Source organism: Gambusia affinis, linkage group LG23 (assembly GCF_019740435.1).
Source record: "Gambusia affinis linkage group LG23, SWU_Gaff_1.0, whole genome shotgun sequence".
Lineage (NCBI taxonomy): Eukaryota > Metazoa > Chordata > Actinopteri > Cyprinodontiformes > Poeciliidae > Gambusia > Gambusia affinis.
The window spans coordinates 5,541,017-5,664,639 of record NC_057890.1 but is presented as its reverse complement, the minus strand read 5'-3'; the positions used below and the strand labels follow the sequence as shown (position 1 = coordinate 5,664,639).

The following is a 123,623-nucleotide window of genomic DNA, read 5'->3' as shown; positions in this document are numbered from 1 at the left end:
CGTAATTACAGCGTTAAATACATATAGAACAGTATTTTTTAATAATTTGGCATTAGAACTGCCTTAGATTGGGGCAAACATAAGAACACAATGGGTAAAAAGGTAAGAAGATAAAGAGACTAGTCAGAACAATTGCACACTTATAAATTCTTAGAAAGATTAAGATGAATTAAAGGTTAAAGAAACCTTTAATTGATTCGTAGGACAGTAACAGAGAAAGTGGGTCCATCAGACAAATTCCTGGAAGAACTACTGCAGGGTACAAATCTGTTCTGGGTATAATACAAAGTTCTTGTTTTCTTTTTTTACTTTCTGTTTTGCATAACAATGATCCCTCTTCCCCGAAAGCACCGAGGGCGCCAAACAGGTTAGAACTACCTCTGGACCCAACAAACGGATTAAATGTAAATTTACTTGAGCACAAGTAACCTTGTTTTTATCTGTAGTCTCTCTTACCGACATGAATGCCAATCCAACATATGTACAATACAATAATGTGGAAGGCTTTTTCAATAACATAATTTCATATTGGTATAAAATTCAAATGCCCTTGTCAAGACTGTATAACATAAATAGCCAGTTATTCTCTTAATACCTCTAACCAAATTGCCCTAGATTAATTATATTTAATTTCAGTAATCTGATAGCAGGACTTTTACATTACTTTCATTCAACTTATTTTATACAACCGAATTCGAACCTTGCCAACATCCAGGCTATAAATGTAGCCAAATTCCCTTTGGTGTTCTTTGTTATACTAACCTTTGCGTGCTGGTAACGCCACGTTGCGTGACCTTCCGTGTGTTCTTCATGCGGCGGAATCCAAGGTAGATGTCTTACCGCTGATGTAAGGCTCCGTGGTTCTGAGAAAAGGCATAAATCAGCTTGTTTTTGAGGCCAACGCAGCAAGCATGACACGGTGCTTTGACAGAGGGATGAGTCGGAGGAGGAGAAACAGTAGTCAACTGACCCCTGACCCCTGAGATGAGACTACAGATTAGGAGAAGGTAAGCACAAGTACTTTCTGTGTCTGCTGTAAGACTATCAATGAGCTCGGTAAGGATCACCCGAGTCCTAGAGTTTTCGCCGGGTTCTCCTGCAGCCACTGCTCTAAAACTTTAAACGCACTGAAAGCTAGCCTACAAACGTTCTCATCCAATACTGCTAACCTTTTCTATCTAAACCAGTAAAACAGATGGCTCCATGTGTGTGTGTTTGGTCGGCTGACAGCTGGAGAGATAGTGCGAGTCAAGATTAGTTTGTGTGCAGGCAAATTTTAGAGGCATAGTGATAGAGGATTTTGCATGCTCTGTTTCTGAAGGGGGTGGTATTGTTACAAGAAAGTGAACCCTATTTTAAATGTTTTGAGTTATCTGGTCTTTTTCAGGAACTAAAAGCAGATAAACCTGTAAAGGAGACAATAGGTTCTGCATGTCACTGGAGAGAGGTCGTTTCTAACATACGTGTGTGGATTAACACAGAGCCGAACAGGAAGGACATCAGAAATGTCTCCTTTTTTTGCCATCCGTCTACATTTGAAGGATTGTATGATAATTTCTAATTAAGTTCAAGTCCATGTTTTGCAGTGGGAGATATTATTCACCCAAGAGGAAAATATTGAGTATCAACATTTGTGTCAGTACTGTTAGAAAGATGTTGGAAAAGAATATCTTGTTTGGAAGGATTGTCAAGAAACAGCATGTTCATTCTAAAAGGAATTTAGTGCCATTGCTTTTGCTTGAACAAAAACATAGGTCTTTTTTTTTTCTTTTTTTTAAAGTCTTTTGGACAATATGACCAAAGAAAAGTTGTTTGTTCATATTCCACGGTGCCTTGCGATTGCCTTCTACTTCATTTCAATTAAAATGAAAAAATACTTTATTTATCCTGTCCACAGCATCGCTGTTAGTGGCGATGCTGTGTACAGGAAGGATCTGCAGTAGTCTAGAAATGAATTCTGAAGAAGGCTCTGACTGAAGATGTTGTTGCTGTATGACAGTCTACTAGCTCAATATCTGGGCAACAGAAATTATATTCCACAGTAGCATGTGGAATGGGCTCAATGATACCATCAGTTGTTGATAAACACTACTAATACACCTCCTTTTCTTTTTCTGCTTCTCTTTAAATCTCCATATGACTGTATGGTAAACAGACCAGAGAGAGAGAGAGATGTTGGAGTAGGGGATATCATCCTTGGCCATTGTGACTGATGAAAGAAATGATTTGAACTTCCTCCTTCTCTCTTCCCTTTGTATCTTTTGATATCGTATGCATGGTTCCATGTTCCTATGGTCTTAAACCAAACTAAACCAAAGTTTCTTTTTGTAGCCATAGAACGAAGACACCTTCCAGTCATTGAATTGAACGTGGATGTACCAAGGTGTTCAACAGTCAAATGTTCAACCAGCGTTGATGTTCCCAACTAAAGGAGCAAATGTATAACAAATTGTCTGAACAAGAAATAAATCTACGTGTTGTAAAGGCCCAATCAAAGTTCATATCTGACCTTGACATAAAATGCTGGGATGGGACTGGAAGAGAGGTTTGCTTACGCCAGTCAATACTAGCAAGAACTTTAAAGAACAGCTGGCCAAAACTTGAAGTAGTTGTTTAATTACTTTCTAAATATTTGTTTCATTTTACTAAAACAATCTATTCAGTTTGTTTGGAAATGAATGTAGAATGCCAGATTAGATGATCTTGATAGTAAACACTAAAATAATTCCCAATACTCAGCTGAGATTATCTTGGATTTATTTCTCATAGATAACCCATCCAACATCCCTTAAGTATTCCAGTCCCTATGGAATCAGTTATGAATTCTTGTTATGTACCCTTGTTAAAACCCAAAATAATCACCAATCCATCTTTGTCTCAACATGTTACTTTTTTAAAATTGGAGTAAATCCGACTGTCGCTTGGTTTTGTGCTTTTCAGGAGCTCATTGGCAGTTACAATCCTAGCCATGACCAGTAAATACACCAAACAAGGGGCATCTATATTGGATTTCTGCTATTCATTCACACAGAGAGAGAGAAACTACTGCTGCTGCTGCCGAGGTTTTACCAGATCCTCCCTCTGTGTTCATTTACAAACTCTGCTATAAAGCTCTTAATCCAAAACCAGCACATTTTCTGGCAGGTTGCACAACCACGCAAGTCTTACGCAACTGCCAGAGCCTCCAGAGTCAATTATAGAACAGTTGGGAGGAAGAGGAAAATGTGGATGGATGACGAGGCTGCTGACGAAAATCCCACTTTGATAAGATGGTTGATAAAATGCTAACATGTTGAAATGTGCTTTTGATTACAAAGTATAAATAACAAGAAGAGAAATCCACGATATGTCAAGGATTGCCGAACCAAGCTACTTCTGCTTACTTTCCTGGCAACACTATAAATGTTGCACAAGTCTGGACAGACAGAATTGGGAAGTGGTACTTTAAAGGTAAGAGGAGACACCCTACTGGCTGAAGACGAAACAAAATCTGGGTTCACCATAAAGCAGAAGTGTCAAAAAAAAGTGTCATCTACTTTGACTCAATGAACCCAAATAACTCACGTCTTGTCTTGCCAACCTGTTGATGTACAACCATTCGTGGATTGCAGACTTGTGAGATGCTCCAAAAAATGTCTGGATGAAGTCAATCTTGGCTTGTAACAAGGTATAAATGGTTTAATTAAAACCTTTATGTCAAATGATGGATGTAATCAAGATTTGCTGTTGCCCTATAAACTTCAAAAAACAATCTTTGAAATCTTGTTACCTTGTGACACCATCACCAAAATAGGCCTGAATCCAAACCGATGATTTCCCATATGTAATAAACAGAAGGGTGGTTAATTAAAGCATATTCTTGATGCTTTTCTGAGACGGAAGTCGGTACTTGTTGTTCGCCAGTGGAACGCCCACCTTCTGCCAAGTCCCACAGGGTGCCAACACAGTTTCGGAGACGGATTTCAGAGTTATATAGTCATTATTTTGTAAGTTTTCCTCACTACTGACTTTCCAGATTTAGATAAGGAGGGTAAAGGTTTGCATGATGGTCGATGAAATATGCTAAAACACATCTTTTAAACAGCGACAGTATTCGATGTGGTCTATACGGGCAGTTGTCCAGGGTGGGATTGGAAAGGAGGTTAACACAAGCACAAGGTGGAAAAAATGAGAGAGGGGGACACAAACCTGGAGACAAAGGAGACAATAGGTTCTACATGTCACTGGAGAGTGGTCGTTTATAACATACGTGTGTATAAACACAGAGCCAAACAGGAAAGACATCAGAAATGGCTCTTTTTTGCCATCCGTCTACTTTCGAAGGATTACATGATCATTTCTAAGTCAAAGTCCATATTTCGCAGTGGGAGATATTATTCGCTCAAGTGGAAAATATTGAGTGTCAACTTTTGTGTCAGTACTTTGAATGTTTTCTTACAAAGGCGCTCAGCCAAGCATTAACCACCACCGCCTTTAAGATTAGATTTTCTGCCCCAAAACCTGCCCTCTTTATTTCTTTTTTAAAATTAAAATGAAGTGTAAACGTAAACAAGTCTACAATTGTCTTAGCCTATAAATGTCTCAAGAACTTTTACAGCTGACGTTGGTAAAAGAGGTAAACCTAACAGTGTGGATGTCAGTCAGCGGTTCACTTCCCTGTAGGAACTATTTCCATGTCTTTATATTTCTTGTTCTCCCCGGTTTTCTGTACGGAAACTGTCAAATAAACCCCATAAGTGCAAAAGAAGAGGAAGAAAAAAACCCCGAAATACTACAACAGATCCTATAACAAGTCGCCTTTGTGGTTGGGAGTGGGCATTTTTCTACCAGTAGATGGCAGAATTGCGCCAGTAAACCACCGTCCTCGTGCGGTCTTACTCCAGGTTGGTATCAGTAGCTCTGGCGCACGTGAATAATTTAGCTTGTTTGACCCTGATAGCACAGAGATAAAGAAAAACAACAGTGTCCGTTTGATAGCCCTCTGAAAGCAGCTACACCGTTCGCTCAGGTGTCAAGGCAGTTTATTAATCTTCATGAAATTTATTACGGTCACAGAATTTTATCCTTGCCTAACTCCCCAAACTGCTAACACGTTTTAAGGACGTCACATCTAATCGAGGCACATATTTTGACAAAGTGGCTCTGTCCAGGCGTCTTACTGTGTTTGACACTGCAAATGAGGACCGACTACAGCTGGCATAACAACTAACCTCCTAACCGACTGGTGAAATTTGATTCTGCCGTCTAACATTTCACTCAGCTTGCTCTCACAATTATTTAGCAAGCAGTACCCACGGATGAGCCGTCCAAGAGTTTATGTAGCCAGCTTTGACGAGAGCTTCTCACGGAAACTGTCAAATGCATGACTGTATGACAATGGCGCTGAACTGAACCACAGAAGATATTGCTTGTTTATGTATTACACGTAGGCATAAATAAATCTGAAATAAAAAAAGATAATCCCCAAGATCTTTGGGGAAATATTCTACAGCCTCTAAAGCAACTACAATTTAAACACATTCAACTATAAGCTTATAGGAAGGCTTTCCATGAGGTTTAGGAGTGTTTCTTCCAAATGTATACTGGTGAGGTTAGACACTGATGTTGGATGAGAAGACATATTCAGAGTTTGACTTCTGATTTATCCCAACGGTTGAGAGGTAAAGGCAGTCAAGGTCTTTCTCGCCAAAATTTGCTCATACTTACCTCTTTTACTCTTCACGGCGGCCATGTTTCAGTCCAGACAACAGATGAAAGCAGGATCAAAAAAGTAAAAAATTGGTAAGGACGTTTTTAATTTTACAATCACAATCATCTGTTGTTTCTTTTTTTTTTTTTTCCTCCAGTGTTTAAAAACATGAAAAAATAAATATACATCATTTTACAAAACAATCTCCAGTGTTTAAGATTATACAAAAGCAAAAGGACAACAGCGGTGTAACACAGTGGGAGCGGTGAACTGGCTGGACGCGTCGCCCCGTGTTTAGCTGCAAAATACGTTGAGATTTGGGTCGCTTTATTTTGAAAAACAAAATAAAATAAGTATATCAATTGGTTAAAAGTTGATGAATATGAGGCGGCGCGTGGTGTAGAGGTAGAGCAGCCGCCACATGTACGGAGGCTACGAGTCCTTGCCGGGGGTTCGATTCCCATATCTGGGATGGTTGCTGCATGTCGGATCTGCTGTAAATAAAGGCCACTAGTTCTCGGAAATTAAAAAAAAAAAAAAAAGAAAAAGATGATGCATATAAAAGATGTCTTTTTGGAATGAAATGGAGAAAAACCTGAAGCGACGGCATCCTTAATGACGTTTTGTTCCTGTGACTCGTAACTTTGGTAACGAGGGGCGTGTATCAAACGGGGAAGGTCCCAACAAATGGCAGATTTCTGCTTCGTTGTAAAAAAAAAAAAAAATAATAAGAATTATATTTCTCCACTGCTTTCTCAGCCAGGCTACTTCTTACTACACCATGAAAGCCTATAAGGTGTGAGTGAATAAGGCCTCTGTCCTAAATAAAGGCACAATCAAACAGTCTTCCCAATATTTTTCAAGGCATTTTTTTTTCTTTTTTAGTTTACAAACTTGTTCTCTGCTTTAGCTGAAATAGAAAATACATTATTTCTTCTTCTTCACTTAAAAAAAACAATATCTACACAATAATTACACTCTAAATACACCGCACCGAATAAAAACAGTTCTCGGTGCGCACGTCCTCCGCCTTTGGACTTAGCTGTCTGTTTGTGACGCTTGAAGAGGCTGTGGTCTTTGAAATCCTTTTTGGACTACACATGTACCAGCTCCAGATCATTTATCAGACGTTCTCAGGCAGATAGAAGCTGTCCTGGAGAGTCCGCTGCTCGTCGTAAGTCCTTCTCGATTTTGGCACACGTGTCTCCGATGAAGCATTCCCTTTATTCTTTCTCGCATCCTTGTCTCTGCCGTCCCAGGTAGTCCTAAAGTCTGCCGTTAATACTGCTCGCTAAAACATGACAGGGGGCGTATGGACCTTTACCCAAACTTCTATCCCCCTTTGTGTTCGTCTCACTTTCATTTTCTCTTCTCTTCCCCACTCACTGGCTCCTCCTCTCACAAGGGCGGGCTGGTCTGGAATTGCCTGACGGGTCAGATTGAAGTCTCGTTACTGCCACTGGTGAAGGAGGGAAAAGTTGGTGGGGGAAGAGGGAAGGGATGCAGGGAGGAAGTGTGCAGGGAGAGAGGAGAGGAGATCATGCGAGGTGAAAATGGATGCAGGGATGCAGGAGTTGCAGTGACTGAGCAGGATGGCTGCGTCATTTCATGCTAAACGGTGCCATTTTGTTAGATTACAACCACAAGTTTTGACAATTTTTCTAGGATTTTATGTGATAGATGAAGTAATGCATGACTGTGAAGAGGAAGGAACATGACTATGCTAGCATCGTCATGGTTTTACAGTATGTATGTTTGTTTTCTAGCTCGCAGTCTGGTAGACTTGTTGCAAAGTTGCAACATTATACATTTTCAGCAGGTGCGTGTTGCTTTCACACCGCTCTGTCAAAACATTCAAACCCTCTCAAAAACCTGTTCACCCTCTCGCCTGTGGTGGCGCTGCTGCACCAAGAAACACTGAAGGAAACGACATGAAAACCTCAGAAGAAGTCACGAGCGCAACTTCCTTCTTCACGAAAAGTGAACAAAAATGGAGGGGCGTCGGATTTGAGCAGATGTAGGATTTGTCTTTTGTAAAAGACCACGAGGCATTTTTCACTTGCGCGTTTATTTTGGTTGAATTTACCCAGAATGCCCTGCACTGTAGTTCGCTTCTTGGTTATGGAGCGGTCTCTGGTCCGCTTGCATTCATATTTGCATTCAAACCACACCAGAGTTCACTTCAGCCAAACCACTACCTTGGTTTCTAGGCGGACCAGAGTTCGCTTTTTTGGTCCAAATCCCCAGCCGCACCGAACTCTCTAGGCAAACAAGCTAGAGTTCAATTAAAGTGGACTAAACATGGCTGCTGTGAATGCACTCTCTGTCCACTACTTTTTGGATCATGATTATGTGCAACCTTCTGTTGGTCCATCTCATAAAATCCCAAGAAAATAAAGCTTGTGGTTGTAATAGCATCACGTGAAAATGTCAGGATTATGTAAACAGGGTGCTGCCATTAACGTTTTCTATCTTATTTAACAAAAGGCAGATTACGCTAAGGCAAATGGCAACCACTTCCATTAGAAGCCTTTTACAGCATCATTCATTCCCTAAGTTTAATGAATGAGTCTACTTCATAATTACTACTACTACTTATGCTTTGTAACTCGTGCAAAGATGCCAATCTCCAACCATGTTGCTACATGCCGACATCTTTTCTTACTCTGAGTCGGAGTCGTTTCCTCCGTTCACCGTCCCCGACTTTAAGTGCATTGCCACTCCGCCGTTGGCCTCCCGGTAGATGCCTCCCGGTGGTGGCGCGGCGGTAATCTGAGGACGGGGCGCGACGGGCGGCTTCACCAGAGAGCCGTGGTCGTGGTTGCCGAGGCGACCCCCTCCGTCGGTGGAGGCCTGCGACGACGGCATGGACGTAGGGGTTATGATGTTGACGGACGATGGAGGCGGGACGGATGTGTGGTTGTTGTTGATGGGCGGAGGAGAGGTGATGGTCAGGGAGTTGTAGTCGCTCAGCTTCTCCCTTAGACGATTCTTCATATTCTTGTCCGTCAGCGGAGGAGGGTAACTGATTTTGTTCTTTAAGATGCCTGACCAGTAGGAGTGAGCGGGTTAGAGGGGTTTCAGGTCGAACCATCTAGGGTTTATACAGGCCAGTTCCTTCCCTTACCTTTCCTCTGCTCTGGCTGGTGGTTGCTGTTGCAGATGGGTTGGCTGGGAGGCGGCGTGTCTTTGGCGATACCAGGCGCCGGCTTGTCTTTCTCCTGGGAAGCTTCCCTCTCTCTTTCACCGACGTGGTTGAGTTTATTTTCCGGATGCAGTTCCACGTTGACCTTGGTCTCCACCCTCAGCCGGTCTGTCACACTCAGGTCCTCGCTGTCACTGGCCGTGGTGCCATCTGTTGGCCAGTAAGGTCTCACGTGGTTGGACACAGAATCACCTAAGAAGAACGAAAAGAGACACGCAGAAAAGTAGCCAAGTTAAAGTAACTCTAACAAAAGCTGAAGTTTAACAAGCCAAAAGAATCTGTTAGCTAAAATGCTATGTTAGCATGTTTTCTCTCTGTACTGAGATTTTGGTAGTTTTTGATGCTGTAGTTTGATGTCATAATCATTTATGTGTAGACAAAACTTATAAGGAAAGATTATTATTCAGAAAAGTAAATTTTGCATATTTTTTGAAAGTCATAAAATGTAATGACTAGTGTTTCAGCCGCTTTCTGTGGCGTTCGTACCTCCCTAGCTGCGTTGCCTCTGGAAATGTGCGCAAAACTGTTCCGCTATTGTCGACAAAAAAAACATAATTTCACAATAGCATGATCCTCCTACGACTTCCTGTCATCTTCTTCTTCTTTAGTAACATCCGGCTGTGAAAAACGTTTTCCATTGCAGTTTTGGAAATACACTAATTTCGTCAGTGCCGAAAAATTCACCTCAATGTGAATTTTTTTTCCAAAATCGACGCATTTCAACTAATTTTTGTAGCTACTTTTGACAAAAATGACTTGGGCCATTGTTTTAGGAAGTTTGATGTTACATTAGAATATCCTCATAAAGCTAATACATACATCAGTAATTAAAAACAAAAAAAATATTTACTACAAACAAATAGATATATTTAAAGATCTTGTTCATTTTTAATGGATACGGTTTACAAATACTGCAACGCCAACATCCAGTTCCTCAGAAGATTCAGACTATCCTGTTTAGTTGTTCCCAACCACACTTTGTCCCTCCACTCACCTCACCTGATAATATGTCCGTAATACATTTCTGTTTTAAAAAATCTCTTTTTTTTCCGCGGTCTCGTGATATTTTGATAACTTTCAGTGGAACCAGTCTGATGAGTACCTTTTGGAGTGCTGTGAAGGGGCCTCTCGTTGTTCCATTTAGGCTTGACATCCAAATCGTCGTCTTCGCTGTCAGAGGAGGGGGACGAGGCGTAGGAGGAGCTGTGCTCATCCACAGACAACTCACTGTCTGAGTCAGAGTCTGCTGGGAAACCAGGCAGGGAGGGATATTTCAAACTTCTTTCAATAAAATCCCTGAGATAAAGGTGGCAAAACATCTACGAGCATTTTAAAAAAAAAAGAAAAAATCCCCCTCACCGTCTCCTTTGGTGCCATTTTGGTGGAAAAGAGGACCATCCAGATCTGTGTGTCCTTTAGCTGTTCCTGAGGAGCTGGGCTTCTGACCCGACTCTTCCCTATGAGGATCCAGATGGATAAGGAAGGCAGAGGAGGCAGGAGGTAACAGCAGAGGTGGAAAGTGGAGGTACAGAAATATTTGCAGGAGACGGAGAGAGGGGAAGTACAGCGTTACTGGAAGTTAATTCGAGCCTCAACTTGTAGTTGTCGTCAACTAGCGTTCGATGGCTGAGACATCAGACGTCTCTCATTACAAAACATCTGCCCCTGTTGTTTGCTTTGACAGAACTAAAATGGAGAAGTTGTTAAAGAGTCCCCGGGTCAGGTGAAAGTAAATATGCTGCCACCTTAAGCATTCGTAGAAATAAAATACTGCCACCGACGGAGGATTTATGGGCAACTCCTAAATCACAATTTTTATGCTAAGCAACCAGTTTGAGCTTTATTGGCCAAAAACTTAAATTAGGGTTAGATTCCATCACCTGTTGATCATAAATTACAAGGCGACGGGTCAGAGAATGTCGTTATTTTCTTTTGTTCTCACTAGCCGCAGCCGTTTGTTCCAGGACTGAGAAATTTGCTGGAGGGAAAATCTGCTACCGGAGACTCTGAGCTGTCTGAGGGGCTGATCTGAGAGAAGCTTCTGGAAGCAGCTGAGGACTTGCAAACAGCTCCAGGGAGGAAATGGAAATGTCTGCATCACATTCCCACCTACACAGGTACAGTCCATTTCTTCTTTCCGTTGCTTTTTCAGTTTCTGCTCTCCCTGCTTCACCTCCCATTCCAAAAAGGTTTTAAGTCAAAAATGTAAGTTAGTTCTTAATTGGAGCAGCAATAAAAAACACTGTTTGAAAGTCTCTTATTAACAGCCAATCATTTCTTATATAAACATAACTGTATCTCTTGGAAATAAGCAGTTTTTTGTATTTTTGTGCATCTCCCAATACCAAAACAGGCATAGTGGATTACAAACTCATCATATGCGGTTATTCATGAATACGTATTATGCAGCAATCTTTCCTCAGTAGTGGTTGTAAGGCAATTTGATAATTCTTAAATTTGTTTATTTTTTCTTGCACATTTATTTATCTGATTGAGATTAAAAAGTATTTTGAACTCTGCAGTTAGGCTGTTGTTCATTGGTTTGCAATCTCTTGCTAATACATGGTTATTACTACCAACCACTGAACATGTTTACAAAATGTAAGATCTTTCTTGCTGTGTTCCTTTAATCTGTTTTTTTTTTTTTATGTTGCTTTTGCTGTAATGACTTCTTCTTCTCAGCGTCCGTTTTGCTCATGTCGGTAATGTGGGAAACTATGTCATTTTATTTGCTAACGTGACTTGGAGCTAATGTTATTTTTTAGAATATTACAGTAAAACAAAAGTAGATAAAACAAACAGCTTGAGTTGACATCACAAGAAAGGGAAGCACTGGATTTACATTTAATGTGGCCTGTCAAAAAAAACATTGAAAATTTTACTGCCTAAAAAAAAGGTAGCATGAGCGAAAGAAATGCTGTACATGCTAAAAAACATTTTCTTTTTTTTTTTGGTCAAACTTATAGTTGACATTCATGTTATTTTATAATTCCAGTAAAATAGTTTTGAACACAAGAACAAAAAGAGTTGGCTAGTCAGAAATAAAGCAGCTGATTCATGCTAGCTGTATTGTAAAACCAACACAGCTAGCATGAATCAGAGCAGGCTACGTTAATGGTAAACCCACATAAAGATTTTAGTTCTTAAATATTGTAAGATACAACACCTCTGTACATGCCAATGTATTAAATCACACAAAGTAGCAACTACATTTGGAAAATTATACCATTATTTTAACAGTAGGTTTCACAAAACTGTCAAACTCTAACAAAAACAGTAATAAAGAATGCTAACATTTGCAGCAAGTTAAAGTTAAATTTTTTGGGATAAAACACCACAAATGGCAATAATTTACAAAAATAGTAACTAGACGCTTTTGTGTGTGTGTGTGTGTGTTTTGTTTTTGCCAAATATGTTTTATTAAGTGTGGAAATTCTGTTCGTTGTGTGTGGAAATGAAATAAGCCATGCAATAGCAAATCTCATCATAGAACACCATACATGTGAGAGAAACAGGAAAAAGAGAAACCTTCAATAAGGACAAGGTGACTAAATAGAAGTATGGAAAAAGCAGATAATCATGAATAAATGACAAACTGTTTGCATAGCGGGCATACTGTGAAGTGTGCGTTAGTAAGTGTGAGACATTCAACGCTTTGTCAAAAACTGGAATAGAGACAAAAAAAAAACAACAAAAAAAACCCGCAGTGCTCATGCAGTGCAGCCATGCAGTCAGTGGGCGTGTACCTGAGCGCGTAAGCCAGGTAGCTGCTGCTGCGGCTCTTGCCTGACCTGAGCGTACTGTCCAGGGAGACGTTGGACTCGCCGATGGCTGTGCGATACAGCGGCCCGTCTTCTGCGTATGTGTTGCAGTTCAGAGACCGCTGAGAAGAGACAACAAAAGTAATTAAATTTTTGCGATTTTTTTTTTGTTGTTGCTGATTTTACAAGATTTCTTAACATTAATAAATCCACTTACAGTGAGTAAGGAGGCTCTAGTGGTGCTGGAGTCGTCCTGTACCGTCTTTTTACCTGTGAAGACGTTCTTGAGGTTTTTCCTCGCCTCTTTGTTGAAGATCACGTGGAAGAAGAAGATGAAGACTCCCTGTTGAAAAAGCAAAAATATTGCTATGATAAAAGGGCGTCACTAATCATGAAGATGAATTTTAAATAAGAATATGTTTATGAATTCATTTGGGATTAAGGCGCCACGGGGGTTTCACCTGCAAGCAGCTGAAGATGGCAAACAGGTAGTGGAAAATCATTACGTCGCTGTTGACCGTCATGAGACCGAGCAGCCAGGTGGCGCTGATGAGCAGCAGGAGGAGGAAGGCCATCCGCAGCGCAGGACTGAATTGAAATCAGTAAATAGTAGAGTTACAAGAAGGACTGAATGTGATGATATGTGGGCAATGTGACTGAGACACTCACATAGCTCCTGACTTCTCCACAACCTTCTGCCTGCGACCACAGGAAGCCTTCGCTGCTAAAATGAAGATCACTATGTTCACCTTTAATAATAGTGAAAGGAAAAAAAAAAAAAAGAACAGTTAATATTTTTCTTTTAATTTACTGTGTTGATGTATATGCCGGGTGCACTTTGAGGCATCTTCAATAACCTTAACAAGGGAAGAGAAATGAAAAACATTCTCTGGTGATGCTGATCTTTTGGTTTAGCTTAAAAGCAGGAAAATCTGCAGGATGTTATGTCACTCACTTTAGTGCATTTATACATTGTGTGATAAAATAGGCTATTATCATGATAAAACTGCGAGATGACGCGGACGTACGAGAACAACCACAAAGATGGGTCCTGCGAAGCTCCAGATGAGCGTGTCGTGTACAGAGAGCCAGCAGAAATCTGGATTTCCATAACCCTGAGGATCGAGGCCAACCGCCAAACCTACACACACACACACACACACACACAGACAAATGAATCATTTTTCATACATCAAAATGTTTGTAAATTTGTCCTTCAGGTATTGCTCTCGTTGAATTGTTCTGAGATTTAGATTTACAGTGAGTTCTCACGTATTGTAGCATTGCAGATATGAATCAACAAAATCTATGCTAACCAGCTAATTAGCTAAACCAATGACTCAACTGCCAAAACCTGTAGCTAGTAATAAGATCATTTTGTTATATGCTTTATTATATTAGGGGAACATGCAGTTAAAATAAAGCGTGCAAGGTTTTAACTAACAGAAGAAGAAAGATTTTAGAGGGCAGATTTAGTGTGCTACTGGAATAAGCTAAGAAATGATTACAAGGCTTTTTACACAACTTCACGATTGAAGCTAGTAATTATCAAGGGCGTTGTCTCCAAATGCTGCCATCGGCCTCGTTTCAGATTGCATTTCTCACCGGTGATGATCGCCGGTATGCCCCAGCCGATGGCGTAGTAGAACCTCATGTGGCCGTGGTTGATGTTCCGCAGCTCGGTCAGCATGCGGTAGATGTGCAGTCCCTCCACAAACATCCAGGCGAACGTGCACATGTAGAAATAGTGGAGGAGGATGGCTATCACCGTACACACAAACTGGCAGGAGAAGGGGTCAGGCAGAAAATAAAAAATGAAAGAAAAAAAAAACAGAAAGGGAGAGTTAGTAAAGACATTCTTCAATCTCTGCAACAACTTAGTAATATTCCATCTTAACAACTTCCAAATCCTAATTCCAGCCTTTGACATCTCACCAAATTGGATCCAGGATGATTCAAAATATCCCTAAAATGACTTGGATTTGCTCCTCTACAACTATAGTTATCTCTCCATTTCGTTTTTATTTCTACTCCCAACTTAATCATCTGTTGCCACGTTACAGGAGTGTGGTATGTCAGTGAATAACCAAGTGGTAGTTTAGCTAGAAGAGTGTGCAGAGATCAGAGAGAAAAAGAAAAAAGTTGCTCTGACAGATTTATAAATTTTGCAGCACACAGCCTCGGGCACGAACTGACAGCATTCCAATGGTCAGATCTGTGTGCTCATGCACAAAATGCATGGCTTCCACTAAATGTGAAAAATGAAGAAATTAAACTTTCTAAGATTTTGCTGAATTCCAAAATGGTGGAGATAACATGTAAACGCAAAAAAACCTGTCAAAACGAAACAAAAAAAGTGGGGGAATTTTAGAACAGAATTATGTGTTTAGTTAATCCGGTGGCTTTAACTACATATGTGTAATTGTTGGTCCTGGTGCATTAGTCTGCAGAGGTGGATAAGCTTTATGGCTTCAAGAACTGAAAGTGCTAGGCAAAGAATAAAAAAATCAGTCAGAATAATGATCATATGAGAAAAGCATATTTTACTATTCAGAATGATATTTCTCAAATTGGTAATGCTTGTACTCAAAACTTCTCCTTGTGCTCACACTTGGTCTCTGCTCGGATTCTGCTCGCTTTTGAAAGTGCCTTTTGGCACAGTCGCCTGGCAACCTCTCAGCCAATACAATGAAAGTGTACTGGGTGCGTTTGTTTCCTTCTAGTGGGTGTGCCTGTGTGGCTACTATCAATTGCAGCTATCTGTGTCCCCCACTGGATGTAGGGAGGAACAACATCAGCTTTCTGATCTGTAGTACGCTAAACATCCGCCAGCAGTGTGCTACTGATCGCTAACAGCTACTGGAGTTTGTTCACCCAACCAGACAACACTGTCACGGCATGATGTCTATCTCTAAATTTTGAGTACAATCATTACAAGTTTTGGGAAGAAAGACATAAAGTCCTGCTTTCAAAATAAAAATGTAAGCAAAAGTATTAAAAGTTTTGAGAACAGAAGACATGCTGTCCTGCTTTCAGACTGAAAATGTGTGCTCTCGGATTATGGCAGAAAAATTCTTCCATATTTGCCAACTAACTGCCAAGAAATGACTCATTTGTCCTGCAATCAAAGACACAAATGTCCTAAGTTTTGCATGTACGCTTTGATTTTGAGTTTCAACAACAACCACGCCAGCTTGGCCTCGAGCATGAAGAATAATTATATGGGAAATCACCTCATACCTACTGTTAAGTATTGTGGAGGATCTGTGACAATGTGAGAGTAGGAACTTTGTTAGATGTGTGGCCTTGTTAACTTTTTGAAATACAAGAAGATTTAATGAAAACCTGGCAGGTTATACAAGAAAACAGAAAATGATTTATTATGGGATCTGTATGGAGGATAACACTTTGAAACATTTGGTCAAATCAACACAGAACTGGTTCAACAGACTACAGAAATCCTGAAGAAAGGAGTTGAGAAGATAGTTCAAACACTATGTATGATGATGAATGTACTCAAATGAAGTTGCCTAGATTCTCCCACACAAGTGTGGAGAGCAATGCACATTATTTCTTTAAACCTGTCCTCTGATGTTTCATGCAAACCCAGTTTTTCTAGCCACACAACTGCTTGCATTTAACACCAGAATGACTCAGTACTTGTATTTCTGCACTGTAGACATGCAAAAGATGTATCCAGTTAAAACCAAAAAGATTTTTTGGGAAATCTTTGCCAGGACCTACCACCCTAAGGCCTTTCCGAACAGGTACCAGCATGCCCACACCCACTGGTGTGTATGTATGTGCTTGACGTGAAAGGCCCCTCCTCAATGCTCTGTTGTGCAAAAATGTGTGTGTGTGAATAGATAATAAATGATGCCCTTAAATCAAAATGTGGAATGACCGTCAGAGGTCGCCTAAATAGTATAATTCGCATTCACAAACACGCACAATTTCACATCGTATCCCAATAAATCCATTGACATTGGTGGTTATAAGGCAACAAAGACTGAGAGCCTTCAAAGGGCGTAGCATGCGTAAAGCGAAACTTTACTGACCATGTTGTCCGTCTGATTGATACCGAGCAGAAAGACCAGCTCGCAGAAAAAGAGCGTCGCCACCAGGTTCCTGTGGATGGCGTGCAGGTTGGAGCGCAGCCGGTGCAGGAGGCACAGCAGGATGAAGGTGAGGAGGAGGAGGAACAGAGAGACTGACACCGTGGCGTAAGTGACAATCTTCAGCGGGAGGACATCCCCGTGCTGCGTTGGAGGAGAATTCAAAGACCTCAGCTCAAGCTGTGGAAATGGGGTGGAGCTGCATGGTTGCAGTGGAACTTCGTGACTCTACCTCTCTCTTCGAAATGTCCATCAGGACGGCAAAGCTGGTCATGTGGTTGCACTGGCAGCTGATGTGGCTGTTGTTCCTGTTGAGCACTTCGCAGCCTCTGGAGGACCAACCGCCTTTGTTTCCGTTCCTAAGGGCATTGATGAACAGATTTTATGTGAAAACTCTTCGCAACATTTCAGTCACTCAACAGTGATGCGTGTGTAACTCACGAGGTGGAGTGGTCCCAGAAAACGCAGACGGGTTTTGTCCGCTCCTCTGTCTCCAGTAGGGTGTACTCCAAGGTGATAGGAGGGTCCAAGATGGGAGGAAGAGGTGGACTCTCGCTGTGGACGGTGGCGCTCACTATTGCTGTGTTGATCACTGGACGGTTGGGGAGCCTTAAAGGGACGGCATAATTACAAGTATTATTGAAATTGTGGGTGTTTTTGCAGTTTTTTCTTCTTTAGAGGAATACTACTGCTGTTGTAGTTGATGTGCATTGAGTTATCCGCTGGTGATCAAAACTCAAAACTTCAGTCTTTCCTATCAGTAAATGCACCATACCTAAGCAGCACCAGGTCATGCTAACAACATTCTTTGGTGCGGATGTTGTTACTGAGTTATGAAGATATTTCAGTAATTGTTGTGAAAAAGCGGGATTTGTCGGTCATGTGTAGCCATCCTGGAAACGTTTGTAAAATTAGATGTAGCTTCAGTACACAAAAGAAAGGCTTAACGCAGAAAGTCGCTTTTTTAACCTCTTCGTATTAGAAAATTGTTGGCAACAATTTTGGTAACTTCAGAGTTGAGCTAATTCTTAACTAAAACACAAGGAGAAGGATGTTTTAGTACTGCTAGCTATGCTAATCACCATGCGACGTTTAAATTTTCATCTACGCAATTATTTTCTATCTGAAGATAATTTGAGAACTGTGGTTTACCATGAATCCTCTTTTCACACAGAGTTTAATCTGTTCTTTGACATTGTGTTCTAGATAACCCTCAAACATTTAGCTTGAGTAGGACTCAGGTGAAATAATGTTTTTTTTCCCCCCTAGGTTTTACAAACTGTACCTCAGAATCCTCCTGTCAGAGTCGTATCTTTCCGGGAGGAGCTGGCCCAGCGACTTGTACACTATGACCACGGCAACCGGCTTAGGTGCAGGCGGCTCAAGGTGGCGCCGTTTCCTGTCAGCCACTGTGCGCTCCTCTTCATCGGGACGATCGGTCTGGGTTGGAGGTTCTGGAGTTGGGTCCTCTGCGTGCGAAAGAGAGAGGGCTGATAGATCAGAATTAAAATAAAAGTGGAGGAACAGTTCTGATTTGGACCATGCAATTACCTTTGTGGACATGATCTCGCAAGTTAAAAAGTGGGAAGTGGACAGAAGAGCCGAGTTCTCTGGGGTAGGACTCTTGGATGTCCTTAAAGCGAGGTAATGTCGCCTTCTCTGGGTCTGACACATCCAAGTAGTCCACAGTTAGGACTGTGGAGCAGAAAAAAAGAGAACGGATAGGAAAATAAACCCAGGATAAGAAAATATGGCACGTGTGTGTACATGTATGCAATCTGAACACAGTTCCAGCACTCACTCATGTTTTCAGTGACAATGGTGAAGGGTTTGAGGTAGGTTTTTCTGACGTTTTGGGCCAGCGTGTTAGCATAGTCCTCAAAGTTGCGAAGCAGCTGTGCGGTGCCACCTTCTGTCCGCTGGATTTGCTCCCAGTGGTCTTTGGTGCCGGGGTCCAGAATGGCACTGCCAGCTCGCACCAAGTTCTGAACAAAACCAAAAACGAAAGAGAAAAAAATTCAATGGAGCTGGACATTCAAGTGAGGTTGGTGTGAGTGTGGCTCCATAACTCGGCAAAAGGCTGCAAGGAAACAGCAACTTGCCTAAAAATTGGAGTTGGAGACTGGCCAAATGGGCAGTTTCCCGGGGTGACAATAGAAAGGGGGAAACACAATCTGACAGAGGCAAATTGAAGAACATTTCTGGTACTTAGATACACATACAGTCAATGAGGAATGTGTTCTAAACGCCTAAAATCTGAATAAATAGGTGTCTCTGCATTCGATGAGCACTTTTTAAACCTAACATCTTTTCACATTGATGTAATTTAGAAGCGCAAAAAATGATTTGATTTGATTGATGAAATAATATTTAAGCATACTACTGTTGTCTTCAAGGTTCTATTTATGTGTCTTGAATTTAGTTTTTGTCTTATAAAGAGTTACGGCCCTCGAGTTTGACACATATGCTGTACCAGAACCACATAAGATTTCCTTGCGTTTTGATTGGTTGAAAGGCTTCGCCCAGAGAGTCATTAATGCAAAAAAACGCCACTGTTTTAATTCAACATTACTCCCATGTGTTGTCAGATTATCTTACGTTTGGGCCTTTTAGCAACAAAATAAATGGATTTGGTGTGAAAGAAAGGCGTATAAAAAACCCCCCCAAAAAAAAAAACACTATGTCAGATGTTACGTACAGTGAAGGATCCGTTTCTTCAAAAGTCCTGGAAGATTGGGAAGTGTGTGTTTTATGAATACTTCCCAAAACCGAGACATATTAAATTAACCTATGGTGGCAGGTAAATTTAATACAGAGGATCAATCCTAGTTCTTAATTAGCTTCAGATTTTTCATTTCAATACAATTTCAAAATCGTTTAACAAAAGGCTGCAGAGACGACAACAAAACAAGAAGACTTTTCTTTTGCACCTCGTTGAACTCTGCGTCCTTCATGGCGGTCAGATCGAAGCCAGACTGCTGGCTCTCGTACTTCAGCACGTGGTTCAGCAGCTGGGAAGCCATCTTGACATCGTTGCCGTAGAAGCGCGACTTCCTGTTTGTGGCGCTGTGAAGCAGGCGCACGATAGTCTTGGACTGTTCGCTGTTCATACGAGAGCTGTTGCGGCGCAGCTCCTCATTCTGGGAAAAACACAGGCGTGTGAAAGACATTCAAAAATTTTCGTTTTAAACTCTTGTTTCATCGCGGAGTAGCACTCACCATTTTCTTCAAATTCGAGAAAGTTGCTGTGGTGCAGTTGAAAAGTTCAGGAGACAACCAGCCCTTCTCATCGCTGCAGTGGCGAATTGCAGTACCTTAAAAAAAAAAAGAGAGATAAAAAAACCCAACAAGCTCAACTTTAATTTATATTGAGTTGAAATATATAGGAGTTGTTCAAATGTTACACACTTAACACCGCATAACTAAGTCTCTCTCTCCCAGTGAACAACAGGGAAGTTGTTAGTTCTGGAGTACCTGGTGTTTTTCCAGGAGTCTTAAGGAGCAAAGCTGTACATGACTGCCTGGTGTGAAAGCTCTACTGGATTAATGGATTAATAAAAGATCCTTATCACTGTGTTTTGTATATCGTGTAGGTGTGCTTAAGTGCCTTAAAAAAGACTAACAAAAGGACAGCTGCACACACGGTTTAACTTACATGAGATAAATTGAAATCTTGACTTTGAGGTAGCTATGATTCATCTTTATTTATATAGTCAATGTCCAGGCTATAAAGTCTTGAATCATTTCTCAAGTCTTTGTGCTTTGCTTACACAGAGGCAGAATTACTGCTACAGCTTGATAAGTGGTATTTATCAATATCAATTGTTCCGTCTCTGCATATTCCAATGTTTCCAGTCTATGTCAAACATTTGCACAGTACCGTAAAGGCATCGGCTCAGTTAGCAATATCAAGGCTTATCGAGACTGCTGCAGAAAACACTATAACTAATAATTAAAACATTATTACGTTGTTTGATTTCTTGCTTTTGTAGCATTCTGAGTTAATGTCCCTTGAGAACACTTTTAAAGCGGGTTATTAAGTTACACACCACTGGATCCTTTGGGGCACTCCATGGCAGCAGGACGTCCAAATTTGGTCTTTGGCCACCAAATGCCAGCGTCAAACGCCTTTGGGCAGCCTTCATACACAACTGTAAAGAAAACACAGGTTATTTAAAGCACGACCAATATTTACAATGTTGAGCCACATATATATTTTCCAAAGACATTTCATGACATGGTGAGTCCTAAATGGACAGACAAACTAAACTAATCCTTACAGACACTTAGGTAAGCTCTGATACACGATTACATGTTGCATCAAATCTGGGTTAAGAACAAAAAATGTTTGGAATGTGGAAGTTTGTTGGCCACACTGACTTTAGGATTTGTGTTTATAATACAAAATATGGCAAGTCAAGGGTGGACACATCTCAGACACACAGCCAGAACAGAAGAAAACAAGCATTAGGCTTTATTTGCTCTTTAATATCATCACTAGATCAGAATCTTGTTTCCGTAAGAGATAACTTTTAAAAAGAGAACCCCAGCCTGTGTTTAAAGTCTGAGCATGTTCCACCAGCTCTGAAAAGAGCTTCATGTTAGGTCAGACTGTGACATTTGTTTTTTGTTTTCTATTCATCGGTACTGTATTGTGTATGGGCAGTGCTGCTGCCAAGTCAGCCCAATGGCCAGATTTGCCTCTTCTGCTTCACTGCTTGGTGACAAAGACGCAAAGTTAGCTCGACTGCAGCACCGGCGGATGTGAGTGGCAGCGTTTGTTTCTTCAGGACACTTCAGTGATTCATCCAGGCCAACTTTGTGAACCACGAACATCTCATGCTGCTCAAGGATTAGATTTGAAGAGCCAGACCTGATGTTTTCTGTTTACTATTAGGTTACAAAAAAAAAACCATTCACCTACCTTCACATCCAGTGGGTGTCACTTCAGCAAAGGGGTTATCGCAGCGGTTGCACTGACGGCCGATGACGCCTCCCTTGCAGGGGCACTGGCCGGTGACCGGGTCGCAGGTTCGAGACTCGGAGCCGATGGGGAAACAGTCACAGGGGTGGCAGGTGTCCTCGCCCTCAGGACGATAGTAGTTGTCCTGGAGGAAAGAGAAATGGTCAAACGGAACTGATAAAGACAACTGAGGACAAGTAGATATTTGCAAAATAATTCTACTAATCTGATGTTTTTTTTGTGATTAAATGTCTCTACTCTTGAACTCTGTTCAAATGACATTATTCCAGAAGTCCATGACACGCTAGCAGCCATTCTTTCCCAAGGTTAAGTGGTTTTCTCCTAATTTTTAGACTTTCTAGTCATGAACGTTTCAGTTTAAAATGCTAACCAAGGCCTGTAAAAATTTAGGTTGGAGGTTTTGGTGTTTTGTAATTCTCTAAACATTGCACCAAGTCATACTGGGTTGATGGTGTTGCATCCTGTCAGATCTGATGGTGGTGAAGACGCCACAGGTGGAGGAGCCCAGCAGCTGTAAGTAGCGTCTAAAACTAGCAGCTGACACCAGCAAAAAGACGACTGAATGGCGCAAAATGGCAAAAATAATACATAAACAGAGATATGACATATGTCTGTTACAGACATATGTTTGAAATATGTCTGTAATAGACTTCTGAGTTACACTTCTCTCTGCTCCTTTCATTCATGACTTCCTTTAGCTTCTGTGCAGTTATTGAGTGAATAAAATTAAAAATAAATTGAAATGAACAAATCTAAAATTTTCTCAAACTCATCAGTTGCTTCTCTAACGGGATAGCTGTTGCCGCTTGGTGTTCAGGAACAACTTTATCAGCTGAACCAGTTTTTCTACGTTTCTCTTCTTTCATCTTGCAAGACTCCACTGGCCGTGACTCTACTACTATTCTACTGGTCCTGTGATCTTTAAATGAAACCAAAACGCCCATAAAAAAAAAGCAGACACACATCATGGGCAACTTGTAAAAGTGTTTGTGTGTGTGTGTGCGTGTGTGTGCGTGTGTGTGCATACCTTGCAGCGACACTCTCCAGTGGTTTTGTTGCAGTCTTTATAAAATCCTTTGCTTGTATCACAGTTACAGGGCCCACACACTGGGCTGCCCCACCAACCCTGAGGACACGGCTTCTCCACTCTGTTGTGAAAGAGTGAGACAAGTGTGCAAAATCAATTAAGACACCAAACCCGTTCTTCTTTTTAAAAGCCGTCCGTCAGGGTCAAAGGGAAAACATCAATCGGCTGATTATCTACTCAATTTATCTCAAAATATGTTATTTCAGAGTAAACCTCCTACCCACTTAACAGGTGTTATCACTGTTATATGATCTGATGGGGGACAAGTGGCAGTATGAGGGCAGCAGAGACTAAACACCTGCACAGGATCAGTGAAGCAAACGGGTGGGGGCGGGAATCTCACATCCTGCTTTAGACAGGAAGTGATGCGTGTCGGCTGGGCCAAGGTTTTAGAAGGAAATGAGTGCCATCTGATCTGGGCCGGCTACTTCACGTCAACTCTTTCATCAAAACATTACAAGTAGACCGAGAGCATAAAAGCAAAAGCAGATGAGGGAGCTTCAGGGGAGTCTGGATTCAAAGATTGAACTTTGAAATATTTCCAGGATTTTTTGGGGGGACTTGAGGATAAAAGCTTACTTGTTTTCACAGTACTGGCCGTAGTAGTTCTGTCCACATTCGCAGGTGTATCCGTGGGACGAACTGGGCTTGCGGACGCAACTGGAGACGTGCTCACAGGGATTGAGCTGACAAGCGTCCACGCACTCCTTACCAAAGTAACCTAGAAGGCAGACCATCAAAAAGAAACAGGAGATGAATCTGAGTATATGTGCTTTTACATACCCAGCCTCACAAGGGACATTGAAGGTAACTCGAGATCTGACAGAGCTGTGGCGGGATTTTACAAAAGCAACTCCAGATCTGACGATCTGTCCAAGGTCTGGCAGAAGTGCACCCCATTTGCCTTTCTTCAACGTCCATCGTTGGGCTCAGAATTTACATTTGTGGACTACCTGGGTCACAGACACAGGTGTGTGTGCTCCAGTCGTCGCTGCAGTGGCTGTTCTCAGGGCAGATGTTGGAGTCGCAAGGGTCCGCCAGATCGCAGCCATCCTCCACGTGGATTTTCAGGGCCTGGGCCATGTTCACGTTGACCACATTGGTGGCCGTCTCCCCCACCCGGACACCCTGATGGAGAGAAATCCAGTTGGAGAAAGCACTCGGGAGAAAAACAAGATCTTTTGTAGATCTTAAGATCTGCTGTAGCATCCAACAGGCGCGCCCCCACCTGTATGCAGCCAACGAATCCTCTGTTAACAAGGTTTCCCTCTCCGGGCAGGCCTCCGACATGAAGAGTCCGCACCTTCAGACCTGGGAGGTCATTACCGATCTCCACAGACTTCTGCTTAGAAACGCAAAAAGAAAGATGAGAACTTCTTCCTCCTAAGAAATCTCAACTCTCCATATGGCACTGAAAGCAAACCTTGTACCTGGTACATGCCGTAATCCAAGGAAACAGCCGCCATGTATTTAATCTCTTTGCCGTCTTTAATGCTTTTCAGTTCGACCAGCAAGTGGTGCCACTCCCCATCACTGACGCGGACCTGCGGGAAGCCCAGCGACGCCAACAACTGCTCCCGTAGCAACACTTCCATACGGATCTGCTGCTCCCTCAACTGGAGGGTGATAAGATGGAGAAAGCGATCTAGCCAATAGTCTTGGGATTTATTTATTTATTTTTGTTAAGTCCATATTTTGTTTTGCTGAAGCCTGTGTTCTCACCAGGAGATTTATAGTTGAGGACGGTCCGGCGTTGACCTGCATCAGAGTCCCAGCTGGCTGCCGGGTCCGGAACATGAGACCCACGTACCAGGGTACAGCGACGGTGATGTCCGTCTCGCTCCAGGACACCAACGCCTGGCCGTCAAAGAACTGAGGCGACGGCATCTCTGCAACAGGAACAAGGCAGAATCAGACCGTTAAATACGCTGTTATAACACAGGTAAATTTAAAATTTAGAGGACCTCAAAGAATCCAACATGTATGTGGAACTTCATTATTCTCACTACACAACGCAATGGCTAATTCTTCAGTGCAACAAACAATTTTCTTTAGTGTAATCCAAAGCATAAAATATTCCCTACACACTTCAGCCAAAGCAAGTTTAGTCAGAAAGAAGCACTAACAAAAGACAAAAAAACTCTTTGTATATTCCTGGAACTAACTAATGGATTTTTCCTCCATGTTGCTAAAGCTCATCATCACCATAAATCAGAAAGAAAAACCTTACTAAGTAATGGGAAAGCTTTATCAGGAGCATTTATTTGATAAGGTAAGCTTCATAGCTCAGTAAGGTTGTTAACAACTGTACAAAACCACAAATTACATCAACTCATACTTCATCAAAAGGTTCATAAATAATCCTCCACAATCAATGCCACAGCAGTACAATCCTGCACTGAAAGATTGACAGCTTTACAAGTGATAAATGGCAAAACGATGTGGTGGTTTATTTCTTTATTTCTCCTTTTTGCCATGTTGTACTTTTGACGTTTTGATCGAGTTGTATTTTTTCATTGTATTTCAATAGTGACCTTGTGTACCTGAAGTTTGTACTCGCCTTGGCAACAGACAGTAAAGTGAATTTCTATGTTCGACATTTTAACCATAGTGCACTTCCGGGTAGTTGTATGGCTCTAATAAATCCAATCTATAAGAAGGTGGCTTTGAGTCAGAAATAATTGCCATTGCTGAAAAAACAAACAAAGAAACTACAAGAACTACAAAAGCTTTCGTTGGGACAGATTATGTTTTTCATTTCGTAAATGGAGAGCTCAAATGTTTCTCAATACACTTTCACTGGATCTATCAAAAGTAACATTCGATCTTGAAAACCTTTTTGCCAGATCTCTAAAATCTAATTTGGGAGTTTTCAAAACATTTGCAGGGTTTCACAAAACCTTTGTAGAATCCCAACCTTTGGGCCAAAGCCACATGGAACCCAGTACATGTTATAAAAAGTTTTTAAAAAAAGACTAGACTGGAATCAAGCATCATTTGAAGCATTTTCAGTGTATCTTGGGTCCATATTTAGCACGTATTTAGTAGGTCGCATTCTCCTACACTGATCAGTTACCTGAAATATGATTTAACAGACGCTGACAACAAAAGAGCCTGGTGGGCGACTCCCAGCGGGTCTTCACGTCATTCCAGCGTGAAAGCCCGACTGGAACGTCTCTTATTTCCAATGCGGCAGCGGAGGGCGTGAGGAATCAGACCCGACGTGTCAACAAGCGACAGAGCAGCCAAAAAAACAACAGCCACCTTGCTGTGATCCCGGCCCAGGTCTGATACCGGATCCAGAGGCCTCGCACTATAGTTGGCCGACTATCTCATTGGAGAGCGTGAAAGGTGAGGTATTCACACCTTTCTTTTGGAAACATGCCTTGAAGGAAGATATTAGAGTTCTCCCCTTACTAGAGCAGAAAACAAAACGTGGTGTGGAGTATAAACAACATTACAAGGAATCAGTTATCGCAGGCAAAAAGGAGATTTTTGGACTATAAGTGCTGTAAACTGACATTATCTGAAGAAGCACACAGACAGTAGAGAGTTCTGCAAATGTGGGAATATTTAGTTTTAGTCCTTTAGTCTGGGTTTTGCTATGAGTCACAGGTATCTTTGTCATAATAGTCCAAACCTGAGGCAATGATTAGTGGCTCTACAATAGTGAGCAGAGGCTTCACTGTGACTCTGTTGTGACTGCTGCATGAGTCATGCTGAGCCAAAGGTGTTCTGATCTCAGATCTAGAAGCTCGCCGCAAAAGTAAATAAACATGTCCGTACAGAAGCTAACAAGTGGACGCACGAATCATTCTCATGCTCCAAATGCAAGAGATTATGAATTTGCAGTTTGTTTTTCTTACATTTATTCTTGGATATTATCCATTGTCGTTGCTTTTTTTTAGAAGAAGAAGAGAGAACAGACAAAAACATTTCTGACCTTGTTCACAGTTTTTGCCCCCGTAGCCAGTAGGGCAGTTGCAGCTGTAGGTGTTCCACTTGCTGACACACACGCCCCCGTTCAGACACACGTCGTCTGTGCAGAAGTTCTTCTTCGCTGGACAACCTGGGGCATCAAAGCCAGGATGAATAAATAAATTCTGCAGACACGCCTGAAGACACCAACATCTGAACTGTTGGTGTCTTTTAGATTCTGCAGGTGTTGCTTGAGGAAATGATCAGGATCTGGAGTGAAACTCGGTCGAGTAAACGTCGATTCTAACCTGCAGCGGTGCCGTTGTTGGCGATGTAGCTGGCCATGTCAATGGGTTTGCTGTCGATTGTTAGGTTTCTCATGCAGCCCACGAAGTTTCGGTTCCTGACCGGGAATGCCTCGGGCAAATTGGGAACTCCGCCTAGTAACAGCGGACCCGTCAAGTCCAGTGATCTGGAGACGATAGAGGAAACTGATTGGAGTAAAACCAAAAAACATTGACATCAGAGTGTCTACAAACTATTTATTTAACATAACTTGACCTGAAGTTGACCTGAAGCCGAGGACGGCCATACTTTAAAAGCCATTTCTAAAAACACACTGTTGTCGTTACCAGTTTAAGAAGGCCAAAGGAAAAACATGCATTCTTTACAACCAGGTCTGATTTAACCCGCTGGACCACGTAGGAAGCTGCTTAAACCTAAAGCTTCTGAAACGCTTAACATCAATCAGCGGACGGCTTCGGAGTACTTAAAGTGGTGCAATGCTGCATGAAGCATTTGAACGTATGAGTAAAGTACAAACTCCACAGTTTAGCTGGAAGCACGGAGGAAGAAAATACAAAGAGAAATGCCTCTAGACTCATTGCACAGTGACATCTAAAACTTTGGCATTGCTTTTTATTTAGTATACTCCATCTATCCATCCATCCTCTTACACCTTTGTCCCTAGTGGGGTCAGGAGGGCTGCTGGTGTCTATCTCCAGCTAATGTTTCGGGCGAGAGGCGGGGTTCACCCTGGACAGGTCGTCTGTCTGTCGCAGGGCAACACAGAGACAGACAGAGACACACACTCACACCTAGGGAGAATTTAGAGAGACCAATTAACCTGACGATCATGTTTTTGGACTGTGGAAGCCGGAGAACCCAGAGAGAACCCACGCAGGGACAAGGAGAACATGCAAACTCCCTGCAGAAAGACCCCGGGCCGGGAATCGAGACGTAGCAGTGGCAGCAACACAGTCAGAGCAGTGGTTAACCAAAACTGTTCAAAAATACAAACATGCATATATGCATTCTTTTTTTCTCATTTAAAAAAAATTAATTAAGCCTGTTAATCTGCATCTTTTAATGCTTTTATAATATTGTATAAACAAGGCTTAAGTGGTTAAATGAAAAATCTGCAGCATGTGTGTGGAATAGATTACTAAAATATTAATTAAATACAGCCCTAATGGAAAGATGGATGGAGTTAGACGCAGGGCAATCCAGGAAGTAAACCAGTTGGGGGGGCTGCTACTTGTGCATCAATTAAAACATATTAATGGCCCAGATAGAATGGCCCAGTCAAAGTCCCGACATAAATCCAATCTACAACCTGCGACAAAATCTAGAACTGAGAAATAAAAGGAACTTTTTGAAAACATTTGCTGTCATGATTTTTTTTGTTTTGTTCCGTTTTATTTTTTGTTTTGTGTTTGGGATAGGGATCGGTTACAAGCTGATGCTTCAAACTGATGGCTTGATTTTTTTTATTATTGAAAAAAACAACAACAAAACACTTATGTCTGTTAAGCCTGATATAACAAACTACCACTCAAAATTCATTTAAAAAAAAATAAATAAATGAAAAATTGGGAATTGGATGTAGTATGCAAAAGCCCACAATAGAATAGATTGAAGTGTGCGGTTGTAACTAAACCGTCATTCATCGATCAACTTTGAAAGCAAAACCTTTTCACTGTCTGCGTCCACTGAGCGCCTGCGACCTGCGTAACGTGTTTCTGAAGGAATGCAACGTCGTGCCCTTTGAAGCTTCTCTCTGGCCCCACCCTCTGCATTTCAGATGCGCCTCAGCATGCACGCTCTGCCAGTGACTCATTGAAAAACGTCTCCAAGAAGAAACCGACGGATAAGTCCTCTGACGGTTGGCTCAGATGAGCTTTTTGGGGGGTCGGGGGGAGAGACGGGGTTGAGTGAGTTGAGTGAGTTGTTGTAATTTGATTGCAACTTTTCTTAAAGGCCTTGGCGACATTTTTAATCTGGCTTGATTCCCTGCGGCTTTTTAAAAAAAGAAAAGTGTGTGTCGGGAGTTTCTCACTTCTTCTGTCCGGTCTGGGTGCCCTGGGCGGCACACGAGTAGTTACTGATCTGCTTCCCGAAGCGGATCGCCATGGAGATGTCGCAGTCGTCCACGGCGACCACCGCCACCTTTTCCGCAGAGGGTCCGTGAGGGATGCCGAGGCGCCCGATGTGAGGCTGCGAAAACACAACAAAGATATGGTTTTATTTTTGTTTGTTTGTTCCTTTTTCCAACAAAACAAAAACCACTTTTTCAGTTTTCCCTCCTTTGCCTGTGTGTGTGTGTGTGTGTTTGAAATACACTGTATTTTACTTTTAATTTCCTCAAGTGGCTTCACGCGTTCAGAAAAGACAAAGAAAAAAAATAGTGGCTCAACGCTTGATTTCGGTCTTTGTTTCTTTCGGGGATTTCTGAGCAAGTTGGCAGAGACGGCAGCTCCATCAGTGCAGGTCAGCGATCCTCCAACAATGTCTGGCTGACTTCAGCCACAAGCGCTCAGGCCTCTCTTGGCTTAATGTGACAAAAAATGCCTTTGTGTGTTTGGCTCGCACCTTCCAAAGTAGGCTAATTCTTCCTTCAAGGACCCTGGCCGACAAATGTTGATCTGAGAAAATGTGGATCAGCTCAGGAGGAGGGAAAAGGAAAAAATAAAAAAATAAATCAGAGCAATACCTTTTTAGTTGCTCTGAAGTTGAACCTGAGAATGACTTTTAGAGGGTTTCTTCTTTAAAACCAGTTTGGCTACATATAAACTATGGATTTATTTATTTTTGTGGGTATCTGAGTGAAGGGAGTAGAAAGCCACTTTTCAATTTTAAAAAATTTTTTTAACCACTTTACACATGGATTGTTCCGTCTTGTAAAATCCCCAAAAAATACAAACTAAAGTGGACAAATTGTTGCGGAGTCATACAAACTTGAGAAGAAGTTGGTAACAGAAGAGCTGGAGGAGGCACGGATTGAAAACTAATCGGAATGCATCACAAAATAAATGGGATTAACGTAACAAGATACCGGTGGGGCGGGAGCTCAGCGGAGAAAAGAAGCAAAAACAAAAACAAAAAAAGGAGGGTGAAAAATAAGAAAAGAAAGAGCGACAAACAAAACAGGAGAAGTGGACTGAGAAGACAAAAGGATGAGCGCAACAAGCAGAAAAGAAAAAAAAGAGGGGAAAATATTCAACAGAGAAGCACAATGTCCTTGATTTTCTTTTTCTTTTTCCCCTCAGCTCGGCTCCGGTCAGTTTAAACCCACAGGGAGTTTTATTGCAGCTTTCACACACATCCATCAGAAATAACCATGGTTTAAAGCTTTTTTAATTTTTTTTTAAAAATAGATTTATCTAATTAGAAATATTAAAATAAAACATAAGGTCGAAATTCATTTCAATTTGCTGCAAAGATTATTGACCCTCAGGGATCAATAATGAATTCCCTGTTGTGGATTAAAGGGAAAGTTTATGTCTTAGAATTTTTCCTACTATTTCATGAATCCATTGGATTGGCAGTAACTTTTTAATAGTTGTAGAGTGAAGCCACTGTGAAAGAATCATGAGCTAACGTTTTATTTTTATTCATTTTGCTCAGGCATGCCGTGGGCTACTTTAGAGGACAACTCTCTGGGTTAGTGGATCTAGTGCCGGCGCACAAAACAGAAACTAAAAACGACAAGATGGAAGGTTCAGGGCAGCTGATAACTAGAGCAATGTGATAAAAACACAAACTATAGCTAAAGGAATCAAATGTAATTTTCACGACCGTTTGAAACTTGAACCAGAAACAACAACAAAAAAAGAAAAATTCTTACTTTCTAGAAAAGGAACCGTATAATTTTTCTTAAATTTATGCTTCAAAAACCAGGGAAAGGATTGCAGATTCGCATCAGATTGTTCATTTCTTTTGAAAAAGAAACATTGTGGTTCATTGCCAAACCAAAAATCTCAATAGGATTAAATCAAATTCTCCTAAAGTTTGGAATCAAATTATCAAATTTGGAAGTTGCTGGCCCACAAACTTAATTAACGATGTTACTGAAACAGCGTGTCTAACCTAATTATTAAAATATGCTGTTATGGAGAATTAATATTTAAGTACTTCATACGCTTGTAACCGCATCGTTGTCCCTGGCAACCAGCCGTTTGGGTATTTTAGCATCCAATGGTACAAAGGGATTTTATTCATGCCCAAACGTCAGGATTAAAACGTTGCTGACCTGGATTCTATTCTGGGTTTTGAGCGAAACGTGGTGGGACGCTACAGGGAGACAACTTCAAAAACTTTGTTTCCTCCCAAAGTATCAAAGAGAAGACCCTCGAGGTTGCAGAAAACATTGAAAAAAGTGGTTAAGGAACAAATATGAAACAGACTGAATACATCCGTGGAATAGAAAGACGCTCACTGTGTGTGACTATTTAATACAGCAACACAAGGTGCAAGTGGCGCCGTTTGATTGGACAGTGTAAATGCATTACTGTGGCATGTAGTGAATCAGAACTCCTCATGAGACGGATCAGGTTCCTGCTAAATCAGATTAGCGAGTAAAAAAAAAAAAAAAAAAGAGTACTGCTTCAAATTTCTAATGGCTGAATTTTTTTTTTTCTTGGTGAAACCTGACTGTGAAAGCATCTGGAACACGGTCATGAGCTGTTTTCACTTGTGTTACGGTGACAGAAAAAGAAAATCTGTGGGAGCTCATTGCTTAGACAATTATAATTTCGATTGGGACGCGGTTCGAAAACCAAACTGCGATAACAGGGCTGAGTAAACTGCCTTCAGGGACGACAATAGGTAGTAACACGGATTTCTGTCTTATCATCTCTTTTGAGCTCAGTCACGCAGAGCGATAAGAACCAGAAGCGAAACAGACAAGAGGGAGATTCCCAGATAAAGGGACTCAGAAATTCTCAAAGCAGCTGCAACTCCAGCTGACAATGAACGGACACAAAAAAACTAATTTTGTCTTTTTTTTTTTCTTTTTTTTTAAAGGGGAGAACCAGAAACTAATAATTAAAACCACTGATTTACTCCGATCTCGCAGTCAACGTTAGAAATATTCATTAACAAAGAAGAAAATAAATATATTTCCGTAACTATTACCAATCGCTGTAATACCTATACTCCACCAGTAGGTGGTTATAAATTCTACGTCAACATTTTAAATATATATATATTACACATATATTCTCAGTGAAAACGGAAGCGAACGAAAGTTGTGATCCGTTTTTAAATTTGAACATTGAGTCATCAGCTAATGACTGTCCACAAAACAAGCTATCTCCAACTTTTTTTCCATTCAAGCTAATAACTATGACGCGTTCAAGCCATCTACAATGTTTTTCTATACCTTTTGTGGTTTCAAACATTTTCACATCACGTAACAACTAATAAAAGCAGAACAGAAATACCGCCAGCTTTTCACATCTACCGCTGTGTTTTGTGTACAAGGCAGCCATATTGGATACTGAAGACAAGGATGGTGAGAAACCTCCTTTCCTGACTTCTAGGGACCTCTCTGTTCATTTTTTCCTAACTTAATCTTTTGAGTTTCCTATTAAAAATGGAGGCCATGGCTGTATAGTAACCCTTAAACCTTTATTTCCCTGAACTAACACAGCAAACTCTTTTTAACATTCGCAGGAGGAAGGCGGTAATTGGACGACTTCATTCTTCTCGTTCTCTCAAAGAAATCCCACTTGACCTTCCACTGTACTGACTATTTTTTGTCGAGTAGAAACACATTTGGTTTTTCCACCATCTATTTAGAATAGAAAAAGAAGACTATTTTTTATGTCTTACTACCCTCAAGGAGGTATAAAAAGGCACATACAGTAGAGATTCTTGACACACATTTTGTCACTATTCTTTGAAAATATACACATCCGTCTAAAAATATGTGTATTCTATTGGACATTTATTTTAGCTGAAACCAGTCAACTGAGCAGTGAGGTTATGGTTTACATCATCATAGCTGGTTGGCTTCATTCCTCTTTTTGACCATCTTGTTTTAAACAACACTTGGCCCCCCACTTTCAGGAGAGGCCCCAGAAGAGCGTCTTTTTTTGGAGTCTGAAGAGGATTCCCTCTCTCTCAGGAGTCGTCTCCAGGGGTGACGGGCGTGCCGCGGCCATGACGACGGGCTTGATCCCCGGAGATCGTCGCACAGACAAAGAGGGCGTCAAAAGACACGGCTGACGACAAAGTCGACGCATTTGTCAAAACGCAGAAGATTTCACGGGTTGCCACAAAAACAGACACGCAGGTCACGACAAATACCAGGAAGGAAGGACACATTCGAGAATAAACAACCCTCTTCCTTCTACCACTCCAGACGCACACACACACACACACACAAACCTCTACTGAGGAAAGGCCAGTCAAAGCCAGCATGATAACTTACCCAGACCCACAGCAGAGAGAAACAGACTGAATTACACAATGAAGGCAGAAATTGAACTAAATGACAGGGAATGTTTGCACGAGAAGGTAGAAGTTTTGATTGTGTGATTGGGAAGCATGGGAAGGATGTCTGCAGACTGTGTTTAAGCATGTGTGTGTGGGTGTGTGCGTGCGCGTGTGTGAGTGTGTAGCCATCAGGAAACAGTTAGCAGAGCTGCAGACGGCCACGCAGTCCAGTTCAATCATAAAGGAAGAGGGAGCGCACCGTCTTTCACCCAATCTGTGTTGGCTTCAGGAAGTGCCATTGTTGTGCTCGCTCCTGCATGAAAAAGTGACCTAATGGACCCTGGCGTACACTGAACTCAGCACGTTACAATTAAAGAAAGGTTTTAGCGCCGCCGCATAAAGCAGATTGACGTTTTCTGTACTTTTTTCTTAGGTTTGAAGCTCAGGGTACGTCAGTAGCAGCAACAAGCTGTCGGGTCCGCATTACTTCATCGCCTTCAGGCTGTGTAAACCTAGAAGTGTGAATTACACAACAAGACACACACGGGATTTTTTTTGAGGCCCAACAAAATGCCACAATGTCCTGTCTTCAAGCGTATATGTTACTGCAGTCTTCCGCGCCTCATCTCGGTCCTGTCTTTCAGCGTGGCTCGTGAACAGCTGCGTCTGACGGTGTGGCGTAAAAGAGACGAGCAGATGACACACAAAGTAAGACAGGAGAAACTGAATCCCAGTAAGAGCGACTGGAGAAAAGTCGTGAGAAGTCAGCATAAGATTCCTGTTTTGTTCATAGAGGAAAATATTTACATTGTAAAATTGCCCTAAAATGCATAACAAAGCAAATAGTCTCCCTGTACTGTTGCAATTTTCCTACATATAGATTATTTATTTAGTATCAATTACTTATTTAAAAAAAAAAAATCTTCACAAATTTTTATTTGTAAAGAGACACCTAATTGTCAAAGACCAGCTGTGTTTGTAACATGCAGTTAGGGCAAAAATATTCTATTGAAATATTGTCATGTCATCTATTTCCTACAGACAAACCTAAAAGAAATTCTTTGTTCTATTCTATTCCTTTGCTGCTGTAATTGTAACCACCAGAACTTGGCGTGCCCTCTGGTGCTACATTTACCTTTGCGGAGAAAAAAGTAGCTGCAAACGCCCGAAACTAACAGCGCTGGTAAAAGTTTCATTCTCTAATTATCATTTGAGGTGACAAGCGGATTAAGGAAACAAGTCCTTTACACACGAGCTGTCAGTCAAAGCGAGAGCACAAGAGCTAGCTCACATTAGCCGTACAGAGTTATTACAAGAGACGTGTCAATTGGTGAGGATAATCCACTTTGACAGAAACGACTCGTCTGCCTGCTGAGTCTCGACAACGCTCACTTCACCTGCTTAAGAAGTCAACGAAAGCCGACTAATGAAGAAAGGGAAAGCTACCGTGTCATTTTTAGTTGCTTTAGAAGTACGGCGAGTTCACGCCGAGTTCTCGAGGCACCTTTATTCAAAAATACCTTTGTTAAACAAAAAAATAACAAAGGCTATAAGGACGCTGTCTGGCTGGGAAAGCAGAAAAAAATCACTCCCCGTGCTTTGCATTTACCATCTGTTTGAGTTGCTTAAATCAGCTAAAAATGTTCATCCCCACTTGTTCGCTTATTGAAAAACTCAGTTCAACGTCTTTCCACTGCGTCTCTGACAACTGCTACAAAAGATACTGTACAAAACAACATTTCTCAAAAACAAAGCAATCCCTTCAAGGTAAGAGTTTAAAAAACACCATAAGGAAGCTACTTGTGAAATGAAATGTTTAAGCAGTTCACTGAAGGCTGATTACCAGAGAAGACAGCCTGACTAATTTGCCAGCTAATGTTTGCCTGTTATAGAGCAGCAAAAAATCTACACAATAAATACTTGGAAGGTTTCTCTAAATTCACCAGTTCATTTGAATTCTGTGTTCACATCTGTGTGTTAAAATAAAAAAGAAAAAAGATATGATGTTATTGTACTGTGTTTAATTTGTCTCGGTAGTCAGAGTTCAGATGTGTGAAATAACATCACACCGGAGTTAAACACGTCCTACTTTACAGTTGGGAAAACAGTGACATCAGCCATGACGCTAACTATAAGTTGATTGCAACAAGCCAGTCACAATGGATTTCTCTTATTTTCATGAACTTAAAAACTAAAATATATGTTAACAAATAGAAGTTGGACAGTCCTGCATGGTGCTTACAAAAAGTTTATAACTGAAACGTTTACTGAGATTTACGGGCGTGGCAATCGTTTTGGATTGTGATGTTGGAAAATCCAGATTACAAAATGAAAAAGCACCACTTATTTTAGTAAGTATAGGGAAACCAGTGCTGCTTTCTTCTTTTAGCAGAGGAAGGTAGATTATATTTTGCACATTTGAGATTTTATTTTTTAACTCAAAGTCACAGTGGGAAGAACTTTTTTTTTATAAGAACTTTATAAAACAAAACGCGGATTGTGTTTAAAGCAAAGCTGAGGAAACGCTAAAGATATCTACAGGAGCGACTCGAATCTAAAGCTTTATGTACCGTACATGCGAACATAATTTGTTTCTCGTACATTTTGAAGGAATTTGATAGGAAATCTTTGTGCCTTTTTGAACACAGACCTAATTTGGCAGAAACTTACTTGATAAAAACATCATAACAGGAGAGAAAGAAGGAAACCCAGTCCCACAAGACCAACAGCGTCTACATCCAAACCCTCATGCCGATTCTACTCCAGCATCTCTCTACAGTCTGGACTAGGAAAAAACTGGACTACCCAAACACCCAACCTTTAAAACTCATATTGCCTTTGTGCATATGAGTTAACCAGTGACAGCAGAGTTGGTCACGAAGACTCAACTAGAGGCAGAAATCAGACCACTAAATCAGACCGCAGGCGGGAAAGAAGCACCAGTAACTAGGCTAGAGGTCAGAGGTTACCTCTTTCTGAATGAGCTCCAGCCAGGCAGTATAAAGCGGGATACTCAGACCCCCGCTGGAGTCCGCCAGACCCCACCCTTCCTGGGAGAGAGACACCATAAGAGAGAGAGAGACACCGTATTAGACCTGCAGTCCAGAATCGAGCAACATACAGAGGCTTGCAAGATGCAAGAGTATCCTCCATAACAGCCACAAGCGCCAGCGTATTTTCTGTGAAAGGCCAACACAAAGTAGCACCACAAATATAAAATGGAAGATAGCGCATTCGTTTCCATCCCTCCTGAGAGACTACTTGATACACTGTAGGGCTGTAACGACTCATCAAGAGATTCAAGGACCTTGATTTTTAAAATCCCTCAAGGCAAATTATGTTTTACCATTTAGCGTGCTCTGTTCCGGCCAGATGATTATTTCTGCTGCGCAACACTCTCACTTCCGCCAATGAGACGTTGACAAATGCTAAGTGCTGTTCACGGCAATGGTGGGAGAAGGCGAGGGACAGAAAGAAGAGCCATAAAAAAAGAGACGAAAAATGTCCAAGGGATACTTTAAACTAAATAGAATATAAAACTGTGTGTGCTGCAAAACGGAACTGGTATTTCACAACAGCACATTCTCGATGCTCCGTCCTTAAACACCTCTAGGGGAAACATCTGCTATATGTATCAAAGTCTTTCGCGGCTGCTAGCAGGTGACATTTTTGATCCCTGTGCAAAAGACTAACTTTATCAGTAATTGTTGATGCAGAATGTACAAGGAAATACAATTTGGCGAACACTCCATGTAGTTGGTAATCAAGAAGGTGAGATCTGAAGTAAATTTCTACTTGATTTTGTTAGGGGTGTCAGTGAAATGTTGCACATCACAGTTTTATATTTTTAATTAGTTCTGAAAACCATGTATTCCTTTTGCTTCAGCAGCATCCATTACCTTTTTCGGCCAATCATAAAATTCTAAATACCAACATTGATGTTTGTGGTTGTTAGAAAACAAGTGACACTAATGCTCTTGCAAGTCACTAAGGAATAGGACTACGTCAAACTCAAGGTAAGGTGACATCATGTACAAAAGAAAAAATGTCTGCTAATCATTCAAGAAAATTTCAAAAAGGTATTCATAACCTTGGGTGTTGCGGTGTTTTGTGCTTATCCGTGTCAACAGGAATTGTAAACAACCCCAGGTGTCCGCAGTTAGCTGAGAATACCACCAAACCGAGGCACAACATCGCTTCCCTCTTTCTTTGCCACTTGAAAAACAAGTCTCCCACCGCCTCGTACAATAGGCTACAGCTCATGCAAGGCCAACTTCAGACAAATGTGTCCCTAGCAGATCCATATCACACTGTGAAGCACTGAGCTGTGCGCAACAAGGAGGTAAAACTTACAGCAGGAACATTTCAGGCGTTAAAAGCATTTGACAGCCCCAAGATCAGGTGCATGACACAAAACAAAACCTGAGGTTTTTTTGTTGGTTTTTTTTTAGCTAGCTGACATTCGGATGGCTGAACAAAACAACCAAGCATCGCTTCTTTTGTTAGAGGTTTCATGTGCTGGAAAGCTGGAGTCCGGTCACAAGTAGTTTCTGTTTATGTAGCGATAACCTCAGCTGTCTGAGGTGCGTGGAAACATTCGTCAAGATGAACACACACACACACACAAAAATATAAAAACAACATGGCCTCTTTCTTTGAAAACACGCCCTGCTTGGGAATTCAGAGTTTGGGGTTTCACCTCAGAAAAAATGAGCACTTAACCTTTAATGAGGGGCACTTTGCAGAGAAAACACATCAACCATCGCTCGTGTCTGTGCGAAATGCGGCAGACCCTGTTCACACACACACACACACACACACACACCCACACAGTTTAAGAGTGAGGACTGCATCTGCTTCTTAAGCAAATAACGATCACCCAGTAAGGTAGTGGTAATGAACCTTTAACTAAACAGAGGGATGAAAACTTAAAAAACTAATGATCAGGAAACATGGTTCTCAAACTGGGACATTTTCAAACTACATTTAGGCCATTAAATGTAGTCAACTAACAGAAATGCAGTTTTAACTTCAGCCTCATAGGGGGCGATAACACGCCAGTTTGTGTGCTGTCTACTCAAAGAAGAAGAGAATAATTTAGAATAGAAAGTAGAGATTTCTCTGAAGTGTTTCAATGCGGTTTGGTGCCCTTGTGGTTGGTGAGCAATAAAGGACTCAAATTTGAGAAGGCTTTCCAATGAAATGTGAAATATCTTGGATCTCACACCTATAAAAGTAAAAAAAAAGAAAAGAAAAAGTTTTTAATTATTTTGGGTTGAGTTTTTGGGTGTGTTTCTGTGTTTCCAGTTTTTGATCATTTCTATATCGTTTGCTTTATTTTGTTACTAGTTTATCCCCTTAGCCCCTTCTGAACGGGCGTGGCTTTAACCAGTTCTGCCGCAGTCCAAATCCGCCCCGGCCAGATTTGTTTCCATTAGCAAATCCTGAGCGGTTTCTCTCAGTTTTACCACTTTGTTGGTGGCACAAGCCGGGCCGAGCGATTTGACTAACAGCAGACTACATACACCGACTGGGTCAGGCTTTAATCTCAAACTTGTCACTTTAAGTTGTTTGTATTAAACTTGATTTGTTCTCTACAGTCTTAAGTAAATTATTATATTTTCCGTCTTTATTCTCCCAATAAATAATCATGTTGCTAGATAGAATACTGCTAGAAATGCAACACTGCAAAAAAACACAAAATCTCAAGTATTGTTGGTCTAATTATTAGTGCAGATATCTTTGTACACTTTAAATAAGACAAAACTGGCTTACAAGTAAATCTAAAGCAAGATGTAGGAACTTGTTTTAGGTCAATATTTCCTCAAGATTGATGAAAAAGTACTAGTTCCACTGGCAGATTATTTCACTTCTAACATTGGGGGGAATGTCTCGCTGTAAATAAAATAATAAGCGCCTACATCTTGTTGAAAAGTTACTTTTAAGTTAGTTTTGTCTTATTTCAACTGTACTAGTATTTGGACTATAACTGGACCAAAACTACTTTGTAAGATTTTGTGTTTTTGCAGTCGAATAAGCAGATTTACTGAAGCAATCACCATATTTTAGGCACAGGTCAGCCATGTTGGATTTTTGAGGCTAACCTCTGGGAACTGTTTATTTTGTCTATCCATTTTGAGGTAAAAACCACACACAGTGACAATGGATAAAACCTTTTTTTTTATGTCTTTGTCATACTTGGAAACCTCAGCATTCAATAGGTGGTCCAAGGTCTATAAGGTTTGTTTTAAGTTTGATTTAGAGCTACCCAGTAAACCCCGACACATGAACAAAACAGAAGAAGTTTATTTTACAAAGAGCGCCACTTTATTTATAATAGAGATCAACAGAACTAGCTCTGAGTTAATAGCACCAGAAGACCTTTGGTGAATGACGGCCTTAAAAAGACAGCTGAGCGGCTTCAGTTACGGTTTCCACAGGCAGGAGCCGTATGCAAAAATAGCACGTCGCACTACGCCGAGAAACAATTTACACCTATGTCCTGATGAGGAAACTCCTGCCATGTAAACCGCACTCAGAGAGAGCGGAGGAGAGAGAGAGAGAGAGAGAGAGAGAGATCGAAGACCTGGCGGAGCAGAAGTTGGCGGTGATAAAAGCCAGCTCGGCCTGTCTGGGAATGCCGTTTACAACACGTCTCAGGTGGAAACATCACCGTCAATGTTTTTCTAATGAGAAATGATTAACATTTTTTAAAAATGCAGCCCTGGAAAAGAAACAAACAGAAAATGCTGCAGGCGGACAACCGCGGTGTACCTTCAGATGTGTTTAGAAAAGCGTAGAAAGATCACAGGAAAGGTAATATGAAGTTATTCAGGTGTCGCTTTTATAGGTTTTTATACTGTATTGTGTTTAAAGACAGAAACATATAAGTTATGCTTATTTTTGCAGGACTATATGTTGAAATAGGAACACAACAAACACAAAACAAGTCAGGGATATGATTAGTAAAATTTATGTAAAAATAAATAAATCTTTAAAAAAGTGCTTCTTCCTTCTGGTCATTTAGAAGTGAGTGCAAATGTGGCGAGAGTTTTTGTTTGTTTTATCTTTCCCACCAGCGCCATGTCAGTCAAAACAAAACAATAACTAAGTCTCCCACAGTGACTCCTTAGGGTTTTTTTTTTATTTTCTCAAGGTTCGACAGGCTCACCTCGGCGCAACGCTGCGAGAAAATGCGTTTGCACCCAAAAAAGCAAATGTTTGCCAGTCATTTTCTGCCAGGGGATTCATGAAACATGAACTCCCAGGACAATCAGTTCCCACGCTGCTGAGACGGATGTCAGTTCACTGTAATTTTATAACAAGGCTTTACTTACATCCTGCAGCCTTTACGTGAGAAACACAATTCGATACCCAACAGTTGCAAAGAATTTGTTGTTTTTACCTGCAAAATGGAGGAGTGAACGTCTGACCAAAGGAATTAGTTTTGTCTCGAGGTCAGTGGAAACATCCAAGCATGATGAGCGCAATCCAAGCAATTACGTTCATCTGAGCGTAATTGTGCGCTCAGATGACGCGCACAATTGCGACACACCTGACATCCTGCCCAGTGGGCTTCTGAATTACACCATTTCCTGCATTGAGAACGGCCACTTCCTGCGGAGAGCAACCTCTTCTCCTGCGGGTTCGAGGAAACCCCTTCGGCGCTCTTCATCTGCGCTTCTGTTTCCTGTTTAGATGCGCTCTGCTGACACACTCAACTATCCTTGAGATGTTATTTTGTGGAATTTGAAAAATTTCTCCCTCCTTCCGTTTTCTATTGTGCTCCTCTAATAGTATTCACTGCCCGACCAAGAAGATCAAAAGAACAATGAGAAGCGCAGCATGGTCACTATGGCAACCTCAGTGTTAACTTTGAACTGCGTTTTTTTTTTTACTAGAGGAGCCTCATACGGATAAAAAGAGCAACTGCGGCTTTTAAAAGACACCTTATAAGACTGAAATTCTGCCCAGACCTAATCATCTGACGCAGTAAATCACTGAGTGTGTGTGCATGCGTGTGTGTGTGTATATGCAGTGTGTTTTTACGGCTAGTAACAACCGAGGGTTCATGTTTGGTAAAGTAAAAGTGAGTAAAGCTGCTGCAGGTATTTAAGAATGTAAAGGTTTCACTAAAACTAAACGTGAATAAACTGAGAATAGTTGAATTATTGCAGAAGTTTACATCGGCAGCAAATTGTTTTTGGATTTATGCATTTGAAAACTCTTCATGTGCTCCTCAGTGTCAAACAAGTTCATACATTTTCACTTGGGTTGACCTCAGATGAATTTTAGAGGTTGAATTGACTTATCATATTTAATAAATTAGAATGTAAATCCCAGAGTCTGGTTTGTTCGATTCAAAGCACCTTTTGAAAATAAAAGCCTTCGAAGGCTGGGGGCCAAAACCGTCCCGCCGTAGTTTTTTACGTGGCCCTCTGGACTCCATAGGGAGTTTAAATAGAACCTTCAAGATAAGCATTGTCCGCTTCAATATTATTTTCATTAATTTACTTTAATTAAAGTTTATCTGATAGTGACAGACACACATCGTCATGGACAAAGTGACCAGAACAGCAGTCCTTTGTTGGCGTGGAAGTGCCTGTAGCACAAGCTAATCCGCAGCACTTGTCCCTAGATAAAACAGTACGTTGATTTTATCAATCAAATCAAAGCAGTTTTTATCCACATACTGCCAATTTACAACAATCAGTCCGTCCAGTTTTGCACGAAATTCACACAAAGTCAACAGATTCCTGCACTTTTAAATGTTAATTGTGAGCTTATTGCTAATTCAAATAGTTGAAAACATTAGGTTTAAGTGACTAACTCCCACCTGCATTATTTTTCACTTCGACAACACTGCTGTCTTAACTGGTGTCAAGCTACAGACCGTGACTGATACAGCAAGAAGCAAAAAGTCAGATATACTGTCATAATTACTGAAAAATCAGTCATTCTGATTGCCAGAAATCCCCCAAAACAATCATGAAATCCTGAAGGGACTGATCAACGTGCAAAGACGTTCAATATTATTTCATTTTAAGAAGTACTAATCGAATGCAGAGACAGCTATTTACTAACATTTCTACAATTTGTTAACAGATTTTATCAATACATTCTGGCACAACCAGCCCTCAAGAACATTCATGATGTTGCTCCAGTCCAAAATAAAAATGGCTTCGAAGCCCCTGCTGTAAGGATTTAGCATGAAGCAGGATGACATCATATCATCTTTGGTTTTGTCACTCTGGGCTATGTAAGCAATGCTACCTTCAGATAAATGTCTGTATGAGTGAGTAACAAACATGGAATTCATTCATGTCCAACATTCACATGTCAACAGGCCTTACTATTGTGAGAACGTCGCTGCTTTCTGCCAGATACATTTTCACTAATCTCCCCCCCGGCGACTGGATTAAATTACCATGAGTCAATTCTGACTTCTGATCGTTCAGCTGACAAAGAAACTCCGACCCCCCCGTGTCAGCGCCACGTCCAGCCTTGGGCTGGTTTAACGGAATTTGGCACTGGGTCTACAAATCACTGGTGGTACACACCCACCCACCGCTTCACCGGCTCAAGACACCACAACGCCGGCGTGAAACAAATGTGCGTTTCCGTGTGTGCACGTCCTGCGCCTGCACGTCAGAGTGGCAAAGAAAAAAAAAACGGAAGCCTACAGGATCAGCAGAGCTAAATAAATAAGAAAAGAAAAGTAAAGAAAACTGGATTGAAGCAACAATCAATCTCTCGTTTCCAATGGCGACGCGCTAGCAAACTCTCAACGCCGCAGTGGGCAAACAAAACAGAAGATTTCAGAGCCAACAGACTGTATCCTGCAAATCATCTCTGCAGGAGCGCTACTGCAAGTTTAGACAACAGACTCCACCTGCTCTGTGGCATCTGTACACTCTGCAGAAGCTCACTAGAAAGACAAACGCACCTCAAACAAGAGCTACAGATGTGACCCTGCAGCTAACATATAGCAACCTGATTCATCAGAGTTGATGAATTCTTCTCTGTCAGGACAGCGTAATACAGACTGGACAAGAGAAAGAGGTGAACAGCCTGTGAAACATGATAGTGCTACGACAAGAACACGAGTCGTCCCTTTAATAGGTTGGAACCATGGGTGTCACTGAAACACAATGATGTACCTGATAGGGGTTTCCCAACAAGTTCACAAAGTGCAGGGACGCCAAGGAAATGTTATGTAAAGCATAACTCTGAATTTTTTCACATTTAGTCAAATCTAAGCAGGGATCTTGAGTTACAGGTCAACAAAATCACGGTGAAGGTGGGAGAAATTGTTTAAAACGTGTTTTATAAATACAAACTGTGGGACGTGTTTATTTCCAGAAGAACCTCGGAAGAAACCAGTTAGTTTCTGCACAAAGAAAAACAAAACAACACTTTATTTCCAGGCTCCAGAATCAAGCTTGGTTCCGCCTGATTTATTTCCTTACGAAGTACAGAGTGACATTGTGCTCAGTGTTGCTGTGGCACTCGCCACTTGATTTTGAGTTTTTCTCAAAACAGATGTGAAAATGTCTGAACTCCTCTCACTTGAGCCGTTTCTTTCATTTCTAAACAGGCGTCATAGATCCAGTGAACAATCCTTGAGTTTTTATTATGGTGCTAAAGCTAACTGCTAATGCTATCTGGGTTTCCCATAGTGACCTGCAGAGTTGATTTAATCTTATTATTTGGAATCAGTCTTTTGTGCTTCCTTTTAATTTAATTTGGCCAGTTTATATTGTGCAAGGTAAAGGAAGGTTGACTAAATAAAAAAAAACATCTAGCTAGCGCTACCAGGAATAGTCGGAGTTTAAGTCATGTTGTCGCAAATTTAGGAGCCTAGATGTGAATAGCTGGTAGAGGCGTATCACAGGGGCCTAGCATCTCTAACTGTAGAAATATGAACAAAGTACCGAGTCAGGGGGAGCTGAGAGTAAATGGTCACCACACTAGATCCTCTTCAGAAACGTAATTAAACAACAGAAATTACAATTGTAAAGTATTTTTAAGCCATGAATGTTTGAGGAGCTTTAGTGAATGTCACAGGCTGCTGATGTGTCATTTGATTGACCTAGCAGAAATGCTTCTATCTTTGGAGTTGGGGTCAAATGTGAAAAAGTTCAAGAGGTATCAACACATTAGCAAGGCCTTGTAAAACAACTAATCCCATCTATTTTGAGAGCTACGTGGGATAGAATGCGCTGGGGTTGTCTAAAATGGTCATAATTGAAAAGTCTTGTTCCAACAACTGTAGAGCAAACAACCAGGCGCCACACAATAGGTTGTGTCGTCTTCAAAGGCGACACTTATCTTATTGCCCTTCACGGTTTAGCGTTTAATGCCTGTGGGTTGTGGAAGTTTGCTGTAAACGAATACCGTCTAAACTAGAAGAACATAATACCAAAGGACATACGAGACGGCTTGCAGAATGATCACAGCCTATTTTCTGATCAAGAAGCAAGGAGACCATCGTGGGAACATCTTAAAACCCAACTTCCAAACTCTGAATACACCTTATATCTGTGACAATGATCCACTGGTGTTACATGAAGTCGAGCAGATCTCAACTCGAGCACAATTAGTGAGCGTTTGACCTTTGAAGCCGAGGGCGCCGGGGCCTCCTGCGCTGGCATCCACAGCGGGAGTTCGAGGCGGAGATGTCACAAATCAAACCCGCACCCTTAAGATTATCTCCGCAGTCAAGGTCAGCTGCTTCGGGAGCTTCAAAGAGAGCCCACTTTTCACACACTCCACTCCCACACTCGCTAATTTACAGCAAAGTTCCTCTCAGCGGTGTGGGCTGAGCCCCTCGGAAAGATCCGGCTCTGTTACTTCTATATTCCTTATTTAGTGGAATGTTAGCGTTGCTAACAATACCTAGTTAGGATGTGATTGAAGCGCTTCAAAGGATATCTTAATCAACCCATTCAAACTTAAAGAGGAAGGAGGGGAAGAGGAGAAGGAAACAGAGGAGGAGCAGCTGATAACATTCTTTACCTTGTTGTAGTAATGGAGCTGGACAGAGTGCCATTGGCCGTCGCTGACTCCACCGGGGATGTAGGGAGACACCGTGGTTTTTGTTTCACCTGGGCGATCAACGAAAAACAAAATAAAAAGATGATTCATAAACCTTTATGTACTTTTCTTCACCCCAGAACCAGGAGGCGATTCTTTACACCCAACTTTGGTAGGTAGGACTGGAGGTACTCCTGGCTTTACCCTGAATATTTAAATTGAGGTGAGAGAGTTTCAGGCTAAAAGAGCTTAACCTCATAAATAGTTCTTATTTTCTCCCAGCATTAACAATTAATTTGGACACAAGACTCATCATGCAACACAAGAAAGACAAAAGTCCAGGGAAGGTGTACTTTTGTTTGCCAAGGGCAGAAGCAACTTGTACACAGCAATCAATCCAGCTCCAAATTAGCAAACACCACGGAAACGCAACGCATCTCCATGTTTTTGTATGTATGACTAAACAAGAATGATCTTGTTATCTAAAGAAATCGACAATCTACCTTCATATTTCTCTGTCTAAAAGGTGGCACGTAATTCTTAGTTCCACATCTGATGATTCATGCGCCTAGCGTTCAGTCGTTTTATGGTTCTGAAGTAGGGCACAAGCACTTGGCCCGTCTCCCAAACCAAGATAATCATATTAGACTGGATTCCTCCTCCGTACGGTGCCATGGGAAAGCGGCCCGAACGGGAAAACAAAAGTTGCCGGTACAAAGCCAGCGTGTTTGAGCTGCAGTTCAACAGTTACCGACATTAACAATGACTCTGGGCGTATGTTTGTCTGCACTTCAATGAGAGCTTGGCTTCACCCATTCACTCTGTCAAAGCCGTAAACGTAAATCAAAAGCAAGCACACAATGCCAGTATTTATTTATGAGAGTCTGTTTAAATTATGAGCATTCATACATGAGCTAATGTGGCAGAAAAACACAAACAGTTTGGGGAAAAAAAGCCTGACCTCCAGAGAAGGTAAGATGAATCTGTTCGTCGATGATCTCCAGGGCGATGAAGTCGTGTTTCTCATTGAACCTGCCGTTGTAGAGAAGCAGAGCATTTCTTTCTCTGGTAGCAAACCTGCAAAAAGAGCAATTCTTAGATATTTGGCAAATGTCACCTAAAGGTTTCAGAGACGCACCAACAAATCATCGGACAATGTTTCGATTAGTGAATGCACTCTGCGTAAGAGCTGAACTAGGGCATGCTTACAACAACAGTTTTTGGAGTGGAAGTTGCTACTGTGGGAAGAAGTTTCAAAGTTAACTACTTTCAGTATCAGCTGGGTGTTTTAGATACGTTGTCAGAGGAAGCACAAAAGTTGTGAGGGGCAGTTTCAAAGGACCTTACATTTTCTGTTGAAGCCTCTTGGTCATTTCTTTATTTGCCATTTTGCATTTTTGCAGATTCAGGTATAAAACTGTGCCATCTGCTTGAACCTGGCAAGGGGGAAAATTTGTTAAATTGTCATTGAACAAGTTGGCTTGGGAAATGTCTGAAACTTTTGGAAATTTTTTTTATCTTAGAGAATAAAAGGTGCTGTTGATAATATTAAAAATGTGCAAATTTTTACCATAAAGTTAAAAGGACGATGTCAAAACATCTAAATTTATATTTTCATAAAGTAACAAAAATGACTGCTCAGGCTCATAGATGGGCAAAGGGGCGAACCATTTCCAATACATTCTCATCAACTGTAATTTGAGCGTTAAACAGAAATTTTGGAAATATATATATATACTGAATTGGAAACTTTTCAACGCCCCATTAAGAGCTCATCTTCAATAGTATTGATGCGAAACTGAGAGACTTTTGATTGGTATGTCAGTACTTCTGAATTTTTGCTTTATCTCCAAACTTAAGCTTCCTGTATAACTATTGGTACCATTTCCAAGTCAAACAGACTGGCACTGTGAGACTTAAGACCTTAAAGATGGCTTTACGATAAAAGAGAGCTCCTGAGAAAAGGTCCTCTTGCCAAGGAAAGCATACAAAGGATTTGTTGCTCATTGATGAAGCCATTTCCGCGCCTTAAAAGATTCACGAGTTGTCCCATCCAGGCACTCGTGTGTTTTAGGCGGGTACGGAGTTCGGAGGCGAAGCTGAGGTTTGCAGTGGAAGGTGAGGGCAGTGGAGTCAGACAACAGATGCCAGCGAGTCCAGGAGGGCAGGAAGTCAGGATGGACGTAGTCAAGCACTGATAAGGAAAAACATCACACAGCTTTTCCTGTTTTCACCGCACGGTAAACCTTTCCTAGCCCTCACGCTGTCGATGAATTCAAAATATCGGTCTCACCTTTATTATCAGTAACAACAACACACGGGGGCTATAACTTACCCCTTTATATTCGTATTTACTGTGAGAGAATAAGAAAACTTGCGCAACCAGCTGCTGTTTGTCCTCCAGCAGTTTCAGGTTTGTGGAGAGTGTGAGAAACAAACCTCATTAAGTAGCAAATTCAGATGTGGTGTGTCTCGCTACAATGGATAAGCGTGTGCACGTCCGGGCCTGCCCAAGCTATACTTTAGCTCATTGAACTCTTTATATGACCATTTACTACACAACTGCTTAGACAGGTCTGCACTCTGTTGCCATTAGAATTAGAATTTCATTGGTTAAGAAAGAGGAAGTTTTAGAACAACAATTAAATTTCACCCAGTCGTAGCTATGCTAACTAGCATCCCTACTTAATTGACTTTACATGTTGAAGATTCTAGATAAAGACTGCTTTTTATAGCATCTCTCTATCTTTATATGGAGTTTTATATATTTCAGTTGTAATTAATTGAAAGAAACAAACTGTAGAACAGCTCCAGAAAGAATACATTTGATAACACAATCTTTTTGTTTGTTTGTTTGTTTTTATTTTAAAAATATTTTAAGCCCCATGTGGCAAACAGTTTGGATACCACTGAACTTGAGTTTTAGAAATGAACTTTAGTTGCCCTTTTTCATGTGTCTTGCAATTTTGCATATTTTCTATTTGAGTTGCACACAGGAAAATGGTTATTGCTTAGAACCATTTTCTAAGTAATGGTTAGAAAAGAATTGCATCTTTAAATTTCCACTACTCGGCTGTTGAACGGACAGAAGAAAAAAAAACTTTTATTTGGACTCCTGAACATAAATTAAACTTATTCTTAGTTTTTCTGGTTATTCTGAGTTTTGGATGCAAAAGAACAATTATAATAATAGAGGTTCGTTTATATTAACTCCTTTCTTAGATTTTTTTTTATATTTATTTCCTTTCAACTCTTCTTCCAGTTTCTTTTTAAAGACAAGAACTTTAAAAACAAAACAACTGTTGTGTGGCTGTGAACACAACAGTTTGACCTCAGACACATGAAATAAATCTAGATTTTGTTATAATTGTTTTTTTCTTGGGAAAAACAATTCAGTCAGGTTAAAAAAACAGCAATTTTTTTACTTGAAAAACTGCTGGTCAAAGAAAGAAAAAATTACTTAATTTGTTATTGTAACAACATAGTGGAAAAAGGTACATACATGAAGGAAACGGTGAAGTGGAACCTTTGCCGGAGACCCCTGAACGTCACGAACGACTGGCCGGGAAAGCTGCGTGTGGTCATTTCACAGTAAGGCTTCTCGAACTCCCCTGGTGGACACTCGCACATGAAACCTCCAGCAAGCCGGTTCACGCATTTCCCACCGTTCTTGCAAACACCGGGAACACAGCGGCCTGACGACGCATTCACCTCACAATGCTCGCCTAAAAGGAAAAAGCAGACTTCACTTAGGCAGCGTTTATATATCGCATAATGGCAGATGATTAATGACCATGTTGTCTTATTAGATTATCGTTAGTTTAGCCTTTCTTTGAAGCATTCTGTGCACCCTTGACTTAAATCCAGACTAGTGTAATCGGTCTGGAATTCAATTCTTAAAAAAAAAAAAAAAAAAAAAAGTCTTTGATTGAAAGAAGCTTGTGTAGTTGCTGCAGCGCCTTGCAAAAGTATGAGTTGCATGCCGTTTGAACGTTTTAATGTTTTACGAAGGTAGTATTAGGAACTTCTGAGTACTTCACTGGGAGGTTTTGTTATGGACCAACATGGCGGTCGGCAACACGGGGCTCGCGCAGCCCTAGTGGCTCCCTGCAACTTACTTATTTTCACTGAATCTACGCAGCAATAATAATATTACTCAAGTAAAAGAAAAAGGCACAGTGCAACAAAACTACTCTTATAAGTACCCTTTTTCAAAAAAAAAAAAAAGTTACTCTAGTGATTTTAACAAGTACTACCCACTTTTGGACGTAGACAGCAGCATCAGTAGCCTGTACCGGTTAACAAGTATTGGCATTAGCTAGACATCATTTAGCTAACATTACCTGCATCCAACAGCATTACTCAACTCAATCTGTTAGTTTGGGGGGAAAACTGTGCAAAGTTCTTTGCCTTTAGCTAGTTTGCTGCCATAACTCTAATAATTCTGGAAGTTTTGCGCAGGCGTAACACGAGCGTCTTCCCGTTCATGTTGCCTTTAAAGGTGGCTCGGAAAAACAGGTTACGACGTGTCAACAACGGATTAAACAGTTTCAACTGCTGACAAGTCATTTTTAATCATTTTGATGGTAGGCTATTATAGCTAATATAGACACTTAAAGGCTGGGATGCCTTCATTATAACCTTCATATAAGGCTTTAATTATTTTTTTTTTGTGGCTCTAAACAGATTTGTTTTTTGTGTTTTTGGTCCAAAATGGCTCTTTCAACATTTTGGGTTGCTGACCCCTGGACCAACACAAAGGAGTGTGTCCTTGAGTAGCTGAAGGAAAATGACTCAGAGTTTTAAATATTTTTTTTTTTCGTTTTTAGTAATTAATGGCAATCAAAGAAGTGTGGTAGTAACTGTATTTTATCCCCTTTTGGGGCCAACTTGTGTATAATTTAATCTTAACATAAATCCAGATGTTCTGCAAAGTTTGCTAAAAAAACAAACAAAAAAAACAATACAGTCAGACAGGTCAGGGAAAAGTTATGGGGCAATTCAAAGCAAAGTTAAGTTATAAAACAACATCACTGCAAAAACACAAAATGTTAAGTGAAATAATCTGCCAGTGGAACTAGAACTTCCTTTTTTAAAGAGAAATTAAGGAATTATTGATCTAAATCAACTTCCTACATTCTGCTGAAAAGTTATTTGTAAGTTTGTTTTGTCTTATTTCAAGTGTACTAAGATATTTGCAGTAGAAACTGTACAAATAAAATACTTGGTAACAGTTTGTGTTTTTGAAGCACTTCTTTTTAACTCGTCAGTGAAAATGTTGTGCGCAGCACAAGCTGAATCAAGCTAAACAGATTGATTCAGTCGGTGCAGATAAAAGTGTGGGAATGATCCTGTTCAAAGAGATTTCCTAATTTTCAGTCCTATCATGGGAAATTCCTCTTTAATGAACACACTAAGTTAGCTTAACTCAAAATTGGCAAACTGAGCCCAGCTTCCTGGACCTACTCATTTAAATACTTGACAAAAACAAATGCTATATGTGTCCTGTGCGGTGCGTCCACCTGCCATCATCCAGATATGATCTCCCCACCCCAGGAGCATACAGACCCCCATCACATCGCAGCTTGGAACCAGCTAATGGCCCTTCTATCCTCAACATAATCCTGTTTTTCCGAAAGGGGGGAATTATAAGGATCCGTTTCCCCGTAATGTAGGAAACCCAAGGAGAACAGATCAACTCCCGCCCCTGCTGTCATCAGGCCCATAATAGGCCTTGATGGCCCTGACTATCCAGAGTTGAACTGTGACCTTCAAAGAGGAGACACTGAGATGTAGGAAAGGGAAATATGGAGGATGAGTGGACAAGATGGCATGGGAGAGGCAGGCGAAAAAGCCCTGTGAGTGACAAAGGCAGGTATAATCAGGTAATTGCATCAGATATGAGGAAGAGAAAGAAGAGGGGGAGGCAGAGTGTTGGAAAGAGATGGACGAAGATGAGGCATGAGGACTACCGGAGGCCGCCACAGCTCTATTAGGGGGAGACAGCGGCGCGGAGAGGACCAGGTATTGAATGTACGAGAGGGAAGTACAGCAGGAAGATCACTGACACCAGGAAATATTTCACTAAGAGTTTCTAGTGGGAAGAATGGACCCGTCCAAGCCTTCCACAACTTCTGCCACATAAACTCTGGGTTGAGTCAGAATCAATCCCAGCAACCAAATGAATACCGGTTGGGACTATTTTTTATCACACCAGCCTTTAGCTTAAATATAACAAACATTAAAGTTCTATTTGTGTGATCATTAAACGTAAACAGCAATTTTTAACCAAGTGCAGTTTCACAATTTCTTCTAAAAAAGCTATCCTAAAAAAGCCAGCCGTGCTTTATAGACTTTCTTCGTTTACATGTCGAAAAATTAGACATAACAATAAGCACAAACTAACAATTTTTAATCTCATGTTAAGCTCCGCAGACGCTCCATCTGTGCCACAAAAGATTCCTCCACCTCATTATGCCGAATGTTTAGAGTGGCTCCAACTGATGGCAGCCTGACCTACTTTCTGATTAATTAAATTAATAATTATTTGCCCCTCCCCTAGGTCCAATAAGCTTTTACTTAAAACCTGACAATTTTATCTGTGGAAATCTCAAATTATGGGTCAAAAATAATGTTTTAAACATTTATGGAAATTTACCATAAAATATTTCCTTTCTTTTCATTTTCACTGATCTAGAAACATTTTTGTAAACAGTCAATGAAATTCTAACCTACTGAGTGCTTCGACTTGCTATTAGTGTCAAACAAGAAAAAAAAAAAGAGTTTAAAACTCCTTCACTACCAAAGTTGTATGTCAGGGTTAAAGTAGTTTTGGTCCTTCGGCTAAACGTTATTTGATACAAGATCTTAGCATTCCACACACCTTTTGACAGAGACAAATCTTCTGCATTAGATGTGTGCAGGTGGCTATACATTCAGGATTACAAAACCTTGTTTTTCGTTTTATGCAGTGGGGTGAAACACGTTTCAACATTAGCTTCAAAAACTAGTCAGAGCAGTTTGGTTGCTTTGTTGAACACATGTAAACCAATGTCAGGAGAGAAATTAACTGGATTAGCGAACGATTACACCAATCGTTGCTTACCTGTGAAGTCTTCCAGGCACTCGCAGGTGTACCCGCCCTCTCGGCTGCGGCACCTTCCGTTGTTCTTGCACGGCCCCGAGTAGCAAAGGTCGACCTCGGTTTCGCAGTAGTCCCCGGTGAAGCCCACCGGGCAGCGGCACCGGAGCCCGTTGATGGGATGGATGGGTCGGAAAAGAACCGTGTTGGAGGCGATGAATGGCGGCGAGCTGTCAAACTTCAGCACCGAGACGCACTTCATGTAGTTCTCGCAGGGCTCCCGCAGACAGATGTTGTCATCGAACGGCAGGACCTGGAGGGAGGACAACATTGGAGTTACGTCAACATCGTGCACCTCTTTTCTGTTTCATGCCTCGCTTTCACTTGCGGGCTACCTCCTGAGAAGAAATCAGCCTCAGCAGCGTCCTGTTCAGGTAGATCTGCTCCTGCAGGTCCTCGGAGGGGAAGAACGTCCCTTTCCCGGGCGTGCCTCCTGGCTGCAGCGCCGAGAAGGTGACGTTCAGGATGGAGCCCTGCACGTCGGTGTCATTCTGGATGTTGAACACGAACACGGCCTCCCGCTTGGTGGACAGAACGGCCGCCACTCCTTCCAGGAAGAGGCTGAGGAGGGGAGACAGGAAGCGCTCCTGTGACATGTTCTCCAGGCGCACCGTGATGCTGTTGGTAAGCATGTCGTCGGTGATGATGGTGACGCGCAGCGTGCACATGGCTCTGACTGTATGGAGGCCATCTGGAAGAAACAGACATTGGGCACGTTAGTGACAAGACTTTGACTTTTCAGATAAATTTGTTGCGGTACAGGTCAGCTGAGAGGTTTTTACAGACAATACCAGCTCTTAAACACAAAGGATTGGATCGGAGGAGCATATCTAACTACTCATCTGAGTCGTTCTCACTGTTGATACATGAATTCCTAGCACACGGTTGTTTAAGTTTAATTCACACGCCCTAGTATATTTTTACATCCACCTACAGGACAGATTTTTGTGGCCAAATTGTTAGTAAGCATTGGGAAAAACCATAATATTCTTAATCAGAGGGTGGCGACCAAACACACAACAGATGAAACAAAGAACATCATGATATCAGAGAAGAAGAAAAACAACAACTAAGTTTGTTCTAAAGAAATACAGTAGAAGGGTTTTTTATTATTATTATAAAAATGAACTGTATTTTTCAGACTATAAGCCGCTACTTTTTTCCCCACGCTTTGAACCATGCGGCTCATAGGCTGGTGCGGCTTTTCTGTGAATTTTCCTTTAACCACCAGGGGGCTCTTTAGCAGGAAGTGAGTCATTGGAAGTTAAAATAGGAAATCAACGAAGAAAGTGCTAAATTTCATTTAGAACAAGCACATGCTAGCAGCAGGCACCACGGAGAAATGTTTTCAAACTCACACCCCCTCATCATGGAAACGACTTGAAGAAGTTCATATGATGCAGCTTTTAAGTTGAGGGCTATAGATCTAGTAGTACAGGTGGGAAATAGAGTTGCTACACCTGCAAGAACGAATTTATAGCAGATTTATGTAAAAAACCGAGAGCGGCAGAGATACTAGTAGCTTATAGCCCAGTGCGGCTTAAATATGTACGCTTTCCAGTTTAAAAAATTAAACTTTAGGTGAGGCTTATAGTGAGGTGCGCTCTACAGTCGGGAAAATACGGCAATACTTGTGAGTAGGGTTGGCGTAGTTTCCAGAGTCAAGGTAGAGTCAAAGCACGAATTTTCCATCATTCTATGAAGGATTTTGTGTGTATATGGAGGATGCTGTGAAACAGAGTTGGCCCTCCCTCAACTGTTGCCACACTCCAACATTTTACCTGCAATAGGAACAACTTTTGCTTTTATGTCACAGATAAACAGATTCAAATCAAGTTCCATCTATCCACTGTCTATACCCATTTATCCTGACAGGGTCGCGGGGTCATTGGGCGAGAGGTGGAGGATAACCTGGACTGGTCGCCAGTCCATCGCAGTTAGATCAAATTATTCATTTTAATTATAGAGTGATACTTTTCTAGAGTTTGTTTTGTTTTCACATTATCCTAAAGATTCATCCCCCGTGGGGAAAAACAACAGTCTTTACAGTCACTTTTTAAGTGTGATGAAGAATGAGTCACCGCCAGCAGACATTCTAAAAACAGAAATCATAAACAAATCTGCTCCTGTAGCTATAACAAAAGCTTTAGTGTGTGCGTTGTGTAGCGCTTCTTGTGTTTAGACGAGTTATTGACATCAAAAAGTGGCAAAAACCAGCTATATGAAATTTGTTCTGGCACCAATTTCACAAAAGGCAGTTTTGAATACTTGCATTTGTGACCTCGGTTAAAGTGCAGCTGTTAAACTGTGGGTTTCTATATTTTTGCTACCATCATGCTCAATTGTTGATTGGTTCTGTCCGGTTCCACGGATGACAAGTTTGGCTTATGGGTTAAAATCCTGCCAACGTTCCCAGTTTAATAGATAAAAACAATTATGTGCTGCTTGTTTTGAAATCCGATGAGCTCTGTTGGCTGACTTATGAGCCAGGAATAATAAACAGAGGGAATAAATATTTTTATTGGCCCCTGACAGCTCAGCGGAGGATTATTATGCAAATGCTGCTTTATCAGGAAAATACATAAATGTGTCAGTCAGATCCTTCAAAATCAAAAATGAATTGTGAAATTTGTTCTCTTTCTGACTCTATATGATGTGGAGGCTGTTTTTTTTATTTTCCTAAACATAAAACTCTGTATTATAGTATTTTGGAAATATTTTTGGAAAATTGCTGTTTGTAAATAGGTGGGTAATTGTTTGCCCTTCTGAAAGGTTTATGGGGCAAAACAAGACTTGTCTAATGGATTTCACTTGTCCAAGAAAAAAACATCAATTATTGACAAGAACAAGTGAGTTTAAAACTGACAAGACCTTAATTTTACTCTTCTATGCCTTTTTTCCATATAATATATGTTTAACATGTTTAGAAAAGACCAGTGAAGATCAATTAACACAGTTGAGAATTAGCGTAAAGGAGGATTGGGAAAAATCTGTTGACAGGACATTATTAGTCAGGCAATCCACATTTGTGGCTCACAAAAAAGGAAAATGTTAAAAGTCAGAATCAGTCTAACAGTTTGCCACCAACAACATGAGAGAACGAGAAAGTTATACATTGGAGAGATCTCAGTCTGGGTGACATACAGCTGAGGACAGCTGGTGAGGCCAAAAAACCCCACAGAGGGGGGATAATAAATACTGTTGAAGCTACACTGTTAAAAGGGTCCGATTGCACGGCTTTGCAGTCATATATATGTGAAGTGTGTGTGTGAATGTGTGCATGTGGTTGTGGCTGAGCTTTAAGGGTAAAAGGGTCGTGCTGATGCTCAACCACAGGTGCCCTGTCACTATTACAAATGACATCATTCCTCAAAACTACTAAAAACTCGCTCGCGGCCAGACGTTTGGTTTCCAGAAGCCGAGTGTGGACAGGTCAGTCAATCAGCTCCGGCTAACAGCTAATTCATCCACAAGGTCAACTCTAATCGAATAACTCACATCAGCAAATGCCAGGAGAACTAGCAACTACAAATAAGTAGAACCTTTGTGACACATACCACCCGATCACTCAACAAGACCACAAAATTATCCAGCAGTCGTGATGGATTGAGCCGCTGTAATGTGGTGGAGTCTAGGTGCTCATTTAGCACAGCGTGCTAACAGACAGACTACTCTACACCTGTCTCTGCCCAAAGCGTCTGAGATTGCTCCATTATCCCACTTACCGCCAGAGATCCATCACCTGTCCCTCTTTAAGACACACTTCCTGCGTTGAGTCCATTACGCTGTATACACAGTCGTGATTTAGGAAATAACAGTCCGCCCCGATGGCTTGATCTTCCACACACACATAGGGGCGCATACCTGCTCAGTGCCAAGTCAAACATTAGCCCCACATCGTCACACTGCTGTGTAACAAAGTAGGTCCTGACACAATCTGTTACCAGCATGCAGAAATACGCACAACCACAGAGCTCCGTACAACTGCCATTTACTCTTTAATTTGTATTTATACCCTCTCCTTCCGCAGCGAAACACTGAAAACTATCTGTGTCCTTCAAATAATGCTACAAATTTCCTTCCAAAGTGGGAGGGAGATCGGCACCATTGAGGTGCATTGATTATAGCCCTGGGAGCAGTAATGTAAGCCACCAAGGAACTGTGGGAACGCCAGTAAATGGAAGATACATGATAAAGATGCAGAAGGAATTCACGAGGCAACATTTCGTATTTCCAAAGTATGCTGGCCAAAACTATTTATAGAAGCCCACCAGCTGCTAGCATCACACACGTATGGCGAGGACGGGTTGGACACTGGAAAGGGTGCGACGGGGACACATGCCAGGAAAAACAGAGTCCTGTGCGCTTTAAAATGCCGTCATTACATACACACCGATGCCGTGCAGCAACAATTGCGAGAACAGGATGCTAGCGAAAAAATTCTGAGAGCAAACTTTATCTTGAGTTCATTTAATACGGGCATCTTCTTATCTTGGCTGACTAAAACTTGGATTGATCTTCTCTTGCAATTATGGGCAGTCGGTATTTTCCACCAAACCAGTTTGAGTACCAAACCTAGCAACAATTTACAATGGCAAAACATAACATGTTTACACAAAATCCTTGTGCAGTACTACCACAAAGTGGATCATCTCTGTTTAACTCAACACACTTTGAGTGGTTTTCCATTAGAACTGACTAACAGCCCTAGAGGGTGAGGTCATCATATAGTTGGGTGGCCCCAAAGTCCAAAAAGTAGCACAACATAATCTGTATGCGACACAGACATGACATAACGAAACAATGGACAACATGGAAGCTATGTCGGGCATTTTGGTTTTGGTTTCTTGTCAGTCTCTGTTGCTGCTGTTAGTTTTTAAAATTGGCAGGTCAGATTGTAAGAGAGCCGTTCTTGTGAAGTAACCAGTGACTCCACTTCCTAGCCAGTCAATAGTCTTCTGACGTTTTCAGCCCAACTTTGGAACCCCAGTGAAGTGGACTTGTATCACTTAACTGATACTGGTGGACAATGGTATAAGCGTGCATAGAGGAGTCGAGCGGCATTGAGAAGATGTTGGGACAGAGTTGCTTTGTGAACAACTTCAGCCAGATCTTGGTGTGCAGTCTAGTACTAAGAATTTGGTTTTAACTTGGCACTAAATGTTTATTTTGACCATCAGACAATCTACCTGAACTTTTATTTACCATTGCAGAGACACACCAAGATCTTGGATGGTGACCTGACCGGTCACTAGCTACCAAACATCAGTTGGGCTTTATATGCTCAGTTAGCGCACCAATTCTCAAATCATCTCAACAACAACACTCTTCAGTGTGGATGCCTTTACCGTATGAAGAAACAGTAAATCTGACTAAATGTATATTTTGTCAAAATTAGTGAGGTGTTCAAGTCAAAGGAAGCTACACAGTTAGCATGATGACGCCTCTACTACACCAAATATAAAATAACTTATGACTCGTCATGTCATCAAGGGGAAAAGTAAATGTGCTTTGAACACTTTTTTACATATCAAAGTTCTTAAAGAGAAAAGTCAAAGCTTCAAACAAAATCTTGAGAAAAGGTTTTGGAAAAACTAATCTCTGGAGAACTAATCCTTCTGAAATGTGGTTAGACACAGAAATTCAGAAAACATTTACTGTTTTAATGGTCTACTGATGTGGCCTCAAACTGGTTTTACAAGTGTAGAAAACAAAGTCAGATCTTTGCTGTATTTATTATGAACTAGCCTTGACTTAGGCCATTTAGGAGTCTCCACTACAACTGGTGAGGAAAACAGAAGTGATCAGAGCAATGCGAGACAAATCACACCAGTGACACATTTGTGTCTATGTGTAAGGACAAATGACCTGGCACTGAGGAACACACATGCAGACACACACACAGGGAAAAAAAAGCTGCTAAATGTGTCTATCAAGTGTCAGTGTGACTCTCTAAACACATAGATCTGGCTTTACCGCAAAACCACACACGGGTTCTGCACATGGCTCGAGCTTGTCATGTCCAACAGGGTGTCGACACACGCTGTTGCCAGCTGTCACCGTCCCTGACAAGCACACAGGGATTTCAGAAACCCACAAGTATGTAAAAAAACAAAACAAAAAAAAACCACAATGAGAGTGTGTTCACATTGAAGGAGAGTGGATAGAGTTGTCAAATAGTCACACGAAAGCCACAATCAGTCCAACAGAAAGTGATGGAGTTGGGTTTATGTTACAGGACATATTGAAGTGTCTGTGCGGATAACTATAGGGGAGCAGCCATTTTCTACTCTGGTGGCCGAACCCCTCCCCTCCCCAACTCCTTGGTGTAAAAGCTAACAGGGGTGTTTAGTCAGCTAGTTAGTGGCAGGGTTAATAAAACAACAGAGGACAAACAGCACATTTGTAATCCTGACAGTTGTTGCAGAGAAGCAACAAGATCACCACAAATTCCCCAATCAGCACTAAGAGCACCGATACCTTAAAGAGTGGCATTAACCGTGGAGGCCTAATAGAAAGCAGCAGGAGGGATGGCTATTTTTTATTTTATTTTTTTCTGCCCGGCAACACTTTTAAAGCATTGTTAAATATTTTACAGTAAAGCGTCCAATAAAAAGTGAGCTCAGGTGCTTTAAAATTCCCAGAGAGCGCTCCAGGAAACCCTCCCTCTATTCAACGCCCCCTCATCCTTCCTCTTTAGAAAAAATAGCTTTTAAAAATGTGACACAACACACAGTCTGAAACCTGAGTTCCTTTCAGCCAGTGGCAGAGCAGAATCGAATCTGAAAGCTCTGGCTCAGGTGGACAGACCTGGACATGTTCAGGACAAAGAAACACCAGGAATTCAACTCTTCAGACTCTGTAAGATGGGCAATCACTGAATAAATTAAAAACAAACCAAACAGATATAAAAAGTTAAAAGAATTTCATTCACATTTAACTTTTTGTTTTGCAGGAGGAAATAAAACCAAGTTTCTACATTTTGCTACTTTGTACCAACGCTACTCTATGGTGGACACTAACTTTCAACTGTCTCCACCAGACGCCATGAATCTCTTTTTGTTACTCCTATCATCTTTTTATTTCTTTGTAACAATGTGCTGCTTCAACATTTTCCTTTTTAACAAAGAAAATTGTTTCAGTAAGCAGCATTTCTTCTGTTGTTAGGCTCTGACAAAATGTCCACTCATGTCTCATTTATTCTTCTCCTCCTGAATGCCAACCAGCGCCATCATCAGATCGTGTATCAGCAGGCTGCAGACGCACCGACAGACATCCTGGTTGCCGAATGCAGAGGGAAATATCGACAGGAAAAGACAGAAAGAGAGAGAAAGAGAGACGGCAACTCAATCAAAGTATCATTAATCAAAAGACTTACGGCCAGCTTTGGAAAATACTAAAAGACAGGAAATGGAATGGGAGGGAGATCTGCCTCTGTAAAACTTGGGGTATAAAATGGAAACAATAACAAAGGGCACAGGAAAATAAAACTTTAGGTAGTTGAGAGGTGGTAGCTACAAATTCACAAAACGTTGTGATTTAAAAAAAAATAGGAATAAAAATCCAGTGCTGTAGGTAAGAAAAAGCATTTTTTCCTTTGCTACAGTGTTCTACTTTTAAGGTAGCAGCTTCCACTTTTTCAGAGTACGTTTTAATGTCTCTGTAAGTTGGATATGTAGACTAAAACTAATCAATCAATTAGATACTGTCTATTATTTCCTGCCAATACGTTATTAATGCTGACCGGAAATAATAAAAGTAAAAAATTCTCCTGGTTTTAGCCTAAAGCTAACACGGTGTGCTAATTATTTTTCTCTGGTTACATAAACATAACGTTACGTAATGGAAAAGAAATGTATAAAGTATGCTTGCATGCGTTTAAATCCGGGCCCCTTTTTCTAATCAAATCCCACTTCCCAGTTTTATACTCGAGTGAAAGCTGACCAATTCAAAATCAATAAATTTCACATAATTAAAAACAACAAATAAAAAGTGAAAACTGTGCTAATTTCCAACTGAGAACTGGGAAGAACCAGTTAAACTATGTTCGAGTCTGCTGTGTCTCGTAGACTACGCCTTTAATCAAATTAAAGCTATATTATGTTTTATTAACCATCACCAGTTCCCTAGCAACCTTCGCGCCACAATTAATTATCAGATAAATAAGCTAATTATATGAAAAACTGCAACATTTTAAACATATCTTCAGTCACCTTGATGTCGTGACGGAACATCTTATGGCTGTTCGTTAGCAGAATGACAACGTTTCGCTCAACAAGCACTTGAAAACAAAACTACTGAAACTGACCTTGGGCTAACAATCCCTCTGAATCAGATAGGTTCCAGGAAAGAAAATCCCCTCTCAAAATGACTGCTTCATATTTGTCATTAATATGAGTCACTTGTTAGGCTGTAATCATTACTCCTCGGAGGCTCCCAACACAAACACGAGCTCACCGAGTGTAGATGATTAACCACAGGAATGTTGGAGGCAGCAGGTGAACAGACGCAGGAACGAACAATGAATTACTTCAAAGACAGGAAGCTAGGAGACCAGGCTCCTACTGTACTTCACTCCAATGCATTAAAAACAACCTTTTGACATCAAAAGACCAAAATCTCATCAATTTGTCCACACCTGCACAAGTACAGTCGCATCTGAAGGCTGCTCTGTTCTTCAGCACCAAGCAAACCCTCAACAGGCATTAGGAGTCTTGACAAGAGAAAATATATATATGCATGTGTGTGTGAATGTGTATCTGGAAGCATTTAGTGAAAGCTCCCTCTCATCTCTCTCCACAAGCTGTCGGTCATATATTTTCGCAGGTATGCATCTCTCTGTGACGGATCAAAGCGTTTAGGAAAGAGAGCAAGTTTTGAACGCTCATTCAGACACTTGGAAAGGAATCTAAAAGACATGCTGACCAGCGGGAAGTCAGGTGGTGGTGAAATCTTAGAAATGGGACCAAAGCCCCAGACAGACGAACTGAGGAAGGCAGCAAAGTATACGGAGTGGGCAAATGGCAATAAATAAGAATGAGAAACCTGGCGAGATTTCTTTAAACTTGGTGTGAGACAAAAAAGCAAACCGTCACAGGTTCCAAAATAAAGCAACAGGATAGAAATACTCCACATGGTTTAAAGGCAATAATGGAAGACTTTGATAATTGCAAATGTTACTGGGTGATTTCTCTACAACACCTGCAGGCTGTCAGAATGAGCCTAATGGGTCTTTCCCCCCTGCTAGCCCCTATTTCTTCCTCCACTCTCTGTAGTAATCGCAGTGGAAGGAATTTTCTTTTCCACGTTCCTTATAAGCTTTCATAAATTAAAAACTCAAAACAGGCTGCACAATGGACCCCTTTCTCTTCTGGACTCAGCCGGGGAGCGGGTAAAGCCCAGGAGTTGGGTTAGTGGATCGCAGGCCGGCTGTCAGGAGGATAACATCCAAACCACAGCCGGAGAACAGGTGTTAACACACCGAGACAAGCTGCCTGAACCAGAATCAATCGCTCAATCAGTTCAGAGGAGAGAAAACAGGTGGACTGACAGGCTTACGGATGATGAGTCAAGCAGGAGCAAAGGACTAAGACTTTAAAAAGCAGAAAATCTCCAGCTCATACATGTCATGCTATAGAACAGCTTTGTGTCAAAATTCAGCAGCCTAAAGTTTCTTTTTTTTTTTTTTTTTTTAACAAAAAAACAAGCAACCCTTATTTGATCTAATCTAATCCGCTGATTTCTTTAAGGTGACAGCACTTTTTCTCTCTAGGTTTTCAAGGGTTACAAGTAGCGTTGTCCAGATTGAGCTTCAGGCTACCATCTCCTATCTACACCTGTTTTTGGATCCATTTCAATTGTTCTCCAATTTGCTGATACAGGGCTGTGTTGTCATCTCTGTGTACAACTTCCTTACACCCTTTTGCAGCAAAGTATAGAGTGTGCCATAAATGTGCAAACATGCATAACAGAAATGGTCAGTTTGACGTGCAAACCACTTGGAACCACTGTCTGGTCTGAGAACCAAACTGTGTACAACTTTCAATCACTTGACAAAAAAAAAAATGTCCATGTCAGAAAAAGCAAGAACCCTTGTGAAGAAGTTCAGGAACATCCCAACAACCACTAGACTACAATAAACTGGAATAACTAGTGTCACTGTCCCCGACGAGGCCAGTTAAGGCAAACTAAAAGGTTGCCACCAAGAAATAAGGGCCTAGTCAAGGTCAACATCCCTAGGTTTGACTGAAATGTCCAGCAGTCTACATGAACAAGACAAAAGTTTTATATTCAGATGATCATGAGCATTTTGGGCACAATGATAAGAAATGTGGGTAGGCTTTCAAACCTTGGTTCTCTGAAAGATTTACTCTTACAAGATGAAGAGTACAGTAGGTGGGTTGCATTCGTTTGCAAAACTGATGCCAGTTACTTGGCTCATTACAGGAACGAGACAATAGCTTGTCAACTTCTTCAAACATGGGCGTGCCGCGGCGGCGTAGGGGATAGCGCGACCCATATTTGGAGGCCTTGAGTCCTCGACGCGGCCGGCACGGGTTCGACTCCCGGACCTGGCCGACATTTGCCGCATGTCTTCCTCCCTCTCCTTCCCCCTTCCTGTCAGCCTACTTGTGTATAAAAGGAGCCCACAAAAAGACCCCCTGGAGGGGTAAAAAGAAAACTTCTTCAAACATGGCCTCCAGGCTTACACAGGGGCCCTCGTGGTTATAGTTGTACCAGTGAGCGAGTCTCAGTTGTATTAAAAACACAACATATTCAACTTATTTTTTTTTTAAACTGCATACCATATCCCACATCATGTAGACTAGCTTCTTTATTGGTCAGCTAAACAATTGAGTTGCATTTTGACATGACTCAAGGAGTTCTGCAGACTGTATCATCGCTGCATCAACTTCTTCCCTCCCCAGCCCTTAGCTTAAAACACACAAGAGACGTTCATACAGTCTTCCACCTCCGCCCTTAGTGGCCGTACTTAAGCAGAGCGCTGAGGGGCATCGGGTGCCAAACCAGGAACCGGCCCAGCTTGAATATCTATGTCCCATTTAGGATCCCTGGGAGAGAGTGGTGAGAAGAATAGAAGCACTGTTTGTGATCAGACAATACCAAACCAAACCCTGGACGAGGAGACCAGACCGGACAGCGAGAAATGGCAGCAGTGAACGCCTGGCTTATTTTAGTTGACTGAAGGTTGACTGGTGTCACTGGCCTGTTTAGTTCACCGCCTGGTAAAGCTACAGCCAAAAAGAAGAGTTGAATATTGGAAACGCAAGGGAGACTTTGATCAATTCGGTTGCGAACATTGACACCTGGATGGCATCAGCTGAGTGGGTGTAAACTAGATTAGGGTTTTGATGAAAGCCTAGAGGCAACACACTGTGGTGCTGAAGGAGTTTAGGAAGAAAATCTGGAGAATGGGGGGAAAAAAAGGAAGCGTAAGAGAGAAAAACAAATTAAATCTCTTTAAAACACTCAATGAAAACACTCTCTATTCTAAAGTAATCGGGCATCATGCGATGTTTGCTTTGCCTCATGCAAACTCAATTCTAACATTTCAGAGCGAAGCAGCAACAACACAGAGTTAAAGAGCAGAATAAAAGTTAGAGACACTTTAAGCTCTTTTAGTGCAGAACCCAACGATCTCAGTTTGAACCGTGTCGTGAAGCGTCCCTTTCTCACGTCTGTCTGCCTTTCCCTTAAGCCAACTAATAAAATTAAAGCCTCCACATACCCTTATTAACGGTTCAGAGTTCACAGCTTCCAGGTGTCATCTGGCTCTGTTTTCACAAAATAATACTGCGCCAGAAGAGGGGGAAAAAAGGGCTTTCTGCCATACAGGCAGACGACAGAAGAGCTACTCAAAGTATCAGTGAATCGCTTCTCTGGTCTTGCATTTCACATCAACACGAGGCACTATTTTTGCAAAAATAATTTAGTGTATTTCAGAGTCCAAGAGGTAAATTGAAGTGTTTTTTTGTACAGATTAATTAAAATGACCAAAAAGCTGAGAGAGAGAGACCACCGCGTCGCATTTCACCCACAAGTCCCGACCTGCAAACAGCAAATTACCACCAGTTCTCGACATCATGTAAAAACTATAATGAGCATCATTATGGCTTTTCAAGAGCTGGAAGATGAGAAGAAGAAAACTACGTGTGCCGTGATCAAAAGTTCATGTTACAAATTTCGCCCTCTGTGAAAATCTTTAATACGTCTTTTTTGTTTTTTTTATTTTTTGCCACATCCTAAAAAAACAACTGGCATAAATGCAATCCAAGTCACCAAAGTAATAGCACAACAGGTATGGTTAATTCAGCAATTTTTAGAGGAGAAACCGAAGCCAAAAGCAGCCGGTGAATCATGGTGGTAGAATCATGTAGGGAGGATCCTTTTCGTCAGAATGAACAACGAAGCCTTGAGGAAAAATAAACGGAGCAAAAGAAAGGATTCCTACTATTTAAAGGTTCAAGACTTCACCAGATTAAACTTTCCAGAAGAGTTAGAGCGTATTTCTTCATTTTAAAATATGAAATACCAAGGGTTGCTAGACATCTGTAGCAGAAAGTTTTATGACGAGTCAGGCTTGGAAGCAGGGGTGGAAGTTAGGACCCCAAGAAAGAAGGACACAAGGAGGGAAAAGGCAGGAGGACAGAGAAATTAATTTTAGAACACGTGGATGGAAGAGACCAAGGAGATAAAGTCTGGGGAAATAAATATTGTTCCGTCCTACAAAAGCACCTGAAACAGTTTAGAGCAAAACACTTGAATGCGTTTGAGCGGTCCATTCAAAGTCCACACCTTAATCAAGTCGAAAATCTACGGCAAGACCTGAAAATTAAGATTCACAGAAGTGCTCCATCCAATCTGACTGATCTTAAACATGCTGCACAATACAGCCCAAGATTTCCAGGTTAATCAAAAAATGTTTTTATATTAAGAAAACTGTCAGACGTTTTTCTTTGGCTTCGCATCGGTTGGTCTCAAAGCAATCATGTATTTATTTATTTTTGGTTACAAACCAACTAAGCATGAAAAACACTTGAATACTTTTGCAACGCACTGAATCGGCTTCTTCGTGCGGGGCGGCAGATCGGTAGCAGAATTAGCTCGCTCTTAAGTCCTCATTTAACCAATTGCAGAGAGGTGAAGAGTCAAAAAGGCCTTTCTCCATTTTGTAAAGAGGAATCACTCAACTTTAACCAAGAATGCACACACACACACACACGCATTCTTCCGCTGAAAGCCGGCCGTGCTCTCCACTCTGGATATCCCTAACAGGACACAAGCACTAACATATTACTGCAACCACACAAACGAACCCACTTCTAACACTAATTTGCACATGCACTTAAAACACAGACCCCTTCTTACATGCCGGTATGTGCACAATGCTTCTCTTTTTCCCTTTGCTATCAAACCATCGATCCCATTTGATAAGCTAACTGGACAAATAGTTGCTTTAGAGGAGGGGGGGAGTGCGCAGCGATCAAAAGAATCCTCACAGGTTGGTCCACGCCGCTCTCTTAAGAGCTACCCAGCCATGAATGGCCTAATCGGGCCCAAGTATCCATTACACCGATACCAGATCTTTCTCCCGGCCTCCGTCGCTGGTCGCCGACTTCTCCTGCACCTTCGCTCTGTTTCTGCATTCTAGTGCTTACAACGTAATTTCGGGTAAGCTTCATTCCAGCGGCTATAGCGTGTTAAGCCTCACCCAAACAAAATCAAACCAATAAAGAAAGTTTAATTCTTCGCTCAGAATTGGGAAAATGTAAAGAAATATATATTTCTCTGAAGAAGTTTCACTTTGTAAACACCTAACCTTCCTATTCTGCTGTTGCTGCTTCATACAAACTCTGCTTTCCTCAGCCTGTTCCCCTCAAAGGAGGTGTCGGGTTACACTTATTGTTGGTGCTGGTTACTGATAAATAGGGTGCCTAGTTACCATCTGACGCTCGATTGGCTCCTTTTGACAAAGCAGAGACGAAATAAAAGCGAGGAGGGGAGAATCGGGGCGAGTGGAGGGAGGGGGGTTAACTAGGTTGGGGGGGGTGGAGGTCGCCCAGGGAAACCATGAGGCTTGTGTCAATTTAGGGCAAATCTTTTGGTGTTTGCATCTCTGTGTGTGTTAGCAAGTTTCAGCAGGGCTCCAAAGGACAAAGCTCAGGAGACTCGGCCCAGTCACACATACCCAGACGCGGTATGAGACGGGGGCACCCATCGACATCTGCTCAGCGCCTGCTGTGTTGCCCCAACCTGCTACCACCCCTGCTGAGCTTTTCAGTGGCCCTCTGCCAGGGTCCGCCCACTCCCAAAGACACAGCTTGTCCAAACAGATGATGTCACCAACAAGTCTGCCACTAGAACGGCCTCCTCTAATAGAAATCTGCACACAGAACCATCTTCTTAATAGCGGGTCACACTCTTGGTGCTGATTCCACGCCAGGGACGAGGTCTTGTTTTCCGTTTGCAAAGACGTCTAACATAATCCTCACTACAATGTAAGGGAGTTGTTTAAGTTTTCAGGTACATCTTGTCAAAGTTATGTAATAAAAAAATTTTAAATGAAAAATTTACAACTTTTTCCAAAAATTCGTGGAGCCTTGGTATGATGAATGAATCATTTATCGGGAGGGCGTAGAGATACATCCAGTTTATGAGATGCTTTTGGTTTTTTGAGACCACATGGCATTTTTAGAAAAAGTAGAATCAAAGTTCCTTAAATCCCAAACTGCGTTCTTTGGCCCTGTTAATTCAACTGGTTCATATTCACACGAGGTTTTACGCGAATTAGGCAAAACTTAAGTTCAGCATGTAGAAACTGCTACCTGCTTTCGTACTCCCTGCTAAAAGCAGCACCAATCAATAACAACATATTTCTTCTTTTGTCTTTTAATTTGAACAGTGCTGTTTTCTCCATTCTAGGGGGAATCAGTCATGCCCTCTCTTTTTCTGGTTAACCACATCCCCTGAAATTGGCACGTCTGCTTTTTACAAGTGCTGAAAGAATAACTCCCTTTCCACCACTGAGAACCAATAAAGACAAGCAAAAGCAAATCAAGCACAAACGCATGAAGTGACTCTTTTTTTCCCCAAAGCTAACTGCTGTAATTGTTGGTTTTCATTCCCAATTAGCCACAGCAAAGCTCCTTCGCCTGCTTCACCTTCTCTGATCCTGTGGAGTATTTGGAGCCTGAAGGCTTGCTTTCAGTCCTGCTGTCAGCTTCAGGAAGTTAACAGAAACACTATAAATTGTTAATGGATTAGTTGGATCTGTTCGGGTGTCGAAGGAAGAGTGAAAGCTGGCAATTATACGAAGGCAGCATTGCAAATTGTGAGCCGTCATGCTGCATTTACTTAATAGCACGAGTTGTACATGAAATGTATTTTGAAGCTTTGACCCTACATCTGATTTTGCAGTATTTGTATGAATGCAATATGCGTTGTGGCTTTCAACCAGAGTGGCTTAATCCACCAACTTCCACAGAAGGAGTTGCACATCAACAACAGCAGCTTGTTCAATTATGGATTAAGCTCAAAGTGCTCTGGACAAGCTGCTACACAAAACAAAAGCAAGTTGAAAATCTTACTACACAAACATCCTTGTTTGATTAGTTATGTGTATACGCTGCCAAATGTTTGGCTAATTGCCCCGGAAAACGAACGAGATTGACATATGTAGCACATCAGCTGTTCCAAGGCTGTTGGCCAGTTGGTCTCTGAGCTCAACATTTGCTCAAACAATGAGAATCCACTCAATATGTTAGCAAGCGGTAAAACGCCAACATACACTGATTCGTTCAAGGATTTAATCTGATAACTGACCAGAGAGAAAACAGACGAGATATCTTCATGTTTCTTTCCAAATGTTATTTTAAAGGCAGATTATAATAATGACACGGCGTAGGAAAGCCGTGTCTGTACTGTGCTAATTTTGGAAAGCATGACCTGACAGGCAGGAGATGTGATGTGACTTGCATCACTGTCCTTCAGCACTTCCAAAGTCTGCTTAAACTTTAAGTCACAAGTAGGACATCATTGATATAGATCAACATTTGTGGTTCTATCGGTTATGGCAGGCAGCTTGGATCCTCAGGGAGCCAAGCAACTCTTTGGAATCATTAAAATGCTATTTAGGAAATGTGAGATGGATGTTGACATTCTTTTTGGTTAGGAAACATAATTTGGAATTCTCTCAGAGACGCCGTATTTGCTGAGTCTCTTTCTTTTTTTTCTTTTTTTTTTTTAAATAGCTGAATCAAAAACCCAGATCTCACCTCAGGCTGGTCAGGTCTGCATTACTTTACATCAGGGGTCCCCAAAGTCGGTCCTCGAGGGCCGCCATCATGCATGTTTTAGTTTTCTCCCTGGCGGCACCAACAACCTGCGACATCATTTGATCCAGGTGCATTAAACCAGGGAGAGAACTAAAACATGCAGGATGGGGACTTTGGGGACCGACTTTGGGGACCGACTTTGGGGACCCCTGCTTTAGATGTTGTTCAGGGTTATTGACATCCTGATGTTCTCTTGGAGTTGTTTCGGCAGGTCACCCACTCCTGAACAGGTCCATCACTGTTACATGTTCTCTCCACTTGTGGCTACTAGCTCTATCTGTGGTTCAGAGATGCCGTAGGCTTAGAAAAGGCTTTATAGCCCTTTGAAGATTGATATTTATCAATAGCTTTGCTCCTCATTTGTTCTCAAAATTCCTTATACAGGAATTTGAGAAAGGGTGTAGTGGGGTCTTGGAGATCTTTGCTGTGGCTAAGTCCAAAAATGTGTTTAATCACAATTAATTTTCAGCAGTTATATCCATTATCATTAATTCAACATAGAGACACGTTGTATTAGATGTCTTTTCCTCTTAATGTGTGAAATCATAATTGAAACACTCCTTTGTGCATCCGTATTTGTTGCCCCGAAACACTGAAGGGTGACAAAAGCAAAAAAAAAAAAAAAAAAAGAAAAAGAAAAAGAAAAGAAGAGGGCAAATATTTTTTTTCCCAGCACTTTAGCTGATGACAGTTTCATAGAGGCTTTTTGTCCTCCAAGAATTTTATGAGCTCACTGAAAGCCACTCAGCTGGCCGTCCTCCTGCCTATCTCTAGAGGTCCTTAAAGCGCCTGGAACCGAACGAGAGAGGAAAGCAGAAGATTAGAAAACCACCAACAAAAGTGGAAAATACAACAGGAATCTCTGCCTTCAAGACCAGAATAGAACAAGCAGATATGCAGAAAACAAAGCCCCAATAAAATCTATTCTCTAGACGCCATTTATGTCCCTATTGTCAGTGGGAGCAATGGGTAAACGTGGTCCGAATGGGGCTGGCAGGGGAGGAAGCCTTTCAAGGTGAAAACAGGGTTGTAACAAAGCCATACGGTTGAGTGGAGAGGAATACTTTCTTCTCACTGCCAGCTTCTTTGAAGTCAAAAAGAGGCTAAAAAAGAAAGGATAGCCTCTAGCCCTACTTCTTTCCTATTCTTGGTCTGCTATTTCACTATTTCTCCTTTGATATGTTTTATTAAAGATATTCTTTTCCTCTACTTGGGACCTTTCCAAAGGTATAGCTCCCGTTGCCGTACCGTGTATCTTTCTCTCTCTGCTCACTCTTTTATGTTCGTTTCTTCCTGGCCCTCCTCGTCTCCTTCACAGGGTCAGGTAAATGCCACTGCATTGTGTGCTGGATGACATGGATGACAAGAATGGTGCGTGACAATGAGCTGGCCTCCGGAAAGAAAAGAGAGGGAGGGCACGGAGACGTATCGGTTTCTGTCGGTTTACCCGTTTCTTCAAGAAAACGCTGTTATGAGTGGAACGTCTTACATGCTGCATTTGAATTATTTCAGTTGTTCTTCCTTCGAATTTTTACCTGCTGTTTAAGTCGATGCTACTGACACCGACTGGGGGAACGGGCAATTTTTCTTTTTTTCTTTTTTTTTTGGTAACGGCAAAACAGAGAACCCAATCTAATTCTGAAAACATTTCATTGAATTATCAAATAAAACTTTTGTAAAACTCCTGTGCATATGTGAAAATGACTGTACGGTATATTAATTGATTCCTTTTTTAAAAAAAATTGCTAATCCTACTAAAAATAACACAAACGTAAACCATAAAAGATTGAACTACCAAAAAAAATTAAATAAAAAGATGAACTTTTTTCATCTGTCCTATAAGACTCGCACACTGCTGGAAGACCAGTAAACGCACCACGACAATGTGGCACCAAATGCTTCAAATAACGATTCGCTACTTGTTGGACGCGAAATGATTCCTGTCACCTCAAAATGTTTGTTTTTTTTCTGTCTCCCCATCCTCTCTCCTGTCTCTAATAACTTAAGGGGATTTATTGGGGCTGGAAAGCAGTAAATTTCAGCTTCAGCTACACCTTGGGGTGACGTGTCCCAGCATCACACAGATATTTTGTCTAGCTTCAAATAGACTAATTCTAATAGTTTGATGAATTACGGTTTCAGAACCCCTCCCTCAGTCAGTGCAGAACGTCGACACCTTTGAAGAAATTAGGGTCATTGAGGGTTTCTTTGGTTTTTTTGGGTTGTGCTGCGACATGTTTTGAGGATTTCACCAGCAGAGAAGAATGAGTGGATTGCGGAGAACGGATGACCCAAGGCTCTCCTGGTTGTTGGACGTGGATCTAAAAGCCACTGATATAATAAAAAGGAATTGGAATATAGTCTTTGCCTTATTTTGAGAATGACTGCGTAAGTGTGAGTATGTAAAACACACACATTGATGAGCATGTTTGTGTGCATGACTGCACGTGCACGCATTCTGACAAGCAGCAAAATGCAGTACTAATTAGGAGAATGTTTCTCCATCCCGCTCGGAGGTGAAATCATTCCTGCGGTCCCGACTGGAATACCGACATTGGATACCTGGTTTGTGGAAAACGTGAACTCGTAATGAGGCACAAACAAGGGTCATTAATCTGTTGTGGACCATTTTTCTGCAGCTACACACTCAAATCAGCTTCTACATCTAGGTGGTCTGTTACATCTTTTCCAAAGAGGGAGAAGGGTCTAATCCAACATTTGTACTGTAAATGGTTCAGTATAGTTCTCCAGCTTAATCAGTTCAGTTTGTTTATATAGTAATTCACAAGAAAGGTTAGATCAAGGTACTGTACAAGACAAAAAGGTCAAATTCATACATGTAAATATCAGTTCAATGCCATCATATTTAAATGAGAAAAGACGTGTTGTTTTTTTTGTGGGGGTTTTTTGTACACCTCCCAAGGAACTGGTTAGCATCTAGCATCTGGTAAATTTTATGAAAGCAACAAACAATTACAACTTTTCACTGAGAAACAAAAAAATGACAATAACAAAGGTAGGTTTTGAAATTCAATAAGGCAGACGAAATACGTGGGACATCACTTTTACATGCCTTCCTCTGGAATAGTTTGAAGTTTGTTTGTTTTTTTGGAAATGTTGCCTCAATTTGCAGTAGGTTTTGCAGGCTGGTGCAGGACAAAGCACACATTATGTGGTTCACAATGTGTAAATTAAAAAGTGTGGAACATTCTGAAACGTCGCTGTAATACAGTACAACAGGAGACACCTCGGCTTACACACATCCAGAGGTATGCCAGTGTGTGATACAAGCCCAGAGCGGCTGTCATCGCTTTCGTAATAACAGGGCATTTCCACGTTGTCAGCCCTGAAGCGTCCCGTCCTCTCCTATCTGAGAAGCATGTATGGATGGGTGGCAGCTCCAGTCAGCGTGTTACACATGGATGTGTGTGGCAAATGATGATCAGCGCAGGTGCAAACCAGCGCAGCCCCCGGGAGCAAAACCGCAACCACTAACCCCACCGCTCCGCTCTCGTCTTATAAAGTCTGTCTCGGAGGGCTTGATTGATGTTAGCATGTTCTCAGAATACACAGAGTGTGTAGGGAATGTGGCAGCTTAACCAATCACTTATTGTTTTGTATTATACTTAAAGCTACTTCCATCACCAAAAGAGTTTGTATAACCATTAATCCTAAGCAGCCTCCCTTCAGCCAATATTTCCCCGGAAATAAGATGAAACATGACTTTTGTTCCAGAATCTCTATAATTTAAAAATGAAAAGAAAAAAGAAAAAATGATTTTAAATTACCAAATTATTCACTTTCCTTTTCGTTAAGCTTAATACCTAGATACAAAAATCGAAGATCTTGATCCCACAACTAAAAAATTTAGAAAGTCTCCACAATAAAACATTTGTCACATTGAGACCTTAAATCACTACTTTTAGGACTTTTCTAGCCAAGAAGTACCTTTTAAACCGATGCAAGCAGATCTCCAACTTTCATTTGTACAAAGAGGCTGACGACTCCGACCTTTAATCCAATATGGCTCCCAACCAGTTCAAAATGCAGCATTAGCTTTTAGCAATTAACTGCTTAGTTGCATTCCTTGGTATGTGTTTTGCACTAAAAGAGTGCAACCCGTGTTAGTAAATGTTTCCTTTTGATATATGAATGCATAAAATGCGATGAAACAACCAATGGCATCAATGGCACAGTCCTGACTTCGGGGAGACGTACGTCCACGTGTCTTCCTTTCAGTATTTGCATTAATGAAAAACTAACAAAAGAACCACTGTGCTTCTGGAAAACATTTTACATACAACTGTGTGTCCAAGCCTTTGGTCTGTACTGTATTTCAGAATTTGTCCTGCAACCTTTCGTAACAACTGAAAGCTCTAGACTGCTACTCTCTACTTAAATATGAGCGTAAAGGCTTGGTGGTGGTTGTGTTTGAGCGCAACTGGGAGTTTGTCAGATATGAGCGGCAGCTGTCCGCCCGGGATCAGCAGCAAATCTCTAGGCACTGAAATGTGGAGCTGAACCGACTCATTCCTAACATCTTTCTCATGACTGAGCTTAGAAAGTATTCTGCCTGAGCCTCTGGGTATCTCAGCTGCACACAAGTGTAGTCCACAACACACATTCAGAATCAGACGTACTGCTGAGAACCAAGATCACTGAAACACCAACCTTCGAAAACTGAGCAAAATGGGCTGCAAACCAATAACAGTAAGAGCTTAAATCACAATCTTACTGTAGCTGCTTAAATCAGGCGCTATGAAAATCCTACAAAAAAGAAGAGCTAAGAGGAAATAAATACCTTCTGAAATCAATTGACAACACATTGACTTATGTAAGAAAGTACCTAGGAAGTTTAAAGAGAAAGTACTAATACCAACCACCAGCCTTTTGATGGTACTTTAGTTACGTTTCCATCCATTTGTTATGTGAATTTTGAACAAACTTTTAAAATGTCGCAAAAAAGGAAGAAAAGAAGAAAATGCCAATTACACGTCTTTGGATCTTAGAGCACATCAACCAGGTTACGTGTAATTTCATCAGATGTTGACGTCTATTACGCCTGGCTGTAGTAAACAAGAAGCCATGACACACACTAGTGGAATCTGGTCAGTCATTTTGTAAGACCCAATAACAGTATTTGAACCTGTTCTATTCAATAGCAAGTTTGCTTCAAATAAAACTGTCTTGGCACTTGATAAGATGAACCTTGGAGCTCCCGATGTGTGTTCCCTTATAAGGTTAGCCACCTTGGTAACTCAAAGATGTAATGTAGTGATGACAAACTGTCCATGTGACCAAGCGGTCCACAGATTTCAAGCAAGCACCACCATCTTGACGCATACTGGACAACTTTGAATGAAGTCCATTAAGACAAAACACATCACTGGATTTCAGCTATAATTAGTTATTCAGTAGATGCTTAAAAACAGAATTAAACCAAGAGGGAATCACACACCACTGATGTGTTTTATTTGGCTCTGAAGCAGTTTGAATATTCCCCATTCCCCCATTCCTCATGCTGCAACTTTGTCCCTTTTACACCAGCAGACAAACTATTTTGCATACATACACAGAAACTATGGGACAGCTCTTTATTTTAATTATAGTTGAGTATTTTCTTGCTTAAAATACCCACATCATCAGAATAAGTTATGTAATTGTACAGTCTTTCCTAAGAACTTTGCATTACGGCTTCTGTTTATTTTGTTTCTAATTCCTGTTTGGGACGATTGACTCTGGGATCTAAGCAACCTTCCACTGATCGATGGATACTAGCCACTGAAATCACCAAACCACATTTTCTTAACAGTATGACCAAGAAAATTACTTTAAAAGGTAAAAACAGGAACCAAACGAAACGTACAACATTACTGCTATGATACGTCCTGTGGCACACGGCTCCATTTCTTGCTCCCAAAAGTCGGGTACAAAACCATAAAGAGGTTTCTCATTCACACTGAGAAGTCTCAAATTAAATGTTTTTCATGCTTCCATGCTAACCAGTGCGACTCTTAGCACATACCAACATCCTCTAGACGACTATAGAGTGCTCTGTAGGCGCTCAGAATATGGTCAATCAGCAGGAAAAGGCAAACACGTTCATGCTGCCACATCAAGCAGCGGTATTCCCGCATACAGTGGCTGATCGTATAATGCAAATGAAGCTCAGGCTCCTGGATGTGAGAACCGGGCTCTTTTGTTTTCTATGAGGCTCTGGGTGCGGTCCATGAGACTTAAGTGTGAATTCTCTACCAGTCTTGGCTTCAACACCTCTCTCTCTCTGTCTCTACCTGGCACACACAACGCAGCCTGCGTTTCCTCATACAAGAGACGCACACAAGGATGTAAATGATTACTGCTACGTGCAAATGATTTTGGGCTAACCATTAACCAGTCTGCTGAGGTTCTGATTGAAATGACTCACCCATTAAGAAAATATGTCATAACCAATAGTCAGGAGATGTAGAAACATTTAAAAAAAAACATATCAAAGAGTTGGAAATGAATAAAGCCATGCCAACAACAATTTAACAAATAAAAATCTGAAAAGGGAGTATGTGGATTTGTATTGAGACGCCCCCTGAGTTCATTTGTTATGGAAGCATCTTGTTGCAGTTTCAGTCCTTAGTCTGGGGCAGTTAGAGCCCGAGGGCAGGGTGTGTCTCCATCAGGAGAATCAGATTTATATCTATTCCTTTTACAAATGAGCTCATCTGTTTTCTATTTGAATAGTGGGGACCTTTATTCTCAAATGGATTTACATCTAGACTTTGACTGGATCGTTCTAGCACACATTTCTGCTTCATCCAAATTCCTTGAGCTCATCCATCCATCCATCTTCCCTTCAACTCTAACCTGCCTCCCTGCACCTGCTTGATGCCATTCCAACAGGATGCTGCCGCCACCATGATTCACAACAGGGATGGTGTGTTCTGGGTGATGTTATTATTCTGCTCCACTTGATGAGGGGGGAAAAAAAAGAACAACACTGGTCTAATCTCACTCAAGCATTTTATCTCCGTTTCCTCTGCTTTGTTTTCAGCCAAACTGTGACTGAGACCAACATTCAAATGTTGGATCGCCGCTTCAAACACATCGATAACTTCCTCTGACATGTCTTCACAACGCTGTTTGTCCACTACTGTTCTCTTAAAAAAAGAACCTAAGACCTTCACAGAACAGCTGAATTTATACTGAGCTCAAACTACACGTCAATCAAGTGTCTTCTGAAACTAATTAGCCTTATTTCGTTTTTTTAGGGTTATAAAATTATAGCTCACTGAATACAAATTACAATAATTCATGTTTGTCAATCACATAAAAACCCACTAAAGATACATTGAAATTTTGCGGTTGTGACAAGCTGTAAATAGGTTTAAGAAATATAAAGACCTCAGCAAGGCATTGCAAAGAAGGGACATGTTCAATCTTCCTCGTGTGCAAGACGCAGACAGTTCAGATGACATTGCAGAAAGATTGAAGTACTCAGAGAAGACCTCTATTAGGAGACATGGAGCTGTAGCAATGATAAACTCTGCTTTACATGTTAAATGATAATAATCTGAGGTCAAGAACCTGGGCTGTGAAGAGCAAATACCAGGTCTGACAAAACGCAGACAAAGAAAAGAGACAAAACATGATGGATGCGTGCACTTTAGAAGCAACGCATAAATATCATTGAACTCAGTTTTAGTCTACATTTTTCTACCTTGAAAACAGAATCCTAATAGTGCCAAGGACTTAGAGCAGAATAATCGGTGATTGAATAAAAAGAGAAAGTCTCTCGCCTGTTATTTAGATGCTGCCAGCAACATGAACAGATCCTGTGCATCAAATTAAAGCAAAGAAACATTTCTGTTAAAAAAAAACCATCACCTCACTGTTATCCAAGATGTAATTTGATAACGGCGCTGCCAAAGGTAGACGACGGCAAGTACCTTATTTTCAAACATCACATGAGACAAAGACAGAGCCGTGCTTTGTGGTTCCTTGTTCCACATTGTCAAAGGGGCGTCGGGAATGCTGCTGCAAATCTAATACACATTTCTGACAGGGTTTTTCCAACACCACTGTCGGTGTGAGAGCAAGGCTGATGCTAGGGCTGTTTCTGTTAAGAGAGTCCATAAACTCACAGTAAAGAGCTGGTTGGGTTCCCCAAAGAGCTAAAAATATCCCAGTAGGCTTTTGGTCGTGCTTCTTTTTTAGTCTAAAGTTGTGCAGCGGGGATTCAGTTTATCTTCACGTATGATGGCATCAGCCTGTGATTGTGATTGCTCTTTACAACACCTCCAACCTCTCATCTGAATGACCAAATAGTAATTCAAACGGCAGCCATACGTCCGGTCTCCAACAGGATTTATAAGCACCACCTGGGAACATTAAATGAACAGTGTTTATAAATGGAGCTGCACAAAGTCAGCCAAAAACAACCAGCTGTGCACTGTAAAAGTTTACGTGCTTTTGGTGGGATCATTTTCTTACCCAAAGTTTAGTCAGCAGTGTTAACACGGTTATAAAGAAGAATAAAAATACTAAAAACCTGCTCCTATAGAGCAAAAAAGAAACAATTTGATTTGTTTTTAGAAAATAAATCCCAATAAGAAAATCTCTGAAAACCTTTGACTTTTTTTTGTTTTGTTTTTCAGACCCTGCTATTTGCTTTGTAAAAAAAAAAAAAAAACAACAAACTCCTAAAGGACAAAGCACCTCATACTAGTAACTAGAGACAGTTTGGAAAGGCAAGGCAGTTTCTGTGCCCCAAATAAAAGGTGGAAGCGATCTTTGTGTGAAACTTGCCCTTAACACTCCAGGGGAAAAGGTCGACGGCTGTAAGGCCCACAGCTAGCAGCCTTGTGATCTGGATCTAGAGGTGCATGAAGACCGGTACCAGTGTATTGTGTAAGCGCAAACGCGTCTGAGCGGTCTGCTGGGTGGTGTTGAGTACGCGAGTTAGTCACCCTATCCAAAATGTAACAAGAAGACGTCTTGGTTCAAGGGAGAATCTTGACATGTCATCAAAAGGCCTATCCAAACTCTGTACACCTCGGAGCTCCCTCCGTCTTCATCTCTCCTTCACTCGCTCTCTGTCAAAAGACATGACCCGGGGCTGCTGGAGGAAACACACAAAGCTTCAATCCGCACGTCTTAGTCTGTTCCTTTGAAATGCTTAAAGGCCTAAGCCAATCCGCCTGTAGGAGCCAAGTGTGACCCAGGGTGTGGAGTAAGTAAGCTACGTTGCCTTCTAACCACTGCAATACTCTGAGTCTGCAGAGTAAAGTTCTACTGCTGGACTAATTGGTCCATTGGCCAGAGTCAAATCTTGGATCTGCTCGCAAATGTGCAGTCTAGGTGTGTGCAAGTATCGCTGCACTTCAACTTGTAAAGTTGGAGGCACGGTCAAAGGTCGTCGGGGGGCCTGAAAGGCGATACCCACGCTGACAGCAGCGGAGCAAGGCTTACGTCTGGGTTCAAATCCTTCTGTGACAGCCAACATACAGGGCAGAGATGTGCCCCTGAGCAAGAGCAGTGGCAATTTGAGTTCTGTGTAATGCGTGTTTTATGTCAAAATGGCACTGAAACAATGTTAAACACTAGTTAAAAAAACCTAAAGATCGTGTTTGGACCCGGGGTCAGCATGTATCCCAGCTCATGAAGATTTAATTTCACCAAGCAGCAGTTATTATCCAACAGGGGGACATTTCATACCTGATTTAGTCGTTGAACATTTCAAATAATTTTCTGAAATTGTTTATTTCTTCGACAAGAAAGTGATTTTTTTTTTTTGTCTAGCTAAATATGATCTACTGCTTGAGTTATTGTGATAAGATCAAGGGTCCTACTCCATACTGCATAAATTTGAGATCTTCAGGGATCAGAAACATAGGCACTGAAAATAGGGTTTAATGTTTTATTCTAAAAAAAAATAAAAAATAAGCAAAAATTCACTCAAACTGACAGTGAGTTTTGGGAATGCGAATGCAATAAAGTTGCACTCACTTCACTTCACTTCACTAACTGCCTTATCAAAAAAGTCAAAAGTTAATTTTTAGGTCAAAAAGAGTATTGACATCAATTCTCATGCAAATAATCAGGTCATTTTATGAGCATGCTAAAAGTGCTAACATTTTTAAGATGCATGTTTTAAGGAATATGCATGCTATTCTTCCATTCACACTCAAGTCTGACTGCAGTCCAATTTTATCAATAGTATGAACGACCACGCAAAAAATAAATAAATAAAAAAAAATAATTCCCAGCCTTGACACTGTTAGCTACATAAAAAGTGTCAACAGTTTAGGTACAAAGCTTTCATTAACAAGTTCACACACACACGCTATTAACTGTCAAGATCACACTTGTCACCAGGCGGGAAGGACTAAAACTGAGACGTCTCAAAGCACGATCTGGCACCAAGTCCAGCTGTGGACTCCAATATCAACTCTTAAGGGATCAGCGTTGAAGCACCAATTAAGGATTTGCTTTCACACGTACACAATTACGGTGAGGTGCGGATGAAAGAAATGTTCTCAGCCAACTACAACGCAAAGGATTTTCAAGTTCCATGATGTTGGAATGCCTTAAATAATAATTGCTTCTATCAGACGCAATGTTGGTCAGTCCTTTAATATCCCTCTGGATTGAATTTTGGTCAAGAGTTACGTTGTAGTTTAAACTCTGGATTAAGCAATGGAACAGATATTGGCCTGTTTGTGCCAGTGAATTCAATCCATTTAAACCGTTTGACATTTCATGCTAGTACCTGTATTATCAGTGCTAATGCCAAGTCGTACCAGTAGGGAGACGATAGCGTTAAAACTACACTTTCCAAGTCACAAGAAGATTGTGTTAGGCAGTAGGCTGCAGACTTTTCTTCACATTTCAAACAGAAACGGTGTATGCTATTTCCAGATCTACAATCTAAAACCTGCAGCATCAAGAAGCCAAAGTTGTGTGTTCGAAGAGGAATAATGCCGACCGTTGCAAGCTAAGCTGCTTTGAAACCTCCAAGCAATTCTGGAATATGCTTAAATTCTGGACATTAAACAATAGCATCTTCCTTTTGAGACAGAAGCAGAGCTCAGTTTTCCTTTTAGAAGCACTCCAAAGCTCGCAAGGAGGAAACTCGCCACTAATTATGTCTTGATTGCACTAATAGTAGGATCCAAAACGTGTACATCGCCGCCACTTAACATTCCAGCAGCTGGTCACTGCACTTCGTGACGCATGTAATGTCACACTCGTGAGCCGTTGGCGGGCTGCAAAGCTCCTCTTGACCCCCCGCTGAGAGGGACAATAACGAGTACTGTGCCGTCTGAGTGGGAGAATGACAGAGGAGGAGAGAGAGAGAGGTGTGTCTGGTTACAATCACAGATGACCTCCCCCAACCCAAAACCTTCTGGAGTTTGTTAAATCAGAGTCTCGCAGCATGCCGAGGTTAAAACACTCATCGTGGGAATCAAAAATATGTAGGTCAGGTTTTGAACTAATGCATACAAATCAAGTAAAGACGACTATTCAAGATTCTTGCTAGATATTGGAGAGCTTTTACCTGCAGAATTGTTTAAAGTGATTGGTTTCTTGACCTGGACATCGTCTTTAAGCACAGCCCACAAGGTTTCATCACATGAGGTCAAGGCTTTCCCAAAGTGTAGCGTTAGCATACATTATTGATTGCTAAACCAATTTTAATGTGTGTTTATGACAGCTGGCACATCCACAACCATCTGACCCAAAATGTGACCCATTGAAGGAAATTAATTAGCATAATTAGGACTAGTTAAGGAGCTGCCAATTCTAATGTCTGAAACGTTGCTATCCTGAGCAAAGGCGGTTATACTTTGCCATAAACTCAGAAACTCAAACTTCAAACTTGACTGAAACTGGCGGATGCCCACATGTGCAAACCAACTTTTGGAGAACAGCTTTATGTCCAGAGGAGACAAAAATTGTTTTACGTAACGAAAGTGGTAAAGTTTGAGGCTTTCAAACTTAAAAACATTGCACCGCTTGTCAAAGATTGTGGCGGCATTGTGTTGTGAGTCTGTTTGTCACCAGTGACATTCAAATTTAGGTATGCCTTCACATTTTTAAACTTTAAATCAGATCAAGAGTAAATGTCCTCCAATCTCAAACTCATTTTACATTTGTTTTGAGATTACAAACTTCGGCTAGTTATGCTTTTAGAAACTCTTGACCTCAGCTATCCTAAATATTTGTGGATTGTGTTAAAAAAATTATATGAATTAATAAGATTATTACTGTAGATGTATGCATACTTATCAGTCTGAAAGCGTATCTTATGTTCTTAGTTGGAGAAAAAAAACCCTACTAAATCCAACTTTATGCTCTCCAGTTTTGTTTTTAAATTCAATTGAAGTTATCATTTCACTTGGGGAAAAAAGAAGCTCAAATATTCAGCTAACAAGAAAACTGTATCATAAAATGAAGCTCGGAAAGACAAAGCCCGTCACGTGTTTCCCCATCTTTAACTCCGTTTAACCCCAGCCGCAGGTGGAGGTGTTTGCAGACAAACAAGCCGACTCTGAAATCCCGGCAGCAAACACGGCAGATGAAGGTAAGACGGTGCACTTTGCGGCTCACTTTCCAGCCAGAACAAGAAGCCGACATCCGGGCTGCAAACAAAACACTGATATTGAGAAAGGAGCTCACGGATTGAGAGCGAAACGGTGGCGGAAAAACGGCTCAAGCAACAACAAAAAAGTGGTCAGATTTTCACATTTCAGCACAGAAGTCATGAGGCATAGTCTTGTCTTTAAATTGAACACAAAAAAAGTACCACATATTGCTCAGTGTGTCCACAATACTTCTCAAAGCCCCAGGAGCAAATATCCTTCAATCCATAAACAGCTCAGGACTCTCTGGCCTGTAATCAAGCATTCAAACAACTTTGGAGGGGAGCAGTGATCACTACCGATCATCTAGCATCAACACTTCCAACTCCAATCTACAACCAGGAGACTCCAAAGCCCCTAAAGCAAAACATAAACTCTTCCCACGGACAGACATAAGCGGTAAATGTAAATAAAGCTCTAGTTGTGAGTGAATATATCTTATTGAACAAGGAAACAGAGATAAGCGACAAAGAACAGAAAAAAATCTGACTTGCAAATAGCAAAACTTAAGAGGAAAAAAAAAAGGGGAATTAGCACATTTTTTAAGCCGAGATAGAATGAGCTATTGTGTCTCTTTCCTGTTTCGTTTACGTCTCCAGACAGCGTCTTTTCAGCTTTAATGGGATCAGCTGCTGCGAGAAGCTGAGGCTACATGTGACACAGCTTTTAGGTGTGTGACTGTCTGTTAAATTACACAAATTTAACTGATATTTTTATTCAAAGTGACTCGTCTTTGAGGAATTTAGAGGATGTTTTACGAGAGGCTTTTGGTATAAATTATTTGAATATCTTTTGGAAGGAAACAATGTCAAATGATCCCAATGGTCACTTAAAAATCTGTTTAATATACTTTCAGAATATTTTTCAATTGATATTCTCCGTTCCTTTTCTTCTTAAACAACCAATTTTGCCTGAAACCCACCAAGCAGATCAGAAGGAGGATAAAGATAAATATTGGCCAACATGTTAGAAACTTTAAAAGACTGGGCTGAAGGTTCAGCTTTCACCAGCAGAACAACCTAAATGATACAACCAGGGCTAAAAGAATGGCTTAATCAAAGCCCAGACCTTAATCCAGCAAAGAATCTGTCATAAAACATCTAAATTGATCACAGACACTTTCCATCCAGCCACAGTAAGATGAAGCTATTTTGCAGAGAAAAATGGAGACAGATATCAGCAAGGCCTATTTGTTCCAGCATGATTTTAGATTATTTCTTGATTCAACACAACTGATCTTATTGTTTGCCGCCAGACTCCCAAATACCTCAATGAAAACCTGAGAAAGTAATTTGACCATTTAAATTAGTCATCTTGGCACAGAGACACAAGTACAGACTGCAGGACAACAAACAGCGTTCTTTGTCCTGCACTTTGTTCTTACTGGTCACGTTGGTGGCAAACAAACAAAACATCCATTCAACATGTCTGACTGAATCTTTGACCTGAAAGCATTATTCGGTTCTCCTCCCCTCCCCCCAAAAATGATCAGGATACATTCTGAGACAGAAGTAGAGATTTTAAAACAATTCACTCAGTGATCAGCTGGTGACCTGTCCAGGGTCGACCCCGCTTCTCACCCAGCGACCGCTGGGAGAGGCTCCAGCCCCTCGTGATCCATAACAGGATAAAGCTGCTTCAGAAAATGAAGGACTGAAGGGACTCACAGACGAAGCGTCAACATCAGGCGGCCTTGTAATAAACTAATGTGAGCTGTAATCAAATTAGCTCGTATCACCTTTAGCACATGTTCGGCCTTGGCAGCCACACATGGGAGGGGAACAACAAGCTCCAGGTGATGCATGATGACCGAGTGGGAAGTTTCCATGGACACCGACAGGACAATGTTGGGAATGACGTGAGAGGTACTGTAGGAAACAGTTTGAAAAACTAAAGCCAGGAAGAGAAAGGGGGAGGAGCCAAGAACAGCTACGGGATGATCGTGATCACCTACAGTAATACCTGTTACTACACATGTTAAGCCACCAAAAGTAAGAGGTTCCCGCTGTCTGTGAAGCCCTTTCACCCATCAGAAAAAAGGGAAGTCCTGGAAGCTAATCTCTGTTCTTTGACTCATGCGGGGATTGACTTGTCTTTTCCAATAACTCAGCTGTTTCATAACTCCCTGATCATAGCCATAAATCTGCAGTTCAACTTACAGTAAATTAATCAAGAGAAGTTTTCTGACAGTTCACTGATGCACGCTCACCCCGCTGCGACCTCAACATGAGGGGTGACAAATCAGGGGGCATGGTGTGTGTCAGACACACCAACAAGAGGAAGAAAAAGGTGCTGGGGACTCAGCAAGCATGTCAAAGAAAGTATTCTGGTGAGACAGGTTAAAATCTACATGGAAATTGATATGTGCATAAAGTCACTAATAGGTTTGATTGACTTAAAAGGCAGTTCTACAAAGCAGTGAGTAAGGAGGTCGAATGCAAATTTACATAACTTTTAGAGTTTGGTTTTTTCCAGAACCCTTTGAAACACATATTTCCACCTTCTGGGTGAAATGTGACGAAGTCTGAAAAGATTTAAGGGGTATCAATATTTTTTCGAGTCAATGTAAAAAGTGGATGAGTTGATTTAGCAGGTCTAAAGATTGAATAAAAACACATAATTAACTCAAGGTGCAAAACATAGTCGAGACCAAAACAGCAAAGAGAGACTCGTCTGTTGGTGTAAAAAGCTCTGATGCCTCCCGGAGTTTGTGAAAACTGGGTGTGCTCACGGAAAACAGTGTTTTTCTTGGCTTGAATTGGAAACAAGCTTAAAGTTCCTTGTCTCTGTGAAAATCTTATTATGCAGTTTGAGAAAGGAGGGATTGGGAGGCGGCAGAGAAAGTGCTGCTTGGGTTCGGGTGGTGAAAAGAAATTCGAAAAAGCTGAGCTATGCAGCTCCTCCAATGGGATTAAGAAGCAAACTCAAAGGCTGGGAAGCTCAATAAAAAAAGCCCTATAGGGAGAAAAGAGGGGAGGCCTGGAGAGCGGAGCGGTGGGGTGTATGAGTGCGTGTAGCATCATGCCGTGTCGTCTACTGAAGGTGAGGCAAAAGGAGAGATCAGAGCGGGTGGAAAAAGGCTATATAGCTCCAGTCATTCCTAATCGTTTCAGTAACAATCTCCCAATGCAGCGTTTCTTAAAAAACTCCACCTAAAGCCTGTTTGCACATGCTTCCATAGTAGCCCTCATCATTCCCATCAATCCAGGATGCTTCCTAAAGAGAAACACGTTAATCTGAAGGGTTCCAATACGAGATCAATACCTCATCAGACCTGATAACTGAGTCAAAGAGAGATTAAATAAACAGAGGGAGATCAAAATCTGGCCTTAACTCCTACAGACCGTTTCTTTTGTTTAATTAAAGTAAGACCCGCCTTGGGAACAAATTACTAGTGTAGGTGAGGTCAAGAGGTCATTTTGATTAGCACAATTTTTTTTGACATTTAAATTCACCTTAAAATCACAGTTTCAGCTAGTGCATCGGCAGAGCACGCAGAAAATGCTCTGAAAATGTCTCGTACTCATCTATCAGTGAACAGAGAAAACACCAGAGGTTTTAAGTGGAATATGACAAGCAGGGTAAGCAGGGCGTGTTCCTACACATAGCCCTTATCCACTAAACCGCTGAGCTACCGTCTTGGATACACACACACGCACACGCACATCACATTGATGGAGAAAGGGGACAGATGGAGCAGTGTTGTGGCTATCAAAGTGTGTTAAACAAGTGAATCTTAGAGTTATCAGGGCTGTCTTGTATTTCAGGGGAAGGCTAGAAAAATGTTCTCAGGCCTGACACTCACAATGATAAAAGTCTCTGCAAAGTATTTTTTTGCATGCATTTAAGGATAGCCTTGCTAAATTTCCAGTAACAGTCTTTTTAAACAGAAAGAAAAAAAAAATCAATGCTCCCTTCTCCCAATTTAAAGCGTAAAAACCAAGACATTTCACTGTATTTAGGCAGGCATTAAGCATGGAGGATGACTAAAAGTCTCTAAAGCAGTGACCAAGAAAAGGTCAAAACAATAACCAGGAGGAAACAAAAATGTGATTCTTGACCAAGGTAGCTAGAGGGAACTCAATTCAAAAGATTTCAGAACACGTTTGGTGTCTAGTCTCTTAGAGCTTGTTAAAATCCTGATTGCATAAAAGTCCCCTTGGGCTTTCCTCTCCCTGGACACCTGGGTCAAGAGGTCAAAGCATCAAGTAATAGTTACTAAGCACTTGACATCAGCGTGAACCCTAAAAAAGTGAACGTTAGGATGTCTCCTTAGTGTCTCATGCACATCTGTTAAATTGTGCAGAAACACATGCTTATTTCTGAAGAGGTGATACAGCAAAGGGGTTCAAGCCCCCCCATAGGGACAATCAAGAGGTCCCTGTTGTCAAGGATACACCAAAGCTCGTCGGCTGGGTATTGACAAGCATGAATCAGGAGGCCCCGAATGAGGGCTATAAGGGTTATAACCTGGTGAGTAGCTTGCCTAGGATGCTCTGAGGGTCAACTGCCATAAAGCACTCAGAAAGAGAGCCAATCTACCTTTGTTCCAAAGACAAAAACAAAGTGTGGGTCAATCAGAAAAATTACTGGTAGACAAAAAGAGTGAACCGCGAGTGAAAGTCACAAAATGGTCTACGGGGTCAGTTCATTATTATGCCAATGGTTTTGGCCCAAACCCAGACATGGAAAACCAGGAGAAAATATCTGCCAGCACATTTCTAGCTTTAGAAAATGCGACTGGAAATGTAGGTTCCCCTAACGCACCCTGAACTGGAGCAGTTTCTCAGTTTATTATGCGTGGTTAATATACTGGCATTCCTGTCCTTAGAAACATGACAGGGTGACACAGTGGGAGAAAGATGAATGAACAGCTTTAGTCGTGTTGTTTGCCTATTTCTGGGCTTAAAGTGCTGTGTGAGAGCAAGTCAAGGTGAAAGAAGGACAGTGAAAAAAATAGAGGAAAAGAAAAAAGGGGGACGTTAAAGCAATTAGCTGCCAGTGGGTGACAGGTTAGCTACTCTATGGATCTGCCTTATTAATGTTAGAGATTTTCTGCCACAGTGAGTCCAGCTGGTTAAAGTGAGAATGCCCAAGTACCCGCATCTCACTAATCTTTAACTTTAAAGAACAAAGTCTGCTTCTGTCTTAGGAAAAAAAAGATACTTGGAGTAAATTCTTTCTACATGACCTTGCAGGAAGAATGCCTAAAGATCAAAACTCATGTTCCAGACACTTCTTTCAACTTTAGCTCAACAATCCAGGGACTAAGTGCAAGAAAGTATGCAAAGCAAGTCTTTTGTTGCATCTGTGAACAACTTGCCACAAGATGTCCATTAAACTCCCCCCCTGCAGTGCTTCTGCAGAAGACCAAAAAAATGAGGGAAATAAATCCTCGGCATACTTGAGCTCCTTCTTTCGACACCAAACCACGAGTGCAACAACAAAGCAGCTCAGCTACAAGAGTGCCCTGATAATAGCACCTTTTTTTATTACCCAAACCAACCACTTGCACACAATGGATTCATCACCCAGAAAGCAGCACAACCGGATCCTGCACAGAGCCTGCAGCCAACACTTTAACTGATCCTGCACTCAATGCTACACCTGAAACTTGCCACTTCTCCTGTTCAACAGAAAATGATGTTTTGGCCCAGCAGAGTTTTTCATGTAACATTTCCATTTTTGTTTGGAAATACTGATCCAACATAAACCCAACTTTACAAGCAGTGCTTTTAGCAAGAAGGAGAACTGAAACAATGAGGCATTTACTCACCTGAGACAGAAATGGTCATGGGGGCTTCCAGAGCTCTGTCATTATCCAGATCCCTGCTCAGTCTCAGATCCCCAGTGTCTTCATTCAACAGTAGCAAACTGAGGTCATTTCCAGATTCAAACTTGTAACGCAGCTTATCCGACACATCTGGATCATGGGCTGGTACCTTTCCAATAATTCCAGTTGGAAAACTGTTGGACTTGTTGGTGACGTAGTTGTTGAAGATGATCTCAAAGTTCTGCAGTACAGGTATGTTGTCATTCATGTCCACTAGCCGGATGTGTACAGTAGCCCGGCTCACCAATGGGGCCGAGGTGGCCTGGACTACAATGATGTATTCTGTTTTGGTCTCGTAATCCAAGTCTGTGAGCGCAATGAGGTCGCCGTTAAAAATGTCGAGCTGAAAAACTTCAGGAATATTTCCTTCCACAATCTGGTACATAATCTGAGCATTGGTGCCCTCGTCTGGGTCAGTGGCAGTGATTTGGGCAACAACGGACCCCACTTGGCTGTTTTCCTCCACATAGATAAAAAGCTCATCCTTCTCAAACACCGGAGCATTGTCGTTTATGTCTAGGACTGAAATATTAACAGAAACAACTGCCTTCAGAGGAGGAAGCCCTCTATCCACAGCTAATGCCTTCAAGTTGTAAAAAGCAACGTTCTCGCGGTCCAGTTTGCGAGCAGTTCGAATTATTCCAGAATATGTTTCGATGGTGAAATCGCCCTCTCCATCTTCTCCACCCTGAAAGGTGTAACTCAGCCTTCCATTGGAGTCAGAATCTCTGTCTGACGCAACAATCTGGAGAACACTGGTTTGGATAGGTGCATCTTCAAGTACACGCCCCTTGTATGAATCTTTGTTAAAGATGGGAGCATTGTCATTAGCATCCTCAATTCTAATCTCCACATAAGTGGTATCAGATTTCTGAGGGATGCCATTGTCTCTGGCAATGATGGCTAACGTGTAGGACGCTTGGTGTTCATAGTCGATCTCCATCTGTGTAGTGATTACACCAGTATCAGGGTCTATCTTAAATTGTGGAACATTATCTTCCATGACATACGTGATGCGAGCGTTCTCCCCCGTGTCATCATCTGTTGCAGTGATCATAGTCACAAAAGAGCCTATAGGTTTTTCCTCACCAAGAAGCACCTGCAGGTTGCCACTGGTCTGAAAAACAGGCCGGTGTGTATTTGCATCCGACACATTGATGAAAATCTGAGCCGTGTCGTAGAGTGTCCCATCGCTCGCCATGACGGTCAGGACGTACTGCCGCTCTTGCTTGTAGTCCAGGGGAAGGGCCAGGGTGATGAGGCCCCCACCACTCTGGCTGGTGATGGAAAAGCGGTTTCTGGTGTTTCCACTGAAGATCTGGTAAGTCACCACACTGTTAATGTCCCTGTCCACAGCTGTCACGGTCAGCACACTGGTCCCCACAACCGCATCTTCATTGATCTTTAAAGAGTATGTCTTTTCAGTAAATGCGGGGACGTTGTCATTCACGTCCAGCACCATGATGCTGACGGTGGCTGATGAAGACATAGCAGGCCTCCCATGATCTCTTGCCACAACGCCAAAGGTGTAGAAGTCAGTAGTCTCCCTGTCCAGCTCTTCAGCAACTGTAATCCAGCCGGTGCTGTTGTTGATGGTGAACGGGAAACCAGGTGTTGTGTCAGTGAGCCGGTATTCCAGACGAGCGTTTTCTCCTGAATCGCCATCTATTGCTTGAATGTGAATAACAGAATAACCGACAGGGACATTTTCCAACACAGTGGCCTGGAAAGGAGTGCTGACAAACATAGGAGCATTGTCGTTGATGTCCACCACACGCACCACTACCATTCCAGTATTATTCATCAATGGGGGCCTGCCACCATCGTAAGCTTTGATCCTTAGATTATACTCCCGAATCATCTCATAGTCCAGAGGGTTGATGACATTAATCTCACCCTTTTCAGAGTTTATGTAGAACTGGCCTTTAATGTTGCCGCTGATGATGCTGTACTGAACTTTGGCGTTATTCCCCTCGTCTTTGTCAGTCGCTTCCACTTGTATAACTTTAGTGTTGACAGCTACGTTCTCTGGGACCTGTACCTCGTACCGCTTCTCACTAAACTGGGGATAGTTGTCATTTTCATCCTCCACAGTGATCTGAACTGTGGCAGTGGCAGTCAGAGGATGAGGGTCCTTGCCCTGGTCATCAGCCTCAACGATCAGCTTATACTGGGCTCGGGTCTCTCTGTCAGGCCGCTCCCTGATCCTCACCAGGCCGTTCCGGGAGTCGATCTCAAACACAGAGTTGATACCGTCATCATTGACAATTTTATAAACCATATTGGCATTGGAAGGGGCATCACCATCAGTGGCACGTATGGTCATCACCTCAAAACCAACCTCCACATTCTCCCTGATGTTAATTTTGTAATTCTTTTGCTCAAACACCGGCCTGTGGTCATTTTTGTCACTAACTGTGATGGTCAGGATAGAACTGGTCGATCTTTTTGGGGTGCCATTGTCAGTTGCAAAAACTAAGAAAACATGTGTGTCCATTAGTTCTCTATCAAGCTGCTGGATGGTCGATACGCTCCCCGTCTTTGCATCGATTCGAAAGTAATTATCAGACCTCTTGTCTTGAGGAGACTTCATGCTGTACTCCAGCCTCCCTGCCTCGCCATCATCCGGATCAACTGCTTTTAGGTTGATGACATGAGTGTCTGGGGGCTCGTTCTCAGGAACAGACACCTGATAGGTGGAGATCTGGAACCGCGGACCTGAGTTAACCTGACGCTTCCCCCGGTGGATCAGTTTGCCAGACTTTCTGTAGGTACTTTCATGTTGTGACAGAGTCAAACTCAGCTGCACAGACAGCCTGCTGCCTGGAGAGCCATGCAGGGTGCAGTGCAAATCCACCTTTTCTTTGTGTTCAAGGCACAAGTCGTTGACTAGGAACAAATCTCCACGCATGAACGCCGCAGCAAAGTCATTTCCAACACATTTAGTATTTAAAAGGGTTATACTTTGCGTGGATGCTGGCAAAAGTTTCTTTACATCCAATAACAATTTACCTGCGAGTAAACAGGAAGCTGACTTCACTTTCAAAACGTGTTCAATGTGAAAGTCCGGCTCAGTCTTTCTCTTGTACTTTATAAAACAGTCCTGTCCGTGGACAAACACGTTAAAATGCGTCAGAGTCGCGTCCCCGGACGTTGAGGAACCTGCTCTGAAATAAACAGGCGCTGGGTTCCTCGGCGTGTGCGCGCACTGAATCCTGCGGGACAGGCGGATCACCCCGCTGCGCTTCCCAACTTGGAAAAGCGTCTGGATGAAGTTAGGAGATAAAGTCCTGTCAATGTTATACGTCCAACCAGGTCCCAGAGACAGGTTTGCCAAAATGCTCCCGGGCTGTAAAGTCTCCGAAAGGTGCATCTCCAAACATCCCGCAAGCGGCACTGCGAGCAGGACACAGATCCAAATCCGACACATCGCCGGCTCCATGCCCGGATACCTGCCAGATCCCAGTCAGGTTCACCGAAAGGGCTCCAGTAAAGGCTTAACTCTCCCAACACCGCATTTTACTTTTATCCCTCATTGTGGAGTTTTAACGCAGGAAAAGGCGCTCGGTATCCATGGTGTCAGCGTATCCAGAGCGCGCGGCGGCTGCGTGTAGCCAACTGAGTTTAAAATGAGTACAAAATGGCTCCGTGGATCTCCTCCTCCACTACCTCCTCCCCTCTTCCTCCTCAACTTATTTCCATAAACCTGCTGCGTTCCCAAGTGGGGGCTTTTCTTTTTCTGATGGAGATTTGCCCCTGGCAGGATGACCAATGAGAACAAGAGCATTGTTTAAAACATAAAAATAAAATCCTGTGCTTTTGCAGAAGTTTTATGCAGCTATAAAAGTGAAAAAGTATCATTACTGAGAAGTTTTCAGAGTGCGCTTCAGGATTGTATCTGTCTTCTGAGCCACAGAGCCGGCCCGAGACACAAGCGAACCAAGCATCACTTAAATTCTCACTGAATATATTTCTCAGAAGTTTATCAAGAGTCAGTTTAGGTTTAAAGAGACTTGCCGGTGGTGTATATAGTCTTCACTAACAAATGTTTACTGACAATAAACATAGAATGTAGTATGAATACTGCGGGAATTTACAATCCAAAATTTGCAAACCAAACTGAAGAAACACAAATGTCTGCTTCCTGTATAATTGGATAAATCACATTACAAAAGATTGGAGCAGATCAGCTGGTCAGTAACTTCAAATCAACTCAGTCTCTAGATTTCAAATTTGAATATTATTTTACATTGTTAAAGATTTTAGGGAATTGATAAATACAATACTTGTAATCATACTGCTAATGAGGTTCATTAAGAATGATTCTGCTTCAACATCACGTGTGACGGTTTTTCAATGGCTAGTTTAATTTCATCTAATATACTTTAAACTTTTAGGTGTTCATAAGTACTGAGAAATATAATATAATAGTCAAGTTTTTAAAGAATTGTATCACTTTTTAATTGGTTGTGCTACTTTCTAAATGATAAGTTTACACAATATAAACCTACAGTGGTTGCCATATCATTGACCTACATAGTTGTGATTATGCTAAGTTTGTGAATAAAGGGCATGCTGTTTAATTTGCTCTGACACTTTAGATAGAAGTTTAAAATTACTGAAAATTTCATTTCTAAAAAGTTCTGCTTTGTCTTAAAATTTACAATATTCTTGTAATCACACTTAGAAATGTATCAAAACATGAACATTTCCGTAAATTTTAATTACTACAAAATAACTTATTCTGATGGTAGAAGATAGGTTTAATAATAATTTCAAACACGAAAGAGATGACAAAGGTATACAAGTTATGTTAAAACTCCCAATTTAGCATTTTTATTTCAATGTATTGTCTGTTGCTGCGTTGTGAACACATTTCATCCACACTGGTGTTACAAATAAATCCTATAATAAAACTGACAACTTTCCGTGACAAGAACAGAGGATCAGTGGCGCCACCATGAGGTGAAAGAGGTCAACGACGCCCCAGGCTAGACGGCATTAGATGCATAATATACATTTTTATCCAGTGATAAAAATGTATATTATATTAAAAGGGAAAAGGACTAGCACCGCTGGTTTAATCATTAATGTTTATATTTTTACACAACTCCCTCCTGGCTCTGCTCTGAAATAAAACCAGGATCACATATTTGGGTCAAAGATTTTTAAAATAATGTAGACTTAGGATAACTGAATTATTGTTTGTTTTATTCGATTTATGCAGTTTTGTAAATAGTCTGTGTTTTTTTAGTGATGGATTAATAATAATGATTTAAAAAAATCTCTAAAATTGCATTAAAATAGAATGAGTTCTTGCCAAACTAAAGTTTCAGTTGGGAATCTTGTGTCATAGCCCCCCCTTGTGGTTTGATAGACTAATGCATACAAAAAGTAGAAAGAAAAACAAAACAAAAAAGACAGTTGGTTTCCAAGCAGGATAACTTACGTCTTCGGAACAGGAACCGCGTTATCCCTTAAATATTCAGTTTTATTGAGTCATTTTTATGAGTTCCGTTTGTTCCATCTGTGACATTCCAGAAAGAAACACTGCAATGAAAGTGAGCAGATTACAAACTCAAAACAGTCATCATTTGCCAATTGACTGGAAGTTTTTCTATAACACCAAAAACGTATATTAGAGCCAAAAAGAACAGAGATGTACAGTTCATATGTATCAGAACATTTCATACAAACATCCTGATCTGCATCTCACTTTAAATCTACAACCAACATGAAACAGTTTCCACCGTTTCACTTGGTAAGTACACCCCAAGGTTTAATTGTTTTAAAACACTTTCACAGATGATACGTTGCTAACTTTATGTTCCATCCTCCCTTTCTCATTAGATTTTGGTTTAAGTTTTTTTTAGGTTTATGGCTATTTGTTGGTTTCAGATAATTGCTTTGCTTTCCGATCTATTTCAACACACATAACTTCACATTTTACAACAGTATATAGAGGAGTTCATAATCAACTCAGTGACCAAGGTCTTGTGATTTAAAAAAAAATATCATAATGCCAATCCACCATCACCGTGCTTTACTAGTGGTGCAGTGCTCCCATCAAACAAAACGGCTGCAACATACCATCTCTAACTCAGACGACGTGACATTTCCTCCCCGGACGGGATCCGTCGCGCCCTCTGTGAGCTGCAGGTCTCCAGAACCGGAGGAGGGGCCTCGGCCCACCAGCATCACTAAGCCACCGCCGTGCTTTGCTGCAGGCATGGTCGTACCCTTCGACACAGCTGGTCTCCATGCGAAAATGCTGGACTTTTTCCACCGGCGAATAATTTGCAGAACCTCTCTGTTCTGAGTTGCAGTCCCTTCGTGATTTTATTTTATTTTTTTTATAAAAATAACTTTACACATTTTTAATACATTTACACGAGATTATACAGTTTTAGAATAAATATAATGTGGACCGTCTGTCCACTTTATATTTCATCTGTGTCCTTTTAGAAGTCAGTAGTAGCGTATGGTCTAGAAATCTATTATTTTTTCTCAGTAAACCATCTTATTACTATAAAGTCTCCATTTTGACGTAAGGATTTATCAAAACACTTAGCAGCAAAACTTAACCCTTTCCTCCTACTGTTTTATCCTTGTATAATAAACCCCACTGAGACCGAAAGGTTGAGTAAAATCACTATAAACATCTCCTCGTGCTACCTAATGTACCAGACAGGCAAATCCAAGATGGTCGCACTCGGAGCACTGATCTCTGATCTCAGCCAGCTGGATCGGGGATCGGCTCGTCGTTCTGCTGCAGGTTCGCCACTAGCCTTTCGCGTCCCTTCTGCAGTGTGAATTCGCTGGGCCCCAGCTGGACCATCTTGCCGCTGCCCAGGCATTCGTCGCCTTTGTAGAGAACTGCAAACTGAGGCAGGGACAGAGCCAGCGACCGGAGTTAAAGACCTACCCTCATGAAATCGACATGGGAGGGAAAGTCTTGGAGCGGTGCTTGACTCGATACCTGTCCGGGCGTCAGCGCTCTGACCGGCTGAGAGAGAGAAATCCACACCGAACCGTCCATGTTCAGAGTCACGGTGCAGGGAACTGCAGGGGAAGGACGTTCAGAGTGAATCCGCGTCGCTTTGCCGTCACCTTAAGTTGCTCTGAGGCGGCCAGACTCACTGAGCGCCATCTGGTGGATGAAGCGGAAGTGGCACTCCATCATCTGGGTCCTGACCAGCTCCGCGGGAGGATCCGAGGCGATCCAGTGGAAGCGGTCGGTCCGCGCCGTGTCACGGAAGAGAGCCGGGTGATTGGTGGTCGGAGCCTGAAACAGGATGTGTTTAATGCGTTTTTGTGGCGTTACACCAATATGAACATTTTGGCAGATATTAACATCGCTGTTGTGACCGATAACCAATATTTACAGATAATAAATTTATTCCGACCACCACTGCTTTAGTTAAACTCCCCACAATTCTTGGCTGCATCACTATCATGGTCACATGACCAAAAAAAACCCCCAAACAACACTTGACCAACCTCCTTGCATTCCCCGTAAGAAACAAATGACAAAACGAAAATACAAGAAGATACAACAAAAATACAACAAGGGTTGTAGAAGTCCAATACCGGTATTTATCAGACAGATAAATTATCGGTATTAATCTGTCTGATAAACACAGATATCTGTCTGTACAGATACAGACATGTTAAAAAATGACTGATATTGGCCGATACCGATGCTAGTGAGAATATATCATGAAACCCAACATTTTTGGGATGCTGGATGGGGTAATGCAGCATACAGTGGCTCCCAAAGTTGTTCATACATATTTATATTCAATTCAAAAATTATTGATTTATTCCAAAAGAAAGTAGATGTTGTCGTAACTCATAAGGCTCTATGATAGCAGTCAGTCTTGCAACAAATATTGAGACACCTCTGACTGAAGACTGCTGGTGTATGACTGTGTCATGACATACTAACTGCTCGATATCCAGGCAGCAGAGGCGATATTCCACCTGTCCTGGATGTCACCAACAGTTGTTAGCAAGAACTGCTAATCCACCTCATTTGCTTTTGCCACTCCTCTTTAAATCTCTGCCTGGCTGTATAGTTAGAAAACAAACCAATCTGGGACTTGGGGTCGATTTGGGGTCGTAGTTCAAGCATTATTTGAGCTACGGAGACGCTAATCAGTTGCTTTCATTAGTAAAACTAATACCTTGTTGCAATGGTATTTATGCCAAACTACATACCATATCTCTAGATGTATCTTTATAAAAGTTTACAATGATTTTGCAATGTTTTATTTTGGTCTAACTAGGGCTGGATAATAGATCAATAACTATATACATCGCGATTGATCAAAATCAAATTCTAATAGAATATTCAATAATTTCACTGAATTCTGATACAGAATCGCACAGCATTCTGGGGGACGTAGTCAGAGGAAAGACCTGGTCATGTCTCGCGAAGAAACGCTGGCAGCGTCAACTAACTTATTCACTATTTGGGTCACCTAGCAACAAAACACTTATATTGTGATACATTTTTCAGCCATATCATCCAGCAGTAGGGATGTCACATAAAATCCGAGTACAATTCCATAAAACTGAGGTGAAGAAAAAAAAAAAAAGATGTTCTCACCACAAACACATCGCCGGTGACAATATCTTTATCGACCACAAACCAGGCATCCTTCTGGCCACCTATCCTCGCCCGCTGGCCCAGGGTCAGCGTAAACCAACCTGTAGAAGAACCACAAGCAGGAGACAAGAACACTAAGACATTTTCAATGCAAAGGCTTTGCATAATTACTATGATAACCAGACCTTTATGTGTTCCTTTCACCGTCCCGTCCTCAATAGACACAAAGTTCCCAGGTTTAGGCTCCAGATACTGACAGGTAAAACAAAACTGTGGTAGATTCTCACTTTTTCACCAAAAAGATGTCAGAAATCAGAGACAGAGAAAAAAACGAGGGAAAAAAAAAAAAAAGACTTGCATCTCACCTCTAAAATGAAGTTTTCAAAATTTCTCTCTCCAATGAAGCAAATGCCCATGCTCTGTAAGAATAGAGGACTTAAGGTTCCGACGTGAGTAGAACAAGCAGAGCTCAATGACTAATTGGACACGTCTGTTTTTCCTTATACCTCTTTCTTTTTTAACACGTGGTGAAACCCGGCTTCAGCAGCCATCTTTTTCACAAACTCCTTGGTGAGTCCGGCGAGTGGGAAGAGGGTTTTCCGTAAGGCGTCCTGCGAAATCTGGCTGAGGAAGAAAGTCTGGTCTTTGGCCAGGTCGGCTCCTTTGCACAGCTTCACGGCTGAAGGGAAGGAATCCAGGAGAAGAGAAACAAGAAGTGCAGGAGAGTTACAGCACGTTTGATACGAACAAATGTGCTGGAGAGAGAGATGGGTTTGACTGAAAACGGAGCCGAACGCTTACGGTTTCTGATCTCGAATCGATCCCTGAACAGTGTGGTGGGTCGGGTCGTGTGCGACTGCTGGAAAACTTCCTCATCCTCCTGGGACGTCCTGGCGTAATGACCGGTTGCCATGGCATCGGCGCCTGAAGCAAAAGCAAAGCGCACCCATTTACGTGCAAAGCAAATAGTGCAGGTTGTCAGCCAATCAGAACAAGGTCTTTGTGAAGTCCTATTGGATCATTTAGCAGGAGGAGAAAATGGATCCTCATTGGGTATTTCAGCAGGATATAAGGACTCCATATACGCCATAAACGTGATCCAACATTGCCAAAAATTGCACTGACTTAATACAAACAAAATAACACCTGTCCTTTTAGTTATTATTAAGCATTTACACCGACACTGCACTGAAAATATAAATTAAACAGAACAAAAAACAAAAAAAAACTCAAGCCAACAAATAAATAATAAACCGGACTTTTGAAAAAACAAAAAACTGGGCTAACATCTTAATTTTATTTCTTATTTTGTAAGTACAAGCAAGTGAACGCAGTGGTTTAGAAATAATATACATGTTATTAGCTCCCCACTTGATTATTCATTAAAAAAAGGACATTTTTAATCTGGTAATTAGCAGGTTTTTATGCCGGGTTTTGATATGCTGCTCACTTATTTGACAGCAGGCACATGTTAGAAGCCATAAAGATTCGAAATATGTTATTTTAAAAGCATACTTACCTAAAGTGTGGATGGCGTACTTGTGGAAATGGTTAAATTTGATGTATTTGTTGCAGAGTATATCGGGGTTTGGCGTCCTACCCTTTTCGTATTCCTTCAGCAGGTTGCTGCAAATACATTGGGGACAACTGTAACTCAGAACATAGGTCACATTAGCTGCAAATGGTTTCTTTTAAGGACGAATACCTAAATACGTCGTGCCAGTATTCTTTGACATAGGACACCTGGTGGAAAGGGATGTCCAGAGTCTGGCACACTCTGTAGGCGTCGTCACAATCCCTCTCTGTGCTGCAAACTCCACTCTCATCCAGAGAGTCCCAGTTCTTCATGAACACCCCTGTCACATTGTAGCCTTCGAGTGGCAGACACCCACAACAACTGTCAGCACTTTAAGAAGCACATTTAGGAACAACAGACCAACGTCTGTTGAGTTTGCAGCGAGGAAACAAACACACGGCTACTTTGGGGTAACTGAGGTGGTGTTTTAAACTGTTTAGTTTCCCAAGAATGTCTCACCTCTTCTCTTTAATAGTAGAGCTGCCACAGAGCTGTCAACTCCACCCGACATGGCGCACACGACGTGTCTTACAACCCCCATGTCGTTCCCAACAAAGATAATACTTTATATTAACAACTTTATTCATTTAAAACTTGCGTAACTATAAAAACGTGAGCTAACTCCTTTCAGCATGTTCAGGTCCGTCGCGAAATTACGTCCGACGTCTAAGTTCCGGTCAGAATAGGGACAAGGACCGGGGAAAAAAACACCGTCCAAAGTCCGTACATCGAGACATATCGTTTACAGAACGAAATAGCAACTAATATTAGCAATAAGGTAAGTGTAAAGTATGCCGAACTTACTGTGCAAAGCATTTGCTTATTTTAGGTGTTTTTCGATTTCTGTCTTGTATTCATTGTTTGAAAGTATCCAGAACAAGAAGTTTTTTATATTTGCAACATTTTTTTGCAACTAATAACAAACCATAAGTTTATAATATGTCAGTCAACCAGGGTTTCTTTGCACTTTACGTGCAAACAAGAATAACACTAAGTACCTCCCACGCTGGAAATGGTCAAAGTAAATAAAAAATAGACAAATAAAATAATTTGCTTAGAATAAATTAGTGAGGAAATAAAAAAAAATAAATGGAAAAACTAAATATAATATATAACTAATTACTAACACAGAAATGAAAATACTAAAAACATCAACATATCTGTCATAAAATGTGAGATAATTTCAAGTGCAGCACAATGACAGATAAAAACATACGATTTGCTGAAAGCCTTTATGGGAGAGCAGCAATACAATTAATACATTGAATACTTTTTCAAGACACGTAGATATCATACATTTTCCATTCCTTCAAATTATTTCTACTTCGCCATTTAAAGGGAAAAACAATGGGTAAGGTGAAATAATACCAGGTTAAATTTTTTTAGAGTACGTTGCACCTGTTTTTGTTGGTTCTGCAGATGAGTGACGTGTCTACGGGCGCCGTCACCCTGGATCTGCTGAGAGAAGCCAGGGAGACGGTGAGGAACAGCCCCCTGGGTGTCATCAACACCCCTATGATCCCCTGGTGCCAGACCACGCTGCCATTGAGCGTCAGCTGCAACGTCCACATCAAGCTGGAAAACATGCAGAAAACCGGTCAGTGGGGGAGCTGCACTCTCTCGATCCCACATGTCTGATCTGCTCCCAAACCCCCCCACCCACTTGATATTTGTCGTTTCTGATTGACAGGGTCCTTTAAAATCAGAGGAGTGGCCAATCAACTCTCCAGAAGACCGAGCGGCGGGCATTTTGTGACCATGTCAGCAGGGAACTATGGGAAGTCCTTCGCCTACGCCTCGAAACACTACGGCTTCAAGGGGAAGGTGGTGATGCCAGAAACGGCCCCGGAGTCCAGGGCCACCCTTATCCAGGTCAGACTGGAAAAACGGTAAATGAAATGTTTCATCATACCTAATATAAAGGTTGTAAAGGGATCTATTTCTGAATTTATTCCTTAGACTTTTGGGGTGGAAGTAGAGCGAGTTCCCGGGCCCTCTCTGATGAGTGCGGTGAACCGGTGCGTTCAGAAGGACAACATGACCTTTCTGCACTCCTACGACGACCTGGATCTAATAGCCGGACACGCCAGGTTCTCCCAACTTAAACAAAACCTTGACTTTTTTTTTTTCCCCCCCTCACCCTCTACATGTATTTAAATTTAGCAAGAAAATTTCACCGAGTAGCAAAAACAGGCGAGACGGAAGGAAACGGACACGTGGTTTTCAACATTCTCATTTCTGAAATGAGAACCTGTGCATGCGCAGCCTGGGCCTGGAGGTGCTGGAGGCGGTGCCGGACCCGGACGTGGTGGTGGTCTGCTGCGGTGGGGGCGGCCTGCTCGCCGGGGTGGCTGCTGCCGTCAAGCTCTCAGGGTGCGACACAACCAGGATCTATGGTGTGGAACCAGAAGGAGGTGAAGTGAAACTTGGAAACAGTCGCCCAAGTGCAGAAACAGATCATCGGATTATACCGAGTATCTGTGTGTGTGTGTCTGTTTGCCACCAGCCTGTACGATGTACCAAAGCTTCATTGAGAAGAAGCCGGTGTGGATGGATACACACAGCATCGCCTCTGGCCTTGCACCTCCTTCTGCAGGTTAGTCCTCCTCTGTTAGCATGTAGCAACTGGGTTGTGAAAACGTTTCCCTTTCCAAAGGTATTCACATCACACAGACTCATCAAGTTTAGTCATTTTACACCCAAAAACTTCTGGCATTTTAAAGAGATGTTGTTTTCTAGTCAATCTAAGTAGTGCATTCTTTCTTACTGGACCCCATTTAACTTGATTCCTTGAAATAAAATCCATGTTTTTTTATCCTTGCAGCCTCTTATCAGTGGAGCGCGGGTTTATATAATCAGTCCCACTTTAGTTCAACGCTCCTAAATAAAATTTGGTTTTACATAGTTCTCATGTAAAACTCTAAATTGTTCCAGATTTTTAGACTGTTTAGCCTCATTGTCGGGTGTGTGGATAAATAAAAAACAAAAAAGGCTGGAAGCAAAGGAGGATGTACCCAAGAGAGAAGGAAGGAGACAAGCGGGGAAATTAAAAAAAGACAAAAAAAGCAGGAACTCACACATGAGGAAGTAAAAAAAGACAGAAGGAAGGAAGAAAGAGAAAAAAACAGAAAATGACAGGAAGGAAGGAAACAATGAACGGAAGAGGAGAAATGCCATGTAGAAGGGAGAAATAAATTATGAAATGAAGAAAGGAAGGAGAACAATGCAAATGACATAAGGAACAAACAGAGAAACACAAGAAAGGAACAAAAACAACTGATACAGCAGAGGGAGGAAGGAACAAGGATGAAACGTAGGAGACAAGGGTGGAAGGAAAGAAACAAAAAGGGAAAGGAGGAGGAAAGTAGTGAAAGAACAAAAAGCAAGACTGAAGAGTGAATGAAAATTGGACTGATGGACAGATACACTGAAGTAGAAAAGGGCTTAAGGAGGAAAGGAAAAACAAATCAGGCAGGGGAGAAAGAGAGACATCATTTAGAGGACTCGATAAAGATCAGAACCTTGAGCCAGTCGCCAGGCGATGCTCGATACGATGTCGTAACCGCGGCGCTGCGCTGCTCCGCTCCGCAGGCCGGCTGCCCTTTGAGCTGTGTCGGCTCTACGTGGAGCAGATCGTCCTGGTGAGCGACGACGAGATCAGGGCGGCCGTCTCCGCCCTCTACCGAGCCGGGCTGGTGGTCGAGCCGTCGGGTTCTGCCGCCTTCGCCGCGCTCGTCAACGACAAGATACCTGACCTGGAGGGGAAGACCGCCGTGTGCGTCCTCAGCGGAGGGAACGTCGGAAAAGACGAACTGGCCAACTTTCCGGACTAAAACGGTCCGACGTGATTTTGAATAATTCTGACATTTTTTTCCCCAATTCAAAAGGGAAATGTTTTGGATTTTTTTTTTGTCTTTTAACACAAATCTTGGAACTAACATTGAAAACCAGCACCATTAAATTTATAGCAGATGTAGCTGTTTACAAAATTAGCTTGGTTAAATTGATTACATTGTTTATGAAGTGACTTTTTACTGAGTATCAGTACAAATCACCAGTCAAAGACCATTTGAAAGCCACTGAATGTGGAAAATATTAAGAGATTTTTCTAGACATTTGGGCTTCAAGCAAGTTCAAAATACAGTAATACAGTAATACAGTAAATACAGTAGTTTTTAGCTTTTGTGGAGTAATTCTGTTTCTGAATGCAAAGTCAATAAACGCAAGATTCAAAATAAAGCTACGACTTCTGGAAAAAAAAAAAACTGTTAGATATTCTTTACTTTGTTTGGCTTTTGGAAATGTAAGAGAGCCGGCTATATTGGCGTGCGTGATTCGGCAGCTATAACCTTTAAATATGGCACCCGTGGAAAAAAAATTTAAAATAGACAGACGGAAGTAATTAAAGGTAGATTAATTTTTCTTTTTGTATATCTAAAGCAAGTCATGTTGAGCCAGACATGATTATGAACATCAAAATGTACTTAGAGACACTTCATCTTTTCACATAAACATGAAAGGACAAAAAACATCTTGAAGAGACGTTAGAAAGGTTTCAACCGAATTTAACACGGGCCTCAAATCTCAAAACAGTTCAAAAGGACTAAAGAAAGACTGGAAACAGGATCATTTGTAATGATTTCATTTTTAAATTCCCCCCCAAACTGGTTCCAGAACACAAAACGCAACAAAAACTTGTGAACTGTGACATAACTTACTGAACCCAGGAGAGTACGCAGTCATAAACGGTATTGAAAAATATAAAAATAATCCTAAAAGACATTTCTGTGAAGAAAAGAGCAGATTTTTCAATCCCGTGTCGCTGTTGTCTCTTTAGGTGCTACATGACGTCTTTTATGGCCATTCTACACACGACGGCATCTAGCAGACTGCCGCATGTCTCCTCCTGAGGCGTGACTTTGTACAGCTGTGACGGAGACAAAAAGGAGCAAATACGTTTCAGGACATACTGCAGCATTTTCCGCCTGAAACAATAAGCAAGAGCTGCTCTGAAAATCTCGGCTGGATAGGGCAGGCCAGCATCACGCGCGATAAATCCAAGCTTGTACATCCAATTTGTGGCATCATTGAAAGACCCAAAAATATTACTTATGCACCTTTAAAGTGCATATGTGAAGCATTGACAGCTGTAGACTTGATTCATTTGACAGACATGTTCCAACTTGTGCTCTAAATCCAGTCGGTGAGCTTCTCGTTGCTAAAATGCGCCGTGATCCGCATATATTAGTCATTACCTTTCTGATCTTTTCCAAGTCTGACAGCGAGGAAACCTGGTCCAGTGGAAGCTGCTGTCCGTCCACCATGGCCGTGACGTCCTCCACGGCCTGCAGCTCGTCTTTGCCGTGAACAACCACCACCAGGACCGAGACATCTCTGTCGGAGAGCCCAAATCTTTTGAAGGCCTCCGAGATCTGCATCGATGAAGACGTTAAACAAAGGCTGAAAAAACGACGCCGCTTTGCCTTCTAACAGATTCTTGTTGCATTACAACTAAATAGTGTAGTCGAATGATGCTTCACAGACCACTTTTACGGCAACGTGCAACTTCCATTGAACTGTATTGATAATATGGGGTTGAGACGTGACAAAATTTTAACAAGTTCAAGTACAGTGGTTGGACATTTTAGTTCAAACGTACGCACATTGTTAGTCGGTGACAAGCTGAAAATTATTTCCGAGTTGAGACTTCTGGTCTTCATGTTTCCAATGGAGTGCAAATGAAAAGCTTTATTGGCAGCCACCAGCACTTGGAAAGGATCCACCAGCTGTAAATGCACACAAAGTTGGATTTTACATCCCAGACACTACCAGAGCCATAAGTATGAACAAAGACGAGGCAGTTGACATTTTTTTCAAATAGCATAAGTTGAGTATGTTGACAGAATAAAATGCAACAATAATGTAAAAGTGGCTCACCATTGTCGGGTTGATGAGGGCACCATTTATTTTTCCCTCCACCGCTTTCTGTCTCAGTTCTGCTGCGTTTTTCACGCTTTTAAAGAGAACTTGCGTCACCCTGGTGTCGGGGTAAAGCTCCAGCGTTTGCGTAAGTTTCATGCTGAAAATTCATATGTATGCACGAATTGAACAATTTATTTTATCTGCTACCGAATAGGCACTACGCTTCTTCACGTTAGACACATGAAGGGGGAACCATAATTCAGTGACACAGCTCGGAACAAAATATCGTGAGCAGAACACACCTAATACATATACTACATATACATATTTTGTAAACTCATACAATAAATGATATAACATAAAATACGTATTAATATTTTATATAGATGCGTAATTTCAGTGTTTGGTGCCACAAACGTGTAGTAGTGTAGTAGAGGCCCCACTTACTTAATGCCGTGTAGTAACGATTCGTGAGCTCGTCCACCATATTATGAGTGGCGACATGAATAAAAGAAACAACTTCTTTATTCCGGCGAAAACTTTCGCAGGAATAATTTAAAAAAATAAAGTAGAGATAATTTTTAATAATTTCGATAAAAATGAGCTCAGTTTTCAAATGAATATCGAAGCAACAGAAATTCAGTGTGCTTAAAATGCATCCCAAACCACAGCCACAGCATTCCATTTTGTTACTTATATTATTTAAACAGCCTGTTACCTAATTTTGTCTAAAATGTTTACAAGAATATGAATTTTTTGTAACCAAATCCGCCGGACTGGATATAAATATTACTATTACCTTACATTGTTCAAATAGAGATACTGCAGTGGTGTATAAAGTTTTATTATACAAGAACAAAAAGTATTTTTGACACGTAATATATATATTTAATTCCAGGATTTTCAGATTTATTTTTGTATCTGAGGGATAGCAGTTTTTTCTTTTTTTTTACAAGATAGCCAGATCAAATGATATCTTACTTTTACTTTAGTCAGTCTTTGAATAATTACTTTATACGTCAGTTTCTATTGAACCAATGCTGCTCTTATTTTACGTCAAGTCACGCTTTATCCACTCACAATGTGGCGTCGACGTTGAGCTAAGAGCAAGGCAATCGGAACCACTGGTTGTAAAAGTGTTTCCACCCGAGCTCGATCCTAGGGCGGATATCCAGCTGTTGGAAATCCAAACTCCTCGGTTTTTCTTTATTTTTTATGTCATCTTCAGCCATTTTCTCTCTGAATTTGGGGAACGTATCGGTTTTAATCCAAGGGTGTGGTCGCTATGCGCGGTAAACACAAGTCTAACAGTTAGTGTTTGACCAAATTGACTGTTTCGTCGTGTGTCGTTGTAAAACAGTGAATTAAAACATGGAGAAAGTCGAAGGCTACGTATTCACAGCTCTGTGCAGCATCAACTTCTTGGTGTCCTGCCTGCTATTCTCCAAAGTGACGCGGGAACTGCGGGATCCCTACATGGACGAGGTCTTCCACATCCCGCAGGCTCAGAGATACTGCAGAGGAAAATTCAAAGAGGTAACCGTCCGTTTGTGGAGGGGTCCATCACTATGTAACGGATTAAGGTTAGAATCAACAGCAGGGTTTTTGTTATTAGACCAGAATGACATGACAGCTTGTGGAGGCTTTAATCTCAGTAGCAGAGTAATAAAGGCATTAGCAGAGGTTGTGAGCAGAGCTCACATGTGCTAAGTCTTTTTAAACCTCATATCATGAGCTCACGAGTAAATTCAGATTTTTCGCCATGAATGCGGGAAAAAAAACCCCGTTTTAATACATTTGGCTGCCACGCCCCCCTCTAGATATTTTGAAGGAGGACTTCCCAGGGCAGGGCAGGATGCAAGACTTAGTTTCCTAAGATGACCACCAGGGGGCGGGATAGAGCAGCGTGAAATACGCTTTAACGGTTTAAAACCGTCACCCCCAAAACACTTCCAAGGAAGTCCATGAGAACACCGTGTTATCGTGACAGTTAAGGGCTTCTAAACCAGGCGGTGTTGTGGTTTTGATTGGCTATATAGCTTTTAACACCGTTTATATCTGTGCTGCACACACACACACACACAAGTACATTTTTTAATCTATTTAGTCACATCTACTTATTTACTTACTTATGTGTGCCAAGAAATACAAATTACAGATTCTTAAGGTTAAAACATCTGTCCAAATCATCATCATTAAGTCATTGTCCCTTATGCATAATAACTGGTTGGTTGCAAAAACTGCCTTGAAGGATTTCCAATAGCTGGCAATCAGTGTTTGACCTTTCTTATTTGCAGAATTGTTTTTCATTCAACCACACTGTGGTGTTTTTAGGCATTGCCAGGCTGTGAAAGGTCACACTACACCATTCACATTGGATTTGCGTCCATCCTTCGACTAGGATGTTCCAAAATAATCAATTAATAAATTATTATTATTATTACTTCTGAACCATTCAGAAGTGGACTTGTTGATGTCCCTTGCTTTAGATAATTGTCCCACTAAATACTAAAATTCACGGTCGGGTCAATTACTGCCATCTATCCAGGTCTTGAAGCACCAAAGCAGCTCAGATTGGGTTTCATATACTTTTTTTTTTTCTGAAATGTTCTCATACTTCAGAGTCAGCTGGTCCAAACAGGGATTAGAACCACAGGCAATGGAATTTGGGAGTAGCATAGAGTTAGAATATATGGTTTAATTATATACGAGATCTGAACATTTTGATGGTGAAAATACTGGTTAATGTGTACAAAAGCACAAAAATACTAATTAAAAATGACATAAAAATCGAGCAAATTTCTTCCCCCCCCACCCCCGTCATAAAATGACTTCAAATTTTGTGACATTATTCTGACAATATTATCAGTTTATTCTTGTATTATTTCCACCTTATTGTCATGTGATGTTTTTCTTGTGTTATTGTAACTTTATTCTCATAATGTTATTTTGATTGTTCTGGTAATATGAGCTTATTCTTGTATTATTATTATTACGACTTATAATGACTGTCATACAGCTATTCCCGCATTATTATGACTTTATTCTGGTAATATGAGTTTATTCTAGTATTGTTTCTACTTTGTAATATTTTTAACTTACTCTCATTTATTCGAATAATATTATGACTTAATTCTAGTAAGACTTTTTCTCGTAATATAACTTTTTTTTTTGTCTTAGTCCGGCCCTAAAACTCATAAGTCATAGCCAACTGCTTCAAAGCAGTTGGTTAAATAATTTTGCCGTTAACTGTCTGGGGCTCCCTCAAGGGGGCGATATAAGTTTAGGACAATGATGATTTAAAAGAAAGCTAATTGAAGTGAGAGATCTATGATGCTGATGATGTTCGTCTCTGGTGTCGTCAGTGGGACCCCATGATCACCACTCTCCCTGGCCTCTACCTCGTCTCAGTGGGTATCATTAAGCCGGTGGCGTGGTTCGCCAACCTGTCGAGTAGCACGTTGTGTTCCACGTCCATGCTGCGCTTCACCAACCTACTCTTTAACTGCGGGAACATCTACCTGTTGTACCTGCTCATAAGCAAGCTGCACCAAAGGGACAAGGTAAGGCTGCCTCACCACAACGAGGGACAGTAAGAGGGAGAAAAGGTTGCCATTTTTTCTCTAATGCCATGTTACCTCTTCTTCAGGCACGGCTGCTGTCACGGCGAATCCTCTCCGCGTTGGCTCTGTCCACCTTCCCCGTGCTTTACTTCTTTACCTTCCTCTACTACACGGATGTCGGATCCACCTTCTTCATCCTCTTCGCGTACCTCATGACGCTGTACGGCTGCCACAAGGCCTCGGCGCTGCTCGGCGTCTGCGCCGTGCTCTTCCGCCAGACCAACATCGTCTGGGTGGCGTTTTGCGCCGGCACAGTGGTGGCCGCCAAGATGGACGACGCCTGGAGGAAGGAGTACATGAAGAAGAGCGACGAGAAGCCCCCCGCCGTCCGGGTGCCTCTGTCGCCTCAGGGAGTGAAGAAAGTGCTTACATTCTCCTTGGAGTTCTTCACCACATCTGAAACCGCGATGGCGGTGATAAAGGTGGCCTGGCCTTATGCCGTGGTGGGAGTGGGTTTCCTGGTGTTCGTGTTGTTGAACGAGGGGATAGTGGTGGGTGACAGGACGAGCCACCAAGTCTGCTTCCACTTCCCTCAGGTCTTCTACTTTTTCTCCTTCACCTACCTCTTCTCCCTCCCGGTGTCGTTGTGCCGCCACCGAACCCTCCGCTTCGGGCACGCCCTGAAGAGGCATCCTTTGTTCTACTCCGTGATCACCATCATCTCCTTGGTTCTGGTTTGGAAGTTCACTTACGTCCACAAGTACCTCCTGGCTGATAACCGCCATTTCCCCTTCTACATCTGGAAAAACATCTACCAGAGGCACGAGCTGGTCCGCTTTCTGCTCGTCCCAGCTTACATTTTCACCGGGTGGAACTTCCTAGAGACCTTAAAGTCCCGCTCTTTCTTTATGAGCCTGGCCTACCTGACGTGTCTCGCCTTAGCCACGGTTCCCCAGGAGCTCCTGGAGTTCAGGTACTTCATCGTCCCGTACCTGATATACCGTCTCCACATGCCGCTCCCGTCTTTTTCACGGCTCGGCGGCGAGTTCCTGCTGTACACGGTCGTGAACATGGCCACCATTTACCTGTTCATCGCCAAGACCTTCTCCTGGCCGCTGAGCCTGGCCACGCAGAGGTTCATGTGGTGAGGAGGCATCTGGAACCAGAAAAACCAGCAAATGGTTACCAGTATCGGGCATTAGAAACTCAATAAAAATCAATCAGTTCAATCAAAAATTGTACGGTCACATTTCTGAGCCTCCTTTCAAGAAAAGCTGACTGAACAGAGACTCTTGTGAAAATATTGTTGCTGTAGTCTGGGAGAATATGTTCCATCTGGAGAAGCTTTTCTTTGGCTGCTTTTTTATAGTGAAATTTGTGCATTTCCTTCTTACCTTTACTGTAAATGGAAGAAGTGAAGCCCATTAAGCAAGTTTCCTAAACAGTATTTCAAATTTCATTATCTTAAAAGGCAGTGAATGTATCATACGATCACAAACAACTCCTTAAAGAATCTGTATTTAGGATACAATAATCTAGTCCAAATTTGATAAGATTCTGAGATATAGTTAATCTAAATGTATCCAGATGTCAGGAAAAGCATGAAATATCCCTGCCAAATCAGACCCCAATTTCAGCATTGTATAGTGTCACAATGGTACCGAAAATACAACTCAAATATTGGGAAATATTTTGTACTCCAACATTTATTTGAGACGTAAGAAGTTTGGAGTTTTGAAGTAGAAAACAAATAGGAATCCTGTATAAGGAAACTGCTAACTTGAGCTGTAAATGTGACAACAGCTGCTGGTTATTTCTCACATTCAGCATATCGTCCTTTTGGACTGTCTTTTTTTTTATTTTGTTTTTAGGTGTTTTCAGGCACAAAATGAAGCCATGTGACGTTTCTTAGCAACCATTTGTCAGATCCCTGACTGGAAACCTTTTGTACTTGTATATATGCAGCAGATGATCTGAAGTCCTTTGTGTGTTCCACTACACAGTTTGGTAGCCGATATCCAGTAGTATTAAAGATAAGGAGGGTAGAATAACACAGCGCTGCTCATTTCCAAGTTGTTGCTGCGCACTGCAGGGTCAGCTGGCAGAAAGAAGATTTCTACTTCAACCAAGAAAGAAATTCTGCTGTGTAAATATACATTCAGTGACGGAACAATACGTCTTAAATGATGCTTGCTACTTTTCTGTTCTCGTTTAGGATTCTACTGTAGTTTGTTAGTGGTGGTAAAATATGGGTACGAATTAGTGAAGCGGTGAACTGATCCGAAGGAGAAATTTCTTTTTTTTCTGCCAAACGAAAAACACTGACGTTCAAAACTGTACGTTAGCGGGACTGCTAGCTCGATTCCACGAGGGTAGAAATGGTTTCCATTATTACCGAAGTTCTTACATCATCAAAAGCCATGAATATCCACTGGAGCTAAACAATAAACCTATCCGGGGTCGTGTGTTTAAGTGTTTTTTTTTTTTGTACTTTGATGATTTTGTTTTTTGCTAATTTGCATACATGTGATTAGCTTTACTAGTTCCCAGCGTCTGTCAGTGATAGAATATAACACCTGATGTCGTTTTTCTACCTCTGTTTCTAGTCGGTTCAGCTTTGTAGACCTGGACAGCAGCACGCAACGGTTTCGGTAAAAACACCTGCTTCGAGATCAGTTCGCCATCTTTCCGAACGGTGCCGCTTCCACTTGTCTGGTATTGTACAACTTAACTCTGGTTCACGTTGTTTTGAAGCGTTGTTTTCTCTGGATCTTTCTGTGTCCGGTTCCGTTCCAGCCATTCCTTCCCTTTTTGATACAACTTTGAATAAAACGTGTTACAACAAAACAAACTGTGGCAAAACCTGAGTGGTGCAACATATTTCAAACATGAGTTTCATTCATCAATTTGTTTTTTGTTTTTTTAACTCGTCCACTTTTATGTTAATTTACACGTGTCGATTGCCTTTTTCTCTGATTTATCCTTTTATTCTTTCATCAACTTGTTCATTATACATCCATCAGTTTTCTTTTCATTATGTACCAATTATTTTTCTAGATATGTCCTTCCAAATATTTGCAGACCTTCTACTTTTTAAAGATGGACAAGACTAGAAATATCTCCCTACTCTTCTCGACTAAACCTTTTAGTAATAAATTTAAAATAAGACCGTGGATCCCTAAAAATATCAAGGAACTCTCAAAAAGAACAAAAACAAATGAAAATCCAACAATTCAACATAAGATTCACTTGTCAACTGATGGAAAAGGGAAGAAAAAAACATTTTCTTCACGTATGCTTTACACCTACGGAGCTAAATTGGGGCCATAAAGTTTGTTCAAAAGAAAAAAAAAATCCTCGAGTCTACAGAGTAGTTTAACATTTTTCTTTTCAAATCTTTTTGTTTTGTACAGTTTCAAACTCTCTTGAAGAAACTTTTTGGGCCCAATTTAGTTCCATGTACTGCTGCAATTTGAGAAAGTCCATTTTTCTCAATATACAAAATAAGCATTCTATTTTGGAGTTTCCACAGCTTTTAAGACTGAAACATGCTGCCATATCCCAGGTCAGTCAAAAGGGGGCAGTCTTGGATGAAGCTAACAGTTAGCAGGTTTTTTTAAAATTAACATGGGAAATGTTTCGAGTCAATAATTTCCTCCTGCTTTCCTAACCCAGGGACATTGAAAGTAAACTTTATAGTTCATTTAGGGTTAGTTCTTCTAAACTCCATTTTCTCTTTAAAACAGTCGTCACATTGTCTGTTCATCATCGCCAGATTAAAGTTTTGCATCAAAAGAGATTTAATAATCGACTCTGCCTCTCTGCTCCACTGAGCCTGCAGAAATTCAGCTTTTCTGTTTCCTCGCTGCTTCATTGATTTTTACTTAAGCGGATGACGAAATGACGCCGCAGCGCTTCTCGCTGCTGCGCTCTGGCATTTGGAGAACCACAGCCCGACAGAAAGGCAACACAACAGCTTCGGTTCCAGTAGTATTATTGCCTTTTCATTTCTGTCGATGGCGAGCCGGTGGGAAAAAAAGGTTAAATGTTACAGATTTCTGATTATCCACATTTCTAGTTTCTGAACCATTGGATTTTGGTTCTTCATTTGTCTTAAAGTCAAAAAATTCCCATATCTTCAGCGCATCGCAGCAGGATGAGTAAACAGTACTGTTTGTCCACCGAGTTCAGAAAAAAAAAGTTGAGAGAAAACCAGAGTCGGTTCAGGATCGTGCAGGGGGTTGGGGGATAAGGGGGGCTGGAGCCCCTGCCCCTTTTATCCTTGATGCCTCTAATGCCCTTTTTGATTGTTTTTGGGGGGGTTTTGCAAAAAAATTCTTTTCAATTTAAATTTTTTTTTTATCGGTATGTTAGAAGGCCTCCTTGTGTCCCTCAGCAATAATATTTAGCTAAATATAATAATTTAGCAAAATAAACTAGTCTGGCTGCCCTCAGTCTAATAATGACTCAGTTTCTCTGCCGCCGTGTTGTTCAGACTCTGGGTCCATGGTGAGGAGGAGGGGCGGATCTGTGTCCTTTAACTATCAAATTATGGGCAAGAATATTCTTTGTTTTACCTTGTTTCGTGAATAAAAAACATAGGTCTGATGTTGACGTTAGAAAAACTGTTTGTATTTATGTTTTCATAATTGTCCTCGCAATAGCTGGGAAAAAACCCGCCTCACCCCTAAACACAGAAATGCTTCGGCTGCAGAGAAAACTTCTGACTTTTAACTTCATCATTCTGCTAAAAGCCCGGTTCACTACAAGCAGCTTGAGTCGGTCCACTGACAGATATAAAGAATATCTTTCTTTTTATCAGACATCCTGATATAAGACACGGTACTGTGATGTCACCGCAAGTCGCAACACAGCTCAAAGCCACCCGGTACCACCTGGTACCACATGCTGACTGTTAACTCTGCTTCTCCTTAACGTTTCTACCAGGTGGGTTAAAGCTGCTGCTGACTGGATCTGGGCTGGGGGTTCTCGGCTTTAAATAGAAGTTATTGCAGAACCTCAAGTGTTAAAGGAAGATTCGGCCCATTTAGAGCATTTAGAGTTCACAAAATAAACATCAGAGAAAATATTGTAGCAATAGTTAGAACCGCAGCATAAAGCCAAACGTGCCACAATGAAATGAATCAAAATGTCTCTAAAGCATCAGGGACTGACAGGGGCCACCGAGGGATTCCAGGTAGATTCCAGGTGGATTCCAGGTAGATTCCAGAGATGCACATCGCAGCGATTGTTCATGCAGGGCCGGCACAAGGTAATATGGGGCCTTAGACAGAACCCCCCCAGCCCTCCGTCCCTCCTTCCTACTAAGAACCTCAGCATCACTAACATGTTTAAATATCGATCAGGTGAATCTGTGAGAGGGAGACCAGGTTTATTGGCCGAGTTTAAAATCAATCACTGATTATTGGTTATTTGCTGTGATGTATTTGTTAACAAACCTAACTAAAACACAAAGATTACACCATATTGTAGCCATGGTAACACAACCATCAAACCATCAAGATGATTCTTTAAACTTTTACAAAGTAAACTTCCTAATTAAATCCTAAATGTACTTTTTTTCTTCTCAGCTGAATGCATTAAATAAAATTTAAAAACATTGTCATTCTCTATAAATGATGCTAGGGGTTTAGATCTATCGTCTGTGTTACAATTAAACCATTTCTAGGGGCCCCTGAATGTCTGGGGGGCCCCTACCAGCAGCTACTGGTACTTCTTTGTTTTGATATTCTAGATCTCAGAGGTGCCAACATCAAATCATTACATAGAGTTAACCCCTTTGAGCTGTTTTGATCTATAAATCAGTCTGCAGCCAAGTTGTTATAGAGTTTAAACTGTCAGATATTATTAGGGATTTTTTAGTAAAATAGCAGCAGTTTTGCTCATTTCATAACCTTTGACCTTCTCTCCTCTGGTCTGTTTAACAGCTACAGTCTCGGATCAACTCAGCCCTCCAGGACAGTAAACAGCAGAAACAGCAACTTTATACCTGTTGGGGAAAATATAGACTACATTTGTACGGAGTTTTTGTTCAATGTGCCCCTTTTTAATTTTGAGCCCCTGCCCCTCCAAAGGTCTCTGCACGGCCCTGAGTCGGTCGTTCAACAATAATTAAGTATGCTTTCTGAAAATTGTATCTTCTGTTGAGTTTTCATGACTAAATTGATGTATACATAATCACAACACAATACGCTGAGTTTTTTTTTTAAATCTGTGCATAAAGACAAACCAAAGTTAACCATAAACTAAGACTACTACTGCAACTAATAAAAACTAAACTAATACAAGACAATATGTAACTAATAATAACTAGTAAAAAATAGCAAACACACACTAAAAACTCATTGAAACTTTGCTGATTAAGATGAAAAAACAAAAAGTCTAAATGAAATAAAACTAACCTATAATGAAAAACCCAAAACTATTACGACCCTGTTCAGTGCATTAAAGTCCTTTAATGTGTGCGACCAAATCTTTCCTAATTGTTCCTTTAAATGCTAAAAACTATCATTTATTTCCTTCTCTGCACCGTTTCTCTGTGTTCAGCGCAGGAGTGTTGTGTGAGTATTCGTCCGTTTCTGGAGCCAGCGGATCGGCGGCGAGGTCACGCCTTGGTCAGGACTCCTCTCTAACTCCCTGCGACGCGGTCGACCCTTTAGCCACGCATCGGTCAGCTTTCGGCCAACACATCAGCACGCATACATTTACACTCTCCCGTCCGCTCACAGACCCTGCACACACACCTTTGGCAAACACCGTGGTAGTTTCTTGAAATATGCATCAGGAATCCACCAGATTCCCCCACTGACCTTTCACCACCTCTGCAGACACGCGGAGCCTCGTGCATCTGGGGTGCGTCTCAGTGCATAATACACCGCTTTCTGAGGCAGAAGCACACAGAGGCATACTGAAACAGCTGCCATGCATAATAGATAACGGCAGATTAAAAGGAACAAGAGGCCTTGGTGAGTTGTTCTGATTGAGACAAAGCTTTCTTGGTGTGATCCAGAGAGAATTCATGTTTCTAAAGTGTGTGTTTGTGCATCAAAAAGACGATAAATTGTTGTCTGAGACAACAATTTCTGTCTTTTAACTATCCCCACTTGAGCTTTTAGAGAAAGAGAGAGAGAGACAGAGAAAAAAAAACAATGTAGTTTGTAGCTCGTGATGTGTTTCCTGTTGAGCACTTAATTAAGAATTCCGGTTTAGTCTCAGTCGCCTGGATAAGTCGTCCAACGAAGAACAAGCAGGTACTCACGGAACCAGATGGAGCCGCAGACGACGCCATATGTCACCGCAACGAGACCGGAGCTCTAAATGACTCCAGTCTCCACCAGTGGAAACTGCGGAGGGAAATGACAGCATTATTCCAGTTCTAATTCGAGACCTGATTAGTGAAATTTAATATCACGGAGGCGAGCAGGGAGCCCGGCGATGACGTGGCGGGACACGGGCCAGGTTTTGCAATGTTCCACTCTTCGAATTGGTGGAACATTGTGGTGGCAGCATCATACAGAGGATGCTGCGAGTCGAAAGCATCGACTCAGGCTAATTGTGCACAACAACTTTGTTTTAGGTGTACGACACAATCCCAATAAAACACAGCACTGTGGCTGTGAGGGATGTGGCTACTGAAGTGCTGTGATTGGGGAACGTAGCCCGCTTGTGTTGTGGTCTGTTTTGTTACAGAAACATCTGAAGAAGCCAGAGTCTGTTTCAAGCTGTGCAACGTTTAGTTTCGTGAAACATGGAGGTCTTATCTCAGAGACAACCGAGTTGCATCCTGGGAAGGAAGGGAAGAAAGGACTAAATGTCAGGCTACGTGGGCAAGCTCTGCGTCGTGCTAGAAGAAATGAACATTCAGTTGAGCGGAGCGAAGTTAAACAAAGTTGGAGATTATACACAAAGTGATATTACCCTGGCGACAGCTCATAATAAAAATAGAACTTTAATTTTCACCTCAGACTTGCTGCATGTTCTGTTCTTAATGTGCATGTTAGCCTGAGCAGCACTACTACCCAACACAATCACAGCATATATGCAAATGTTTCTATTTCTGTAAAAGCAGTGGGAGTTTGGTGGGCGGGGTGATAAAAAAAATAAATCATGTGCTTAATTTGATTAATTATAATGTAATTTAGAACAGCAATCATAAGACTTTCCCGTGGTCATTTCAGAGAACCTTCTGGAAAAAGTTTGAAGTCCTGCAAGGAATGTGTGGGAGCACATGCTAGTCAGATAAACATACACAACTTTGCTCTCAGTGTTGCACCAACCTCCCCGCTATTTATTTATTTATTTATTTTTTTTTTTGTAAGAATAATATTCAAGTGGGAACCCAAGTGGAGCTCCGTCTTTGTGGCAGGTTGCTAAGCTACGCACCGTGTCAGGAAGTGACAAGCGTAATTACGACCCTGGGTGACAGACATGGAGCAGAGTGTTCATTAGACTGACTCAAACATTAAGGCGGCAAGTCTTTTTTTTTTTTTTTTTTAAGGGATGAAAACCTGACACAAGCTTTTGTATCAGCTGATTTACCTGATTGTAATTTTGGCCAATGAGGACGTCGAACGGAGAGACGAAGGAGAGAGAGAGAAAGAGGAAAAAAGACGAGTGTAGGACCTGACGTAAAAACTTAAACTGGAGTTTTTCAAGAGAGTTTTAAATAGACTGTTACTCTTGAAAACTGCCATTCGAAGCATTTTTAACGCTCCACATTAGGCTGTGTAAATGTTTCTCTCTCTCCGTTAGCCATCTTTGACTGACAGAGATATTAGCGTCGTTTTCCTCTCTCTCCCCCAAACCCCCAGTCAATCTTTCCATCTTCTCCCTCTTCCTCAGGGGCCTCGGGAAAATGAAGCTATTTACAGCGACTCGAGGCATTCAAGGCTCTCCCTGTAAGAAACAAAACAAGTCTCATTTGAACCACCATGAAATGCTTTCCTGAACATTTGTATCCCCACATACACGCGGTCCGTAAAATTTACTGCTGTCTGAACCTGCTTTGCACATCGAAAGACTGAATTTTTTCCCCCCCTTTCCTCCTTTGGAAAGTTGGAGTTACATTTCACAGACAAATGCACACGCGAGTAGGTCGATAAAAGAGTCTACAACATGGTCAAGGTAGGTTTATAATGCCAGCTGGTAAAAAAAAAACGTGAGACCTAAAGAAACAATTGCATCGACTTACCGATTTTGCCGCAATTTCTCATATTGAAAGACTATGAGAGTAAATCTAAAGATTTACGATGTAAATCTAAAGATTTACGATGTAAATCTTGGCTTTTACATTGTAAAGCCAAAATGTACAGTATTAATTTTATTTAACTTTACATTGGGTTTACATTACAAGCCATTACTTCTGTTTTCTCCCTAGAAACAGCAGATAATCTGAACCAGCACGGGACAACATTAAAACACTGTGTAAAAATAACAAAAAGGTTTTACGGACTTCGAGCCAAATTGTGTCACTCGGCAATATTATTTTATTTATTTATGTTTTTTCGCAGAACTGTAATTTGATTTCTCGTCACGCGTCAGCAATTTTCTGGCCGGAATTCTTTTTTTTTTTTTTTATCAGGCCAAATGTGAAGCCAGCTAAGCGAATTTGTTTTGCAAATGAATGCTAATAGGGATCCTTAATGAGGCAAATTGAGCAGCCAATTTCGTCTGCTTTCCAAACGTTTAGAGTGTATTCACACGAGGAAAAGGGAGGGGGAAAAAACACACCTGACATCTATCTATAATATACTCAAGCGGACTGGAGATGATTGAGTGGGGCCGCTGATTATATCCGTCATCAGCTTGCTGTATTATCAGGACGATATTGACATTTTTACATAGCTTGGCTAGCTTTAATTTGGCCAACAGGAATGTAAATTAGCGATTCCAGCAACGCAGAGAAGCAGGAGATCGACGCCGATTAACAAAATTTGCGTTGTTTTTTATTTTTAAAGGTACTCCGTTTTGTTATTGTGAGACTTGTGAGGGTTTTACACTAAGGTGACCAGATTTCTAAGACTAAATCTGGGGACATTTCTCACTCGGTGATAAAGAAGAAGCAAATTTATTAAACTAAAATGAAAAAACTGAGAGATAAGTTTACATATTTACTAACGTTTAAACATTAAAAATCAAATATAAAATCAGGAACGTGTCTCTCCACACAGTGGTAATATTACTATTATTAATAATAAAAGTAATAGCAGCAATAGAAAATTAAAACTGGAAGTATGGGGGGAAATTGTGTACATAGTTTGTAAGTGATCAGGCATATACATGAATAACAGTTGGTATCTCTGTCAATGAACAAAAAGCCCACAGTGGTAACAGACGTAACTTGAAACTGACAAAAGTAGTAAAAAATTGTTTTTTATGATTTGCTTTCCTCCTTGGACATTTTACATTTTTTCCTGCAGCCACAGCCAGAGACCAGCTCCAGTCCTATGGACCTTAAGTTTCAGAATAATCTTTACAATTGTAGTAATCTTGGTCTGAAATTTTCTTATTCTGTTGAACCTCAATTAAAAACAATGTCTGATTTATATTGGTTAATTTTCAGTAAATTTTCATTTATTACTATTGTTGGTTTCAAGTTGTTTGAAACCAACCTCTACCCACTGTGGGTTTTTCAGTCATTAACAGGAGACACCAACAACTTTGTCCACCTGTTAATGTTGTGCATGAATGGACACATAAGTGTCCATAAATACATGAGGTGTGTGTGTACAGCTATGTAGTTGATATGTAAGGACATTGTGTGTGTTTGAAATGAGTGAACTCCGGTCAGGAAGTCCACCAACATGAGCTCATCTCTGGTTCTGCAAAGCCTCCTCAGTCTGAAGAGCCATCGGCCACATGATCATAGAGGTCTGGATAGAACAAAAGCAGAAAAGATTATCTGAAAAACTGAGAAAGACCACAGGTGATAGTAAAGAGAAACACTTAAAATACAACATATGAGACACAATTAAATAATAATATTAATATGAGTTGGTGGGGGAGGATGCCAGTCAGACCTGGCAGGCCCAAACGTGTTGTGAAGGTCTGCTGGGAATGGGTGGCGGAATCCCCTGTGAGATGGAGCTTTAACTCCCATCTCCAGCAGAATTTCGAACACGTTCCGGGGGAGGTGGGGGACATGGAGTCTGAGTGGCCCGTGTTCCGTGCCTCCATTTTCGAGGCGGCCACTAAACTCACGGCCTCTTGCTGTTCCATTGAACTCATGGCCTCTCGCCGTATTATTAAATTGACGGCCTCTCGCCATACCATTAAACTGAAGGCCACTCGCCGTACTATTAAACTGAAGGCCTCTTGCCGTACTATTAAACTGATGGCCTCTTGCCGTACCATTAAACTCACGGCCACTCGCCGTATTATTAAATTGACGGCCTCTCGTCATACCATTAAACTCACGGCCACTCGCCATACTATTAAACTCACGGCCTCTTGCCGTACTATTAAACTCACGGCCACTCGCCGTATTATTAAATTGACGGCCTCTCGCCATACCATTAAACTGAAGGCCACTCGCCGTACTATTAAACTGAAGGCCTCTTGCCGTACTATTAAACTGATGGCCTATTGCCGTACCATTAAACTCACGGCCACTCGCCGTATTATTAAATTGACGGCCTCTCGTCATACCATTAAACTCACGGCCACTCGCTGTACTATTAAACTGATGGCCTCTTGCCGTACCATTGAACTCACGGCCTCTTGCCATACCATTAAACTCAAGGCCTCTTGCCGTACTATTAAACTGAAGGCCTCTTGCCGTATTATTAAATTGACGGCCTCTCGCCATACCATTAAACTCACGGCCACTCGCTGTACTATTAAACTGATGGCCTCTTGCCGTACCATTGAACTCACGGCCTCTTGCCATACCATTAAACTCACGGCCTCTTGCCGTACTATTAAACTGATGGCCTATTGCCGTACCATTAAACTCACGGCCACTCGCCGTATTATTAAATTGACGGCCTCTCGTCATACCATTAAACTCACGGCCACTCGCCATACTATTAAACTGATGGCCTCTTGCCGTACAATTGAACTCACGGCCTCTTGCCATACCATTAAACTCAAGGCCTCTTGCCGTACTATTAAACTGAAGGCCTCTTGCCGTATTATTAAATTGACGGCCTCTCGCCATACCATTAAACTCACGGCCACTCGCTGTACTATTAAACTGATGGCCTCTTGCCGTACCATTGAACTCACGGCCTCTTGCCATACCATTAAACTCACGGCCTCTTACCGTACTATTAAACTCACGGCCACTCGCCGTACTATTAAACTGATGGCCTCTTGCCATACCATTAAACTCACGGCCTCTTGCCATACCATTAAACTCACGGCCTCTTGCCGTACTATTAAACTCACGGCCACTCGCTGTACTATTAAACTGATGGCCTCTTGCCGTACCATTGAACTCACGGCCTCTTGCCGTACTACTAAACTCACGGCCTCTTGCCGTACTACTAAACTCACGGCCTCTTGCCATACCATTAAACTCACGGCCTCTCGCCATACCATTAAACTCACGGCCACTCGCCGTACTATTAAACTGATGGCCTCTTGCCGTACCATTGAACTCACGGCCTCTTGCCGTACTACTAAACTCACGGCCTCTTGCCGTACTACTAAACTCACGGCCTCTTGCCATACCATTAAACTGATGGCCTCTTGCCGTACTATTAAACTCACGGCCACTCGCCGTATTATTAAATTGACGGCCTCTCGCCATACCATTAAACTCACGGCCACTCGCCGTACTATTAAACTGATGGCCTCTTGCCGTACCATTAAACTCACGGCCACTCGCCGTATTATTAAATTGACGGCCTCTCGTCATACCATTAAACTCACGGCCACTCGCCATACTATTAAACTGATGGCCTCTTGCCGTACAATTGAACTCACGGCCTCTTGCCATACCATTAAACTCACGGCCTCTTGCCGTACTATTAAACTGAAGGCCTCTTGCCGTATTATTAAATTGACGGCCTCTCGCCATACCATTAAACTCACGGCCTCTTGCCGTACTACTAAACTCACGGCCTCTTGCCGTACTACTAAACTCACGGCCTCTTGCCATACCATTAAACTCACGGCCTCTTGCCGTACTATTAAACTCACGGCCACTCGCCGTATTATTAAATTGACGGCCTCTCGCCATACCATTAAACTCACGGCCACTCGCCGTACTATTAAACTGATGGCCTCTTGCCGTACCATTGAACTCACGGCCTCTTGCCGTACTATTGAACTGATGGCCTCTTGCCGTACCATTAAACTCACGGCCACTCGCCGTACTATTAAACTAATGGCCTCTTGCCGTACCATTAAACTCACGGCCACTCGCCGTATTATTAAATAGACGGCCTCTCGCCATACCATTAACTTGACTGCCTCTTGCCGTACTATTAAACCTACTGCCTCTTGCCATACCATTAAACTGATGGCCTCTTGCCGTACCACTAGACTCAGGGCCTCTTGCCGTGCCACTAAACTCACGGCCTCTTGCCGTACCACTAAAGTCACGGCCTCTTGGCGTACTATTGAACTGATGGCCTCTTGCCGTACCATTAAACTCACGGCCACTCGCCGTATTATTAAATTGACGGCCTCTCGCCATACCATTAAACCTACTGCCTCTTGCCATACCATTAAACTCACGGCCTCTTGCCGTGCCACTAAACTCAAGCCTCTTGGCGTACTATTAAACTGATGGCCTGTTGCCGTACCCTTAAACTCACCGCCACTCGCCGTATTATTAAATTGACGGCCTCTCGCCATACCATTAAATCGACTGCCTCTTGCCGTACTATTCAACCTACTGCCTCTTGCCATACCATTAAACTCACGGCCTCTTGCCATGCCACTAAACTCACGGCCTCTTGGCGTACTATTGAACTGATGGCCTCTTGCCGTACCATTAAACTCACGGCCTCTTGCCATGCCACTAAACTCACGGCCACTCGCCGTATTATTAAATTGACGGCCTCTCGCCATACCATGAAATTGACTGCCTATTGCCGTACTATTCAACCTACTGCCTCTTGCCGTACCATTAAACTCACTGCCTCTTGCCATACCACTAAACTCAGGGCCTCTTGCCGTGCCACTAAATTCACGGCCTCTTGCCGTACCCTTAAACTCACGGCCACTCGCCGTATTATTAAATTGACGGCCTCTCGCCATACCATTAAATTGACTGCCTCTTGCCGTACTATTCAACCTACTGCCTCTTGCCATACCACTAAACTCACGGCCTTTTGGCGTACTATTGAACTGATGGCCTCTTGCCATACCATTAAACTCACGGCCACTCGCCGTATTATTAAATTGACGGCCTCTCGCCATACCATTAAATTGACTGCCTCTTGCCGTACTATTCAACCTACTGCCTCTTGCCGTACCATTAAACTCACTGCCTCTTGCCATACCACTAAACTCAGGGCCTCTTGCCGTGCCACTAAATTCACGGCCTCTTGCCGTACCACTAAAGTCACGGCCTCTTGGCGTACTATTGAACTGATGGCCTCTTGCCGTACCATTAAACTCACGGCCACTCGCCGTACTATTAAATTGACGGCCTCTCGCCATACCATTAAACCTACTGCCTCTTGCCGTGCCACTAAACTCAAGCCTCTTGGCGTACTATTAAACTGATGGCCTGTTGCCGTACCCTTAAACTCACGGCCACTCGCCGTATTATTAAATTGACGGCCTCTCGCCATACCATTAAATTGACTGCCTCTTGCCGTACTATTCAACCTACTGCCTCTTGCCATACCACTAAACTCACGGCCTTTTGGCGTACTATTGAACTGATGGCCTCTTGCCATACCATTAAACTCACGGCCTCTTGCCATACCATTAAACTCACGGCCTCTTGCCGTGCCACTAAACCCAAGCCTCTTGGCGTACTATTGAACTGATGGCCTCTTGCCGTACCATTAAACTCACGGCCACTCGCCGTACCATTAAACTCACGGCCTCTTGGCGTACTATTGAACTGATGGCCTCTTGCCGTACCATTAAACTCACGGCCACTCGCCGTACCATTAAACTCACTGCCTCTTGCCATACTACAAAACTCAGGGCCTCTTGCCGTGCCACTAAATTCACGGCCTCTTGCCGTACCACTAAAGTCACGGCCTCTTGGCGTACTATTGAACTGATGGCCTCTTGCCGTACCATTAAACTCACGGCCACTCGCCGTATTATTAAATTGACGGCCTCTCGCCATACCATTAAATTGACTGCCTCTTGCCGTACTATTCAACCTACTGCCTCTTGCCATACCACTAAACTCACGGCCTCTTGGCGTACTATTGAACTGATGGCCTCTTGCCGTACCATTAAACTCACGGCCACTCGCCGTACCATTAAACTCACTGCCTCTTGCCATACTACTAAACTCAGGGCCTCTTGCCGTGCCACTAAATTCACGGCCTCTTGCCGTACCACTAAAGTCACGGCCTCTTGGCGTACTATTGAACTGATGGCCTCTTGCCGTACCATTAAACTCACGGCCACTCGCCGTATTATTAAATTGACGGCCTCTCGCCATACCATTAAATTGACTGCCTCTTGCCGTACTATTCAACCTACTGCCTCTTGCCATACCATTAAACTCACGGCCTCTTGCCATACCATTAAACTCACGGCCTCTTGCCGTGCCACTAAACCCAAGCCTCTTGGCGTACTATTGAACTGATGGCCTCTTGCCGTACCATTAAACTCACGGCCACTCGCCGTATTATTAAATTGACGGCCTCTCGCCATACCATTAAATTGACTGCCTCTTGCCGTACTATTCAACCTACTGCCTCTTGCCATACCACTAAACTCACGGCCTCTTGGCGTACTATTGAACTGATGGCCTCTTGCCGTACCATTAAACTCACGGCCACTCGCCGTATTATTATACTGACGGCCTCTCGCCATACCATTAAATTGACTGCCTCTTGCCGTACTATTCAACCTACTGCCTCTTACCGTACCATTAAACTCACTGCCTCTTGCCATACTACTAAACTCAGGGCCTCTTGCCGTGCCACTAAACTCACGGCCTCTTGCCGTACCACTAAAGTCACGGCCTCTTGGCGTACTATTGAACTGATGGCCTCTTGCCGTACCATTAAACTCACGGCCACTCGCCGCATTATTAAATTGACGGCCTCTCGCCATACCATTAAACCTACTGCCTCTTGCCATACCATTAAACTCACGGCCTCTTGCCGTGCCACTAAACTCAAGCCTCTTGGCGTACTATTAAATTGATGGCCTGTTGCTGTACCCTTAAACTCACGGCCACTCGCCGTATTATTAAATTGACGGCCTCTCGCCATACCATTAAACCTACTGCCTCTTGCCATACCATTAAACTCACGGCCTCTTGCCGTGCCACTAAACTCAAGCCTCTTGGCGTACTATTA

At 41.7% G+C, this 123,623-nt stretch overlaps 5 protein-coding genes across 11 annotated transcripts; 2 read left to right on the top strand and 3 right to left on the bottom strand.

The window, feature by feature from the left end:
• Nucleotides 1-6,399: 6,399 nt before the first annotated feature.
• On the bottom strand, nucleotides 6,400-91,096 carry celsr1a (cadherin EGF LAG seven-pass G-type receptor 1a). Of its 3 annotated transcripts, none has more exons than XM_044108825.1 (36): nucleotides 87,423-91,096; nucleotides 52,992-53,347; nucleotides 52,621-52,909; nucleotides 49,018-49,240; nucleotides 46,477-46,592; nucleotides 45,498-45,586; nucleotides 29,098-29,255; nucleotides 27,068-27,231; nucleotides 26,785-26,910; nucleotides 24,564-24,730; nucleotides 24,272-24,457; nucleotides 24,070-24,183; nucleotides 23,795-23,969; nucleotides 23,421-23,562; nucleotides 22,782-22,902; nucleotides 21,695-21,878; nucleotides 20,820-20,921; nucleotides 19,990-20,084; nucleotides 19,701-19,910; nucleotides 18,572-18,755; nucleotides 18,322-18,465; nucleotides 18,056-18,239; nucleotides 17,212-17,379; nucleotides 17,003-17,129; nucleotides 16,714-16,914; nucleotides 14,261-14,435; nucleotides 13,684-13,796; nucleotides 13,325-13,404; nucleotides 13,117-13,243; nucleotides 12,873-12,998; nucleotides 12,641-12,777; nucleotides 10,254-10,351; nucleotides 9,997-10,137; nucleotides 8,817-9,086; nucleotides 8,355-8,736; nucleotides 6,400-7,148 (listed from the first exon to the last, which is right to left on the bottom strand). In XM_044108825.1, exons 1-36 carry the CDS (start codon nucleotides 90,919-90,921, stop codon nucleotides 7,124-7,126), a joined length of 9,198 nt encoding a protein of 3,065 aa, XP_043964760.1. In that variant the 5' UTR covers nucleotides 90,922-91,096; the 3' UTR covers nucleotides 6,400-7,123. The 3 variants fall into 3 exon arrangements, with proteins under 3 accessions (XP_043964760.1, XP_043964759.1, XP_043964762.1); XM_044108824.1 differs by having other exon boundaries at nucleotides 6,400-7,115; XM_044108827.1 differs by having other exon boundaries at nucleotides 6,400-7,115; nucleotides 12,686-12,777.
• Nucleotides 91,097-92,237: 1,141 nt separating this feature from the next.
• Nucleotides 92,238-98,343, bottom strand: trmu (tRNA 5-methylaminomethyl-2-thiouridylate methyltransferase). Of its 2 annotated transcripts, none has more exons than XM_044108340.1 (11): nucleotides 98,126-98,343; nucleotides 97,796-97,961; nucleotides 97,610-97,716; nucleotides 96,892-97,014; nucleotides 96,597-96,769; nucleotides 96,456-96,509; nucleotides 96,276-96,342; nucleotides 96,091-96,191; nucleotides 94,620-94,764; nucleotides 94,459-94,541; nucleotides 92,238-94,362 (listed from the first exon to the last, which is right to left on the bottom strand). In XM_044108340.1, the coding sequence occupies exons 1-11, from the start codon at nucleotides 98,205-98,207 to the stop codon at nucleotides 94,213-94,215; spliced, it is 1,251 nt and encodes a 416-aa protein (XP_043964275.1). In that variant the 5' UTR covers nucleotides 98,208-98,343; the 3' UTR covers nucleotides 92,238-94,212. The 2 variants fall into 2 exon arrangements, with proteins under 2 accessions (XP_043964275.1, XP_043964276.1); XM_044108341.1 differs by having other exon boundaries at nucleotides 97,796-97,996; nucleotides 98,126-98,240.
• A 26-nt stretch (nucleotides 98,344-98,369) lies between these two features.
• On the top strand, nucleotides 98,370-102,140 carry srr (serine racemase). 4 transcript variants are annotated; one of them, XM_044108344.1, is made up of 7 exons: nucleotides 98,370-98,444; nucleotides 99,086-99,263; nucleotides 99,357-99,538; nucleotides 99,626-99,756; nucleotides 99,932-100,080; nucleotides 100,173-100,262; nucleotides 101,258-102,140. In XM_044108344.1, exons 2-7 carry the CDS (start codon nucleotides 99,086-99,088, stop codon nucleotides 101,497-101,499), a joined length of 972 nt encoding a protein of 323 aa, XP_043964279.1. In that variant the 5' UTR covers nucleotides 98,370-98,444; the 3' UTR covers nucleotides 101,500-102,140. The 4 variants fall into 4 exon arrangements, with proteins under 4 accessions (XP_043964279.1, XP_043964281.1, XP_043964280.1 ...); XM_044108346.1 differs by lacking the exon at nucleotides 101,258-102,140 and adding an exon at nucleotides 100,491-100,582; XM_044108345.1 differs by lacking the exon at nucleotides 101,258-102,140 and adding an exon at nucleotides 100,491-100,562 and having other exon boundaries at nucleotides 99,932-100,262.
• A 152-nt stretch (nucleotides 102,141-102,292) lies between these two features.
• tprkb (Tp53rk binding protein) lies at nucleotides 102,293-103,863 on the bottom strand. The gene is made up of 4 exons (XM_044108347.1): nucleotides 103,604-103,863; nucleotides 103,330-103,452; nucleotides 102,922-103,098; nucleotides 102,293-102,593 (listed from the first exon to the last, which is right to left on the bottom strand). Exons 1-4 carry the CDS (start codon nucleotides 103,742-103,744, stop codon nucleotides 102,507-102,509), a joined length of 528 nt encoding a protein of 175 aa, XP_043964282.1. The 5' UTR covers nucleotides 103,745-103,863; the 3' UTR covers nucleotides 102,293-102,506.
• A 788-nt stretch (nucleotides 103,864-104,651) lies between these two features.
• On the top strand, nucleotides 104,652-110,012 carry alg10 (ALG10 alpha-1,2-mannosyltransferase). Its single transcript, XM_044108303.1, has 3 exons — nucleotides 104,652-105,124; nucleotides 106,954-107,151; nucleotides 107,238-110,012. The coding sequence occupies exons 1-3, from the start codon at nucleotides 104,960-104,962 to the stop codon at nucleotides 108,297-108,299; spliced, it is 1,425 nt and encodes a 474-aa protein (XP_043964238.1). The 5' UTR covers nucleotides 104,652-104,959; the 3' UTR covers nucleotides 108,300-110,012.
• The last annotated feature ends 13,611 nt before the right edge of the window (nucleotides 110,013-123,623 follow it).

Bases quoted from the DNA above. Each gene is read 5' to 3' on its own strand.
- celsr1a (XM_044108824.1), bottom strand. From the start codon at position 90,921: ATGGAGCCGGCGATGTGTCGGATTTGGATCTGTGTCCTGCTCGCAGTG. The intron at 49,241-52,620 runs GTAAGCAACGAT...TTTTCCTTTTAG, and splicing joins GTGCCTGGAAGACTTCACAG to GCGAGCATTGTGAGGTGAAT. The intron at 16,915-17,002 runs GTAGAGTCACGA...CCTCCAACGCAG, and splicing joins TGGACATTTCGAAGAGAGAG to CACGGGGATGTCCTCCCGCT.
- trmu (XM_044108340.1), bottom strand. From the start codon at position 98,207: ATGGGGGTTGTAAGACACGTCGTGTGCGCCATGTCGGGTGGAGTTGAC. The intron at 97,962-98,125 runs GTGAGACATTCT...TGCCACTCGAAG, and splicing joins TCTACTATTAAAGAGAAGAG to GCTACAATGTGACAGGGGTG. The intron at 96,192-96,275 runs GTCTGGTTATCA...GTTCTTCTACAG, and splicing joins GGTGAAAGGAACACATAAAG to GTTGGTTTACGCTGACCCTG.
- srr (XM_044108343.1), top strand. From the start codon at position 99,086: ATGAGTGACGTGTCTACGGGCGCCGTCACCCTGGATCTGCTGAGAGAA. The intron at 99,264-99,356 runs GTCAGTGGGGGA...TCTGATTGACAG, and splicing joins GGAAAACATGCAGAAAACCG to GGTCCTTTAAAATCAGAGGA. The intron at 99,757-99,931 runs GTTCTCCCAACT...GTGCATGCGCAG, and splicing joins CTAATAGCCGGACACGCCAG to CCTGGGCCTGGAGGTGCTGG.
- tprkb (XM_044108347.1), bottom strand. From the start codon at position 103,744: ATGAAACTTACGCAAACGCTGGAGCTTTACCCCGACACCAGGGTGACG. The intron at 103,099-103,329 runs GTGCGTACGTTT...TCATCGATGCAG, and splicing joins GCTTGTCACCGACTAACAAT to ATCTCGGAGGCCTTCAAAAG. The intron at 102,594-102,921 runs GTAATGACTAAT...TCTCCGTCACAG, and splicing joins ACTTGGAAAAGATCAGAAAG to CTGTACAAAGTCACGCCTCA.
- alg10 (XM_044108303.1), top strand. From the start codon at position 104,960: ATGGAGAAAGTCGAAGGCTACGTATTCACAGCTCTGTGCAGCATCAAC. The intron at 105,125-106,953 runs GTAACCGTCCGT...TGGTGTCGTCAG, and splicing joins GCAGAGGAAAATTCAAAGAG to TGGGACCCCATGATCACCAC. The intron at 107,152-107,237 runs GTAAGGCTGCCT...CCTCTTCTTCAG, and splicing joins AGCTGCACCAAAGGGACAAG to GCACGGCTGCTGTCACGGCG.